Consider the following 137,289-nt stretch of genomic DNA (forward strand, 5'->3'; position numbering starts at 1 on the left):
GTCTGCTGGGAATGAGCAAGTCCTAAAAAAAGCAACATGCCAATTCTTCCCTCAAATACCCTGCTCCCCCCACCCACCCCCTATTCCAAACTATCCAGAGTCCTCCTGCCAATGTCTATACACTCTGTACGCTCAGGACTACCCCTGCAAATGTAAACAAGTTCTGCCAATACAGACCCCTTCCATGATTTAACCTGAACATTCACTTGGCATTTTCTAAGAACAGTGCACAATGCTATATAATCCAATACACGTGGCACAAAGTTCAAATAATTTCCCAAAACTCCTAGAGAATAAAGCGACAGGGTGTGAAAGCGCTTCATCTTCACTGTGACATTTATTTTTCAAATTCTCAGACGTTCAATTTAAAGATAAACTCCTATAAACATACCTAAAAGGTCACATAATAATCCCAATAAACATTATGAAGAGAGGAAAAAAAAAGCTGAAGACACACTTCTATGCAAATCTGTAGGCTGACAAAAGTTTTGTTTTTTTAGTATTATGGTACAAAATGCAATATGATTGAATGGGACAGCGATACAGGTAAGGTTCTCGGATTTCTCCAGCTCGTGTGAGCGAATTTCTGAGCATGGCCGCCACCCCTCCCCTCTCACTTGCAGCTGAGTGCATGAGTGATTGGCTGATTGAGTCCAGGAATGCCGTCCTCCCCCTCTTCCCTTATTGGCTGGCTGGTTGCCGGGGGGGGGGGGGGAGGTTACCTAGCGCATACGCATGTGCAGGCTGTGTTTGGGCCCGTCCACGCGCTCCAGCTTCTCGAAGTGCTTCCTGGCATTGCGGATATTGATGAGCGTGGCCGCAGAGGCTGGAGAGAGAAAGAGGGTGGGTGTGTGAGACTGGACAGCGCCATGTGGTGGTTTAACGGAAAAACCCAGCCGAAAACATTTTAAATCCGTGTTTCCAGGCGGCACAATGGGAAACGAAGTAAAAATTTAAAACTGTGACAGGGGTGCTGATCTGAGGACAGCCTAGCAACGGGACGGGATTGAAGCCACTTTCCTTGAGCTGCAGTTTCACTCTTGTGTCAATACACTGCACCTGATTTTGGAAAACTGATCTTCTCCCTTGTCTAATGAAAAGGGATGAGCTGTTGGAAACAGATACCACTTCAAGAGCTCCTGCACTTAATCTAGGAGGTCCAGCCACATTTCATGGGTGTCCTGTAAAGGTGGGACACTGTCCAAGTACTTCAAGGCTATGCTGTGATGTCTGGAGGGGAAATGGGAATTTTTAGAGTTGCATCAAAGAAATGCTTCTGTTACAGTGCGAAAACCCAAAACAGAGGCGCTCCTAACACACGGGGTACTTACGTATCGAGGGGTCCGACATGATGACCATCACGTAGGTGTTCGAGGTGAAGACGTCAATGAAAGCCGCAAAATTGGAATTGCGGACCTCCATGCTCTGGAAGGAGGCGGCCAGTTTGCTACGAAAAACAGACGACATGGATCAAACGAACGAAAGCACCACCGCGGCGCCGCGTGTCGGCCGAGACTGCCTTGTGCCTTTTTTTTTTCTGTTCCAGCTCTGATCCAGCTCGAGGGGGAGCGAGGAAGAGAAGGAGCAAACGGACGGAAGAGAGAGAGAGAGAGAGAGAGAGAGAGAGAGAGAGAGAGCACGACGCACACCGGCAGGGAGGAGAACTGTACCTGCAGCTCAGCTTGAACTGTTTAATGATGTTGCTGATCTTCTCGAACCTGTGGGCATCCCGCTGCTCCTTGCACTGGTAGTGCGAAATAACCTGAGGGACACGACACACTCAGGTCAGCCGGCTCCAGACCACAGAGCTTCCACAGAGTCTCCCCTCCGACAAGATTTAAAACACTCCGATTCAATTATAACAGGGTTATAAAATGGACCTAAACCAGCAGTAACTGGTTCACCGAAAAAGTCACTCCTCCTACTTTCCTTCTTTAAAGATGCCCTGGAGATATACGGATAAATACATTTTCCATAATTTTGCACAGAGACAGCTTTCACAAAAGCAGTCATGTTTTCGGTAACTTACCCCCTTCTTCCCGCTTGTAAAAAATGCTTTGGCTTTCAGAGGGACAAGTTTGTTACTCTTGGCTTGACGCAGCCACATGTTTATTTATGCTAGGTGCCGACTTCCAGCTGGGAGTGCCAAGCTCTAATCATGGATGTACGCGGAACATTCCCAAATTTATCACCCTCTGTATTAGGGCTAAACAAGTCCAGGTTCAAACTGACACAAGCATTCGGCAGATTTTTAAAGGTATCTGTAAAATGAGCGTTTCACTGCAGGCCTTCAGCCAGAAATTAAGACAGCCACGGCTTCCAGCACTCTCAAGACTTTCGAGAGCCAGTGTCTGAATTGCTCCGCTTTCTAAATGCAACTGAAAAGCTATACAAGGTGCGAATTTAACAGATGAGAATGAAAAACTCTCTATATTTTTCAACCGAGAACGAATTTGGTGACTTGGGTAGAGTTTATCTGGTGTGGATTTAAACTGCATAACAAACCAAAATCTTGGGATTAAATCGCTACATCTCGTACTTGGTTACCCGGTTATTGGTCATTTTCCTCCTTCCTACTTCTCTCTGCCATTCACATGCCCCTGACATCTTGCTGCACAGCCAGCATGGTGTAGCGGACATGCACTCTGTTCACAAGGTTTGAGGCCCCAGCTCTCACCAGGAAAGTGGCTCTTTCAAACAGCAGCACCTCATCAGCCTCTATGATCTGGGCGAAGTTGCGGAGGTTGGTCTCCAGCTGCTGCACGTTGGGGATCAGCTGGTACACAATACTGGACCAAGCCTGGACGGGACAGATCCGAGGACAGCGTTCAAACAGCAGCACCGGCAAGGACAACAACCCCAGTTCCCACACATACCTTGGAAAGAAATAGCTGAACCATTCTCTGGTAACATATGGCAATGATAACAACAGATGCAATTAAAAAAATCCCCTGATGTGCTTTCTAAGGCTTGGTTTACATCCTCTATATACATTCTTGCATTTCTTACAGTCTATTCTAGTGTCAAAAATGTCAAGAAAACGCAGGACTTGTTTGTTGGTTTTTACTAACCAAGATGGCCCATCTGTCAGAAACAAAGCCATCTAGGATGCAATAACTTGGCTGGCTGAGAATATGGTATGCGGAGAGTCTCAGCTTACAGTTTTTCCAGATCACTCATGTTTGGGATGCTGAACCAGGGTTCACACATGGCTCAACCAGTACAGACTCATTCTTGCAAATGTAATAACAGTTCCTTCCAATCCAAGAGCATTTGTCACCTGGAAGGATCACACAGTGTTAGTGTTTTATGTGTTGGAGATAACAAAATCGTGCACCAAGAGCTCCACTACACAGCACACACATCAGGTGTGTAGTAACAACTACAGTTCTCTTCAGTCAGCTGTGGGGCTCATTGGAGGTACAGTACATCTGTTTCTGATTGCAAACTTACGCACGTTTATACAGAAAAGGATATTGCTGTTGGTCGTGGAGGTGAGAATAACTGGATCAATTATTCTTACACCAGATGAATTAATGGGGAAGTGAGGTTTAGGTAGGCCATGTTATGCACTAGAAACTGATCCAGGATACAAAGGCTAAAATCCATAAACTTACAGAGCCATGGGACTTTTAAGGACCAAATAGTTAGGACCTCGATTTAATGCATGACCCAAAACAACATCTCCTACAACAGTGTCCCCTTTTACCATACTGGAGCACAGGATTGGACTTCTGGTCCACAGGGAAGGACTGCCACCTACTGGCCCACCAGTGCACTAACATCCATTACAGAAAAAACCTGGTGTTCCTTTGAGGTCTTCCATCCCAATACTAACGGTGATAATGTGGCTTTCAAGGTAAAGGAATGATATACTGATGCTGATTATCATACAGATGGACAGCCCCTGAACAAAGGTTGTTGTTGTAGTACTTAGGACTTTTTGACAGCATGGAATAACTGATAAACATGTCAACAAGCTGCATGTCAATAATAAGACAGTAACACGTCTGGCAGTGAACACGCATGAAACAAGCATGTTCACTCCTGCCACCTACTGGTAGCTCAAAACCATTTACAGCAGAAACAGTCTCACTTGGGGTTCTCCAAACCTTAGATTGATAGATAAGACTTTATTGATCCCAAAGGAACACTGATGAATTCCAGATGAATATCCAGATTCCAGGATATAAGAAATTACGCTACAAGGTGGTTACACTACTGCTGAATTACTAAGTGACAGAGATTTGTTAAAAGAAAATATGTTTTCTTTCATTTTAACATTGCCTCATGCTTAGAGAGGGGAGGCGGGGGTCAGGGGTTCAGTCTGACCACAGTCATTTACAGACATGAGCATGCTTAACCCATGTGGAAAACTCCATACTCATTTTAATTGTAAGTTTTAATCAAATGGCAACAATTATCTTACAAAGACAGCAACTACAGAAACAGAGAACACATACTTTTTGCACTTTCAGTTTTATACATTTATGAAAGCCAAACAGCCCTGTCTTCACCACCTCGACAAGACAAAAATAATGATTTTGTCCTACAGTCACCCTTGTGTTAAGCTCCAATACATCAGAAGACAAAAGTGCATACAAACCCAACAGGAGCCAGTGGTACAGAGACACAAGCACACATTCAAGCCCTCACCTTGTAGAGAGTTTCATCCCAGATAGAGGTCCTGAAACATGTGCACTCCAGGGGGCGTGACAGCCTCTTCAGGTCCTCTTCACGCTCCTTAAATATCTGAAGCCAGTCAGTGGGGGGGGGGGGGTGGATCATGAAGGAGAAAGTAAGGGGTTAAAAGCTGGACCCTTGTACCAGTGAGAGGCCCAGCTCTCCCACGCACTAAAAAAAAATAACCTTTGACTTCAGTTACACAACAGCTACACCACATTGTCTCCAGCATCTGCTCAGGCACTGAAGAACAATAAATCACCAGAATTAACAGGTTCACTGCATTACTGCACACAGTAGTATTATCTGTACTGCATGACTGAAGGGTTCCCCAGGGGTACGTACTGGCAAAGGGCTGGAAGTGGGGGAATGTGCAGTTTAAGCCATCTCTCATCTCTCATCTGTGCTCATCGCTTTGCTGGGGAACAGAGGAGTGAATGATTTATACCCAGCAGGCAGTAGTAAAGTAGTAATGATCTCAATAAAAACATTTAACCCCTTTGTAGAGGGGAAATGATCCACACCTGTTCATAGCTTTTAACAGCAGCTACAGTGGTGTGAAAAAGTGTTTGCCCCCTTCCTGATTTCTTATTTTTTTGCATGTTTGTCACACTGAAATGTTTCAGATCATCAAACAAATTGAAATATTAGACAAAGATAACACAAGTAAACACAAAATGCAGTTTTTAAATGAAGGTTTTTATTATTAAGGGAAAAAAAAATCCAAACCTACATGGCCCTGTGTGAAAAAGCGATTGCCCCCTAAACCTAATAACTGGTTGAGCCACCCTTAGTAGCAACAACTGCAATCAAGCGTTTGCGATAACTGGCAATGAGTCTTTTACAGTGCTGTGGAGGAATTTTGGCCCACTCATCTTTGCAGAATTGTTGTAATTCAGCCACATTGGAGGGTTTTCGAGCCTTAACCGCTTTTTTAAGGTCATGCCACAACATCTCAGTCGGATTCAGGTCAGGACTTTGACTAGGCCACTCCAAAGTCTTCATTTTGTTTTTCTTAAGCCATTCAGAGATGGACTTGCTGGTGTGTTTTGGATCATTGTCCTGCTGCAGAACCCAAGTGCGCTTCAGCTTGAGGTCACGAACAAATGGCCGGACATTCTCCTTCAGGATTTTTTGGTAGACAGCAGAATTCATGGTTCCATTTACCACAGCAAGTCTTCCAGGTCCTGAGGCAGCAAAACAGCCCCAGACCATCACACTACCACCACCATATTTTACTGTTGGTATGATGTTCCTTTTCTGAAATGCTGTGTTACTTTTACGCCAGATGTAATGGGACACACACCTTCCAAAAAGTTCAACTTTTGTCTCGTCAGTCCACAGAGTATTTTCCCAAAAGTCTTGGGGATCATCAAGATGTTTTCTAGCAAAACTGAGACGAGCCTTTATGTTCTTTTTGCTCAGCAGTGGTTTTCGTCTTGGAACTCTGCCATGCAGGCCATTTTTGCCCAGTCTCTTTCTTATGGTGGAGTCATGAACACTGACCTTAACTGAGGCAAGTGAAGCCTGCAGTTCTTTGGATGTTGTTGTGGGTTTTTTTCTGACCTCTTGGATGAGTCGTCGCTGCGCTCTTGGGGTAATTTTGCTCGGCCGGCCACTCCTGGGAAGGTTCACCACTATTCCATGGTTTCGCCATTTGTGGATAATGGCTCTCACTGTGGTTCGCTGGAGTCCCGAAGCTTTAGAAATGGCTTTATAGCCTTTTCCAGACTGATAAATCTCAATTACCCTGTTTCTCATTTGTTCCTGAATTTCTTTGGATCTCAGCATGATGTCTAGCTTTTGAGGATCTTTTGGTCTACTTCACTTTGTCAGGCAGGTCCTATTTAAGTGATTTCTTGATTGAGAACAGGTGTGGCAGTAATCAGGCCTGGGTGTGGCTAGAGAAATTGAACTCAGCTTTCCAAAGATGTGATAAACCACAGTTGATTTATGTTTTAACAGGGGGGGCAATCACTTTTTCACACAGGGCCATGTAGGTTTGGATTTTTTTTTTCCCTTAATAATAAAAACCTTCATTTAAAAACTGCATTTTGTGTTTACTTGTGTTATCTTTGTCTAAAATTTCAATTTGTTTGATGATCTGAAACATTTCAGTGTGACAAACATGCAAAAAAATAAGAAATCAGGAAGGGGGCAAACACTTTTTCACACCACTGTATCTCTGTTTTTTGTGCTTGACTGTAATTGAGGGACATATTAGTATTTGTAATTGAGCACAATTGTGACTATTTTTTTCCTTCTGATCTATTGGGAAGGTTGCCCAACTCTCAGCTAACATGCTTATTTCCTTGGCTAGGTCTCACTCACGAGAGGCACTCACATCTCAATGTCAAAGAAAGGTGGGAGACAAAATGAGCCCCAAAAGCTCCACTGCACTGAGAGCAAACACAGTGAAGCGAAAGAAGGCAGTAAGAAAGGCCTTCAGTCCCCATCGGTGGCATCAGGACCAGGCTGCCCAGCTCTGCTCACCAGATCTCGCTGGTCCTCCTGCACCAGGTCCATCTTGTGCACCAGGCAGAAGACCTTGGCGTCGGGCGAGTTCTGCAGAATGGCCTCCAGGCAGGACTGGTAGTAATGCATGTCCTTCTCCAGCTCCCGGCTCTCCACGTCAAACACGTAGATCAGCACCTCCACGTTGCGGAAGATGTTGTCACGCTGGCTCGTGAAGTAGTTCTCCATGAAAGTGTCCTGCCTGGGAGAGGAACAGAACAAATGGCATTTAAAACAAACACACTGACAGACATGCCCATTAGTTCCACTGCACTGGCATTCAAACCTGCATGACCAATGGCTTCACATGCTTGCACTCCACAGCAGTAAACACTAGCTTTGAGGACCTCTTTAACATAAAGCTCTTCTCTCAGGTCACCCCCATTCTTATTGCGCACACTCTGCCCTTCAATACATCGGCATGCGTCTGAGACAAGTAGGCTCCTTGTGGCTCACAGGCAATGCTGACTACTCTTGCTGTTATGCAATTCTAGACAGAGCCACATGAATTAAATAGCATTTAGCTTTCTGGGAAGAGTTAAATACATCATTCACTGTTTTGCTTAAGACTCTGTTACGCAACCAAGTGAAATCCAATGTTAACAGTGCAGGAGAGGGTGTGTGTGTGGGGGGGGGGGTGGCAAATACTTTTATTTTGGCATCAAAATGGCCTACATTTTAAATATAACCATTTATAGAGCCACATTTCTTTTAAACGCTCGTCCAGTTTTCCAAATAAATGGTTAGCACAGTACCTGATCAAGCACTGCCATTCGTATTCAAACAGAGTGAAGTGATGATGAGGGGTGTGTAAGTGTCTCAAAGGACAAGGGGTCAGAAATGACTCACGGGCACGATAATGTGGCTAACTCACCCTCCACAGTCCCACAGATTCAGCACAAGGTTACCCAGGAAGCGGACATGAGAGTGCTCCACATCAACTAAAATGCAAGAAAGAAACAGGTTTTAATTACCAAGTGCTCAAAAAGTTAATGACTTTGATAAATCTCTCTGTAGTTTCTTTTTGATCTTCCTTTTGAACTTCATGACCCACCTGAACTCACATTCCCCTGGTAGCCAGGACTAATACGAAACAGGGAGTACAAAGTGCTAACATATGGGTACACTCCCAACAGCACATGACTTCCTCAAAAACATCTGTAATCAAATTTGATTTTAAAAAAAACAGGTTGGGAGACTAATATTATGTAACAGCACAAGCCAGATCTGAGACTGAACTATTTGATGTCTGTACACTAACAATCAGATAAACAGGGGCAATAAAATATATTACAGAACAGCAGATGTAATCCTCACTTCATTATAAGGACTCTAATACCATCCTTTAGTTTGTTTTTATAGGGGTACAGGGACAACGGCCCATTTCTTGTTAGCACAGTGCTTACTGGTTGCTCCCAGCCTCCTGGTGTCCCTGGCGATGTAGTTGGCAAAGATAATCGATCTCATGCTGGTCTTCCCAGACCCGCTCTTTCCCATCAACAGCACCTGTGTGCAAAGGATTGCAGAGACAATGAGGGACAATGATTTCACAGCTCTACTGGACAATCTGAATCCGAAGCTCCAAATCACTGTATGGATCCTGGTACAAATTTTAGGTCTCTCTTTCCAGCTCAGCTTCCCCCCTCAATATTCAGGGTTCAACTTGAAACAAGTTAATTGCATTTCACTAGACAAGCTCTGCACTGCTATCATGTTTGTTAGTAGAATGAATGGCACCTATAGGATAGCTAAAGAAGGACTTAGTACAATAATAACAACAATGAGATTCTATATAGTGCATTTCATCCAGAAGCACTATAGGAGGGTACACTGAAGTGCAGCACCAGTTTTGTGCCAGCAGACCTAATACACAGAAGACTCACCAGCTGAATACAGAGGGACCTTTAGGGGTGTCAAATTGTGCAAGAACATTGTGGGGTTAAGACCCCAGCTCATAGGAACAGTGCCCTGGGATCCTTTAAGATCTCTGCAGCAACTGTTCAATATCAGGCTATTTCTCAATGGAGATAGATGTCCTTACGACGTACTGTGCTTTTAGCAGAACCAGAGACACCTGAACCTTTGGTTTTAATGCCGGTGGTGATGTGGTGTGCAGGACTGGTAATTTTGGAATAACAGTTGCAGACTATAGATGCTTCCCGCTCCCCCTGTGGAGAAAGTGCCGGCGACAGTCTTCCACCCCTGCCTACCTTTTTCTTCATGGCTGTGCTCGACATGGCCTCGTCGGCCAGACTTCCACTGAACCTGCGGCGCCCCGCGTCCCCAAAGCGCACCCTGGTCTCTTGCTACCAGGCGACTGCTTCCCTGAGGTTCGGCTAAGAAAAGAGCAGGGAAAGACGAGAATGAAGAGAAAGATGGAGCTTGCGCACGTGTGATGGGGAATTCAAGGCGACGCAACTGAACTATCAAAGTCCAGAGATGCCCTGCAGAACATAGTTTTCAGCTGGAGCTACACAGTGCACTGGACAGAGGGGAATGCAGGAAACGCAATACTAACCTGCAGCTTATGGAAGGTTAGCACTTACACGCAATCCACAGGCCTGTCTATGACCTCATTCTGGCATAAGATCTGCAAGAGACAGCCCCATGAATTTAGCTTCCCAGAATGCTTTCACAGGGATAGACCGTGCACCGCGTACACAGAGTCAATGAACTGTGGTACCCCATCCACCATTACACTGCACACTTACAAAGAACTGGGGTATCATCTCTGGCAAAAAAAAATACTGACCTCTTCTGGCAGATGCACATGCGCACTGGGTGGGCAGATGTCCTGACTCACAAAACCCCTATGTAAAGTTCAGCGCTCGGGTCTCTCTGACAGATCAATCCGTTTTTATCGTCCGGTGATCACAACCGCGCTCCACAACAAAGCTGACTGATCATGTGCTGATGACTACGACTGTAGTGTAGTGGCTTATTCAAAGCTCCAGGGGGCGTCTGATTACAAAAGTTAAGCCTGTATAGCCTATAAATAGAATTTAATTTTACACTTCTTGCCACTGAGCTACCTTCACTGTAAACATCTAGAATATGACTACACACTGGCGGTAATACTCAAAGAGAGCATCAGTTTTCATCTGCAAGACGAAAAGCTCTATTATGTAACTTTGAACTGACCGACGGAATTACACAAATAACCCACAGATTTACAGGAATAGACCGTACCAGCAGCTGTGTGTTAACTGGTGGGTCCCGTGAGGACGACGTGATCGAAACTTCAACTGGAAAAACAAGCGCTTTGTCACGCAAGACACTGGCAAATTGATACGGGCGTGCTTGAACCACTACGAATTTCAGTGTATGTATAGAGAACCCAGTATAAAACAACTCTGTAAGTGCGTCCTAACTATAAGACCGGTAAGTAATAAGAAATCATTTACGAAAGTCAAAATACAGTGAGTGACCAGCACTGTCTCACGGTAACAGAGCAACAACAAGCCTCTTGTAGCTCTTCCGAAGATATCGTATCAAAGCCGTACTTAGAATTATTTAAAAAAAAAACAGACAACTCCTTCATAAAAAAAAAGGATTGAATCATACAAGACTCGCTTACTCCGTTTATTTAAGTCTTCGAGTGTCCCATTTCTTTAAGCTTTTGTATCCGCAATGCTCCGTCAGGCCCAAAACAGGAATCTCTCCGCTCGCTCACGTGACGCCCCAGAGACCACCCCCATCACGTGAGAAAGACAGGAAGTGGATTTCAACAGACAGCAGGAGACGCATGCGTAAATGCCTTAGTCCGTTCATTACAAAATTACCCCCCAAATTCCCTTTTTGAGCGTTACAACTGATATCTCCTGTAAGTCTTCACCTTTGGACTGTAGCTCACTTCACACCGAAAGATATGTTTCTCTGTGAAGGTCTAACCATCTTATCTTGATGGCAGGGGAATTTTATTCATGTAATATCTATTAAATGATTAATCCCTAACTTACCTGGTAAAAAACATGTCCCTATTGAAACCTATTATGTCTGGGATATAGTGAATGAGTATTTTTTCATGCAGCACTGCTCGATAATATTTACCTCTGTACTCTGTGTTTTGTGAGTAATTGGGACTCCATACAGTTTCACTCCTCACTTGGCAGTTGTACATATAGACACGTTTGTGAGGCATAAATACGTTATGTAGAAGATATCGCTTCTGAAACTGGAGAGACTGCAAACTTTGTTAATTGGAGGCCTTTCCCTTGTTAAAGAGCAAAGAAGGGTGGCATCCCTCTACGAAAAACCAACCTTTTCCTTCAGCTTTCTCTCCCTTGTGCCAGCTGGCTCGATGACAATTTCTCTAGAGCCCCTTCGTCAGCTGCCCTTTCTGACGGCTCCTGCTAAACATAACACAACACATGACCTCCCCCCATTTGGAAACACTGCTGATTATGATGCACCAGACTATGTGGCAAGGATAGAACCGCTGTTTAAAGCTGTTTGTGAGTGACTAGCATCCCATTTTATTTCTGTTATTAAAAGTTGTCATTATTATTGTAATCATCTCACGACACTGAGTGACGTCCTCTGTTCTTTGCTGAGGCTGGAGGCCAGAGGCCAGGTTAGTCTATCAGCAGTATTCTGCCTGTTGCCCAGGACCCAGGACTCTTTCAGCAGAGCACTGGTTTGATCGTGCACGTTTTCGGCTTAACATTCCTTTTATCTGGAGAACGATCTCACCCCAGGAGAAATGAGCCATTTTTCTCATTTAATGACCTTGAAACTGCCCCCCTCCAAACAACATCAACACACTGCTCTCCTATCTCCAGGCTATTAACAGGTGGCTGAAATAATGCAGAGAATTCTGAGAAGGGCAGCCTGGGTCCTCTTTAATCTCTCGTTGCTATGGCACTGTGGCTATGCCTCAGCATTAACAAACTTTTTAGTTTTTTTAGGGCAAGGCAACATTTTTAATTGATGCCTAATGTTTAGCATCGTCAAAGTCTATTTTGATAACAAAGCAGTAAAATTAGGCTATTTTAGGGTACATCCAAAAAGCAGTAAATGTGATATTGGTTTTATTTCCAGTATGGTGCCCAGCAATGCACAGCCCTACAATGTTGCTTTGTTGCGTGGGATTGGGTGTTCAGGGGCAGGATCAGCACTGTGGACGCACGGGCCCTGTGCTCTTTCTTGCTACACAAACTCATGGTGTTGCGGCACAGCGATGGCCGATTCCAGAGGATGGAAAAACAACGTCAGCCCCGAGAGTTATAAATCACCGCCAAGTCCCTCTGACGCATCTCAAACACAGCTAAATCACCCGGACGTGCCCCCTCGCGGCCCGACGAGCACGACCCTGTGGCTTCATTATCTTAACGTTGTGTGATTTCTTCCGCCCCGCGCAGATAGAACCCCGCCCCTGCGATGTCGAGCAGCCCAGCCAAAGACGCTGTGATCAAACAATGCCTCCTGCCACTCGGCTGCAAACTGCCCTGCAATTAAATGGAAGGGAACTGATGACAAAATAAAACACTAACAGCCTGGTCTACTCTTGGCCGGAGGCCAGCCAAATTAAACTGGGTTGATTCAGAGATGATGCTAGGGCAACCACCTATCAAGCACAAAACGGAGCACGCAAAAACACATTTCTATCTGATCTCTTGAAATTAGGCAGTATGCAAGGTCCAACATGGGTGATCTTTAAAGAAGACTGGAAGCATTCTGGAAGTCTGACTCTGTACATTGTGCGTTTTTTTTTTTCCTCGGGGGATTAGGACTCCTCTTGGCGTGGACCCTTTCTAAGAACATGGACTTTGAAAGAAATGGTGAAACAAGGAGACCACTGCTGAAAAAATAGTCAAGCAGGGTATGGCTGCCTTGTAAAAAAAATGTTGGAATTGGAAAGAGCGGTTCAGGATCACCCTGCATTTTATTGCTCATAAAAGTCCAAATCAATCGCCTTGCAAAACATTTATGAACAACAAATTGTAACAAAATGCTACCTTATCCCCCTCCTCAGCTTGTGGAGATGCCCGAAGCCCTGCTGAGGGAGGCTGGCGCTGCCTGAACTCGTACTGACAGCAGGCGTGTTAATTCTCTGCTGCTCTCCAGGAAGAGCGCGCAGACGGGCGCCGTGCTCTGGAGGACAGGCTCTTGGGGAGACAGGACGTGCCCAAGGAGTGTGCTGAGCTCATCAGGGAGAATATTCCTGCTCCTCAGGCCTCCGGCCACGTCACCTGGGTCATTTGAAGGGAAACAGGCTGGTTCTGGCACTGACAATGTTAGAGCGAGACAGCTTGTAGCGAACAGGCTTGTGCCTGTCATATTGGAAGAGGCTATCGGTGACCTTCGTTGATTGATTTCGCGCCATCCTACTGCTCCTTTGTCAGGGAATTTATTCTAACGGATCTTACTGCCCTTAATTGTCTCTTTGAACCTTCTGCCTTGACTTGGAAGACAGCAAGTCACGTTAAAACCAGCACGATGGCCCGTCAGTGTCCTGTGGGGAACACCAGCTGAAGACAGCCAGGCAGGCAACAGGACCGGAGCTTTCTTGTTCTGGCAGGTAGATGTTGGGGGTCTCCACCTCTTATTCCCTCCCGTTGGAGAATATTCCACCTCTGCTCCACTGGAATGGTAAAGCCGGGTGTGTTAAAAAAGGACGGTTCTGTGCTCAGCATCCAACAGGGTGAAAGCCAGGGAACATCCAGATCCGTTGCTTGGAATTGTGTGACACACAGACACAGGGAGAATTTCATCTGCATCCCCTGGGACACGTGAAAGGAAATTTACAACTCCCCCCACCTCATGGCACAGACCTGCATTTGGCTCAGTGCACTCTGAGAGTCCCCTTATTGCAGGTCTTTGCAGAGATAAGGTTTCATAAAGCTGTCTGAGACATTAAGGTGCAGTTCCATCTGTTCTTGCTCATCCTTCTGCATCGGCAAGCAGCAAAGGGAAACTCAGGGAGCACCGTAAACCTTCGGGGGGAATCGGATAAGATATTATGAGAGAGGATATCTTTTCCCATAAAGATAAAATGTGTGGATTGTGGACTATCGGGATTTTGGCTGCTGACATCTTCCGGACAAAGAGTGCAGAGTGAACATGAATCTCCTCTTGTGGAGCCTTTGGATGTGATGGAGCAGTGATTGTTTCTTCAATCGTCTTTATGACTCGAGGCAGTGGGAGTGATCATCACACTGTCCTGTCGGCAGCCCATGGGCTAGCTGTCTGTGTCTGACTCTTATTGTCTTATTGTCTGGCTCCTGTTTTTGATCTTCAGGAGGATTTGGCCAGAGAGGTGGGAGGGGGTGCAAGTGAGCGGAGCATGAACACAAAGGCATTTTTCTCTCGTTAAAAGCTGTGAAACTCTACGCTACAAGAGAGGGTACCACCCTGACAAGGGATGTCCTGCCCACGGGTAAATGTACCACTTCGAAGGATATGCCTTCCCCCAGCAGCCAGTGAAAACATCATGGTGATGCGCATCTGACGGCAGATTCACGGCAAGCACCATAAGCGAACCTGTGCTCACGTTGATATTTAATGAGTGGTCCGCAAGAGCACAGCCGTTCAACCACTCCTGCTGTCACTGGATGTGCGCCAACTGAGCTTCAGCGCAGCTCTGGCTTCTGACCTCTGGCCTCTGCTATAACGACAGAAGCCACGCTAAGACTCGAAAGATTTGCTCCTAGAGAGTGGTGCCTTTGTTCCTTTGCATTGTCTGTAACCCTGGTCCATGGAACAGCCAAGACTGCAGGGACATCCTGTGCTACTCTGAGCTAAGCAGCACCTACCCAGCCTTCCATGGATGTTGTCTGGAACCTCAGCCTTCCTTTCAATGAGACGGACGACTCCGCTGAATCACTGCTCGGCCCCGTGTCCCTGTTCGAGCCGCACACGCTCGTGCCGGTCACGGCAGTCTGCGTAGTGCTCTTCCTGCTGGGGGTGGGCGGTAACGTAGCCACCCTCTTGGTTTTTTGGAGCTTCCGGGAGATGCGCACCACCACCAACCTTTACCTGTCCAGCATGGCCCTCTCCGACATTCTCATCTTTGCTGGGCTCCCCTTTGACCTCTACCGCCTGTGGAGGTACCGCCCCTTCCCGTTCGGGGACTTCCTGTGCCGCTTCCAGTTCTACCTGAGCGAGACCTGCACGTACGCCACCATCCTGCACATCACGGCCCTCAGCGTGGAGCGCTACCTGGCCATCTGCTTCCCCCTGCACGCCAAGACCCTGGTCACCAAGGACCGAGTCCAGCTGGTCATCGGGGCGCTCTGGGCCGTTTCCATGGCCACGGCGGGGCCCGTGTTCTTCCTGTTTCACACGGAGGGCCAGGAGTGCCGGCAGACCGAAGAGGCGGTGACCTCCGGGCTCCTGCACACCCTGACCTGGGTCTCCACACTGTACTTCTTCCTGCCGCTGGCCTGCCTCTCCCTGCTGTACGGCCTGATCGTCAGGAAGCTGTGGAGGTCCCGCGGGCAGGTCCGCGGCCCCCACGCCCGCGGCCGGGAGAGGTCCCACCGGCAGACCATCAGGATTCTGGGTAAGAACTAGCAGGGGCAGAGAGCGGAAGAGGGGGGAGGGGCGCTTGGGTTTCTGGCGCGGAGCAAAGTTACACTTACGGGCTGGGACTGGGAGCCAGCTGTGAAGGTCCTGAATAAGGGAAAACCATTGTTCGATTCCTCAGCCCAGTGAAGCACGGTCTCTAGGCATGCTTCTGATCAAGCTCATAAAGAGTGACCAAATATTACAGTGGCTCTGTGTTTGGTCAAATTTACTAACACGCCTTTAAATCGTGAGCTGGCCACTGTGCAGCCCTTTCTCCTCCTCGAGTTCTTGACTGAACAAACACACATCGTCTATCCTCTTGGTTTTGTCTCGGTGAGCCCTTGTGTTGAGGGCACGTTGCCTTTAATGAAGCACATTGTCCATCTCGCTGCCACTGTATCTTAATCCGATTGAAAACATAAGCTGTATTGCAACAGGCCTGCTTTTATTTAACCTGCACTAGAGCCACGCTGTGATATTGCCTGTTTTTTTTATTGAGTTGGACAAAAGATCACGCAGACCTAATAGAAAAAACATTTTATATACTGCGGTAGCATCAACGAGATGATTGTGTAAGACAACACAGTTATAAACCCAAGGCACTTAACAGGTGCTGTAAAAGCTAGGCACCAGAAAGGACAAATTAAAATCATTTACCACCATTAATCGTACCAGCTTGGAGACTGCTCTTGAATTTGTGGTTCCATTTTTCTGGCTGTAGGTTCATTGATGGTGTGTGTGCTGGAATCATGTGTCTCTCTTTAGTTAGTGTTTCTCAGCTCTCATCTGTATTGGAAAAAGTTATTTTTTTACAATTTTGTAGTTCGAGGTATAATTAATTTAAACTGGCAAGAGTAACTGTAACAGATTAAGCATAAGAGCCACGATTTACAGGTTTGCATGGAAACCCAGCCTGCAGTTAAATACAAATGACTGTTCACTTCTATTGCTCAGTGACGTGTGGTTTCCAGGCTGCTACTCAAATGGGGACAATTCGCTGATAAACCACGTAAATTGTGGCCAGATAGCGGCTCTGTGTCTTGTTTATGTCAAATAAAGCAGAAGTGTTTAAAAGAGGGATCTGGGGTGGGCAGAACTGCTGCAGTGGGGCAACTGGTTCCCTCTCTCTGTAGGTGTGGCAGCTGTCCTGAACGGCTCTCTCTGTCCCCTCCAGTCTTGGCGGTGCTGTCCTTCGCTCTGTGCTGGCTGCCGTTCTACGTGGGCCGGATCTTCTTCTCCAGCGTGGCGTGGGCGACGTGGGCGGGGCAGGAGGTGGAGTCTCTGTACGCCGCCTCCCAGAGCTTCAACCTGGCCGCCATGCTGCTCTTCTACCTCAGCGCCTGCGTCAACCCCGTGCTCTACAACCTGCTGTCGGCGCGCTACCGCGCCGCGCTGCGCCGCCTGCTGCGGCCGGCGGGCCGCGCCCCCGCCGCGCGCGCCCGCGGCTGCAGCCGGAGCAGCCGCGTCACCCCCCCCGGCGACACGGACGCCAGCACGTGTGTGTGATGGGGCAGGGAGTGGGGCTACAGAGCAGCCGGACATTTCGGCACTCCACAGCGAATCCGGCTCGTTCTTGCAGTGCAGTAAAAATGCTTCAGTGGAGATCAAGCGGCAGACATACTCTGCACAAGCTCGGTGCCCCCCCCCCCTACAGCGACCGTTTCAGTTCAAAAGTATGTAACTCGAACAGCAAAAAAGTACAGGCTCCCACGCAGGAAATCCTTCTGGGAGCCAGACTGCAAGCAGAGTAAGAACACAGCAATGTTGCAGGATACAGGTCCAGTCTGCTCAGTGAGCTGGCCAAGTAAGGCAGACAAGGCCAGTCTGAGACGCGCCGGCCACGCCTTTTAAAACACCTGTCTGTGCAGTGTTGGTTTGTTGGGAAGACCTTTATTAAAGAACCTCTGAATAGGGCTGGAGGTGAAAGTGAAAAACCAACACAGCACTTGAGGGACAGATGCTTTGTAAATGACAATCACCCACCACCAATGCAGTGTCTGGATAACCGCGATGAGAGATGCAGTCAACGCAAAAAATTGATTGTACCTTAATTAGCTTCTTTCATTTTCTGTCCTAACCGATTTTGTGAAATAATGCTAGAGAAAGAAGGGAACAATTCAAATGTATAAGGACTGTACTTTATTTGCCATATTAAATATATTATCTATGATAGTTACAATTTAGTGTTACATAATGCATGGTAGTTTAACACAACTTTATGAAATACCTCAAGAAATACTCAAACATACAAACAAGAAACACAGCCTTTATGACAATGCTGATACAGAGCAATGTTTTTGGAATGTATGACACATATTGAGAAATGCCATCCAAGTGCTACTTCAAAAACTATGGACTGCTACAAAGGAGGAGTTTGTAAAGCGCAGAACAGAAAAAGGCCATTTCTGACGGTCCCACGGCTGGGCCAGACAACGCCATGGCAACACTTGGACATCAAAATTGACCCTCACTAACTCCCCTCCTCTCTAGATCAATTAAAATTGGCAATAACTACTTAAGGAGTTTGCTCAAAGCATTCATCTCCATGATCTTAACCTGTTGAGAATGGGCATGGATCCTGTCGCCAGGCAACCGTCGCCAGGCGACTGTCACCAGGATTCCACAAGCAGAGGTACCAATGGGGTGGGATTAGTTGGCCAGGGTGCTCTCGGCTTCCAGCGGCCCCTGCAACTTTGCTAGCCTGCTGCGACATCAGCATCAGCGAATTCTCTTCCACCAGTCGGGGCTGAGACACCTGTGTGTCGCCGCAGAGATTGTAAACGTGCCAGATGGTAAACAGCCCAATGGGTGGTGGTGATGGGGGGGGGAGATGTACACAAGAAAAGAAAAAACAGAAGTCGACCAGCTCTGCAGGGCGACTTTTCAGTGGTCGCCATGGTTTCAGCTCAGGGCACAGCGGGGATAGAAACAAGGCAGATTAAGGCATGACCGGCCCTGTTTGTCAGAGCATTAACTCCGGCTTCTATATTTAACAACTCCGGGGACTGTGGACTAGGCGGAATACTGGCCTTACTCTATGAAGTAAAAGAGCAAGCAGGTCGCAGGTTGCGGTCCGACCCGCTGGAGCTACGCTAGGCTGTATGACCCGCGGCTTTGTCTGGAAGCTCTGGATGATGACAGCTCAACACTACTCGGTACCAGGAACCAGCCATGAGGAGTCTTCACTGTGCTACTAGGAAACCTAGTCACCTAAACCTTTAGGATGCTAACAAAAAAAAAAATCATTAAACAGGCACTGCGTCCATGTTCCTCACGGGTCTGAATTTTACATCTTGTGAAATCTAGAAAAAACACCAGGTAACTGAAATATTAATTAGCAGCTTCGGGTAACCTGGCACCAAACTCTCTGATCTTGCGTGTCGTGAAGTAAAGAATGATCCCAGGCTGTGGGACCCCCCCCCCCCACCACCACTGTGACAGCTACACGTCAAATAAAAGCTATTTCCACAGAAAGTGGGGTATCAGTCATCACTGCAATCCTGCGGAAAAGAGCCACACCATCACCATCAGAAGAAAACCCTCTTCTGAGCAAAGGATGGGAGTCCACAATCCAGTCCTCCCTTGCAGGGCTCTGTTTCCAGCAGTCTGAATGCTGTGAGCTGTGCACTGTCTTTAGCTTCATGCCCAGCTGGGCACCCTACAGGAGACCCTATATATTTTTTTGCCCTGTTGTTGGACCCCTGATTAATTGTGCAAAGAGAGTCCGACCATTCTCCAGTGTGCTTCCAGTGTGATGTATCCAAGCTGTGTATGTGTGTGTGTGCTCATGCTTAAAGATGCTGGTGGTTAAGTAAAAGCAGGTTTCTGGATGTTCGCATGTGAATGAGTGATTCTGTATTGTGTGTGCACATTCAATAGGTATGCCCCTGTAATAGTAAAACAAAAAAGAAAACAGTCTTGACACATAAAATACAACAAGAAGACACTACCGGATAAACATCTTTGGAATGAGTGTTTGCTCCTAACATCCAGCTTGTCTACTGCTAAACTGAGGAGCCAAATTTTATACTAGTTGTCTGATTAAGGCAGATGCACAGAACGGGGACTTGTAAACAGTGTAGAAATGCCATAAAGATCAGGTTGTTGCACAAAACAGGTTTTTACTCTGTGGCTAGCTTACTATGCTTGCATACGCTCTTAATCAGCATGATAATACAGCTAAAGATTACAGCGTTACTGTCAAACCTGCAAACAAACTTAAGATATACTTAAAATATATTTTTTGAAAGTGACAATATAAAAACTTAACTAGGGGAATTCAATGCGATTGCTCTCACCGAGGAGAGTCATTTTTAAATCCCAAAACGGTCAAGTGATTGGCATGTCGCACACTCGGCTCTCTCCCCCTCTCTCTTCATCGAGATTGAAAGTCAATGCTCCAGTTACGACAGTACAGTCCCAGACATACCTTGTCTTAAGTTAGCGCTTTGTCTAAGACTACTTTAGGCTTAGGCAGTTGCCAGACTCTAACTGGTGTGAGGGAAGCGATCCCTTAAAAAGTTGCAAACTACATCTGAAGACGGAGCGTCAGCCCAGAAATAATGTTTACTTGGATGGTAATCTATTATTTCTGCAATTACATCACTCTAAAACCAGGTACAATCAGTGAGAGTTCAATTAAATTAAAAAAAATATCTATGCTAAGTAGTACTCTCTCACTTAAGATCTAAGCCCAAATAACACCCATTGAGTCAGTGGCAGAACAGATTTAGGATGTTGAGCAGACTTTGGCTTAAATGTTTCCAAGTGGTGTTTTTTCCAGTCCTGTCAGGTTTATAAACACTGGGATTACTCAACACTGTGCTCTTAATTGAGAGCAGCCGAGCACTAAAATGTACCCTCGGTTTGTTTCAGAAAGTAGTCTTTTTAAGAACAAAGTGCTGGCAGGCGTTCTCCGAGAGGTGAATTAATGTAAGCATGGAACTATAAATACTGCCGTTTTAGCTTCTTGTGTAAAAAGCTAGACCATTTAGATATTTATGAAAATGCTTTACACAGAAAAGGTTTGTTTTTTTAAAAAATTGAAGAGAACTTTAATTAAACAGTTTGGGTCTTTTTCCTCAAAGTGGCAGTACCCAATTTAAGATTATAATTAGAATTAGAAGCCTGCCAATTGTACTTTTCAATTCAACTCAGTGGAACAAAAAGACTTGTGCAAAACAAAATGTAAAAATGTTTCTGAAATATATCCGATTTTTTTTTTGCTGAGGTCTTCCTTCAAGGATATTTATGTTGCTGATTTTGATCAGTTATTAAGAGAGTACACCCGCTCTGGGTGATGTGGTATGTCTTGAATGTGGTCTTCCCAGCACTGGAATAGGAATAGGAAAAAAAATGATGTAGCATTTGTGGAGTGTGAAGAAAAAGAGTGGAACCTAATACAATGTTTCAGTCTCTATCGTCTTCTTCACAATGGTTCTGAAGCTCCTGATATATTCTACAGCAAAGATCCAAGACCCACAGTCCCATGTTTTCAGGTTTTCTTAAATCCTCGGTCGCCTGGAACTTAAGAGGCAAGAAACTCAAACAGCCTCAACATGCTGTGGGGCATGCGTTCAAGTCTGACCTGGCGCACTGTCTGTGTGGAGACTGCACGTACTCCCATATACACCAGTTTCCTCCCACAGGCCGATGGCTTGCTATGCAGTAACATGCTATGTTACTTCTTGTCGCTAAATGGCCTGGTGTATGTGTGTGTGCAGCAGACTGGCTGGTGCCTGAGCCAGAGACCTGTGGCCCGCGCTGGCTCAGGTTAGGACCTGCCTCACGACACCCCTCCGAGGACTCACCAGATCTGAAAGGTGATGGATGGATCAAGGTCTTTAAATACTATTCAAGCCTTGTTTGCCTTGTTAAAACACAACATTATTCCATCCATTCATTCATTTTCTAATCTCTTCATCCTATTCGGGGGATGGGGAGTAGAAGCCACACACATGCACACTCCCACCAGGGCCAACTTCCAACTTTCCCAGATTCCTCTTAACCTACCAGTATGTCTTTGGACTGCAGTAGGAAACTGGGGCACATTGCTTGGGGAGAACATGCAAACTCCACACAGACAGCTCTCCCACAGCATCCCAGCTCTGGAATTGAACCCAGGGCTACAACGCTGCAAGGCAGCCATGCGGTCTACTGTGCTACCCTTACACTATTCTACGTCAAATGAAAGATTAGATTTAACTAAAACTTGTCCCAGGTATAATGTTTTCTTCCACATGCTTTTCAACTGAGGAATTACAGACAGGACATGGTCATGCTGTGGGCAGCTCTCACTCAGGAGAATGTGTGTGGAGATTACCCTGGTAATTTAAGAAACGCTCGTGATGAAACACATTTATCTGCAACTGGGGCTCTGCCTGGTACATGGTACAGCACAATTTGTAATGTGTTCATGTACACTTCGCCCACCAGAGAACACTGCTCAGGGGAAACGGACACAAGGAACAATCGTAAAATATTAAAATTTCCGTATCAGTCTGTATACATACAAATGTACGGATAAATGAATACTTAAAAAGATAAAAACATCAGAAAACAAACTTTAGGTTGCTCAGTTTGAGCCAAATAGTGAAACATTTTTAACAAATGCATTTTGATATATTCTGCATATGTATATATATAAATATATATATACATGCTGGGTATAGCAAAACAAATGTGAAGAAAAAACCTTGTCTCTTAATGACAGTTAAGATGCTCATTTTCTTTCAGATATGCACGTAGAGAACATTCTGTGCTCAAGAGAGTGTCTCAGCCAAGTAACTCCTGATTTCTGGGAGTCTGTTTGTAGCTTCTGGGTTACTGGGTTGCTGAAAACAAGCACGTACTGTAAAGCGACAGAGAGCACCTACTCCACCCCAGTCCTGGTAGGGGAGATAAGTCTTCTCTGAGAATCTATAAAACTTTGGCACCTTCTCCCTTATTTATATTTGTAATTAATTTATACACATATATAAATAATATATACTGTATATGCACGAATAAAAAAGGTGGGAGATTCACAGACCCTGTGTCAGAGCACACAGAATATAAAGCTTTTCAATGTGGAATGCTTTTCCCTCCACTTTATAAAAGTCAAATACGCACAGGCTCACACCCCACCCACGCGCAGATACCTTCCAGATCGTTTGACAGTACACTTTTAGGCGGTCACCCCAAGGCTGGGGGCTCCCCCTAGAGCCAGAATCTCACACTGACCCCTCCAGCCTCCCCCCCCCCCCACCGTTGTGTGTTTAAGGCAGCTGGCCCCACCTCCCAGAGCACACAGTTTTTAATCGGTCTTGGACAGGAGGGAAAAGAAGATGTGAAAAAGTACCTTTTCCTATAAAAAATACAATAATCTTCAAAATAAAACGACTCAGAATAACAATTAAAACCATTACACAGAGGGTTCGAGAGCAGATCCTCCTTGTGTGTGCATGAGGCTGTGTGCTGGCGTGGGGGGGGTCTCTGCGCGCTCGCTTCCTCAGCCGCCACCTCCCCACCTGGCTCCACGCTGCCCCCCGCAGGCCAGGGCAGGACTTACTTGATGACAAAGTACTGGATGACCACCGCGAACAGGACGGCCACGATGGCGAAGCCCAGCAGCAGGAGCAGGGCGAACTGCTCGTCGCTCAGGGGCGCCCCCCTGGCCGGCGGCCCCCTCCCCGCCGCGGTGGCCGGGCGCCCCGGGGGGACCCCCGCAGGCTCGGGGGAGGAGAAGAGTGTGCCGGGGCTGTACTGGCCCCACAGCTCCAACGGCTCGCCGCTGTCCTGGCACTGCCGGGCCGCGCACACGCGCAGCCGGTACTCCCCGCCGGCCGCCGCCCCCCGCCACAGGAAGGAGCTGTCCGGGCCCTTGTACAGCTGCGGGGAGAGAACACAGGGCGTTAGCCCAAGACACACAGGAAGTGCTCCAGCTTCCGCCCATGGCACCAAACCAGCCTGCAAACGGCTCTGGGGGCGCGCCTGGGAGGAACGTCAACGCTCCATGCCCTCAGGCACAGGAGTCGGGGCCAGGGGCCCTGTACGGTTGCCAATTGCAAAGTACACACCCTTCCTTCCATTCATTTCCAGCAACTCCCACCCTGGTCTTGTCCCGAGAGGGACCCCAGGCCAAGCCCAGTGGGTTTGAGCGCGCCCGCAAGGCCACTCGCGCCGGCAGCAGATCTGCAGACGGCGGAAGGAAACATGCAGACTCCTCACAGAAGACTCTGCAGCCTGGAATCGAACCCAGGGCTAGAGAGCGTGGATAAGCGCGATACGTTATCATTTTCAATTCCATTTTTTTTTTTTTTTTTAAAAAAAGCGAGCCCTGCTGCCCATCAGCCCACACGGACACCTCCGCCCCGCGGCCCGCCCTGACGCACACCGTACCTGCTCAGCCTCGCGGCCCCGGGTCAGCTGCAGGGCGTACACGATGGGGTCCCCTTTCATCGGCGGCAGGACCTCCCACGTGACCTCACACAGGCTGCGGTCCAGGTGCTGCACCTTGGGCGCTGTGGAAGAGGAAACGCCGTCAGCGCCAACGAGCCGCGTCCCCGGGCGGGGCGGCCGATGCGCTCCCCCGCTGTCCGCCATGGAGGCCAAGAGGAGCGGGCGCGCTGAGCTCGCGACTCTGCACGAGGCTGCCGATACGGGCCATCTGCCGAGTGACCAGCAGGGGGCGACGGGAGGGCACTCCTCTCTCCTCCAGTGAGGCAGCAGTGGCAGCGTCTCTCACCTCTGAGCTGTGCAGGGGGCGACTTGGCGGTTCTGAAGCTGTAGACGGGGGACGGGGGGCCGACCCCTGCCTCGCTCTGGGCCTGGATGCGGAAGTGGTAGACCGTGGCCTCGCCGAGTCGCTGTAGCTTGTAGGTGTGACAGGGCCCGCTGTAGATGCACACAAACCTGCCGCAGACACCGGCAGACCGTCAAGGTCAAGCGAACTCAAGTCAAGTGAAGAAGGGCCAGCTTATAACTTATAACTTATTCCCACCTCTGTATAAAGAACACAGTTCAATGCTTTAAATTTGCTAGAATGATTTGCTTATGCAGGCACACAGAGAATGTATGCACGGAGAGATATGGAATATTTAAATCACTGGTCCTGGAGGTTTCATCGATCACCCTTAATTTGTACGTTTTCAAACTTTTGGAACCTCATTTGGGTTCACACATCAGAAATTTATTTCAATTGCTTAGAGATTTGAATTGAACAACACCCATGTGTTCCAATTCTTTACAGCTCAATAACTCCTGCAGCACCAGGGCTGGCTACCCCTGTTTTACTGTATAGCAGCAGCTCTATTTGAAAGAGAATAGGTGTTTTCACAGCCCTCTCTGCTGGTGAGATTGTAGAGGTGCATCTCAGGAAGCTGGAGAACTACTGCAAAGGTGCCCTTTGTATTGGAGGATAATTTTACCAGTTTACCAGTCAGGGTTATTATAACTAGCAAATCGTATTAAATATCATTCAATCTTATCCACCGGTGCAAAAATGCAAAAATGCTGGACTAAGGATGGGAAACAGGTTAATGAAATGGAATGTGATGCGATTATTAGTTAGTGCCTCAAAGGCACTGACTAACCAGCATATTTCTTCAGAATGAGAAGCAGAACACTGACAGAGGACACAAAGGGAAACTACATGGAAGTGCATTTAAAAATCAAGAACAGGAGGCACGACTTTACACAAACAGGGGTGGGAGTGTGGAACAGGCTGCTCCCCCACGTTGGTGAAGCCGATACCCTGGCTTCTTTCAAACCACGGGGGGGGGGGGGGGGGGATGAGATTTTGGGATCAATGAACCATTAGCTACCGAAGTGGTCGAGGTTTGTGAGCTGCTGAACATTCCTGTGCTAATGTGACACATCACCTGCCCAGGCTGTCCTGCATCTGCAGGCAGTACTGCACGGCTCCGCCCAGCGGGGTCCGGCTAGGGCCCTCCCCCCACTTCAGCTTCAGACTCTGGTGGCCAAACGCTGTGCACTCCAGGGCCGGGGGGGAGGGGGGCAAGGGCCGGGTCTTGGCTTTGAGGGGAGCGCTGAAGGGCCCGGCTCCCACGCTGTTTACCGCCTGCACTCGGACCCTGGGACAGAGAGAGAGAGACAGCGGGAGGAGGAAGAGGTGGGAGGTGTTAAAATCCAGCAGATGGAGAGGAGGAGCACAGAGCCAGGAGGGTAGGTTTTCACGTTTTGAGAGGTGCCAACGCCAGCTCGTGGGGTGCCACCTACCCACAGCCCACAGAGCCCTTCGGGGCGCCAGTCTCTGCAGCATGTGTGGTAATGCCGGCTCTCCCCAGCAGGTGGTGCCGCTCTTTAAGCACGCCCAGGTGCATCGCATGCTGACACAGCACGAGCGAGGAGATAAAGTCACGTCATGTGCCAACAACCTCACTTTGCAAAGACTTTCTTTGGTTTAGACTCAAGACAGATACTCCAAATAAAACTTTGCTTTGACCATGTGTGGATTTTTAGAAGTAATAGCCCCCTAATAAGAAGCAATAAAGATTCAGGTGAGCATGTGTGTGCACTGCAGACTCTCTCCGCCCAGTGACTATCACCTGTAAGGGGTTTCTGGCTGCAGGTTCTCAAGCACGCAGTAGTTGGTCCTCCCCACAGACAGGGGCTGCCGTTCCCCAAAATCTATATTGTAGCCGGTGATTTCAGCACCATGGCAACAGGGCTCCTTCCACTGCACCGCCAGGCAGGTGTGGGGGCAGGGCAGGGGGGCGGGCAGAGCTTCCTCCCCCAGCTCCTCCACCAATGGCACGGCAGCTGGCACGGAGGCAGGGGTCGTCACCGTGGCAACCTCTCCAAAGAGCCCGGCTCCAGCCACATTCACTGCCTGCGAAGGGGAGAAAGAAAAAAAAAAATCAATCCATTTATCAACCCTTCAATCAAATCTCAAAATCTTTCATCTGGACTGAACGCGAATACAACCTGCACATACAAGTCAAGAAAGTGAAACAAGCCGGTTTCCAGCCATATTCCTTGGCAACTGAAACCACAGAACTGAGCTGTACTAGGAATATATAAACACAGCAAATTGAGCACGAACAGCACATGGGACCTTTGGAAAGGTGCTCATACAATATTGAACAGATAATTGACTCAGATACTGCAAGAGACACATCTGAAATTACCGAGTTATAACAAGTACTAGTCCTGCATGCTCAAGGTTGCTGTCACAGATCATCTAAGGGGTGTGGAAGCAGGCCCCGAGCCCTACCTGCACCCTGCAGTAGTAAGTGGTAGCTGGAGTCAGCCCTCTCAATTCGTAGCTCAAGGCCGGGCCGCAGTACGCCAGCTGCAGAGAGCCCTGCGCTGCCCCACACTCCAGCCTGAACTCACTGATCTCTGCTCCGTTACAGCCGGGGCGCTGCAGACAGAGAGGGAGGGAGGGAGGGAGGGGAGAGACGGAGGACGGAGGACGGGAGCGAACAGCCACAAAACGAGAGGGAAAGACAAGCAGGGAGAAAGCGGAAGGAGAAGAGAGAAGGTTTAAAGGACAAAAATAAATGAGCACTGCTGTCCACTAACAGAGAGACACTTCAACGGTAGTCCAATGGCTAGACTGGCAACACTACCGGCAATCAATGTGTCAGTTAATGTCTGGGTGCTGTCCACCCACAGATGCTGGATGCATGGTGCACATCTTCAATTCTGGCACCAGGCAAAACAAAGGCAGCAGAGAACATCAGCGTACAGGAAGTCTACCTCTCCCCTCCCGCCTGACACTCACCTCCCAGGCAGCCAGAACACACGTCGCGGTCCTGACGGTGAGCTGGGGAGCGTCGCACTGCTCTGGGGCACCAGGGGCTGTGGGCGTCTCCCACATCTCGGAGAGGGGACCCCACTGTAACACACAACACGGGCACTCGTGACCACACACACACCCACGGGCAGGACCCAACATTCCCTTTGGATTCTCAGCATCCGTAAAGCTGTGAAAAGCACCCTGTAGCAGCTGGATTTCCACAACAATCTCACTGAGCTTTACATTGGGATAAGCACATTAAACCTTTAAAGTCTGAATTTGTCGAGATACAGAATAACAGAAACTTTAATTAAAAATTTATTATTTCTTACCTTTACCTTCCTTCATCTTTATAATCTTAACATAGCATCTTCCTCTATCTTGAATGTAGTTTGGCAAGAGGTGAGTAAAATACTTGTAAAATATGCAGGGAGTAGACAAAAATAAAACTAAATTGTATGATGTGTATTTGCACATTTGTGTGGTAAAAGGATGGTTGGGTAACATGTTTGTACTTCAAATGATTTTATCTGTTCTCGAAAATAAAAAAAAAAAAAAGTGAACTGTGCTGTCATCAAAGAAAAATGTTGGCTTGCTTACTGTAAAAGCACGCTCCCCCCGCCCAGGTGAAAATGTGCAGCCTTGTCACTCGACTGAAAAGGCCACAGACACAAATGCATCTGCCTTTGGCCCCAAGCCACTAGGCCCGACAAAGATGGCCATGCAGAACGCCAACACCTGTGGCAGAAGCTCAGGGCTGCTCTTCTTGAAAAGGCATGGCCCTGAGCAGCTGCAGGGGAAGGCAGCAGACCCGCCCTCTTCCCAGTGCCGGATGAGCCAGTGACGGCTCTCCTCACCCCCGCCTGGTTGGCCGCCTTCACCCAGAAGCAGTAGGTACGGCCGGGCCGCAGGTCGCTTGCCGTGCACTCCGTCTCGGAGCCCTGGTACAGCTGCTGGCGCGGGCCCTGCGCCGAGTCCGCCATCTCCACAGCAAACTGAGACACCGGGGCCCCTCCGTCCTGGAGGGGAGGGCCTGTGGACAAGAGCGCCCCACATCAGAACACCGCAGCCACCCGGCGCCTGACATAACCTGCACATCGGCAGTGTCCACCATTTCTCAGTACAGAAACACATTCACGCGGGCCCAGAGGTCCGCAGATCATCAACACCGCCCACTTCAGATGTTCATTCCACTCCTCTGTTTCCAGCAGGGACGTCATGAGCAAATGTGCAGCCTTGTCGCAGAGACCATAACTCAACCCAAAAGACACAAAAGTATCTGTGCATGGCCCCGTGCACTGCACCAGGCCCGGTCCGACATGAAGATCCGACAAGCAGAATGCTGACAATTGTGCGAGAACTTCACAAAACTCAGGGGTGCTTTTTTTAAAAAGTCATGGCGCTGAGCTGCTGCAATGAAAAAAAAAATCACAACTATCTAAAGAAAAAGAGTTCAGCCAGTTAGGGTAATGCGCTGACTATTCACCCCATCTCAGTGGTATCTCCCGGGGCTTGGTTCTCCCCGCCAGACAGAGCGGTTGGCACGGTCCTGGAGGCACCGCAGCAGTCTGCACAGTAAGCACGTCTGAGGCCTGAGAGAGAGAGACAGATCACTATCGCAGCAGACGACTGAGCTGCCCTGACAGATTACAGCACTTTGGTATCCGTTTCATGTCGAGGGCAGATTACTCTTCAAAGCAGCTCCCATAAAAGACACTCTCAAGCTCTGTGGCTTGGTATTTTCTACCGTCCAAGGTACTGTAGATCAGAGTTAAAAGGCAATGCCCTCCAGATGTCAAGATAGCAAAGCTGACCCTCACAGTCCCCTGTTGACCCTGATTCACTGCAGACTTCCCTTCAGAGCAAAGGTTTAACCTGGCTCTGCTGGAAGGAGAATAAAAAGTAGCTTTTCAAAAGCAAACTAAGACCAGCCTCTCCTCTGTCTTATTTTTTGGGAAGTTTGAAGGTGTGCTTCAGCACCAAGGTATTATATTTTGAAACAAGGCTGTGAGATACAAGTAAGATACTGTACAAGTAACTTCTTTTCCGATAGGAGCTCGTGCTCCCAGCTCCGTAGATGGAGGCTGGAGCCTGTGCTCGCTGCCTGTTGTGGGCCGGTGCCATGCTGCGTACCTGGCTCTGGCCCCCTGCGCCAAGGCAGTACACCCTCAGCCTGTACCAGGACCCGGGACTGAGCCGATCACAAACGTGCTCCCTGGCCAGACCGCTGTACACCATCTCCCACGGGTTACCTGGAGGGACACACACGATCGCACACAGCACTGTCACGGTTAGCCCACAGCAGACAACACGCAGCCTTCTGTCCCACTGTTCCACACTGCCTCCCAGCATGCCAGGCACTTCCCGGATCTCAGCCTCAGCTGGGAATGAAGTTGAAACCTTTTCCACGGCTCCGTTTGACTTGGCTATAATCAGGTTAATCTTGAACCCCTAACTAAACAAGCTTAAAACACCCAAGCTTATAAGTTAGGTACGTCAGCAATACATATTAAGTAATAACACTCATGTCTTTTGCACAAAATTGCAGTAAATTGCCAATGCATGATTGACAGGCTAAATAAATCCAGTGCTGAAACAGACTGTCTATCTCTACACCTCTCCTCACAACTCCCCCCAGACATGCAGGTCAGGAGCGCGGTTGCTGGCTGCAGTTGACTCCAGTTAGGATTTCAGTCTGGAGGCTGTTTCCTTTCTGATCAATGGCTCCGATCAATTCATGGACTTTTCTGTTCTTATCTCCGGCCATCAGCGTCTCTTACCGTTCAGATTCTCCGAGATTTCCAGCACGTACTTGGTGACTTCCGAGCCTCCGCTGTCCCTGGGAGCATCTGGAAAAGGGAGACAGTCACAAGATGGGCTTGTTGGAGGATGCAGGCAGGTGCCAGACTGGGCGCTGTGGAGCGTGTCCAGAAAGTTCAGAAACGAAGGACACAATGTACTGCACAGACGTGCACAGACTCCGTCAAATGATCTCATACCACGAATGAAAGTGAGGTGAACCGAGCATGCACAGAGCAGAGGTGGAGCTGGACTGTGTGTGTGCTTGAACCCAGGTGCGTACCCCAGACAGTGTGCACACGGTGTGCGTGAACTCTCCCCTTCACCGTGGGCCGGCCGGGAGGGCCGGGTTTGTCCGGGCTGGTGCTGAACTCCACGGGGGCACTGGGCTGGCTGCGGCCCTCCACATTGGCAGCAAACAGCTGTGAGGGGTGAAGGGTCAGACAGACAACCTTAGAGGCTGCTCACTGGTGCTCAATGCTGCATCCCCACATTCTACACGGCAGCTCAGGAATTATACTGATCCAGGATGCGGTCACGAGTCTCTACTGCAACTGAGCTGCTACCTATTCTTGCAACTGTTACTGAGAAATGCTAAAGCCAACCACTGTGCTGTTGCATCACTAAAACTGGGTTTGGCTGGGGGCAGGGAGGCAGAGGATGCAATGGGACGTCCTGAAACTCACCCGAAACCTGTAGGAGGTGCTCCTTCGGAGATTCTTTAAAGTGCATGAGAGCTCCTCCCCGTTGTGTTTTGGTTTAAAGCCATAGCCCTGTAGGACACAACAGTGTTGAAAATAACTTCAAATCATGAAGTAGCCCTGCACAATTACTGAATTATGAGCTGCCTGTTTCCTCCAGTTACTTACATATTCTCACAGCACTGCTTTGTGAACATGTCGGTTCACACAGTGAACACCTACTGCAGTAGCTGACTGTGACCTGAATTCCATGTATTAATTTTGGGAGAGACATTTTACCCTTCAAGTCCTGTAGCACACAGGACCCAGCTCTCAACACATGCCCTGAACCTGACAGACAGTCCTGCAGAGGTCCACTCTGATAACAGAGTCAGACTTGAATATGCACCAGGTTAAGCATTTACCAGCTAGGGGGTGCAGGTACCCTATACAGTATCTACCTGAGCTATATAACACTTCAGATCGGGGGTCATGATTTTTGGCTGCCTGAAGTGCAGGCAATTGGTTTGATTCCACAGATTAAATGTTGAAGATTGTTGAAGTGTCTGGTCATTGGCTGGGGACTCACCGAGCCCTCCTCCTCCATCTCCAGTGTGTAGGTCAGAGATTCTTCCCCCGATAGCCCGCTGGGGGCGCTCCACTCCAGGGCCAGCCAGGACACACCTGCCCCAGCAAGGTGGGGGGGTGCGGGGGGTGAGGGGACACAGCCGGAGGTGCAGCATGTCAGGACCTCGCTGAACGCACTGCAGGAAGGGACACACACATGCATTATTGGGGCAGCAGAGGGAGCGACAGAACACAGGCCTAGTGGGTTCTGCCCCGCAATGGGACACGGGCCAGACAGACGCCAAGTGGGGTCTGCCCCGCAATGGGACACAGGCCAGACAGAGGCCGAGTGGGGTCTCCCCGCAATGGGACACAGGCCAGATAGAGGCCGAGTGGGGTCTGTCCTACCTTCAAAGCCAACCCTTATACAAGACTTTACAACACATGACCAAGATCAGGGCCAGGTTCATCATTAATTTGGAAAATTCTTTAGCAGGGAGAAAGACAACACCATAATTGAAAGCTCTCCTCTGATGGACCCCGGTACCCACCTCAGTCCTATATCATTTTTAGCAGCTAGTCTGAAGGCGTATTTCGTGGAGGGAGTAAGCCTGATGACTTTGAACTGTTTCATGTGCCCGAAGTAAACCTCCTTAAAGGCACTTTGTTTTCCCTGGTGACACAAGACAAAACAGACAGACAGGCAAACAAACCACCAATTAATACAGGGAGAACAAGCAGAGTAACAAACAGGACCCAGAGTACACTGTGCGATGGCCATAGAGAGGTGACAGACTGGACACAAGGGATGAAACCCTGGAGGCTCACCGGTGTACATCTACAACCCAGGAAACAAAAGTTTAAAAGTTGTCCGATCTGTGATAAACATGAACGGATATATATATATATTATTGAACAATGCGTTGCTTGCCATCACCCAGACTGATCTACAAAACCGAACTGTGCAAAATGAATAAAACAAACATAAGCATAATTACTAGGTTTAATAACATCACCATTGGAAATAAGACTAGCGGTAACAATGCAGCCTCTGTGAGGAAAGGAAGGGATCCAGACCCCAGAGATGTGGGTGTAATCGTGACCTACCTCGTCATACTCCAGAAGGTAGCCAGCTATCTTGGAGCCGTTGTCGCTGGGAGCCTGAAACAGAAGGGGGAGATATGCACTGTACTCAGACAGACTCCATTCTTTCTCTTTCTGGGAAGAGAAGGAAAGGCTGAGCTCCCGAAGTTCGGATCACGGCACGAGAACACGAGAGGCAGCAGTCAGGTGGAGAAGGGCTGCCGCTGGGCCAAACAATAACCAGCGTCCCTTGTCAGACCTGGGGACGGGTCGGGACGGGCCGGGCTGGGCCAGGCAGGGCGGGCCTACCTTCCACTGCAGCAGGAGGGAGCTCTTGGTGCGGGCCAGCAGGCGGGGGGGCGCGGGCGCCTCGGGGGCGCAGCACTCCGTGGTGAAGCTGGCCGCCTCCGAGGGGCGCCCCTTCACGGAGCTGCACGACGCACACACCCTGCAACACAAAACCACAGAGGCGTGTCCCAACCGACAGGCCCACAATAATCCCAAAATGAGAGGACACTGGAGGGGGCCCTGCGGGCGGGGTGCCGAGACGGGCTCCCCGCGGCCTCACCTGACGTGGTAATCGGTAGCTGGTCGCAGGTCAGACGCTGTGAAGGTCGTGTCTTCGCCCCTGGAGAGGACAGAGAGAAGACGATGGGTCTCGGTTCCCAGCCCCTCGTGTCTGTTCCCGAACGCTCCCAAGACGCGATTTTATGCCAAACGTACCAGTGAAACGCGAACCAGGGGGGCAACAGTGGACACTGCGTGCAAGTGCGTTTAAAACCGAGAGCAGCTCAACACAAAGGGTGGAACAAGCTGCCCAGCCAAGTGGTTGAAGCTGATAGCCTGATTTCTTTTAAGATGCAGCTGGACGAGAACCGCAATTTCCCTCACGGGATCAATAAAGTATCTATCTATCTATCTATCATCTATTAGGCACTAACTACCTAACAAGCTACACGACCCAAATGGTTTGCTCTTATTTCTGACCCTCCTAGGGCTCTAGCACCTGGCTGCTAGGAGAGACCCCTTCTAAGCTGGCTAGATTCTCATTTCATTTAGAGCCCATGCAGAGCCGGAACAGGCACACAGAGCACTCCAGTCCAAGGACAGGGGTTCCCAGAAGTTGCAGGGTCCCTAAATAGTGATTCAACCTCTCAAAACACGTGATAGATGCTTCTCCAGTCTCGGCCTTTTAAATCAAGGCTGGAGTCTGACGAATATGAACGCAGCACTATTGCTGTCTCTACTGCCTTAAGGCCCTAACGGAGCTTGGCAAGCTCTCAGAGGAAATTGAGGGGCTGATCTGTCCTGGTGACCAGCCAGGCTGAGACGCAGCAGGGGACTCACACGTAGATGGGACTGTAGTCGGCGCTGCGGCCGGCGTGGGACAGCGCGAGCTCGTAGGACAGCGAGTGGGCGCTGGGGGCCTCACTGTCGCTGTCACGCGGGCCGAGGGGAGAGCTCCAGGACAGCACAGCGCTGCGCGGGGACACGCTGCACACCTGGAGAGAGAGGTGGGGGGGGGGGGGAGGGGTGAGGCGGCCAGTCAGATGCTCAGCTGCCCTGTCTGGGGGCAGCAGTGGGTCAGGCGGGGCAGCGCAGGCGGACAGAGGGTCACTCACCACGGGCTTGGCCACACTGGACAGCTGCTCCACGAGCCGCTTCACCTCTGCCTCTGCAAGAGCACCAGCGGCAGACAATCTCAACACACACCGGGCACAATTTTGTTTTTCCACACATGTGTGCCAGCATTCTGCAGTTTTCATACAATTCTGCAGGTGTATTTCATTCTTTACAATTCAGGGTTCTAGGCCTGTCCAACACGTCTGATCAAAGCAAGTTCAATTCAGTTGTCAGACAGAAGGGGGCGCTCCCGCACTACAGAAGAAATGACAATGTGACTGAAATTCAAGCTCAGGTACTGGCAACACACTGCAACACTTACATGCACCACCTTATGCAACCTGGTGAGTAAATTGCAAAGCTGCCGTTTATCAGATTTATGATTTTATTCTGAACACTCCACTGAAAGAGCTTTACAGGTAACGTAAAGCCAATCTGCAGCCCCACCTGGACGATGCCAGTACGCTCCCCACACACCAGCCCTCAGTGGGGAGGAAAACGGAGTGATGAAGCCAGTTCAGAGATGGGGATTATTAGGAGGCCATGACTGGTAAAGGCCAGGGGGGACACCAGGGAAACACCCCAATTCTTTTCGAGAAACGCCCTGGGACTTTAAATGTCCACAGAGAGTCAGGACCTCGGTTTTACGTCTCATCATTTAATGTGTGAATTTAACAAAGCATTCAGGATTAATCGGGTCTTGCAGTGCCAGGTACTTCCGCCTTGGCGCTCCTCACCTGTGCTGTCGCCCTCTGCTGGCGGGGTCACCTGGGGCCTGGCGGCGCTCTTGGGGTTGCAGGGAGCTGGGGCCGCAGCGTGGCCCTTCCCGCAGCCGTTCTGCGGCAGAGGCGGTGGGCTGCCGCCGGCCTTGGCGCACAGCGGGCGGTCCTTCAGCCGTTTCCTGAGCGGCTCCTGCGTCTTGGCAGCACGGTCGTCCCGGGACAGGCCCGCCCCCCCCCGGCCGTGGGCCGCGGCCTCTGTGCGCAGACAGACAGAGAGGCGCGGGGGCCCAGTTCAGAGCCCAGCGCGGACAGATGGGCAGACAGACGCCAACTGCCAACAGCACAACGTCCCACCCCGCAAGAGCTGGCCCCCTCCCACCCGCACTTCCATACAGACTCCCGAAAAACCAACACCCCAAATCTTGAGCAAGGTCCCAAGGACACAACAACAACACTGAAGCACTACAGGCAGGACTCTTGTGCCATTCTAGGCTTAGGGGTCAACAGAAGAGACTGGCTCGGACAGGACACACATGGTCACTGGGAAAGGACTCACCCTGATCGCTGTAGATCTGTGGAGGTGGGTGCTGGGGCAGGAAGTGGGGTGGCAGCTCTCCAGTTGCAGGCACAGGGGGGTAAACGTGGTGATGGTGCAGTAGGGCCGGGTGTGGGGGCAGGTAAGGGGGCACGTGGGGGTGCGGGTGAGCCATGGAGGGGTGGAACTCTGCAGAGTGGGGCAGCACCACCACTTTCCGCATGCCGTTCTCCTCCACAACCTGTAGGGGGCGGGAAAGAGCAGAGTCAACGACGGGTAGGGCTCAGAGCAGCTGGGCACCTCGGCACACCTGTCCCCATCTCCAGCCATCAGGTGGCGCACCAGACATAGACAGACCCCTGACCTGTGCTGTACAAGGCCTTCTTTGTATCTACAGTGTGTGCCTTATGAATGACAAGAATAGCAAAAGCTCCTGACCACCCAACCAATTCCGCTGCAAAATACAGACCAGCTCAATTACAGCCTTCCAGCCTTGCAGAACGCAACACACACCCACCACCCTCAGCCCTCACAGTAAGCACCATACAATCAGTATAACTTTGGAGTGATCTCAGATTTATGGACCTCTTCCATAAACCTCAACTAAACCACTAAACCACTAACCAGTGGAACACTGGCTATGTCAAGGGTTGGAAAACCAGTACTGATCACAGAGTAGTTTCTCAGCAAATATTTTTCATTTGCTTTTGAAAAATAGATCGGGACTCCATTTCCTTTTCCCTGCAGGTGATACTACTGAACTGCATAGAAAATGCAGCAACTTCAGTAAACCTTGTAATAACATTTCAGCGGACCCTTTTCTCGGGGTCAGAGTACCCACCTGAGACATGTACCCCGGGGGCAGGAAGATGGGAGGCATGGAGCCATTGGGGGACACCATCGGCACATGTGCAGGACCTGCGGCAGACAGAGACATAGAGATACAAAGGGCCGGGCACACATGACAGCGGGTCTTCCGCTTTTCACCATCTCATCCACACTGCTGCTTCTGACCTCAATGCACCTGCAAAGGTTGCCTTCTTATAATGCCTGGGGCTTTGAAACACCTGCAACACCGGAGCATCCGCCGCCCTTGCTCGGCCTCTCGGAACGTTTCCTCACCTGGAATGCACTGGATGTGCCCGTCCTCTGTCCGGATAGTGAAGGTCTCCCCAGGGTTCACCTGCACCAGGATCACCTGGGAGGACGAGCAGAACAAAGAGGGGGCATCTTTAATTACACCAGAGCCCAGCTCTAGCTCAGGGGACCCCTGCAGCTCTCCATCCTCTGCTGCACCAGTTATTTAAACTCCCCTATGGAGTGAGGGTGGAACAGCAAGACACCCCACGGCACTGTGACAGTGACGTACCCCCCAACCCCAGGACACCCCACAGCTCTGTGACAGTGACGTACCCCTCAACCCCAGGACACCCCACAGCACTGAACTCCCACACAACGGAAGGCTGGCCCTTTAGCGCAGAGGAATTCATCACTGCTGCGCAGCTCGAGACTGAAAGCACAGTCCCTGTAACGGTCTTGAGAAAGCAGAAACCTGGGAACCCCCAACGCAGGATCAGGAAACACTTCGCATGTACATGTGCAGGCTTAATAACAGAGCAGCCCCCACGACCCAAGACGGCATTTCTCCACAGTCTGCAGTGGTTTTGTCTGTCCTGTCTGGCAAACAAGCCAGGTCTCCAGATCAGCACCGGGAATCTGTTTGCTGTGCTGCACCGTTTTCACACCCCTCCCCCTGTCTGTAAAGCTCACTCACAGGAGATGTTTGCCCAGCACAGCAGTGCTCCCTGGGCCTGGGAAGGGTACACTAGGCCAGACAGCCCCCTGAGGTCACGACCTGCTTCACACAACCCGCGGAGGCAAAGGAAGGAAGTTGAACCAAATCCCATTAAACCACGGCGATGCAACCTGGACTTGTGTCACACACAAGCACTCACACATACATAGACATTACATATAGTGTAAAAAAGCACACTGCTAATGCAATCCGACACAGGCAGCACTTTGATCCATTTAACGTTTTACGAGCTGCAGGCTCCTATATAAACTGTTCTCATGAAGCAGAAAAGCAAATCAAAGTGCCAACGTGTATTTATTTAACCCCATGTTACTCACAATAAGAGCTGCTGACATGCAGTACAAGAAACAGCAGCTGGTAATACCCATTTATAACAGAATAAATAACTCGGCCCTGGGAGTCTGGTTTCTACTGTTGCACACTCAAGTGAGAATACGCACATGCACACAGTTCGAATATCAGATGCAGCGTTTACATTGCAGTAAGGTATTAAAATCCAGGCAGCAATCACCTGCTATTCTCTTAACTAGAGCACAGAGTTCACTTCACAAAGATAATAATCAATACTTCCTTGCATTTACATAGTGACTTTAATCACAAAGCACTTAAGATAAAGGTTGCCAAAAATTCTGGAGGGCACTGTACATACACATCAAATTCACTTTATCTACCACTGACGTGCAGCCTCTCTGGGTGACACACAGCAGCCATTTTGCACCAGCTGGCCAGCTAAAGAAATGAGCAAGAGCTTCACTAGCTGAATTAAGGGAGGCCAGATATTGTACAAATCCCAGGGGATAATTTAGCGAAGTCACTGGGTTAACACCCATACACTAAAGAACAGTGCCCTGGGACCCTTAAAGACAAAGCAGTGATGTACCCCCCTTGATTTAACACTTCATCCAAAAGACAGGAAGGTTTAAAATGATGTATCCTGCTGAAGTATCCTTAAGTCCTGTATATCATGAAGGTGTGTGTGTGTCAGGGGTAGAGGCAGTCGCACATGTGACAAAGGTATGTCTCTCCGATTTGCACTCCCTAAACCAGGCCCTCATGGGGGGCCCTGGCAGGGGGGGGAGGCAGAGGCGTGCAAGGAATGCTGGGAAACAAGCAGCTATGTCAGGAATGTGCCCTCATTCCCCCAGATCCTCTGCAAGTAACTACCTGGGGGCTGGAGCCAGAGGCGGGATAGGGAAGCAGTAAAGGAGGGCAGGTCTGGACAGAAGCTGACCTGCAGCCTCCTCCACGAAAGGGCTATCTCAACCGGCTACCAGCAACCCTACAAGCTAGAAGGGCCAAATGGCTCCTCTCGTTCGGAACTGGTCTTAAAGGGCTGATGTTTCCTACAGGACGGGGGTCGCTGATACACCGGTGGGTCTTCCTCTCACTATGGCTTCCACACACTCCTGAACAGCCAAACCCAATACATGCTGCAGCACCTGGTTGTGCCAAGGTACCTGGGCATGGTAAACGATCCAGCCCTTTTTTTTAAAAAGCCCTCCACTGGAGCCATCTAATAAAGGTCTAGCTGACCGCGGCCAGGACCATGCCTGGTTGTACAACACCAGAAGCACATGGCAGTCAAAACAGAGCCACATCAGCTAGGGCCCTCTGGGGTTCGGTGGAAACGAAAACTCCTGCCAGATGCGAGGCTCTCACAGGCCTGTGGTAATGTCATCGAGAGACCCACTGCTCCTCCAATCAGGACGAACTTGCCCGTCAGGAGCTGTGGAGCTCGCCCAGTGTCCAATGGCGTGTAGCTGTCTCCATCTGCACAGGAGTACATGGCTCACCGCTGCACAGCCAAGTCTTAAACAAGTAGCAGGGAACAAAAAAAAGCTCTGAGAGGCTTTCCGAACACCAAAGTAGAGCCGTGCCCCAAACTAGGAAAGGTATCAAGCGTTGAGCCCAAGACACCACTGTAATATCTGATTGTGGGCGGTCAGTGCCAGGGTGACATAGAAATCATCCTCAGGAGAGTCTCATCCCGAGACATCAGAGCATGTCAATCTCTAAGCAAGCCTTTAAAAAAAAGAGATCATCAAGAACAAAACAGTCGCCGTTTGTTTAGGCTGGAAAAGAAGGTCTAAATATTTGTTCTCGCAAAGCAGCACAGAGTAGGGACCAAAGAGCACTCTGCAGTACATACCAACCCCCCCCCGGCTAATCTGAACCCGCATCCTTACAAAACAAGGAGCCCTGAGGTAAAACCCCCCCCCCACCCCCCCAAAAATTTATCTCCCTGTCCACGTCCTTCTGGAAACACAGCAGCCTGAGCACAAACAGATTTCCTTCCCGTTAGCCCTGCTTGAAGTTCCCAGACCTGGCTGCTCAGTGCCAAAGTCAGAGAAGGGTTATTAAAGAACTGTCTGCCCCCCCCCTCTCCTGCCCCCTCCACTTCCCATGCTGAGCCCGTAGCACGGCTCCTCCCCCCTCCCCATTCCGCTCCACAGGAGCTGGTCTCCGTGTCTGTTATCGCCTTGGCAACCTTACAAACAGGGAGAAATGTGAGCGCCCGGAGCCAGTGTGGGTACAGACTCCCTCTGCACTCTATCAGTGACATTTACTGCTGCTGTAAGGCCTGCAGGCTCAGAGCGCTTCACATCCTCAGCTACTGAGGGCCTGGAAACCCTCTTCCTTCAGACCAATTAATCCAGTGACTGGGCCCACTAGCACTGAATTTCTGTGTAGACTAGGCGCCTGCATTTTGGCTTCTATTCATTCGCTCTTTTTACTATAGTAGTGCTTGCTCTCAGGTGGGGAAGGAGGGGTCTCCTGTAATCCTAGGAGGGTTCTGGGATAGGGGGTGTAGGGGCAGGTGGGGTGAGTCTGTATTTCTCCCTGGAATTCAGTCAGCTTCTTTACACAAAGGGTGGCGGGAGTGTGGAACAAACCACCCAGCAGTACTGTTGAACCCGGGCTTCCCTCGGGAAAGAGCAGGAGGAGATCCCTGGATCAATTAGCTAATAACCACTAAACAAACTAGAAGGGCCAAGTGCGACAGAGTGGGTACACCATCAGGGCCCGGGGTGTTAGCATCAGGGCGACAGACGGACAGAGGAAGAGGAGAAAACTCTCTCCTCATCCTCCATCTCCAAGCCATTACGACAGGAGAACGAGCAGCTCATTTTAATTTCTGCTCTTAACGACGACAAGGTCTCCTGCCAGACGTGAACCTTGTTCTCTACTATCGGCGTTCTAGAAAATCAAGTGCAGGTCTGGCTCTGGGGGCTGTGAAAACGAAGCCTGGCAGCGAAGCCCAGAGGAACTATCACACAGCGCCCAGCCTCAACAAGTCAGCATGGGCTATCACCCCCCCTCCACACACACACACACTTCTCCATGCTCTTCCGGATGTGCACGCTTCCAACAGCCTCCCCTTTCCGCCCCCCTCCCGCATTTACTGGAAGTGCTGCTGGCAGGCTGGTGCACAGAGTGAACTCTGGAGCGGAGGCCGGAGGGGGAGAGAGAAGGAGTGTGTGTGTGTGTGTGTGTTGTGTGTTGGGGGGGGGGGGCGAGACTTTAGCAAACCTCCCCTCTGTCTCCCATGGCCTGTACCCTCCCTCCCCTCCTCCCCTAAGACTCCCCACCCCCCCCCATCTTCCCAGAGGGAGCCCCTCTCCCGAGCTCGGCAGCAGTCGGAGGCCATCTGCTTGTGCGCGAGCCCCTGCCTGACCGTGCTCTAGAGAGCTTGCAGTCCCTCTGACCCCGGCGCTCCCAGGGCTGTGTGCGAGTCTGCAGGCTCCTTCCAGGCAAAACGGAAAACTACAGAGGCACAAAGAGGAGCCTCGTGTGTAACAAGAGCCCTTGCTGCCGGGAACAGTTCGGAAAACTGGAATAAATTGCGGAGGCGCAGACAAGCTAGAACCTTCGCATCTTTGTCCTATTTTTAGCTTTGCTGGCTCTAGGCCTTTGCAGTTGTGAAGGAGCAGTGGCTGTGCCCCACGGACTGCACATGCGGTCCACTTCCCGTCCTTGGAAGTTCCCTGCAAACTGAGTCCTGCAAGGCCTGTCCGATTACTGGAAAAGTGCTGCCAACACAGAGACCAGGGAGCCCTCCCGTCATATAAGCCTGCTGAGAGAAAACCCATGGGGGCATGGGAAGAACATGCAAACTCCACACAGAAGGCCTGAACCCCTGTGCCTTAAGTGCCATGCCACTGTGCCGCCTTTTAAAGTGAACATCATGGAAGCTGATTTCTCATGGTGCCTGTTGGTGGCTTAAAATATGTCAACCCAGCGTATTTCTTCAGGTTGAAGAGTGAAACATGAACTGCCGGACACAGGTGGGAGCTCCTTGGAAGTGCGTTTAAAAGAGTGGGAGTGTGAAACCAGTTACTCAGCCGTGCTAGTGAAGCCGATATACTGGCTTCTTTCAAGAACCAGCTGGATGGGATCCGTGGATCGATTAACGACTACCGACCAAGAGGGCTGGACAGACAGAATGACCTCCTCCCATTTGTAACCTGCTCACGTTCTTCAACTTCCTCCTTCCTCCCAGACCCCCCGCCCCTCCCTCACCTGCTGCACGCCGTCTCCGCTGAGCATGTGCGGGACGAGGGACACTTCACCCAGCATGGGCATCTCCAGAGACGGGGGCTGGTCCGTCATCATGGCTGAGAGGATCATTCACGGGCAGCAGCGCCTGGGCAGGGAGAGACCAGAGGGAGTGAGCGAGCGGAAAAGAGACAGACAGCAGGGGAAAATCTGTGAGAGAGTGAAGCAGCACAAAAGAAGGGGAGAGGGCTCTTACAAGAGAGATGGAGAGGGAGGACAGAAAGGCCCCAACAGGTGATGTGAGAGATTAAGGTCCAAAAATACTCCCAAAGTTTTTCCCCACCATTTTTTGGGGAGATTTTCACACCCCCAGGAGCCATAATGTGTCCACTAGGCTGCGAACGGCTGGGTTAAGACACCAGAGAAGAAGCTGGAGAGACAGAGGCTGTTAGAGATTTAGGGGAGGGGTCTCCAATCCTGGACAGCCACAGAGTCTGGAGGCTTTCCTCCCATCTCGGCTCTTAACGACCTAAATCGACCAACTGTCATTGGCTTAAATGGATCAATTTAGGCATTTCTGCCAGCTCGTCAGGTGCTGCTGCTTTAAAGAGAAATCCTGCAGACACACCAGTCCACCAGGACCAAGAGAAGAGAGTGCAAAATTTAGTTTGACACCTGAAGCACAGAAACAAGTGCCCATCACAATAATACTGTGATCCAGGGGTCATGGGTTCAAACCTGGTCCCGTCAGCAGCAGGATGTGACTGTACCACAGCTGGCAGACTGCAACTGAATTTTTCAGCAGGTCAGATAACAAATGGCTTTTCATGTTGGAGTGACATGACGATTCCTACTCAAGATCAAGATCAGCAACAGTAGCAGCAGCAGCAAAAGCTTAGATTTTACATTATGAGCATAGGGAAGGCAGGTGGCGCCAGTGAGCTCGGCACAGTCACGCGGAAGACTAAGCTGGACAGTTATTCCATCAGGAAGGGGGGGGGGGGGTGTTTGTTTTCACACAGCCAGGCTCTGTGTCAAACACTTTCGTCACAATCACAACAGTCCGCTGGCAGCGCTCTCCGCACCACATCTGGATGCAATAAGGTTGCTGCCACCCCCTCCCTTGCGCGCCCACGGCCGCGGGTGACTGTGCACGCAGGAAACGCACAATCACCGCCCCGTCCAGACCCGCGGGGCTCCCCCGGCCCCCTCGCCAGAGCGCGTCCCCAGTCCCGCCACCTTCCCGGCTCAAAATCCCTGCTCCAGCAGGCTCACCCGACTCCCCTCCTGGTGGGCCGCCGGCCCACAGCGCTCACGTTTCCGGAACCAGAACCAGAGTTTTTTCAAAATTTATAGGAACGCTTACGTCTGCGGCCAGATGCAGAGGGTGTTCGGGGCCTCTCTGTTGATCATCTGCCTTTCCAGCTCTGTGGGTCCCGAGGGGCCCAGCTAGGTCCTGTTCGCAGCACCACCGCTGCGCTCCGAGGAACACACTGACAGCGCCAGGCACCCTGCTGCCCCGGCACAATGCCCCTTTCACCTCGGCTCCAGCCTCCCTGCCCATAAACATCCTCATGCACCAGATGTGTGAGTGCGTGTGTGTGTGTACACGCACATCTGCCACGGAGCCCCCTGGTGAGACCCAGGAGACACAGCTGGGGCCGTCTCAGCGCACATGAACACAGGTGACGGCCGGGACAGCCCTCTGGCTCTCAGGCTGCACTGCCACAGCCCCCCCCCCCCCCCCTTTCCTCCACATGCGGGCTTCTTCTGTAACTGAGAGACAACCGTACCTCTCCGAAGCGTGCTCCTCCAGACTGCTCACTCACAGTGTCCCACACCTCTGCAGTCCTTTCAGATCACAGGGGCTGAGGATCACTGACCCTGGCCGTGGAGTCTGCTTCTAAGCCTGCTTCCCAGCTTCTCCCTGAAGCCCTGGGAGAGTTTTGGGTGGCACGAGGGCGGGGGGCCACCGGTGCCCTTCCTCATCCTGCCCTGCGGGCCGCCTGAACTGGACTGTGCCCCAGTGTGGACAGAGCCTCCCACGCCTCCGCGCAGGAAGCTCCGGAGCAGTGGAAGGAAGACTGGAGCGGAACGCAGAAAAAAATACACCTAAAAATAAACAAATACGGAAAAAAAAGGGCCCAGCTGAAGCCATGAATCATTTCCCATCCCGTCCCCTCCCCCCGGTCCTGGGCGTCACAGCCTCTGGTTTTCTGACTCAGCTTTCTGGGTTGGCTTCTCTGGCGTCAAAACCCAGCGGGGGAGACGGCCTGCCCCCTGGCCCCTGGCCCCTGGCCCCTGGCCCCTGCCCCATTGACTGCAACCTGCCCTTCTGCCTCCCGCCTGCCCCAGCGACAGCAATCTGCCCCTCTGCCCCAGCGACTCCACTCCAGCTCCACCGGCTCATCGTGTGCGTTGCTCAGAACAAGCTGACCTTCCGGCCCGCGGGGAGCATCCCCTCACCTCACAGCGTCTTCAGAGCCTCTGCCGAGGGGCTCATTGATTACCGTTATCATCATTCGTGACCAGAGCACACAGCACACGCCAGAACGCACCGTATCTAATCCTGCACAAGCACTGCGGCACGGCAGGGCAGGACACCTGGGGGCGGAATCTGCTCAGACAGGACCGATTCCTAACCCCCCCATGACTGGTAGTGGCCAACGCACAGCTCTGTCACGACCAGAACAGCTGGTACACACATACACGGGGGGGAAAGGGTTACAGTCCAGTTCTCCTACACCAGAGGAAAAGGTAAGAACACAAAACAAACAAAGAGGATGGAGAAACGCATTCCATCGGCAGGGAAGGAACGTCAGAGAGGATGTGAGTAAGCAGATTCTTCCTCGTGGGCTGGGGAAGTCAGCCCGGGTTTCAGGAGGGTGACGTCATGGTCTGACCAGGCGGCGGTGGCGAATGTGTCACTTGATCCTACATTATTAAAGGGATCGGGGGGCAGCCAGGAAGCTCTCCTCCACGGAGAGCACAGAGGAACAGAGGGAGCGCAGAGTGCCCGTTCCAGCGGGGAGCGCCGCTGGGCGGGCATCGCGCCCGGGCGGCTCCCACACACCAGCTCACTCCCGCCAAGGAGTTCTGCTCCTCCTAGAACAACAAAAGGGTCCAAAAACCTCTTCACACTCTCATACACCAAATGCACGGATCCTGGAGACAGGAAACCCAAACAGGGAAAAGGCGGACCTGCCCGGGGGTCACGAACACCGCAGTGGATAAAAGCCGACGCCTGTTTGCTTCACTCCTGCTCCCAGCACAGGCAGCAGCTCCCTCTGCAACAGGAGCGGCTTATTTCCCCCAGAGTCCAGGAAGCCTGGGCAGGAGGGAAAAACCCTGCCATTGGTCCGGGTCGGACGCCACATCCGTTTCTGAAAGCGAGCTGCTCGCCAGCCTCGCTACAAGACAGTGCCCCTGTGTCCTAAACGCAGCTGTTATCTTGCTTTCCCACTCGGGGGACGCCAAAATAGCCAGCGCTCGGCCGTTTAATGCAATTCAGCTTTAACGACTTGCAGGCTCCTGGCCTGCCACCGATGAAGGTGATTGATAAAGACATGTGTAGAGCGTTTGGTGACTTATTCAAACCCCAGAGGAACAAACGGAGGTTCGTGCCAGCCCCCCAAACAAAACAAAACAAAAAAGACAAAAAAGCACAAGTATGGGCGGTGGGTTTAAACCAAGGTGTTTTGACAACGGTCTTGGATGTATTCAAATGCCATGGCTGCACAGTGCAAACAACGACAGCACACACCAGGGGGGATCCCTTCACCATCTGTGGCCAAGACGGCCTGCGAGCTTTGAAGGAACTGCAAGCAGCAGCAATAAGCCATTTGGCGACTGTTGGCACAGTCTAGGGGAAGGTGCCCCTCATGGCTCCTTCTGTAAATGCATCTAGATCAGTACTCTGCACTGCAGCTTTCAAAGCAGAAATGGTTGGAGAGACCAACACATGTCACAGAACCCCTGCGTTGAACCCTGTTGTGGGGGGCGTTTTTCATGTTATACTTAAAATAAGGTAAGATAGATAGATAACACTTTATTAATCCCATAGGGAAATTAATGTAACAGCCATTTAATTAAAAGCCTTGGCTTTGGGTTCATCCCAAGAGCTTGAAAGCCACCAAGACCTGAAATGGCTCACAGACAATGGAAATAGAAGTCCTAATTCCAATCACCACATTGCAGACAGACCCCAGAAACCACAGGCAGCTTCCAAACCAAATACAGCCCATCTGCATCCCAAACATCCACCTGAAGACTAGAGAGAAAGACCAGGAGTCTGTCTCTGTGCATTAGGCCTTCTCTGCCATTCTAAAGGGAGGCCTGCAGTTTCCTTACTCGCTCAGTTCTTTCTATAAGCAACCAGAAAGCACAGGGTCCTCTGCCGAGCTCATTTACACAACCTAGGAAGGACGTGGTCAGGTCAGCGCCCTGAAACGACATCCTGCAAAATCCTGCCCAAAAGTCCCAGCCAAAATTTCTGCTCAAGTCAAAATAATGGTCTGTATTTTGAACACCAGCAAGTTGTTCTCCCGAAATTATCTGGACATCGAGGAATTCTGAAAGCTGAGGCAGTTAATCCAAGATCAGTGGAATCACACCCAACAACCATCAGAGAACAGATGAGGCATTCAAGATGTCATTGCAACTGTGCAGTTTTAAACCAGCTCAGTTAAACACACTTCTGCAAAATAGGAAGGAAGATGCAGACACACTGGTTTTTAACAGCCGAGACATTACTAAGAGTTACTGGGGCTAGCGCAGCAATCCTGCAGCACAGTCAGCACAAAAGACACAGAAGAGCATCTTGTGAGCACAATACAGTTGCTGGGATTAGAATTAGCCACAGGGATCTAGACTGAGGAGCAAAAATAAATTTAAAAATCCTTTAGTCAGATGATAAGATTATCACGTCCTTCTGCTTTCTAATAATAGTCTGTTAACTTGCCTTCAGGAATGTGCTGGAACAGCCAGGTCTCGGCTACCCTGCTAATTTCAGATGATAAACCAGGGCTCCAGAACAGTGAATTACTTGTTCGGTACTTCTTGATTCTTAGAGCATTCAGGGCTCTGGACCCAGAACTGGAAGGTTGAGAGTTTAAATCCTAGGTGAGATACTGCTGGTGCACCCTGGATCAAGGAACTTCACTCAGGCTGCTCCAGTAAAATTCTCCTCTACATATAAGGCTACAAACATAAGTTGCTTTGGATAAAAGTGTCAGCAAGGTAAGAGGAGCGACAACAAGGCTGGAGGTGCCCAAAAGAAATACAGAAAATCCTCCACATTCAGGCTGATATTCCAGTATTCAGGCTGCTGGAAGTCAGTCCCACTGTCCGGCTGGACACAGGGTTTTGCACACATCGTCTCCTCCAGAGAAGAGTGTGAAACCATGCTCTGCTTGGGCATGCTTTCTTAACATGGCAAGATTGTGCTGCAAGGCACTGACTGATGCACAGTTCTGGAATGTCTTCTTATCGTGTATGCTGGTCAAAATGTTAGAAATATTAGGAAACTTCACCAAGCAACGCATGTGAGCTTCTGAAAGCAGCCTCAGCAGGATGTGGTTTAGGATCTTGTTGTGATCAAATATTTGCAGCCCATCCCCTCCTACAGGGAGTACGAACTCTTGCAGCCGAGGTGGTGATGTGAGTAACAGGGGTGTGGGAGTGAACAGGTTCCACCAGTTGTCAATAGATGTGAGACCTGGGGACTGTTCTGGTCAGGGAAGGTAATAACACTCAGCCCTGTGACCCTCAAACCAACCACACACTGCTTGCTGCTGAAAGTGGCTATTTGACTGGGCGTTCCTATTATTTTGGCCAGAGGGTGCTTTTATATTGTAGCTGCTGTGGTTATCATCCCCTTCACAAGGGGGCAGCACCACATAACATGTACAGCATGGGCCCACCCTGTGTCAACTGGGAAATGTTTGCGTCAACAGCACTGGTCTACTTGTACCATTTGTTTTGAGGCTGCACTAATATCTGTGACCGGAGGACAGCAGAGCAGGCGTCAGGCTTGAGCGACAGGAAGATCGGGTCATAGCCCTGGCATGCAAAACGCCAAGTTCCTGTCTGGTGTAAGCAGCCCAGCCCACAGCTGAAATGACTGGCTTCACATCTTCAAAAAGCCCTGTGCCAGCTTCAGTGTCGTTGGCACTGCACTGTGAGAGAGAGTCCGCTCTCCTGCCCCGAAGCAGTCCGAACGACATCGTCAGCAGCCAATCAGCCTGCAGAGCTTGGCCACATTCCCCGCCCAGCGTCAGCGGCTGCTTGCTGGCCATCACTGTGGCCACACACAAGTGCTTCTCCTTTTTCAGGTTAATCGCTTTTCAGAACCAGTTCATCACAGCTTTTACACAACCTGGGATGACCCATTCAAACTGGAGAGCTCTTCAAACACAAAGCACATAACCGTCTGATATACCGAGCGAGAAAGAAACTTCCAATTTACGATGCCACCAAATTCACAAAGTTACTATCGGGAAAATGACCTTTGTTTTTGTAGCAGGTGCAGTGACACCTTATTGTACAGATACAACCCAAGTAGATGCGTTATATTGATTAACAATTGTCATCAACAAGGAGTCAGCTGGGAAAGTCACAGGCTGGTACAGGAGTCGCCTCTGCTGGAGATAGTTCAGGCTGTACCCCTGGGGCTCCCAGTGTACCCTTCAGATTCACCCCAGTCCTCCTGCAGAACTGGGACAAGCATGAGCCCGTTCTCTGGGCTCTGAGCCCTGGCTGCCACATGTCCCAGCTCCTCCCACGCGTGTTCAGTGCAGCTGCAGTCTGGGGGCTGGGACAGCCGCAGCACAGCTGCCCAGATCTGTTCCCGAGCAGCAGGAGGACATGCGCCGCCCTGCTGGAATGGGCTCCCATCAGGAGGAGCTCCCAGGAGGAGCTCAGGTCAGCTCCCGGGACTTGATCATTGTAGCGCCTTGCAGTCAGGATGCCCTCGGTCACTGCTAGGGGAGTCCTGTAGAGATGGGACACTTCTGCCCAGACTGTGACGCTTGGACTCCCCACAGACTGGTCTGCTGTACAGTTAGTGCATCACTCTGATCTGTACAAAACCACAAGACATCGCTGAGGACGAGCTGGAAGGTCACCTGTGTCCAGTGAACTGATACAGAGACAGTCCGTCAGTCAGACTTCAACAACCAACCAGAACTAAAACATTTAATCACATCTAAAACCCACTAAATGTATGAAACTAGAACATTTTTATTTAGCGAGGACGATTTTCATTTAGACAAGGGTAACGTTTCGCCGGAATCATATTGTAACTGCTGTATCATAACTCCAACTAAACTGAAGAGACTGGCCAGTATCCGAGCTACATGTATAATAAATGTCAAATCCTACATCTCAGTGCAAAGAGACGAACACGTGAATATTTGGTTCTTCATTGACCGACAAAGTAGATAAGGATTCCTATATCAGGGTTTCTCTCAAGCAAACTAATTTTAATATCTTGTACTCGGAAACAAAAGGTGAAACAAAGAGTTGAAAACTACAGCTGACCGGCTCACTGGGGGACGGTTTTATAATGGATTCCTAAGGTAACACCAGATCAAAGCAAAGCCCCCCCCCCCCCCCCCCATATTGTAACAGTACACACACAGCATGACGTCACCGTGACGCAACAAAACTGTACTGGTTTGGGTTATGGACAGTGGAACCCCTTGTTATACAATTACGTCTTTATATTTCAATTTTATATTAAAACTGCTGTTAATGGCTGTCGTTTCATTAACACGTATCTTCTGCGTTCAGGTTTGTTTGCGGGAATTAAAGTTTTGAAGAAAACATCGGAGCAATTTCTAGCTTCAGCGGCAGTTCAGCAGTATACGTGGCATAGAGCAGACAAGTCAAATATTCTACCAGACCCATGTGCAATTAGATATAACGAGCAGATTTCGATGGTAAAAACCCCTCAGCTCAGGGACAAAGCTTTGCGATTTTGTTTTGAGACGGTTTTCATGACTCAGGAGTTACTCCAGTTTCACACTTTCCTGAGATTATAAACTGGAGTTCTCAGTAACTTGTTTTTTTATTTAAAAAATAAATCGCAATCAAAAGGGCTTGTGAGGGTTATGAAACAGCCTATCCTCTCTAGACTTCTCTGAGGAAACTCCTTCTGTAAGGAACACGTCAGAATTTGAACACAAACGAGAAAAGTTTTCATTGAAAAAGGACCAGCGCTCGTAACGCTTGCCCCCGCTATACCACCCACAATATATCATAACGAGATTTTGTTTTGTCTGTTCAGAAAGACATATACTCATCCCAGGGAAAAAAAAACACACCTTTGGCCGACAGGAGAACAGACAGTGCCAAAAAAATTGCGGCTTTTTTTTGCGTTTGCAGGAAACGGTTAGATCCTTGAAGCCGATAGAAGCGCACAGGTCTGATAAGAGAGTCAGCCTTTCAGCTGCGGGAAAGCGAGACTCCTACCGCAAGTTTCTCCCCGGCGGTCCGCGCAGCCAGGCTGGGAGAGGGCGCAGGCTGAATCAGAACCACGCAAAGTGCACCTCCGGAGTAGCGCGTCTGGGCTGCGGCGGTGTCGCATGCGATTCTCTGGGCTGCGCGTACCGAGAGCGGTCCCGCCGTGCGTCCCTATCCCACTCGAGTGCGGCTTCCTCCTCCCGGATCCTCGCCTGGAGTGGAGACTCAGAGGAGCCTGACGATGCCCGTTCTCAGCGCCATCACGGCCTGTCGCGGCGCATGCGCACGATTCACCCCCCTCCCTCCTCTCTCCGCTACCACCACCTCTCCTCCTGCTGGTCTGGGAGCTCCGCGCGAGGAAAGGGGGAATCCACGGGCTCGCCGCTCCACGCCACGGTGAATGCCCGGCCCGCGGGAGTGGGCACACGGGCCTGCAGTGCGCCGTTGATGCGCGCTGTAACTGCGAAGAGTGATCGGCTACAACGATCATCGGAATATATCGACCTTTTTTTTAATAATAATTATTGTTGCCACTATATTATTAGTCTAACTGGCATCAACTTTGCTGTCATTAAATAAATTACTATTTTTATCAGTTGTAGTCAGGTTAATGCTATAGTTGCGCTTGTATTGCTGTTGCAATAAATGCAAAAACGGTATTATTTTGAGGTCATTAAGGTTGCCTTCGAATTGCACTGTAGGAGCGGTAAGTCTGCTGGCAGCACCAACACAGTGACACAGCAGATGTCTCCCCATGAGGCAATTATTATTAAAGTCGTGATTAGTGGTTAAGTATAGGGGCTCACACACACGATGAAACATCAAGTAGAGTGTCTGGACGCTGTGCGTCAGTGAAAGGTTCCTCAGCAGTCGGGGCCAAATCCAGAGTCCCAAACCCAAAACTGTCCCTAACTCGCCCAAGTAGCCCCTTAGTGTAGTGTGACAGCAGGGCTGTTGCTTTAAGGAAAGCAAGCAGAAGTGTGGAGCCGCGGTTAGCGCTCGGGTTCATAACTACAAGGCTGTGGGTTCAAAATCCGGGTGGAGCCCTACTGTTGCTTCATTGAGCCCGCCGTCGCAGTCGTAAAGTAAACAGTTGTGCAAAGGCGCATCGCTTTGGGTGGGCAAAAGCGTCAGACCAACAAGTTCGTAACGCGTATGACGGGAATGGGGGGTTTTGCATACATATGGAACGAGAAGGCTGCAAGCAAATTCACAGACACCGGCAGAAGCGATGCTTAAAGAGAGTCTTCATGCGCGCAGTATTACTGCCCTCTAGTGGCGGCGGGAGGTATTTCCGTGTTGGGTGGGTGACGTCTGCACAGCTGTACTGTACTGAAAAGTAATAATAATAATTTCTTACACTTATATAGCGCTTTTCTGGACACTCCACTCAAAGCGCTTTACAGGTAATGGGGACTCTCCTCCACCACCAGCAATGTGCAGCCCCACCTGGTAAAAAAAGAACTGCACATCTCTGGTGAACCCAAGTTCTGTGTGCAAAGAAGCATCTCCTGTTCTCAGTCTTACCTGCGTCCCGGCGCGGGGAGGAAACGGTTAACTTTGTGCTTTATTAAAAACTCGACTGACGTCACAGGAAGCGATCATACGCTTGGCACGAGACTTTACGAGCCCATCTCGGTACTCAGTGACGTGTTTTCCTTGGGTAAACGCCAGTCATTGGCAATAATTAAAAACACTAATCCTACGTACTAGGTTGAGTGGAGACTAGGCCACTCTTACATCGCACTTGTTGGGACTCACTGACATATTTTTAAAGGAAAGTGGTGAGGCTACATTGTGCTCACGCTAAAGGTGTGACACCTCGACGTCATCTCTCATTTTCCCTTTTTATCGTTTTTCTTCAGGCGTTGTTCGCGTTTCGGGACTGTGGTATAGCATTGTTTGTTTCAAACCTAATACAAACGCTTTTTATTTCCTTCGGTAACATCCACAGTGCCGGTTTTAGGATTTGCGACTGAAATACCGGAGATTCTTATGACGCAGTCTGACGTGAACGTGGAAGGCACGTGTCACGTTGACGTAACTACTACGTCCTCGGTTTTAACAGATTGTCGCAATGTAATAACATCGCAAATCACTGCGCAGGATTTCCCACAAATCCTCCGACCAAATTTTCCGCCCTGAATCGTTTGTCTAACAGGCTGAGTCAATTATTTCAGGCCACGTCAAATCCAACTTGCCCGACGACGCGTTGTTTGTTGTTTTAAGAGCACATTCATTAAAAGTTTCAAAAGGAGAAGAAGCTATCTCCCATCTTCAGGCTCACCCAGCGCGTCAGGTAGTTAACAGTTAATTAGTCCACGGATCTCATCCATTCTTGAAAGACGCCGAAGTATCGGATTCAACAACACGGCTGGGTAGCTTGTTCCATACACCCACAACCCTTTGTGTAAAATAACGCCTCCGATCCTGAATGAAGCTCTTTCTTAAAAAAAAAGCCAGGTTATCTGCTTCAGCAACGCTGTTGGGTGGTCTGTTCCGTGCTCCCTCACACCTTCGGTGAAGAAGTGTTTCCTGTTCTTGGTTTTAAATGCACTTTCAGTTAGTTTTCACTTGCGTCCTCTGCCTCGTTGTCCACTCTTCCTTCTGGAGCAGTACGCTGGCTGGACTTCCGCAGTATTGTGAATACTTGTGTCTGTTCTCTTCGTAGTCTTCTCTGTGGAAGTGTAAACAAGCGGAGTTCCTTCAGCCTGACTTTCCCTGAAGCCCCAGAATGAACCCGGTGACTCTTCCCTGGTCTTACTCGAGAGCAACAATATCTCCTCTTTAACACGGTGGCTATAATTGTACACGATATTCTAATGAGGCCTTACCACTGGAAGTGGTGTTAGTGGGGCCAGTAGGGAGCACTATACTGTAAAATAGGCGCTGTCCTTCAGATGAGACGCAAAAACCGAGGTCCTGACTCTCTGTGGTCATTACAAATCCCAGGGTGTTTCTCAAAAAGAGTAGGGGTCTTATCCTAGTGTCCTGGCCACATCTCCTCCTGGCCTTTACCAATCATGGCCTCTTAATAATCCCCATTATTAACTGGCTTCATCACTCTGCTCTCCTCCCCACTGAGAGCTGGTGTACTCTATGGTGCATCTGGTGCACTCTGGCTGCTGTCGCATCATCCAGGTGGGGGCTGCACACCGTTATGTGCTAAATAAGTGTAAGGAATTATTATTATTATTATTATTATTATTATTATTATTATTATCCTCTTCTAGCTCAGCGTTTCCCATTTTTGTATTTTGTGTTTCACTACTTCTGTGCAAAAGCCCTGCACACACGTCCACGTTGAACATCCTCCGCTAAGTCTTCTTCCACTTTCTCTTGAATTTCTCTAAGATCCTTCAAATGGGTCTCACTTAAATTCAGAATTACTCGTCCACTGTTAAATATGCTGTCGAGCCTTTTATCTGCGAGATCTTTCAAGATGAAACCCGCGTTGCGGCTTAAACTCCACAGTAGATGCGGCGGCACCGATGTTCCTGCCCTGGCCAAGTCGGGGATGCAGTACTGCAGGGCGCCACTAGATGGCACCAAACGACAATTAAACTAAAAGAGTTGCGCATGGACGAGATGAACGTTAAAAATGCTTTAGATGAGAAGGTACGAAGATAGGCGCAATGACAGCAGGGCTCTGGTGCAACAGAATCACCGAAGAGTGACTACCACAAGGCACGTTTAAAACCCAGACCCATAAAAAATCTGCATCATAAAGGTCAAGCAAAACAGTACACTGAAGTTAAAAAATGTACTCAGGGATGATACATCACTCGGTTGAAGTGCATCAATTAACTCAAGATATTATTTTATTTACTAAGAAATTATTTACTTTCGACAATGGGTTTATAAACCATGCGCTGCAATCTAGGCTAATTGTTTATAGCTTAACACCAGATGTTAAACTGCTTTTTAAATATTTGTGTTAACTACTTACAAATGTTAACATCCTGTAGACTGATACTGTGGTGATACTTCCCCTGTGAGAAATAGGGCAAAATTGAGAGAAAACTACTCGATGAGAGGGGGAAACGATGAGTATAAGTGTCTTTAGATATCAGAGATATAGCCATTTAAGGAAATCTGAGATTTGCCTTCTCTAAACTCCTTCGAATCTAGACACAAAAACATCATCTTTTTTTGAAGAGCCTTAACTTAACTGGTTCTGTTCTTTACCCCTCAACTCCTGCTGTATTCAGTACCTCCATCTACTGCCTCCTCTAACCCTGTATTCTCATCGTACATATCTTGTGTATTTTTTTATTGTTGTTGTCGTCATTCTGTAAAGTGCTTTGGGAAGCCACCTTTAAAGGTGCTATATAAAATAGCTTATTATTGAAAAAGTTTATGATTATTATCGTGTGCAGTACTGCTGTGCGACCGGTGTGTAGTCCACTCTGCTCAGATCCTGGCCCTCAGTCGTGGGAGGGAGAGCTCTAAGGATAGAAGCAGCTGCTGTTGTAAGTGGTGTAGGTGGACTAGTAGGTGTCACTCTTCTGTGTGGACCCTCCCTCCACCAACCAGAGGAGGAAAACAGTTTTGGAACTCACATCTGTTCCTCTCCTTTTCACACTGTAGCGACATCCTTGGCTGCTTGTGTTGGGCTGCACTCTTTCGATGCTTTGCTGACATTCCTGCGTTGCTAAATATGTGGGTTTGAGTTCACAGTAGGTGGAACAAGACTTAAACCTCAGTCCTGCCATAGGAGAAACAGCTCGTTGCTTCCCCCGAGCAACGTGTCTGCTGTATTACTCTTGAGTAATGTGGATATGGTTTTGTAGCCATATAAGGGATTGTATGATGTGATGATTCAGTGTAAATATTAAACTAGTAAACATTTTCAGACTTTGCAGATCATTAGCCTGGAAAGAGGGAGCTATGGCAATGGCTGTTTTCTTGTGAGGGCCTTAAGAGCTATCAGTGGTTTCAGTCACTCAGAAGTGGTCACCCTGCAAGGCCCAGAGCTCAGCCGGCATGTGGTGTGAAACTGCAGTTGCCTGCCCCAGTGTCACCTCCGAGGGGACTCATCCATACACTCAGTGACACACTCGTGCTTGTCGCCCTCACTGAAGGCACGAGCGCCCTGCCTGTTACCCGTACGCTCACTTGTACCGATTGTCACCAGGCCTCCAGCGCACACTGGTTTTCTCTCCAGCTCGGGTCTCTGCTGATTACCCGAATGGAACCTCTAACCAAACAGCTAAATTGATTAATTGGAACCTCCGATCCCCGTTCTCTTGAGCCTTTTTTGAAAATAATAAGGGTAAATGAATTGTACTACCAGCTGGAAAAAAAGAGATGGCTTTGGAACTGGCACTTGTGACACAGACCAGCAGGTGTGGGGGTGCCCCAGGTCGTGTAGTAAGGAACCTCTGGTTTAGGCTGAGGATGGTGTGGGAATGTGTGTGTGGAAGGGGGGGGGAGGGGACTGGTGGAAAGACAGGGGCTCTCGTCCTACTCAGGCCGTCCTGAATACACGTGCACCCCAGGCCCCTCAGCAGATGGATAATAATCCTGTCTAGCAGTGTTTTATAAACGTGCAGCCCCAAGAGCAGCTAGGAATGACCTGGGCAGTTGGAAAAAGGAGGACTGATCTTCAGGAAAGGGTAGATCTGTGGCTGTTTAATACACTACCAGATGTAACAACAGGCCAATGTTCTGCGATTGGCCTCAGTGGTTTTGAGAAATAATACATACAAGCATATTTTTTTAATTCCTTGTAATTCTGGAACTGTTCATCGGGCAAAGCAATGTTTCGTCTCATGACCGAGAAGCTAATTTCTTGTCTGTATCCCTGCAGAATTTAACCAGACCTTTCTAGTACAAGTGCTTTAGACTCATAGAAAAAAACTGTCCAGTTAGCTAAATAATTAATCAGTCTGCGATATAAAAAATGATGAACATCCAGGTCCTGAAGAATATAGCACACTCTTCCCTGTTTATTTGCTCATGCTTCTGTAACAGTTAATAATCAATATATTTATACTAAATTCACAAGAGCATATGCTTGTTTTGAGTAGATTATATACTGTATATAAACATATGTGCACAACTGCAATTACAAGTTCTTTCAATTAAAAATTTTGGCTGCAATCAAGCACAGAAATATACATTTTTTTACATATTTTGCGATAGTACGTCACATTCCACCCTAATGCACAACTGAAACACAACTATACGCAGCTTTTAGTGGTTGAGACATTGGCTAATATAAGTTGCTCAAGTGTTAGCAGTGGTCTAGATTAGCTGCAGTGATATGTGCAGCTGAGGAAATACCAGAGGAACCCCCCCCCCATCTTCCCTGACAATGCCAGGGACATGAAGGGAGAGGGACAGTGGGCTCACAGCCCTCTCTCCTTCTCTGAAAAAGCAGGGGAGGGACAGCTCAGCACAAGAGGCTTGTTTCCACACACAGCGCAAACCAGATGTAAACACAGAAAGGACAGATAGATGCTCCAAAAGGGAACACATCTGCCAACACATACAGTACAGAGTTCTCCCTGAAACTCCATAAACCTCAAGTCAAACAAAACACAACACCTTACTGCTTCCAAAACAATAACATCATTGTGATGCTGTGAATTGGCCACCACAATCTTGCTGGCTCCTCAGACCGCTGACAGTCACCAGCTGTTCCTCCTCCCACCAGTTCAGACAAGAGCAAACAGGGCAGAAAACATCTGAGAAATCTCTTAATGCTCATTACATCTGGCAGAACCACAGAGAGACAAACACAGGGTATACAGGATGTGTTTAAAATATTTCTCCAGGAACTATATACATTCAGTTTTTTTATTTTACCACTGTATGCAATAAAAACACAATAGCACAATAGCAGGTGTCTTATGATTATTCCCAGTGTCTGCATACTACATTGTCCATGCATTTCTGTTAAGGACGGTACAGAAGGAACGTGTGGAGAGTGTAGCACTTAATCAGTGTGCACACACTTAGTATACTTGAGGTCAGAAAAGACCTGTATTAATAGTTCAGTCTTTGTAGATCAAGTCCAAATATATAAAAAATTGTGTAACATTTTAAATGAATACAACACTTATGTACAATTTTCTTCAACAGTATACAAGCACAGTGAAAAGATCCAGATATATTTTATCCTTTTATACAAATTTCATGCTACTTCTTAAAAATTACATTCTTTAAAACACATTACAAATGCGTTTTCAAAAGACAAGAGTTTGAATGACAGCCTGACTGGTCAAAGAAATGAGCTCTTACAGAATATTTTTTTTCTGAATTGGGGCAGTTATGTTCACGGTTTTGTTATGTGTTAAAACATGCAACACGTGGGGCTTGTGAACCAACTGGGATCCTTCACGACACTTTAAATTCGAAGTGTGTTTTCACAGTTTCCTCCCCTTGTTTTGTCTAAGAGTGTCGAAGATTTTGTCTACGAGCAGCTTTTCTTGGTTTTCAGCCTGGTTTCGTCATAATTGCTCTGCCTCGAACAGGAGTTTCCACTCAGTTTTTAGGGTGTCTGCTGTAATCCAGGGCCGGATTTTGGTGTTCTTAGGCCCTAGGCACTTCCACCCCGAAACGTGCAAAAAGAGGGGTGAACCCCAACTGAATTACATCGATTGACACCATGCACTTTATACTATTCTAATGCTAAACCACGTGATGGATGGAGCGAGTCGAGCCACCTTCACTTCGATCCTTCTAGTTTTTGGAACAGCTGCTTCATAGTGTATGATTATTGATTTGGAGCACCTAGAGTCGATCGCAAGCGTGTTGTTTCAGCTAGTTTTTTTTAGTCACTAGTGTTTCCCTCCTTCGTGGGCCCTAAATATTTTGTAGGCCCTGCCTAATGGGAAATCCAGCACTGCAGTAATCAAGGGAGGTCAGCAGGTGACTGAAATGAGACCCTGCTCTCTAGCTGGGGCTGGGAGATGAGGCTCCCAGGATTCATAAGTCCTACCTGTGAACAGGTATAAACTCTGTAGAACTTCACTGGTTCTCTTTCCCCATATTATTTTCTACTTTATGTGTGTGAGGGGGCGGTTATCTCTTTGTATCATAATCCCATTGGTCAGATAGTACCACTACTAAAGTAAACAACAATAACACACTTTACGTCTTTAAGTACCATTTCCAAAAATATTACAAAACACTGTACAATATCAACTAGAACACATGAAGATTTACATATAACACATTGAAATACAACAGACAATCAAAAAAACTTTACACACAATTACAAATTCTGTGGGAATGTCAGTTTAAACAAGTACGCCTCGATGGGAGACCTGACGCCAGACACAGACAGTTTTGGATTTCGGAGGGAAGAGAATTCCAGAGCTGGAGGAGGCTCTGAGGAGTTTGCCAATCTATCTCGGTTTTTTATTTGATATGGTCATGATGTTCTTTTTCTACAGACTCCAAGATGAAAAGATGGTTGTTTTTTTTTCTGTGAAATTAAAAACAACTTTGTGAACCAAACCATCAAGGAAAATTTCCATAGTATCAGAACACACAGGTTCAGAGTGTGGTTTGGGCTGTTTTTAGGGTTTACTTACATAAATACTGTTCACATGTGCAACATTTGAAGAGCGGATACGCATACTGCGTAGGTCAGAATCAGTGACTATCTGCATGTTCTCATAGGGAAAAGGAAAAAAAACAGCAAACGACTGAATTATCTGAGCATGCAGGTCAAGGGAAAACACTCCATCAATTTTCATTCAACCTCAATATTTTCTGAATTGTCTTGCATCGAGTACATCAAGAAGTGCTTCGTATTTACACAAGCCAAGGAAGTACAGCAATGAGCATATTTCGATAAACCCAGTTTAGAGAAGAAGAAAAAAAAAGCTTTAAAAACCACAACTTATTTAATTGCAAGTTCTCTGTCATTAGAATATATATATTAAAAGAAACTTTAGAGGAAATAAACTACAAGCAAGCCAGCCTACAGTACATCTGGCAGTAAATTATGTCCTTTCAGACCTTTAAAATATGAACCAAATTTACAGGAAAACATACACATTCAAGTGTAAAGGAATATTTTAAAGGACATTGTTGAATAACCTGGCATCTTTGGTTAAAGCAAAACTTCATTAACAGACCATGGCACGGCCAGGTGTTTTGTAACACAAGGCCTGAAAAGACTGCACTAGTTGGCATTATTCAAGCGTGGCTGGACTGTTCATTCACCCCAACGTCCTAACTGTAAGTGTAGCCTTAAGCCCTGCAAAAGAAAAATACTTCATTACCACTGGATATTCAATTACCTTCTTTGCAGACAATTCTATTATTCCCAAAACGCATCTCACATGCTTCCCAACTCTTCCCTGCACGCCTGTTATATTTCTCATTCCCTGGTCTCAACTTACACTTAACCCTGAGCTAGCCTTTGCACTACAAGCCTCTCTGACACCTAAATCTCTGTACGCAGCATTGTTCCTCTCTAAACCTACCGCATATTTAATATACCCCCTTCCAGTCCACGAGGAGCTGCAGGTTACACCAAACTTCAGGCCACGTGCCCTTCTGCACTGGCAAACAGAAGATCTCTATGAACCAGACCCAGCCCTCTCCTCTTAAACAGCCACCCGAGAGAAAGCAACCTCCGCATATCTCCACTTCCCAATTTCCTCTCGGAGGATCCCGGACAGAGAGGGGCCCCCCTCTGCACGCCAGGGGGGTCCTAGTTGTCGCTGGGGCCCTGCAGCGCCTCGTCCTCGTCCTGCTGGCTCTTGCTGACGTCGGCGTCCAGCTTCTGCCGGCGCACGTTGGGCCCCACGCTCATGGACGCCTTGCGGAAGGTGGAGAGGCGCCGGCGGAAGTTCTCTCCGGAGAAGAAGTAGAGCATGGGGTCGAAGCAGGAGTTGGCGGCGGCCAGGCACAGCGTGATGACCACGGACTTCTGCATGTAGACCACGTCGTCGCAGGAGCGGTCCGGCTTGCTCATGAAGTCGAGGTGCACGGTGCGCTGGATGTGGTAGGGCATGAAGCTGATCAGGAAGGCCAGCATGACGATGATGATCATGCGGATGGCCTTGGTGCGGGTGCTCTTCTGCTTCTTCATGCTGCTGGAGCCCGTCAGCAGCGTCCGGATGATGCCGATGTAGCAGATCAGGATGACCAGGAAGGGCACCGCGAACCCTACCACCAGGGAAAAGTAGTTGAGGATGATGAGCTTCGAAATGCTCTTCCGCTTCTCGGGTGGCTCGAAGCACTTGGTCTTGTTGGTGAGGGGGTCGATGTGGATCCCCGTGATCAGGAAGGGCGAGCTGGTGGCGCAGATGAAGACCCAGATGCACACGCACATGATCTTCGCCTTGCGCTCGTTGACCAGCTTGAGGTTCTGCACGGGGAAGACGATGGCGATGAAGCGCGTGCAGCTCATGGCCATCATGAAGAAGATGCTGCAGTAGAGGTTGACGTACAGGGCGTAGGAGCTGATGCGGCACAGGAAGTCCCCGTAGTTCCACTGGCCCTTGTTGACGTAGTAGATGACGCGCAGGGGCAAGGTGCTGACGCACAGCAGGTCTGACACCGCCAGGTTCAGCATGTAGATGTGGAAGGCCGACCTCTGGCGGAAGGTCCTGATGAGCACGAAGAGGGCAAAGCCATTCCCCACGAAGCCGAAGACGGTGATGATGGAATAGACCGTGGAGTAGACCTGATTTCGGAAGTCGTCAATGGATGGGCACTGAGTGTTATTGCTCAGGCTGTCGTTAACCAGCATGTTGCACCTGGACAGAGAAACCCTGGGGCAAGAAAGGGAGAAAAGAAGAGTGAGTGCAGATGCCAGGGGGTTACTTCACAAATCCTACAATCTGTTTTACCACTGCAGTAAAAGATGATATAGTGTGGTTGTGCTCGTTTCCCCAATTCATAAATAGGGCTTACTGGCAACGCATTTGTGTTATCTGCACTATCACTATCCACCATGATCATGATAAATAGCAGTACTCCCACTTCTCTTTTATTTGTGTCCATCTTTTAACAACTTCTTGTAATTCCCATAACTTTTAATAACCTGTAATCCCCATGGAGAAGCTGGAGCCCATCCCGGCAAGCAACAGGTGCAAGGCAGCTTGGGACATATCACAGTCTAAACTGCTGGAAGTTCTCCTTCCACCTTCTCAAGATTGATGTACTGATGTGTGGCAGTTTTCTTTCCCAGTGTTAATTTAGTATATATTGCTGTGCTTTGGGGGTGAGGCAAATGTTTGAAGTTCTCAGAAATGGACCTTAAGTGTTTACACAGCTTTGCTTGGTCCTTGAGGCAGTAACCATGGCCCAGTAGTGGTATTATTTGTTACCTCTGTTAAATCATTAAGTCAAACATCTTAGGACATCAATATTTAACAGTGACGGGATCATTCTGAGTAAGCCAGCCCTCAGAAGGACGGGAAATGGGAGCAGGCATCAGGTCAGGATAAACAGAATACATCACAAGAAGAAAATGGAAAATGGATCTCCGATTAAAGAGATCGTCTCAGAGGAAAGATGAAAGGCGACTAGTGGAGAAATGACTGGCCCGGGAGATAGACATCTCCTTCATACAAATTAGGAAACCACAATCTATTCAAGTAAGTGCTGTGAGGCACAGTAGTCTCAAAAAAGGACTTGAGGTCTCCTATAGAAGGAAGTCTTATCCTGGAACCCACAAGCAATCAGACATCTCCAATGGGTTAGTTTTGCTCTTCACAGCAATGAGTTCCCATTCATGTTTAAGATTTAAGTCCTGAGCAGGATCTATGTTTTTAATTGGATGTAGGTTTTCTCCTTACCCTTTAAAGATGTTTTGTATCTCAATTTCAGGTAGAAATCTTTATTTTCTATGTCTGTTGTAAGGCAGGGCTCTGGTACTCAGATTTTTAATAATCTGTATATACTAGGGTAAATATTAGTTTTGTAAATTAGTGTAACTTACTGTAATAGATATTAGTCTGTCTTATTTAAATTACTGCCTGGTTATTACTTCATTAACAAGCTATGGTGGAAAAGCCAATTAGACCCCTGTCCTGTATGGCTCGGTATTAGTATTGACTACAGGGCTTGTCATTATTGTTAATATTCAGAATTTGCTTGCATAGCAAGCAGGTGTCGGGACACAATTTTAACATTGATCTTCTTATTTTGTAATTATGGCCCCCTACCCATTATATCATAGTGCAAATTTTCATTTCTGACCATCAGGCACTTACAAATCAGCCTTGAAGGAGATGGCCAAGGTCGTTGTCTGGAGAAAAGGATGTCAGCCAGCAATGTTAAACTACAAGCGCAGGAAACACAAGGTCCTTCAGCCTTCAGTGCGACAGATGAAACATCTTGAATAGAGGAACTAATACAGAACCTTGCTGTTCCCATGCTTGCAGAATTGGCCCCCATTTCCCAGCTGCTGGAGCATCTCCGAGACCAGTGGGATTACATTCTGGGGCAGACCTATTGTCAGAGCGGACAGATTTTGTCACCACAGTTTATCCAATATTAGCCTGGCTCTGTCTTGCTCCATATTACCATAGCTTTTAATTTTGTCTATAATTCTAACTTGGAGATTAATTTGAATAACGGCCTGTTTAACTTTGTTTCACCTTCCCTAGCAAGTCCCAAGTGATTACATTTTTTCAAAACCACACGTCTTATTTACAGGCATCTATTTCCTGTTTATTACTGAGTTTTCACTGTAGTTTCTATCTCAGTAGGACTGGGGCTCACTGGTGGTTTGTGAAAGAAGAGCGTCCTGCTACAGATTGCCATTTTTCAGGCTAAATAGTGCCAAAAGTTAATTGTATTGCATTTAAAGGGGCTCTAGAGACCTGTGGGATCTCACACTAGGATGGCTTTTGCATTCACAGGTATAGTAAACCACTTTGCTCCAGCTCACAGCATTGGGAATATTTAGGCCTGCACAGCTGTTAGTAGAGCTCAAGAAGTACAAACTGAGACCCATTTACTCATGGAAGCATTGTTTTGTGTTTCTCTGTCAAGTGCATATAAAGGTCCTACTGCAGCATCTGTTTTTTGACTGAGCTTATTTATTAACCTCTCTCATGACAGAAAAGGAATTCTGTTCCATAAGTTTACGTACTGCATGACCTTGAACTGAAGCAAAAATCACATCTGCAGAAATTTCGCACATACAACAACTGAGATGGCAGATTAACCATACATTTGACTCTTTACCTATGTATTGGTTTAATCCTCTAGAAAATAAAGCCCTGGACAAAACTCGTGCACTGCATAGTCTGCTACTGTCAGATAACTCTGACCTGTAGATGCCTCCCACCTTCTCTCTTTCACAGACTCTATCTCCAAGTGAAGACTGTTCAGATCACACTTCAGTGGAACCCTTAAAGCAGAAGGAAACTGAATGATCTATCTGCTGCACAGGCACACTTCCTATCTTGAGGTTAACCTTCAAAAGCCTCTTCGTTCAGGCTGCCATCTGAGCGCACTAGCCTGTGCACTGAACCGGCAATGGACTCTGTCTGCTCCTGGTGTCAGCACCTGCCCAAGAAACCTGTGGTTTGTGGTATGACTGCTACCACAGATTCATTCTTCATCATATATCTGTGTGCATTTGGTACTGTTATATAGAATAACGCTAACTCTAATCCTGTCTGCCAAGATGCACTCAGATTCACCTAGGCGTGCACTGTAACTGTACTACACGCCACTTAGCAGTTTATTTGATCTGCATGCCACAAAATTAAAAATATACACAACTCTTTTCAGGCAGTGTTTGAACTGCTGCTGAAGTCAGGATTTCAAGCATTTGTGTACATACTACCACGGGGTGGGGGGGATTCAACAAATAGACTTTAATATAATTACACATTTTAATCTGGTTTATTATGGACCACTCTTGAAATTTTACGAAGGATTACAACGAGGTCAAAAGCTTCCTTCAGCATTAACCAGCTTCTCATTGTTTTCTTTACAGCTACAAAAAATACATTTAAAGGGACGGAATTACATAGATAAAGTATAATTGAACATACCTTTCATTCCGTGAAAAGGTCAGAAACTAAATTAAATAAAAAGTCCAAGCACCATTAATAGTGAAGCCATGCATCAGTCCTCTAATCATTACTGACAGTCAAAATTTAGGTTTTAAAGAAGGGGAATTTTGAGATTGGCCTTTCCCCACAACCTACGTGTCTGACTCACAGACTCTTCTTCTTAGTTCAGATCAAGGATATGTTTTGCTCTCACACAGCTACCACAAATAGATGGATAGATAAATACGTGCTAACCTGCTAACCTTGAGATCATGTAGAACTCAATTAAGACACAGTTCCTTTATGTAAAGAATGCAGACAGATCAGACAGATAAAGCAGGTAGCACACTTGTTGTTTGACTCAGACAGCACCAAGTTCTTGTTTAGCTGACTAGAAAGAGGGCGTGACATTCCCAGACAGCTGGCCCTCAGAATGAGAGTTCTGTGCTGGTGTTTAAGAACGCTGCTATTCCGTGTGTGCCCTTTCACATTCTGTGTTTAAACACGCGTGGTGTCCTTGTGCTGAAAGTGACATCTCAGGTAACAGAAGGGGTTGGCCGGGGCTGTGCTCGGATTGTAAAAGGCCCCTGGCAGAGCAGAGTAGGCACTGCGCCTGCTGTGTCCTTCAGATGGCCGCCTGTGAATAAACTTCCTGCTGAGCTGCACTGAACTGTGCCATGTTGCATGAACAACCAAACGTACTTCTTCAGTTTACTGTGTGCAGATACAAGATCAGTTGAATTACTTTCACCCTTTACTGGTACTTTTCTACTAGTGATCCTGGCTCTACATGAATTAAAATATATTTTATACATAAAGGGGTACATTTTAACCCCTTCTGTTAGCATTGATTATTGGATGCGTTAGCTCTTTTTTGTGATCAATACATTAAAGGATAGTATTGTATCCTTTGTGCATAATTTGGTGCACAAACAAGTAAAGGATTTAAGCATCACCCCAGACTGGCATGCTATTGAGATGGAGGTACCCAATCGTGAGTCTTCAACTGTTTCAGACCTGTTTCTCTGGAAGCAACCCCCGTAAGTGCTCAGGAGAGAAGGAGACGCGCAGACACGGCCACAGGTCACACAACACGCTGCAGTTCCCGCAGTGCCCAGCAGGAACGCTGTTTCAGACTGGAGGATCAACGCCTCTCTCACCAGTCACAGGAGTCACGGTCTGGGCTAGGCCTACCCTGGAGGCCCCCTGCCAGCCCTGGTGTCGGTCTAGCAGCTCAGGGGAATAGCGGCCAGCATGGGCTCCATCACCACACAGCTTTGATGGGTGATTCTTCCGAAAGCACACTGTAAGTGCATGACGAGGACAATAATCTGGGGCTGAGCAGGCGATCTCCTCTCCGTCCAGGCCTCACGATATCACAGGTCTGCTGCCCAAAGCTAAAACAGGCCAGACCAGAGTGTTTCACTTTATTAACCATTTGGCTGAGAACAGGCATATCCAGGGACAGGAAACAGGGACACAGCTGTTTGACTTGTGTGAAGTGGGGTGTAACCCTATTAAGAGGAAGTGCTCTTTCATTTCCTTCATTTTGCACTACAAATAATTATAGATAATTAAAAAAAGCAAAGCCGTTCAATTCATCAGTCACTGCAACGTCTCCTTGAAACTTGTACATTCTTTGAAACAGGAATTAAATATCTAATCATTTCTAGATTTATTGCTCTCTTTTTGTAATGATGATAAACACGTGGAGAAATATACCATTATTATTTTAGCAAAAGATTATCCTATGAGTCTCCCGCAGTTTGTTCTTTAGGGTCAGAGTGGTCATTGTGGTAAAAAATACAAATCTCTTGCAGAGAAATTTTCAGATAATTTAGCTCCTTTAGCTAGAAACCCTGAAGGTCTCGTGGGGAATCTGACTCGCGTTTTTGAAATCATGAAGCAAAACGGCAGAGTAAACCCACCACATTGCACCATGGGAATGAGGACCAGTCCGCCTTCCTGGCTCAGTGACACTGATCGAACTGGACGTAAGGCTGGAAAATGCAAGGTGCAACTTCTTCTAGACTGTGTTTTGTATCTTCCTTGCGGTAGACTATGCTACGCTAACAAAAACCGGACTGTAAGACGTGAGACAAAATGGACGAGAAGGGAGATGTTTCAGAAGTCTCAAAAAACCTCCAAAAATTAGTCACAGAGAATCGAACTGTTCTATGAAGGAGTTTAGCTGACACTCTTGGCAAACCAGATGAACCCCTGTTCACGGTGTGGGTTCAGCGCTAGAACCCTTGTCGCAAACGTTGCCACACATTGGTCCGTCATCATTTCTCATGAACTGTTATTTGTGCGGTAGGACACACACCAATAAAATTCCCTGTCAAATATCTGAATAGGATTTCCCAGCACCGGCTTGGATAGTCCTTTAATTTCATACAGTGAAAATGGCTATTTTGCTGAAAGAAAACAGACATGCTCAAAACATAATGCCAGCTAGCCCTTTTGCTTGTGCTAAAGAACAGAAAGACTTCAGATCTGTGAGGGAGGTGCTCCTCCACTTCCCTTTCCTGGTGTATTTTTATCCAGAACACTAAAGTCACGGTCATCAACACGCCGCATCCACGTTCCCCTTTTAAAGGGCTAAATGTGAAGGAGGTCTGCTCTCGTCGGCATGCTCTCCCGCAGCTGAGCCTATTTTATCACCTTGATGACGGCCCTTCGGTCCGAGAAACGTCCAGGGCTCTGCCGCCAGTACAGTATACGCCGCGTCAGAGATTGGCTCCAGGATCTGGGTTTGTTTTGATCGGCATGCCGTCTGAATTATTGAAACAAGGGCTTATTTTGACAGCCCTTTGAAAACCCTCCGAGAACAAGCAAGGATGCCGGAGGGCACAGGAACATCCCGTCGTGCAAATGGAGGCTCCCTCGGGGATCAGGGAAAGACAACAGGCGGGGGATAAAGGCAGCATGGAGATCCATCCTGTTTCCTTCTCTCCACAAGGGGATGGAAATACACAGATGACACCTACCAAGGCTAGACGATGGAGGTCAATAACTCCATCACCTCCTTAAAAGAAATAACCCACAGGGTACATCTGTTGACAGAAATACAAATACTCTTCCATAACTGATCCTTGATTAAAGAGTATTTGCATTTCTCAAGCACACCCATAACCACTGTTTCACTAATTTATCCAGCCTTTTCTCCAAACACAGGATATCCTACTGATGTACCTTTCAGTAATACAATCCCACACTAACAACTTATGGCTGCCAATACAAAGTGACGAAGAGTCAGGACACCCCTGACGCTCTCTAGGTGCCAAGACACTCCCCCTCATGTCTTAATTACAAATTCATCACTCCAGACTGGGGGTGCCTGAGCACTTTGCCTGTCCACGCTAACTTGTTATTTTGGCTTCTGACTCATTTCTGAAAAGGAAATGTTCCGAGTCAGTGTGCGTGCCCCTTAAATTAGTTTAAGTACGCAAATAAGAAACCTGTTATATGGGATAGGCTCCAGTAAAAGTATGAGTGAAAACAAGGCAAACGTATTTTGGCACATAACAGGAGCAAGGTGGCATTTTGCTGCCTGATTTGGTTCTGCCAAATATTGGCACAGATTTAATCAGATGGAGCAGTGGTTACCATTCTGGACTTGGAAGTGGAAGACTGTGAGTTTCAATCCCAGGTGAGATACTGCTTCACTCAGACTGCTGCAGTAAAATACCCCACTGTGGTAATGGGTGCATATCATTTTTGATAACAGCTTCAGTCAAACGTGTTGACAGTCGTAGTACTTCTTGTATCCCTGGTTGTGATTTTTTTTAATTAGCAGCCCTAATTCCAGGTGCGGTTACCAACTGAGCTTAAATGTAAATTGATGCACAAGCAAGGATATTTCCACAGTCGCAAACTTGTTCTCTTTAAATGTGTTTCGTTAAGCTAATGACTCATTCTTTTAAATATCCAGGATCTCAGATGATATTAAAACCTGAAGATGCTACAGCCCTCAAGGACCAGCACCCTGCCCCGATATTTATATTCTAACACAGGCTTATTTGTTACCACAGGATTCTACAATTGCAATTTCCCTCACGAGATCAATAAAGTATCTGTCTCTAGAAGTGTGTCATTCCCCCTTGTACAATATTACATTTCTCACTAGCAAAACACTGCTGACAGAAAAGTCACACAGCCCCCTTTACTTGTCTTAACTAGATTCAGAGATTTTTTGGGGGGGATCATTATGTTGGGGTTTGATATCCATCTCAAGCAATGACACCACACCACAGTGAAGGGCTCATTTTCGGCCTATGTCCCACAAGGAGTACATTGCTTCCAATACACAAAGATTTTTTTTTGTATCCAGATAAATTGAGGCTTTATCAGTCAAGTTCATCGAAAACTCCCCCTCGGTAAACTTTACCTACTGTATGTAGAGCTAAGCAAACAAGTGCCTGGGTTTCAAATGGATACATGCTCTGACTCAGCCTTGTTGAGTGATCGGGGACTGTTTTTATAGAGGGACTGATGCTATGAGAACACTATATAGTGCCTTGTTCAATGTTGTAAGTTATATGCTCAATGTTGTGAGTTAATATCACCTGCTAAGCTTTTTATTATCCACGCTGTGCTGAATTAGTGCTTCATGCCCTTCCCCAAGAAACAGCATGTTTCCCCTAGCTAATGAGATCACAATCTTCAAAGGCATGACTCCAGAAGGATGCACACCCTTCCCTTTTCGTCAGCTAGCCCAACAAAGATTTCTATTGAATAGGACCAGGCTTCTTCATTTTTTAAGGACCCTCTCTGGAAGACCAACGAGAAGTCATCCAACATTGCACCAGGAGATGAGGTTGCATGTAAATTCCTGAAAGAGCCTGACAATGTCAACCTAGAGAACTACTTGGGTTCTGTACTGTACCTCGGGACTCGAGTGGAAACTGCGAAGGAGTGCCTTTGGGCCTGAAAGCAGGAAGTGGTTCTTTATATAAAGGATGGTGGGGGCCTGGAACAAACCCCAGACTATGCTGCTACAACGGATTCCCTCAGATCCTTCACGAACCAGCTGGATGAACTGCGAAATGAATACAATGAGCCCCAGTGGCACCCTCTCATTGCCTTTCACAATGACAGTGCAAAAACACTGAAAACATTTCCCACATGCATTTTATTAAAACTCTGTTTCGTAATATCAATAGCAGATACCAAACTTGAAACTTCTTCAAAAACGGTTTTGTCAGAAACAGAATGAAGAGGTGAAACTTTGGTGTCTCATCCCAGTTTAAAAAAAGAACAGCCACAAGAGCTTGAGACTTTTGCTAAAGAGGACAAGCCCCATTTGAGGCTCTTCAGATCGATGGCATTCTTCATAATTAGGCAAATGATTTATCAGTCAGGTTTTCGATGAACTTGACTGATAACGCCTCAATTTTTCTGGAGAATTAAATGTGAATCATAGTGATTAAATGTAAATGCAAAGTAGCACTCCCTTTTGTATAAAAAAAACAGGAGAGCAGGATTATCATTCACTAGTTCGGTGTAATTCTAATAACGATGAAAGAAGCCAACAGAGATAAAGGGATAGCATAGCCCACGCTTAACTTCATAGCTGAGGAAATGACAGTGCTGGACAAAAGTCAGCGCTGTGACAGGCCCCCTCGCTTACAAGGAATGAGACAGGGAGCTGCTGCAAGGGTGAAGACGGAGGGAGGTGCACAGAGTTGTGTGCAGCCAGGGAGTATTTATATGTTGCTGTTGTTGAATAACAGCATTTCGTACTCCTACCACAACTGAACCAATAACATGTGTTTCCACGTCTGCTGATGCACTGATGCCACACCTGCTACTGGTGCTTGCATAACCAGCCTCCATACAACAGAATTCCCACCTCACTAACGTGCCAAATGGTGTCCAAAGACAGATGTGCAAAACTCTGTGGCGGGGTAATAGCAGAACATAATGATCGGTGCAGCTGAATTTAAAGTACCATGCGAATACAGCGTCAAGTTTTAATTAGAACCCCCCTATGTGACTGCAGCAAAAAAAGAATTCATCAGAAATATAACAGAACTATGAAACTACTATTTCTAACAGCAGATGTGAGAGCAGCTTAAGAAAAGAGAGTGAGGCAGCATACTGATCTATAAATACATCATATGGTTTGATCATTATTAATAGTCCACCTTGTGCATCATTTTTTTTTTATTCTGGGCAAAGGTTTCATATTAGGAAAGTGCTGTTGGAGCAAAGAGCTTACCTGTTATTACTCTCTTTAGAGCTAGTTGCACAGAAATGAATGTGCTGGGCTTTGGAGAACACAGTATAGGCTTCTGATGGCATAAAACCAAACAAAACACAGAAATCAAAACGTGTAAAAGTCGCATGACCAGTACAGACAGCAGTCTGTTGGAGAACTAACTAAGCAATAATTATTTTAAGTCATATGTAATGATAATGATGCAAGAAATAAAATAACTTTTAATTCAGCTACAGTACATCCAGTGGCGGGCAAAAAAGTCTTTAAGACACTGATCTCTGAGTTACAGAATCACGTCAATTGCTTGTTGTCCCTCAGAGTTTTCTACCCTGACAATGTGATGCAGATAAATATTCACAATATTGCTGCTGCTAATTAACAAGGGTAGGCGGCAGCCAGCGTTTTTCAATTTACAAATAGTTTACGGTAAATTACAGCTTTTCATAAACAGATCATGGTGCACGTCTTGCAACTTTGTTCAGTTTACTTTGTGAAGGACAATATGCATATCATTTATTCTGTATGTCACATAATGTGAAATATACACGTGGGCACAGACACGCATATCGTCAGTACGTATGTTTTAATATTTCTGACATGGACTGGTCTTTATAAAATCACAAACTTTCATTACAGGGACTGATTCCGAGATACTACAATTCCATAGCAGCAGTTCTCATTTCAGGATAGATTTTTTTTTATAACAAATGACACCACCTTTATTTCTATAAGTAACTCACACTTTTGAACACGATTGCGAGAAACTGACAGCGGAGTTTTAAACTAAGCGTTCTCGCTTAGAATCGAACTGCGCTTAGGAAAATAATAAACCTATAGATTAACAGGCATACAGCTCACTACCGATGGGTGACGTCAAATTCAGATATTTAGATATTATGCTGTGTCGGAAAATGTACAGACACACTCGTTGTAGACATACAAAGCTAACACACCGAGATGCCCCTGTTCATTTAGTGCCCGCGACAGCACTGTTCTGTTTATCATCCCCGCTAAAAGAAACCGACCATTCTTGATTTACACTTTCCATACTTCTATACCGTACGTTTGTGGTGCAACTGGAATAGAAGAGGTACCTAGAGTGCCAAAGAGACTGCATCGTGTGCTATTTCTTCACGGTTGTGCCTTCTCATTTAGAAATGCTAGCGCTACCTCCGGCGTGTTTGTCGTGTTGAGCTGTATGCGACGATAAAATGCGCTTCAGTACCTCAAAGACATACAGTACGTACACCTTCTTAACTACTAAAAAGGTATATACTATACACCCGTAATGCAACTTTAATATCGTGGTTTCACAGTCATTCGAGCACAATGACATGTTAAGGCACTCGAACTGAACAGCTCTGACGCCTCCTGTATCTGCCGGAGTCAAAATGCACGTCCCGCCGGCAGCCAGAGCGCAGTATACAGTACGAAGTATACTGTACCCCCAGGCTGAGTTTAATCGGGGTTCAAGCTTACATTAGCGCCTCTGGAGCACTTACAGTACGTATCTAGTCTACCATACAATGAACAACCACGAAGGTACACTCCGGGAAAATAAAGCTGCAAACTTTTATTTAAACCACCACAACTGCACAAGCTTACCTCACGTTAGCGTCCAATTAGTATCCACGCGCCGGGAAGTGTGTGTTGCTAAGGGGATGAGGATAAGCTTTTAAGGAAACGCGATTCCCTCTACTGTCCGTACGACCAGATAGACGCAATTAAATTCAAGACCCCGGCGTAATAGCTACACACGGACACCGACGACGACACCCACCTCCTGAATATTAACAAGGCGCGCGCGCGTGTGTGTGTGTGGATCTGTGAGGCGCTCGCGGGTGGCTGGTCAGAACCCCTGCCTCGCTCCCACCCAGTGCCTCCTGCCACTGCTCAGGGCGTAGCACCGACTCGCTAATACCGTCTCAGACACCGCAGCGACAGGGGTCCCACAAGATTCGTCAAGATGTATTTCATTACACGGGAAGGGTCTGTGGCGAAACACACCATTCGTATCTATTAAGCATTTATCTGATTTCTAGTTTTTGTTTTTAAATTTCATTAAGCATCTCTGGTATGGGTACGCCTATACAGCAGAATTACCGTCTGTTTAGTGACAGGATGGGGACTCTAAGACGCCCGTGAACCCCAGTCTGTGAACAAAGATTTAGAAACAGATAACAATAAAATCTGGGTTAACGACACTCTTTCAACGTTTCTTGCACCCAGCAGCTAAAGTTTTGCAGATCTTGCAGATTGAAAACAACACATTCTGACACAGGATGATAAAAGGAACAGCTCTTCAAGATAGTAGCATTTTAACAGTCCTTCAGGGATGTTTGAAATAAACTCAGTCCACCTTTAAAAGGCTTTTCGCTTTCACTAACTTAAATAGACAAACACAACAGGGTGGTTCCTCTTCCCCTTAAACTAAGCTATTTGAAAACTTTGCAAACTTTGACAGAACTGCCGTCTGCAGTGTGCAATCTGATTGTGACAGCACACTGCTGGCCCTAAAGATCATCAACACTGATACACAGGGTCTGTTGTGTCTTAGAAGAGAACTTTGACTAAAGAGAAAGGAAACAACTTGCCTCCGACAGGTCCTATTCAAATTAAACTAACTTTTCAAGATTAGATGGCCAACTCCATCTGATTAAGGAGAAAAAAACAATTTAATATTGAAAACTTTTGCATTCTGCGCGCCCAAGCTGGTTGTAAAAATAAACTACGCCGCGTATTAAAACACATTCTGGAAATGTTGATGAGTTTCCCCTCTTCATTTCTATTTACTGGCCCCCCAAAAAAGAAACTGTGCATGAAAAAAAAAAATTCTAAACATATCGCTTCGTTTTTGTGGTCAACACATTGTAGGCACTGCAACCAAACTTGTTTCACACAGAATGAGAAGAGTTCACACATGATGTGTCACAGCATTTCAGTAAATGCAATATTTAACAAAACTCACCAAGCAGCCACAAATTCCTAAGAAGGAAGTCTCCAACCCACATATGGAGACATTTCACAGCTACCCAACGATGAGCACACCCAGGCTCAGGGTACGCCTGGAGCTGGGGTCTCCCCAGGATGCAGCAAACTGCTTCACAGTAACAGGCCAACGCCTTCACAGTACAGTAGGATCAGGGTCATGCTGCAATACCACAATAAGATGCTCCTTGGCAGACTCTCATAACAGTTTATAGCCTTTAAGTGACTGTCTTGGATGATGGGGTGGAATTATTAGCTTTACTGCCTCACCGCTAGTGGGTCCTGGGTTGCAGACTAGGGTACCTTCTGTGTGGAGTTTGTATGTTCACCTCACATCTACATGAGTTTTCCCTCACCTCTTATATGCTTAGTAGGTTTTCCAGTATCTGTAAATAATCCCTGTGTGCTTGTCTGTGTGTGTCCTGCTGTGTGCCCTTTGCTTTCAGGATAGGCTCTGAATTGCCATGACCCGTAACAGGAATAAGCAGCTTTCTGATGATGGATGAATGACATTGATCTTACTTTCAGTAGACAAAACACTGTGGCCTGTACTTGATTGCCGAAGCGTGGCTGGAATGAGGAAGCACAGAGACAGGGACAGACCCTGTAACTGGAGCGATTACATTGTGGCTTGGCACTGTTTAGGAATCATTTGCATGTGCTGCTGTTAAAAGCACATGCAAAGTGCCAGGAATTAAAACCGCAGCAGGCTGCTTTCCCTCCTGCGCAGAGCTCGGCAAGCTGATTCCAAAGGCTTTCCTGCAGAGTCCTGTCTGGATAAGCAGCCGGCCCCGGAGCGCACAAGCCCTACTGAGGGACATACGAAACGCTGGCTCAGCAAGGTGTCCATGTAACACATTAAACTCACATTAACAGCCTGTAGAACTGTGTCCTCTGCAGTGTACCCATTGCTTTTACAATAGCCCATAAGCAGCAGTGTTCACTGAATGGGCGAGGTGGGGATTTCCAGTGTCACCTCAAGCCATCAGTCTTGGTGCAGGTTTGAACACCCCTCCAGAGCCACCATCTGTATCTCTGGCTTGACGTGATGGGATGATGGGGGAAGCTGGCAGCACACTGCCCACCTGCAAGCTCTCAGGCAAAGGAAGCATTCTCTGTTCCTTGGAGGACAGGAGCAGCTCAAGGGGCTAAGCCAAAGGCCAACGATGCACCATTGCATCCATCTAATAATTAACTTTGCAGAACGAGTTATTCTGACTGACGCACAGCTTTGTTTTCAGCACTGTGTCACAGCCCACTTCTCAGGGCGGCCATATGGCTGTGACAATTCAAAAATATTTTACTAACAGTCTTTTTTTAAAAAGAAAACCCTCAGGGCAAGTCAGAAACATGTTTCAATTAGCTGCCTCACATTCAGTCACATAAATCAGCCCCCAAACTTTCCAAACAGGTTTTTTAAGTCAACTAGATCCTCCTGTGTCAGGTTTCTGTGTAACAAGGCATTTTTCTCCCTGGCCTCCTCCACAGTGCTTGCTTGTCCGCCCTAGACTGTCCATGTCTTGTGTTAACAGTATAATAAAATCCCTGATGCATCCTGCGACACCAGCAGTATGGACTCTCAAACAAACTAGAGGTCATCCAGCAGAACCAAACACCCTACACCAACATTCAGTGCACCCTGTGCTGAGAAGATTTATTCTTTACACGGCACCATAGCTAGGGGCCCCGAACGTCAGTACCCACACAGGTAAAATTTCCATAGCAAAACTTTGAGATTTTGTTTGTTCAGAGAATGTTATTTCACGTGGCAGTGAACCCCTCGCACATGGCAACAGAAAAATGATGCTGCTGAGAGCAGAAGCAGTGGTCAGGGCTCTGTGCCTGTCGCTGGAAGATTACGGGTTCAAATCCCAGGTGAGACTCCACTATTGTACCCCTGAGAAAGGTGTGTCATCTGTATTGCTCCTGTAGAATACCCAGGTATGTAAATGGGTCCAAATCCAAGTAGCTTTGGATAAAAGTATATCCAAATAAGTTCTCAGCAATTAGTGTCACTGGAATTCCCCAAGAAGGGGGGATGTTTTTTTGGAGAAACAGACACTTCTTGGTGCTGACGGTGCTGACTGTCAGAGAGATGCTCTGCTCCTGGTTGGAGTTGAGTTTAGGAACACAGGGCATGGAAATGGAGGGGTGGACAGTGAACTTAATGCAAATTAACGCCGATCTCTGTTTCAGCCACAGCCAGCAACACAGAAGTCAACTAGAATGGAACAGGAAGTTAAAAGTCAGTTACTGACATCCAGTGTTAAATAATTGTACTTGAAATGTATCCATTTGGATATTTTCTGAAGGAAAACAATTATCTTCCTCTTCTTTAGAGACACAGAGAGTGTTTGAAGTTACTTAAACAGAATTGCCAATCCCTTAATAAAAGCTTTACACTGGAGTGCTTTGATCTTTAAGAAAACACTCATGACCTCCATTAGGCCATTGTAATCCTCAACATTTTCCAGCTTTTACAGCAATGCCAAAACATCCCGATCATATTTCCTTAAGACTTCCGTTTTTCCCTGAACCCCCTACATCACTAGATACAGAAGATAATATGAATTCATGTACTTTTTCCCACAACACTCCTGGAATTCCAAACAAAAAAGGTTTTTGTCTTGATCAGTCCTTCCATTTTTCTCTGTCAAAGGTCCTTGACCAAGACACACCATCTTGATTAAGCACAGGAGCCATCTCTAATCACATATATTCTCTAGGGGCTCTTTCATGCTCTCTTCTTCCATTAGTTATATCTTAATTCAGCAATATTTTTATTTTTATTTTGAACTGTTACTCTGTTCCATAAGCATATTATACTGTATGTGGCTCATAATTTGGGGTTAATTTCTAAAAGTCCTATTGGTTGACAAATGCTTTGTAGTCTTGAGAAAAGTACTCCCAGGGCTACAATTTCAGAAAGTCTATTTGTTGCAGATGCCAACATCTTAAAAACATTTGAAAAAAAAAGTGGCTTAAAAGTGAACGTCAATCTGCCCTACACTCCCCATTCCAAACTGATCCACGCAGTAAGATTTGTAATGTAAAACATTTTATTACAGCAATTTAAAACAAAGTCTTAAACTTTATGAGGTGGAAGGTTTATATTTGTACCACTCATAGCAGGTCTCACAGGATAACATGATACTCATTACAGGATGTCTATATAACGATACCCCAGTCACCTTTGAGAGTGTTCAAACTCCCCAGTAGAGGTGACCAGACCTTTGGTATAGCAGGTTTAGTGCTTGTCTGGGGTCTGTAAATGGGATGGTTAGGGCCCTGGCTCTAAAAGCAATTATAAGACATAATTAAACTATTTAATTGGTGGGAGGGGGGATGCTTCTTTATTATATAAGTATTTAATTTAATACAACTGCCAATACATTAGTTAGTTCTTTATTTCACAAAGGTACATCAAAGGCAATCCTTCCATGGAGCTGCATAATAAAAAAAGCATGTCAAATCAGAAATCACAATGCATTATAGTTAAAACATGAATGAACCAGATTCTTTCAACAAAACACAATAACAAATGACTGAAATCAGACAAATCACGCAATGGATTAATGGTTTTCACAGCCTTAGCACAAGCATTCTGCTCTTTTAGCACAAGGAATATGAAACATAAGAAACCAGGTTGACAGGTGACAGTTATCTGTAGGGTTAGAAGAGGTCAGGTGATTATGACACACGAGTAGCAGACTACAGATGGAACTATAAAGTGACACAGGGCAAACTCACAAAAACCAACACAAACATCGAGTCATCTAAGAGTCTAGTCCAACTAGTCTGAAGTATGATCTCACCTGATCTCAGAATGTAAGACAAATCAGGCGTGGTCATGTGTGAATGCACAGAAGATCTCTAAAGAAAATGAAGCTGCTGGCAGATTTGGCGACTGTATACCAGTAGGTGGCACTCTTTTCTCAGAACCACAATTTTGAAACCAGCACCCCAGTATTGGTGACCAGGTAATCTGTGCTGTAGGAGCTCCTGACTATCTGTCACTTTTAAAGATCTGGCACCATCTGTTAAAGTTGTGGTATAAACCCATGTGTCTTGGATGAATTCCAATTCAAGTTTGCTCATTGCAGCCTACCTGGAATTCATCCACGTTGAACAGGTGAAATTGTCCCCTTGCCCACCTTCTCCACTGCGTATTGATATGTTGATGTAGGAGGAATCTGCACCTTAATTGTAGAGGAGTGAGTCCCTTCCTGCTTGTAACGGTGTTATTTAACAAAAGTTCGAGAAGAGGTCAAACTGTAATCTCAAACTTCTGCTCTCCTATGTATAAATACTCGCTGTCTGCCCAGAACTCTGCAAACATCTTTTCTAGCACCACTCCCTCCAGCCCAGCTTCACCCTGGCTGCTGCCTCCCTGGCTCATTCCTCACAAGTGAGGGGGTTGTAACAGCGCTGATCGTATTTCAGCAGGGTGAAATAACACCTCAGTGTGAAAATACTTTATATGAGTACTCATATAAGTGTGTTTGAGTTTATATAAATGTAAAGTACCTTGATATTTGTCGTCTTGTTTCACCATTATTAGAATTCGACAGAACTACTAAAAAGTACTTTGGGGACGGAAAGTGCTTTAGGAACTGCAAAGAATTACTTGTATTACTATGTCACATGCTGCTAAGACTTTGGAGAGAACTAGAGTCATGATACATCAAAGAAATCTGCATGAAAAGTCTATGATTAATCATTTGGAGCAGAAGAAAGGACAGAAGAAATTGTTGGCTTCCCAGCAGTGCAATGGGTTTGGATCAGGATCAGGAAAAATTGGCACTAAAGCTAGAGGTAGAATGAACAGCACATAAACAGAATTGGAGATCTGTCACTCTCTGTATAAACTCTGTATAAACAGTCTATACACAAAACATGCACTTCTAGATAGACAGAAAGATATGGAGGTAACCAAAAAAGAAAAGGGTTTACCTTGTATATGAGGTTTAAATGTTTACAAAAATAATCTGCTGCAGGTTTTGCTTGGGCAAAACTCTTGAAAAAATAGTTTTCAATAAGCATTATCATAAACATGCTTTCATTTTTAATTTAGTGTATTCTAGATGGATAGCTAGTTTATTATTACCAATATACCATTATTACCACATATACCATGACATCTTTAAACAGTGTATCAGGAACAACTTTATATGTACAAGACCCTTTGGAGTCATAGTATTAGCAGTGTATTCATGTCAGGTAACCACTACTGATAATGCAGAGTATCACTTCTTGTTTTGAGAAAGTACCTAAGCAACAGCGCTCAGGATCCAAGCAATTAAATATGTCATAACCCATGAAATGAATAATACTTCATTATGCATTGAGAACAGGCCAAACTTGTTACTTTATCAGAGCATGGCATACACACAGGAACAATGCATCTTTCAATTCTATTTATGCACAGGGATCTATCAGCTGCTGTGAAGCTCCTGTTCTTGTATCACCTGGAAACTAACCATCTATCCGGTTATCTCTGCAACACATCTACATACAGCTACTGTTCTGTATGAAAAAATACCTCAGGTCATTATCAAAGGAAGGTACAGAAAAGAGTGGGCAATGTAATAGCATTAGTGTTGATGCTTTTCCAAATAAAGCAAAGTAGTGAAAAAAATGCAGATCAATAATATAATAAATCAATTAGTCTGTCCATCAGCCGATCTCAATTTAATATCTGGTAACGATACCAGTAAAAACAACAATAAAATCATACAATACTACATTTCCCGGTATGGGATGGTGTGGGAGGTGGGGTCTGCTGATTTATTGGTAGGACAAGGATAGGCTAATTACCAAAGACAGGCTTGGACATGTGGAAAATTACAGACATATTTTTCCATCCTTTGCAGAAGGCCTTGTTCGGAGTGATGTGCATTGCATGGGTGGTGCATTTTGTGGTGGAGGAAACATCAGTATTGCATTAGGTGGGTAAGTCTCAGCGGTACAGCTCACAGAATCCTGTGCATCTAGCGTCAGGTGGTGAACTGTGCTTTTTTCGTGCTTCTCACCATCATGCACATTCACACCTCAGGGGTACAGAAGTGCTCGATGTTCTCAAGCAGAACTCAGCAGCGCAGATGGCATTGTGCGTTACCAACAAAACAAAAGTGCTGATTGTGAAAAAGTGTTATCAGAGTGGGAGTGCTGCTATGACTGTGCAAAATAATCATTAATAATAATTTCTTACACTTCTATAGCGCTTTTTTGGACACTCCACTCAAAGCGCTTTACAGGTTATGGGGACTCTCCTCCACCACCACCAGTGTGCAGCTCCACCTGGATGATGCGACACCAGTACACTCCCCACACACCAGCTCTCAGTGGGGAGGAGAGCAGAGTGATGAAGTCAGTTCAGAGATGGGGATTATTAGGAGGCCATGATTGGTAAAGGCCAGGGGGGAATTTGGCCAGGACACCGGGGTTACACCCCTACTCTTTTTAAGAAACGTCCTGGGACTTTTCATGACCACAGAGAGTCAGGACCTTGGTTTTACATCTCATCCAAAGGACGTCATCTTTTTACAGTATAGTGTCTATGTCACTATGCTGGGGCATTTGGACCCACATAGACCGCTGGGTGAGTGCCCCCCTACTGGTCCCTCTAATGCCTCTTCGAAGCACCGTCACAGAGCAATGTATATGCAACCGTGCACAAAGCCTTTGACTCCAGGGCTCTTCCAAACAGGCTCCATAGTGGAACACTCTGGACTACCCATGTCAACTGATGCACCTCCCTGTGATCTTTACCTGTGGAGACACCTGGCTGAATTCCAGGCTGACACGACTCCTGAAGAGTTTGTCTAGTTTCGCTTAATGTGGTTCAGAGTGTGTCACAGACTACGACTAAGCATAGATGAGAACATAACGATAGTGATGACCTATGTTTTCACTATCTTTTCACCAGGTTCTAAGTTTTTAGTTCTACTGGATAGTTCTTAGTTCTACAGGGTCAGTTTTCAGCGCCTTTTCTTCTTTCTCCTTCCATTGCTTGTCTTACATCTGCACTCTTTGCAAGTGATTTCTTTGTAAGAACTTCTAAACAACACTATCAATAATTATTATTATTGAATGCACTTTCACATAGGGTAACATTTCAGATGTTAAAAGGAAATTTGCATGTGAATAATTACATTAAATATTCTAACAGCCTTAGTATTATCTTCTTGACAAACTATAAAAAAGTTTGTAAACTTGAAGTTTGAAAAAAGTCTGAAAACAGTTTTTTTTCCTATGCTTTACTTATTTTTACATTTGTATTTGTTTTGGTGTTCAGTATAGATTTTATTCTTGCTAATTAAATGGAAATATATTTTAAGAAGTTTGAGATGAATGGGGGATTTTGGTGATGTGATCTAAGACACAGGCCCCAGACTGTAAGGGGAAGTGTACAGCAGTTGTTTACATGCTACACAACAGAAGAAGCTATGAAATCATGGGAAAGTCAGTAATGCAGTGACAGCATTTTCTTCTTATCTGATCTAAGATTGTGAGCCTTGCATAACTGCATCATACGTGTAAGCACTAAAGCTCTTGTGTGAATAGAGTCAGTCAAATGGAGGCAAAGCTGGTTTAATTGGGCCAGATGGACTTATCTATCAGAGACAAAGACAAAAAAGTAATAGAAAATAGTGGACAGTACTGGTGTACCATCTAAGAGGGGAATCACACAGTGTCTAGTGTCCAGTCATCTTAACACAGCAGACAACAGGTAGCAGGGCTATGTTTTTGTTACTGGCTTAAATTACAAATATTTGGATGTAACTGAAGCTGTGCAGGAGCTTATTATTATTATTATTATTATTATTATTAGCTGTGGTCCTTGTGTTCACTTCCAGTTTTGTGCTCCTGGACACAAAGGACTCCACCAGTGATGATGTTTGTCTTTATTACCCAGCAGCACAATCATCAAGACTGCTGCCTCTTTTACAAGGGCACGTTGGGAAGATGCAATAAAACATAGCTGTGATCAAATAGCGATAAAAAGACATTTTATGAGATTGACATAATATCCATCCATGCATTTTCTGTGGGAGGAAACCCAACCCATGGAAACACAGGAGGAACTCCATACAGATACTGTAGCATCCCAGGTTCTGAACCGAACTCAGGGCCCCAGAGATGCAAGGCGGCAGGACTAACCTGTTCAATACCATGCCCATAAATATGTGTGTGCACTGCTTCACATTGCTGCCCCTGAAACAATATCACATCTAATTTAGATTTTAGCTGATAGTAGTTCAGACTACTCCATGCCACAGATACCGACCCTTATCCAGGGTACCTGATAAAGAAGAGTGTCACCAAAACCACATCCTAAAGCATACTTAGACATATTCATTTGAAGTGCTAAACCTAAATAATCTGGTAACAAATCTGACCGTGACAAAGCTGATGATGTAAAAGAAGACAGCTGTGCCCAGAAAAAGACAAAAATATTTTATCTCCACAGCTCCAGTTTCTCAAAGGCTACAGAGCCTTTGTTCCACTTCTGCTCGTACTGAACTAAGTGAGGTAATTGTTAACTTAACAGGTTAATTGGTTAGCTAACCAATTATTTTTTCAAGAGCCTAAAGCAGTTGGCGATTTAAGAGACCTAGTCAAACTCCTGTATTTCAGCCCTGTTAGACGGGAGTTTTGCACCTGCGTTCTAAGCTCATTTATCAGGCAAAAGAAACTCTCCGCCATCTCGATTATACAGCTTTCGAAGTACAAAAAAGGGCACCTTGAGCTGCCAGCAGATTTCAACATTAACACCCGATTAAGACCTGTAATACATTTCAGAAGAGGAGGCTGTCATCTCTTCAGCAGTGTGAAGGCGGTGAATCTCAGGACTACAGCGCACGCCTTGATTTTATGGACAGCCAAGAGCCGACACACACTGGTTGAAAATAAGTTCCATGGAGCGCCTCCTAAGACACTCATTCCTGTGTCCTTCACTCATCCAGTAAAATATCAAGGGGACCTAGTGCCTTATTTAATTAGCCACTTGTGGGGACAGAGTGGGATGTGTTGGCTAGGAGCTCTGGGCTTATAATGAAAAGGTCCTGGGTTCCAGTCCCAGGTAAGTTTCTTTACACAAAGGGCGGTAGGGGACTGGATGATTGCAATTGCAAGGTTTCTCCCAAGAAACAGCAGGACACGGTTTCTTATTTAGTGCAGTAGGTTGTGATGGGGTTTTAGTGTGGAGAGAGGGGGTACCTACTGTGATATTGTGAGATATCATGAGACTTTCTCCCTTGCTTTGTGTTGTTTTAATTAAATAAAATTCTGAACCTGATAATATCACTTACTTCAACCCAGCTCTCCTGACACTGGCCAAAAGGTCTGAAAAACACTGTGCATTAAGGAGTAAATAAATAAATATACATCATATACTGTGTGCAATATACTCCATATAAATCAAAATTGTTATAACAATCTAGACAAACAATAAAGCTCCATTAGGATACTGTATACTGTAACTCAATTTCAGACATTGAGACTAGGAAAGTCAATAATGTCTCATTATAAGGGGGTTGAATGCTTAGCCTGACTGGCTCCTAGCAATTACATAGCACTTTGGACACTAACCTAAATGAGACTTTTTCTTGCGGAGCCTTTCAATACCATATCCATAACCATGTGTGGGCAAACGCATTAAGGAGCCTTCTTAAACAATATTTATTTAAAATTAATAGCAGATCAGTACATCAATCTTGCAAGTCATTCTAATGGTTAGAATATTCTTAAAGTTCAGTTTCCGTTTATGTGTGCTGTGTATTCTCCCAGAACTATTGAATAATCAAAAATTAAATAATACAGGACTATGAATTATGAGTAGATGTACAGTATCTACACAGATGTCTGCTGTAACTTCATTGTCTCAGTGGTTCATTACTTCTTTAACTTTGTCTTTTTTGCCTTTAAATGATCATAAGTTTTTCTTGGCCCAGGGTGCCTGTGCAAGTACATTCAAAGTGATACTGGTGTTTCTGGTATTTGCATTATAGGTCTGATAAAACAGATCACATCACCATGCTCAGCACAAAACTCACACGAGCCTCATTCTGCACAGGACTGATCACTGACAAAACCCAGAGTTAACAAGGACAGTTTCATTGTCTGGAAGAGCATCCAATAACACTGGTTTTTGTGACAAAACTCCTAGTCCTTTGTTCTTTTGATTTTTTAGCTTCAGACAAAGAACAGCTTCTTTCTTTGAAAATGAATGGAAAAACTCATGGTGCAGTGCATCTTTTCAGATCCCAAATTTTCTTCAAACTCCCTTTAACAAGAAGGCAGATGTGTCTCTGATGTTTAATTCTCCCTGGAAGGCAATCTGCACTCAAAACAAGATTCTCTGAAAGCCAGGATCCGAAACATTTTACCAAAAATAGCAATGATATGCAATGGATTGCCATGGCTCAGTGCAAATCTTGACCCTTTTAAGATTTTGAAATATTGTGGGAATTAAGTAAAAACATACAAAGATCTAGAACATCAGCCCAATCAAACCTGGCAGACAGCCCTTTCCAGAATCTATTTCAATCCACTTTATCAGTTCCTCAATGCCAGCAATCATGCCAAAAATCATATTTACTTAGCTGGTAATAATTAAAACATCCCTATAAGAACATCAGAGTTGGAGTCACTTTATGAGGTCCACAACTCTTTGATGATATCAGAAAGGAAACATTTTCCGAAACAGGTTACCTTCTGTTCCTTGAAGGCACAATGCTTCTCCCAGACAGTTTCACCAGAGCATCGGAGCATCCCAGCAGACCACACTCGATGCACGACTGCTTTCCTGTGTGCTTCTCATTCTCTGGGGGCTGCACCAGAAGAGAAGAAAGATTAGAATTAACACTTTATCTTTGAACTGCACTGCAAAATAGATTTTGCTTTAAGCTGAATTTCGTTCGCGTTTGTTTTCCTGATTTTGTTTGGTGGTACATATTTTCGGAGGTCTCTTCTGGAGGCAGTAGAACTGTAGAGGCTAGAGAAGCCATTCACTTCAAAGTTGCTTATTTTAGCATGACAAGGGGCTCTGTCGGTGCTTTGAGATGCACTCAACCAGATTAAGGCAGGATACAGAAATGGGAATGAGTTCCCAGCGGAAACAGCGATCCTGTCACTTCAAGATCAATCTGCTTTGGATGCTTTCTTAGGCAGGTAACCTTTGCCAGTTATTTACTTGGGATTTTAGAATTTAATAAAAAAAAACAGCCCAGCACACCATTAAAAACAAGTAACAATATAATGGACAATGGGAACTGACCAAGACAAGAAAAAGGAGGGGAGGAGGTTCGAGTGACAGTGTTTACATATCTGAGGAGAGGGATAGGCTGCTAAATCAGAGACGGACGACACACCAGACAAAACAGAATTTCTGAACTGGTGCACAGAAAGTGAGCGTCACCTTTTTCACGTCTTAGGAATGCTCTAACCTGCGTGCTCAATGAGGAGAAATGAGGAGATGGGCTGACAGACAGGGAAAGACAGTCCATTCAGCTGGGACTGTCCTGCAATTGTTCCATCAGGGGGGCTATAACACACAGGCCATGCGCCCCAGAGGGTCTGGATCAGCCAGCCTGCAGCATGGAGCAGAAATCCAGTTTTGGACCAGAACGGACAAAGTGCGAAATCGAATAACACTTTTTTTTTACAACAGTCCCCAGCCATGCAGACACCCTGAACTGCAGTGGTGAGATAAAACTGCTCTGTGGAAACCGCTTAGTAATTTCAGCATCCGCCTCGCGACAAACCTGTACAGCGTTAATAGTCTGCATGCCGAACAATGGTGGTGTGAGTTTTTTTCCGAGGGCTGTTGAAAATGGTGCCAATTAGGTCTGACCCATCAATGGTTCTCCGAATTCAAAAGAAAAGTGAAACATGAAGAAACCAAGAATAAGATCCAACCACACAGGCAAAAAAAAAAACAGCGAGAAAGGGCAGCGCTCTCTGACTCGCGAGTTGAGGTGCTTTTTTATAGATGTGGAGGGGAGCTGCGATCTGTTTCTGTGATAGGTGCGGTGTACTGGCGTTTGACATCAAAAAGATAGCAGGAGATTTCACCTTGAGCAGAAACTGATTACATAAATGGAGAACAAAACGGCAAATGTCCCTGAAATTGAAAGATATAGGTTATGATAACTGTTCTCGCATGGTTGATCTCTCTTTATCTAGAGTACGTGAAATGTTATTTCTGTTACTGTTCTGACTGTAGCAATGATGCTCCGGCAGATAACCTACATGTTTAAGTGTCTTCAGACAGTACACATGGCCTAGTTAAAAGACAGAAAGCCAATGCTAAATGAAGCTTCATCACTGTTAAAAACAGAAGAAATGACCACTCTTCAAGAGAAGGCTTTTGATGTTAGCAGAGTCAACCTTCAAGCTCACCTACAAGATTGCAATAAAGATGCTTAAATGAAAACAAAATAAAACTTAAAGTAAAACTCTGTTATGTGTCTCTTACCAGGCTGTGTTAAGGCTGTTATAAGCATGACAGTAACTATGTAGTTAATCACACCTGAGACTAGGAAAAAGTACATAAAGAAATATAGTAAGAACGTACAAATCTATCTCAACTATTCATTCGGGTTAAATTTAAGATTTAAGTTTTAAAAAACAAATCCTTTCACAGTCATATTTAACATTCAAACTTCAAAGAGATCTGACACAAATGTTAAACCCTACAAAAGACAACAACCAGATTTAGAAAAAAAACACATGCTGTATATATAATGTAGATTTGACAGCACAGATGAAAAAAGTCCAAACATTCCTTTCATATTTGTTGCAGGGTTAAACATATGTTGAAAATGTAAACTTGGCAGAAGTAAAAAGTTTAATCTACACAATTAGACACACAGACACCCAGAATCAAGCCCTGATGTGCACTCTCACACACACACACACAGGGAGGTCTTCATTCCTTAAACAGAATGGCTATAAGTGAGCATATACAGGAAATAAATACCAGTTTTTCACTCTGAAGTGATGTTATCAGCATTTACATGCACATTAAAGACCAAAATCTTGACTGCAAAGCATTAGATAAACCTCAACCTAGACATACTGTATTTTAGAAATGACTTTGTACTGTAGGAGTAACTAAAAACTACTGATATAATATAAAACTAATATAAAATGAACAAAGAATCTTTTTTTCAGAAATGCAAGCAACTTAGAAAGGGTGGTGGGGTGAGATGATCCATTGAAAGCAACCTGCAAGCAGCACCATGGTCTGCTTAAACAGCAGAGTACTGGGACTGTTAAAAACCAAGAGGAAAAGCTGCCAAATTGAATTTCTAACTTACCCCTTACAAAGTGTGCTAAACCCTTTCAAGTCTTAGGAATGACAAAATCTCTTTGAACACAGTGTGAGCAAGATACTGAGGCTGCAGATGTGCACTGAAGCAGAATTAGGCAACGGGCAGATACAGTACAGTAGGCTCACTGCAAAAGGGCATTGTAAACAAAGAGCAGAAGGCACTTCTTCACACAAACTATTGTGAGTGTCTGGAATAAGCTACCAAGCCACGTTTCTGAAGCTAGTACCCTTGTTTCTCTCAAAAAATTACTGGATGTCACACATTTAAATTATCTGCTAGCAACCAATTGAGCTAAATAGGTCAAATGGCCTCCTTTCATCTGTATCCCTACTGAGAGCCAGTTTAATTTGGGTGTTACAGGGCATTCAGACGTTAAATACGCTGGAAGTAAATGGAGATAAAGTGTAAACAGCAAACCGGTAAAATTTCCAAAAAACGAAGAAATTAGGACTATATTAAATCACCCCTCAGTCCTTTGACCTCACTCTGGTGAAAAACAAACAAACACAGGAGAGAACCTTCAGACATCTTATTTTTGCATCCACATTTCCTGTAGCTGCATAGTTAGAAAGGTCTTGGCTAATTGCACACCATTACCGATGAAATTAACAAGAAACAGATCGGCTTGTTTACTGGAAATACAACTGCCTCCAAGCCCACGGCAGAGATGGGGCGTTTACTTTCCTGCAGCCTAGTGTAAAGCATGCAGCGCAGATGTTCAGCTTGCATTTCTTCCAGCTGTGGACGCTACTAGCCTGTAACGTTCACAGTAGACTCCTTGTTGGTCAATACCTGTGACAAATGTAAATAATGGCATAATTTAACATATGTCAGGTCTATTCTATAAAATGTCAGTGCATCTGCTTCAAAAGAGAATCTGCCATATTTCCATATAATAGGTTAGTAAATGTAAATTGGTTCCAGAATGGAGTGATAAGAATCTTTCAATGCTCTTTGTATAATGCTATTGGGAAAACCAGTGTGGACTGTGGTTACTCTGGATTTTGAGGCTAGACACTACATTGCCTTAAGACTCAGACTGCCTTCCAAAGCAGAAACTGGCTGCTACGTACAGTACATGCTTGGAACTGTACCAGAGGCCGTGTACATTGTTATATACAGGATATGTGTTTTAAAGCAAATTTGTACAAAGTATTACAAAATAAAACTTCTGAAGTGCTTAAACATTTCTTAAAAAATCAAAACCACCATGAACTAAAACCATGACTGTTTAACCTACAGTGTGTACTCTATGTCAGTCAAATGAACCCGCCTTAACGATCCTAGCTGGCCAACATCTGATCCTTTATTGAGTGGGAGTCCTTTGAACTTATCAACAGAAGAAGACTGAATCTGGGGCTTGTTGAAGGAGAAGCTGCACAAGCGTTAGCACTCCCTGTGCTGTGCATGTGTCTGGGAGTGGCTCTGCTGTGCACATTTGCCTGACATGTAATTATTTATTAATGGATGCAGATGGCAGAATGGAGAAAAAAAAACGGTTTGCTTTCTCTACCCCTGACACTGCCTATTATCTAGAGCCTCGAGTGTGAAAGCTATTAGGCAGCTCTGCCCAAGAGACAGCACGCACGAGGAGGAATGCTTTATGTGCTTTTCGGAACAGGTTCATAAACTGATCGTCCGCAAAGCTTCTGCAATGGAACATCATGTCACTTGCACACGAATCGCAAGCGCACTGGGGAGTTTAGTGACGATTGCTAGGAGGCCTGAGGCTGAAGGCCCCCTCTGAACCTGGGGTTAGTTACAGCAGTGTTACCACCTTGCAGCCTGATCTTTTCCCAAGTGAGTGAAGGCCTGCAGGGCAAACCAGGTTGCTCGTTGTGTTGAGATACCAGTAGGTGGCGCTCTTCCCTCTGGATCAGAATCCCCAAACCAGTGCCCCAGTGTTTTTGACACGGTGCACTGCCCTGCAGGAGGTGCGATATTAAACTGAGGTTCTGAGGATTGACCCGTGAAGATCTCATGACACTGTTCATAAAAGTAGGGGTGCAACCCTGCTGTCACTGCAGTATTTCGCTCTGGGCTTGTAAATCTTACTGGCCTCCCTTAATTCAAGGGGGGAGTCATTTCTGACTTCTCCACCTGGTTTTACTGTAGGGAAGAGCTGCCAGTTCAAAACGGCTCCTGCCTGTCGCTCGGGTGGGGCTGCCCTTCGGTGGGAAGAGTTTCCCTTATGAAATGGTAAAGAGCTCTGGAATATTTTGAGATGGAAAGCTTTATAATGCTATTACTGCCGCTGAATTCAAGGTCAAGGAAAGGGCTCAGGTATTTAGATTGCACCGTTAAGCACGCAAACAAGCATACTCGTTCACTTCAAAATATAATCTATCACCACTCTTCTTAATATCAGGGATTTTTAGCGGAGATAAGAAAGCACTTCACAACTGGATCTAGACAACAAATCAGAGAATTACTTTGTTTGCATATTCATCTGTGTCCTGACCTCAAACCTTAAAGGAAACTGCTTTTGAGGGTTTAGAAAAAAACATTAAAATCATATTAAAAAGGCCTGATGTGATTATCATTTTGAACTAAGCATCTGTACATTTCCATCAGTAGCCTTACCTCCAGCATATACTCAAGCGATGTTGATGACATACTTGTTTCTTCTTGTTAATGGAATAACCTCACTGATTTAATTGACAGTAGCTATGACCAGAGGAAGCAGCTGTGGTCTGACAGAGTGCCATGAGGAAAGGCTTTTATCTTCTGTGATCATCTTGATAAGACACCCTAAAATGGCCTATTTACTGAGACCTCCTACTTTGCCCATGAGCTTTCTTTTAGACATCATTTGTTTGGTTTGTCATTTTCTACCCTATTATGGAGAAAATCAATGAACTGGTTGCAAGACCCAGAGTTCATTAAAACTCGGTATGTCCCTGAGAGCAGAGTTCGCGAGAGGCCCTGAGAAATACCGACACCCACAGCTGGCCTGTCAGATCGGGCTCTCTTGGTGTGTTTACTGTGATGGGGGGAGGTAGTCTCTTTTTTCACTTTGTGTCTCCGCATGCAATTAGAGTTACATGGGCTGTTGCTAATTTATGCACCAGATATGGAGGGCAATGCGTGTGCAAGCGTCGTGGGTGCCCCTCCAACTGTGTACCAGTATTTCAGTGTGTCAGACAAAGCCCTGCTTATCTTTCTCGTGTGTGAAGTGTGAAGGAGAGTGTCAACGGCTCGTGCATCGGAGCATCTGGAAGGCTGATGCGGCTGATTGATTCAGCAGGAGTCCTCCAAAGAAAGAAAATGTGACTGTTGCTGTAGCCTGAGCCCTGAATCTTTTTTTTTATTGCAGAAACCATCAAGTACGTTTAGCCCATTTAATACATTGCTTTTTTTTTCCAGATCTCTACTCCATTAAAACCCCTTTATTATTAAATTGACAATCGGTGGAATTGATCTCACAGCTAAGATGCTAGCTGCATTAAAGCACTGCAGTGAAGAATAATGGAACCACAGTATTGTAAACTGCCCCTTGCTGTACAGTTTAAAACAGGCCTTTCATCATCAAAGTCCAGAAAATACATTCCACTCTGCGAGTTTTAGAAGCTTTCCTGCTTCTGCTCTGGGCATTAGTGTGTGCTGAGGTCTGCGTCCCTGCTTTTGTGTTACATCTCTGGGTATTTGAGGGAAATCTTCATTCTCGGACTGCAAACAGAAAAGCTGAAAGCTGGGAGGAGAGGAGACCATGTGCTGCAGGGGTAAAGGCAACCCTACCACTTCCTTCCAAATCCATTATAAGTCCCCCTTCTGAATAATGCAGGAGTTCCCAGCTGTGTTGGCTGGCTGTAAGCCCTTTACTCAATTGAATCCTTATTTATGTTAACAAGTTGCTTGACTGTAATCCTTGCAAACTGTTTCTCTACTCAAAAGCTGGAGATCTGCTCCACTGATAAAAAAGGCAACCTCCAGCAGGTTTAGAATCCGAAAAACACAAAAGAGCTCAAATTGGGTCCATTATTAGGTCAGTGAAGGGTTCAACTCTGTAACTGAGAGCTCAGCTGAAACACAAACCAGCAGGCGTGGGAGGGTTGCAGGACATTGGGTTGGGAACCCCTGGGCTAATGCCTACTTCCTTAAGCGATCTTTAGCAGGAAGGCCAATTAAGTAAATGAGGCTTCGTTAAGCTATTATGGAACTTGATGCTAACTCATAAATCCTTCAGTAGCTGCACACGTTTGCGAGCATATGATTTATGACCAGCTTCCCATGCTGTCACTGATGCTAAGTGCTGAGCCGTGCTGATCTCATGAGGATCCTGAGGACATGGCTGCTCGGTGCTCCACAACATGGACACTTGTGGGCCTGCTGCAGAGCACAGAACTGGTCCCAGCTCTGTAATGTTTACACTCAGAGCACACTCTGAGAAAGAACAAAATATCGCAGACATACAGCCCACATGAAAGAGCCTAGGACGGTGTTCTTGTCCCAAAAAATGTAAAACTCTGCTCACTTCACATGAGATGCTTGTTTAAGCTATTATTTTCCTGATGTTAGAGTTCAATTTTAAGACCCTGAGAAACTCCAAACCACAAAAATTAAAATCCTGTGGCTAGTACTGCTCTACCAGCTTCAAGAACTCCTTTTGGACATTTATTTTCCTCAAGGACTGAATTAACAACCAGCATTTATGCCCACGTGGTGATTTTATTTCATTCCTCAAAAATTGAAACAAGTTCTTTGCCAATGGGTTTTGTCAGAGCCCAGCTTCTTATAAAATGCAAAGCAAAAACCTGGATGATGTTTCGACTGGCATGGAAATATGGAAAAATGAAATACATGGGGCTTGTTTCCTGGTAAGAGGTACTGGTCAATTGGGAAAGATCCATGATGAATAGGATGACATTCCAATACTAGTGACTCAGGTTGAAGGCTGATGCTGTCCAGAACTAGCTCAGGCCTGCTCCATGAATGGGGAATTCCTTCATGTGCTTAGGAAAACAATGACACACACTACTTACTGTAAAGAAAAATCCAGGGTGCAATACTTACAGGGAATATTTTCCAGCACTACACAGAACAGAGCCATGAGAAAGAGAGGGGAGTGGAATACAGTCTGAATGTACTGACTGCGCCAAACAGGAAGAGTCAGAGTGTATGAGAGGCCATACTTCTCCACGGCAAAATTAGGCTGCTCTCTGTGCAGTTCCTCCTCTCTTTTCATTCGGCACGTCTGGTGAAAACCCACCCCTGGAAACGTCATGGAGAACAACTCACCCCAGCGTTAGTTTCCCCACGGCTGCTTCACACTCAGTTGTAAAAAAGGCAGCGATGAGATGAGCGTCTACTGTATAGCAGACCTTCCATGATGTACAAGGGTAAGACGGTAAAGTTTTGTACCTGCCCTGTTTCACACTTGTCACGCGTGTTTCTTAAGCAGTTCTCTCTCGCAGAGCCCTTTTTATAAAGAGCTCAGGCTCAGTAAGGACCATCCCTAGGATCCAATTTAAATACACAAATATCATAAACAAAACCACTGTTAGTTGTTACATATATAAAAAAATACAGATCTGGGTGACAGCGGACCCGCTGCGTGTGGGAGTGGTTTCTGCACGCTGCTGGGTTTGAGGGTGAAAAGGCCCTTTGTTTTGGGGTTCCCCTGGACATTCGCTGACGATCCCTGGCTAAGTACGTCTCTAGGTATAATGCTCGTAGGTATAATACTTCTGTCAAGTCCCAGTTTCTTATGGCAGGACTATATCTATCCTACACATGCTAACTTTTGCATTGACTTAAAAACATAAGAACAGTTACAAACGAAAGAATGGTCAATCTATCCTATTTGGTAGTTAGTACTTAATAGATCCATGCATCTATTTTAGTCATTTCTTGAAAAAGGCCAGGGTATCAGCTTCAACAACATGACTGGGTAGCTGGCGCTGCACTCCCACAAACCTTCTTAAAAAGACATGCCTCCTGTTGTAAAAGTGCACTTCCATATAATTTTCACAAGTGTCCTCTGCTTAACGTGTCCAGGTTTATTCTGAAAAAAATCCACAGCATTGACTTTGACAGTGCCTGTTAGGACTGTCTCTATTCAAGACTACTAAAAAGGCTGTGTTCCTTTAGCCTCTTGTGTCAGAGCAGGACACTTAAGTCTCAGAATGCATTTAACAGCTCCTCTCTGGGGTGATTCCAGAGCCGCAATACTATTTTGTATGAGGCAACCAAACTTGTACACAATCTTTTAAACCCTAACCTCAAATCGACCTCTATCCCTCGCAAAACCCTAAATGTAACTCCTATCACCTTTACCGTGTTCTCTCAACCTTTCCTTTCAGTGCCAAACTCTCACTGTCTCTGTGTGTCAAGTTACAATATGCTTTACTGGCACAGCTTACATGAAAGGTATTGCAGGAACGTGAAGGCACTGAAGCAAAAATTAGAAATGCACTTTCCTTCTCTCTGCATCAGAGTGGAAAATAATAACAATGACGAAAGCAAAAACACATCGGGGACATGTGGTTGGTGTAACAATACTGTGACAGCACCACCGCCCACCTTCTCAGGAGGCTGACTGGAGGGAGAGAGGAGGGGGGTTTTGGGGTGTACGCATCTCTCCAACAGGTAGTCCAGGGGCGGCATCAACGAAACCTGGTTTACATTCTGACCTCCTGATGTCCCTTCAATGCTGCCGTATGAGCAAACGAAGTTATAATGCTTTGCCTTTGCAGCGCTTGTGAGGTGGGCTGGCCCCCCCGATGGCTCTCAATGTCTGCCTCAGCCAGTGTAGGCTCTCATTGGGCTTGCAGGCTGGAAGTCTGTGACAGGGATCTCCCACTGGGTGGTGCACAACTGGCAGAACACCAGTGGGCCTGGACTGACGTACTCCAGGCCTCGCCACGGTGCTGGCAGCGAACGTGCTGCACCACTCCCCAGGCCCATTGCGACGCTGCACGGCGAGGCCCGCTGCGTGAGGCGCGTGAAATGCTCGTGGCAGAAGAAGGATGTGAAAGCGCCACTCTCTCGCGGTGGACAGGCTGATATGAGCGCGCGGCTCTGCCTCTTCTCGAGACCTGGCTCACGGACTCCAGGGATCCTCCCAGCTCCGAGCCACACACAGCAGCCGGTTCTGCCGGAGCGGAAAGCCTGGCTCCCTGCTGAGGAAGAATCCAACACCATCCAGTTTCCTAAGGGATAGCAGCACCTTCGGACAGGCTCAACGGGCCCTGTCACACATGCAGTTTCATTTCTGTTATTTTAATTCTTAATTCCGATTATAATAACCACAGACTTCAACTCTGATGTTGTTTACACTGTGGTTCTGATTCGGGAGGGACTGTTTGAAGAAGGATCCTGTCTTAGACAGATGCAGGGCAAAACTCCCTGGCCCAGGCTTTTATTCAAAGAAACTTATATTTGTACCCATTTACACAAATGGGCATCACACTCCAGGGGACAACGCCAGCATCCCGCCTTGAATTCGAACCCACTTCCTCTTACGAGCCCAAAGCCCTTAACCGCAACACTACAGTGATTAACTGGCGAAAGACTTCTCTCCAGGTGGATCTTATGACTCATCAGCGAAAGGAATTTAAAACGTGTGAGAAACCTGCTCCCAATTATTGCTAGGCAATTAAAAAAAATGAAACTGGTCTGAATTAACACTGAAATAACCCAGCCAGCTTACAGTACGTGTGGCAGGACATGTAACGTGCGGCCTTATGAGAGCAACAGCTGCTACTACTACAAACAAAAAAAATACAGGAGGAATAGTGTGATGCAATGCCAAGTGGGGAGAAAAAACAAAGAGAAAAATGAAAATAAAACCATCACAGACGAGACCTCGGGCTGAGTGTTAGTCAGTCGGCCCACTCCAACAGGATCCCCTCCCTGTCTGCGAGCCAGGGAGGAAATTAGGGAATACAGTGAAGAGCTGTGGGACTTTCTGGAGATGTACTGTACTTGGGCTGCCGTCGAGCTGAGCACTCACTCACTGGACACACTGCACAGCACACAGCAACACAGAGGGAAAACTGCCAAACCCATGGAACTGATGAGAGACTTTTCTGCCAAACTCTCCTCTCACCACCAGGCGTAAGTACAAGTCTGTTTTTTCAAGGGATCGTTTATTTAATGTTTCTAAATCCAGGAATATAGAAAACAGCCTGCCAGTGTGTTTTCTTTTTGTAATCTATCTTGATTTAAAGGCAGGACCTAGCTTTATAATAATGTTTTTTTCTTTTGGCAAGCAGTATCAGGTTAAAACAACACTGGTTCAGACTAAATTATTATTATTACTTTTATTTATTATTTTTACGGGGAAGCCTTCACACTTTTATGAAGCCTAACGTTAGTTTAACAAACTGAAACGAAATATTAAGAAACTCCCACTTTTCATTAAGAAAGCATCTCTTTTGGGATTCCTCATCCAGACCAATTAATGAGGCAAACTGCTTGAATGGAACCTGTTTGCTGAAATGGGATTTAATCTGTCGTCTAAGACACTTACATTTTCAACAGCAGAGCAACTCAACAGGCACTCAGACGTCCTGGAGTTCAGAATAACACAAACATCCATTCATCCGTTTTCTAACTGTTTCTTCCAGTGTAGGGTCGTGGAGGAGCCAGAGCTTATCCCAACAAACAGGCTACACCCTAGACGAGATGCCAACCTATCGCAGGGCTGACACAAAGACTTAAACACAAAGACACACTTACATCTAGGGCCAGTTGTCCCAGAAACCAGTTAACCTACCAGTATGTTTTTTGAGTGTTGAAGAAAGCAAGAGCACCCAGAGGGGACATATGCAAACATGGTGAGAACATGCAAACTCCACACAGACAACACCCCTAGCCTGGAACTGAACCCAGGACCCCAGCGCTGAGCAGCATGAACACTAACCACTGCGCTACCGCGCCACCCACAACATGGCAACTGCAGATGGTTCCAAATGAATTTAAAATAAGAGGAAAACAAATCTATAACAACCCTACTCTCTTGTTTTGTCCTGCAGGAAGGTAAGGGGCTCTGCCGGGGGTTCACAGTGGGACCCCCGGTATGCCCTGAAGAGGTACCTCCTCCTCAAGTACCTGCAGGTGCTGGTTCTGCCCTCTGGGAACAGCCTGGTGTCCACCCTGGGCCTGCTGGGCAGCCTGTATGCCGGCCTGCTGCTGCGCTCCCCCTGTGTCTCCCGCAAGGCCTCCACCGTGCTGCTGTCCCAGCTGGCCTGGGCGGATGGGCTGGTGCTGCTGCACCGGGGGCTGGGGGTGCTGCAGGGGCAGGCCGGCGGCCCCCTGGAGGGGCTCCGCCGGGGGCTCCTGACGGCCAACGAGCATGCCAGCGTCCTGCTGCTCAGCTGCCTCAGCCTGGAGGCCTTCCTGGTGATCCTGCGGCCGGTGGAGTCCCGGGCCCTCCGGACGGCGCACGGCGCCCAGCTGGCCTGCACGGCGATCTGGGCGGCCGTGCTGGGAGAGCTGGCCGTGCTGCAGGCCGCGGGCTACCACCAGGCCGCGGGCTCCGGTTTCCACGGAGATGAGGGCAGTCTACTGTCCCTGGTGCTCCAGATCTGCCTGCAGGTGGCGCCCCTCCTCCGCGTCCTGTCCCGCGGTCTGGGGGGGTTCCTGTGGCTCAGCAATGCCTACATCTATTACGCACTGTACAATCACAGCCACCTGCGCAGGAAGGGCAACTTCCACTAGCGCAGACAGTGCTCCAGGAAAAGACACTTTTTGCTTCGGTGCTCTTTTATTGCAATGCCTCATTATCTTCCCGTGTGTGTGTGTGTGTCTTTTTTTCCCCCCAAAGTGCAGTAAACCTTTGGTTTTACAGACTTCGGATCTAAAAGACAGAATCTGCCCAAGGGGAACCGGTGGCTTGCAAAATCAGAAATACCGGAGTTCCCCTCCCCCTCCGCCGTAACGATGAGAGTCGTGAAGTAAAAATAAAAAACTTAGGTCTGAAATTCAGGTGCCCTGTAGCGCTAGGACAAATGCTTGCGATGGGTTTTGTAAGGTTCAGCAGAATTCTATTACTGATATTTATTACACAGGGAATAAACAGCTTGTATATTAATGATAAAGGGCAGAAGGACATTTTTGACTGTATTGATTGCAACTGTTTAGAAAATAAGTCAAAACATCCACTAAGAGTATATGAATTATCATGTTATTATGATAATTGCGCGTATTAAAAAAGCCGTTTGTGATTTAACAGACATTCGGCAATAACGCAATCCCTTCCCCTCTGTAAGTCCATTAAACCCAGGGTTTACTGTATTTACGTTGCTTTTCGATGTATTTGTGTTATTCTATCGGACTGCATGTAAAACTTTAGTTCAGGGCTCAGCTGGGAACCATTACTCAGCAGTCTGAGGATGCGTAACACGGGTGTTATTGTGGAAATGTATTCAGGCTGCTTCCACATCCCCGTGAGCAATCAAGACTGCTCACCTTTGAGTTGTCGAACGCAACGGCTAAGTACTACTACTCTTTCAGGAAAAGCTTATTTCTCCCACTTTTCACTGAAACATCTGCGTGGGCGGGACAGGAGGAGGAGTGTCCGGGGCTGTCGAACCAGACCTGTCCAGGAAAAACAGCCCGTCAGCACTCTGTAGGCAGCAGCCCTGGACCGCTTGCTCCGCCTCGGATCACCGCACAGACCGCTGCTCGCCAGCGGACGGGCCAGATCTCCAGGATCGCTTCTCAGGCACTGGCGATTTGTGGAGAGAAACAAAAAAAAAAACCGGGGAGGAAATACGAGTTCTCTCATTCTGCCCCGTGCTGGTTCACGTTGAGCTGTAGCTGAGTAATGCCAGACGCCTTGCCCAACAGGACAGACGAAAGGAAAAGCTTTCGTGACGAAACGCAGCACTTTCCCGCGGACCCCGTGATTCACTCCCATCGCGACCGTGTTAAGGGGTGCCTTGGCACACGCTCTCTGTGACGTCACAAGCCCTAGCGTTAGCGCCAGAAGGAGAATTTGCTCAGACTCGAAGGCACAGGCGCGGTACCTTCGCGAATTGTGAAGCGCACTGGGATCATATGGGTTGACTCAATGCAGAAATGTGCAGTCACACACAGGGCTCTGGATTGTGCACTGAAAAGGTTATGGATCCAGATACAATTGTACCTCAACTCAGACAGCTCGAGTAAAAACCCCGGTCTTGTAAATGGATGTTCTCCATTATGTGAATTGGTTCCATTATTAATTATTATTATTATTATTATTATTATTATTATTATTATGTGACTGTGATATTACTAATATTATTTATTTTGGTATTATTATTTAAAACGTGTACATGACATTTGTTTGAATGAAATAAAGTATTTAAAAACGGAAAAACGGCAGTGATTTGTGTTGTTTAGATGTTAGCTTCACCTACCCTACCTCATACAGATCTTCAAATACGGGCGCATACGGTAACTAATATAAGAACACTGAACTTGCGTTAGCTAATTTTTCATAATTGGCGTCAGGATAATTCAGTTTTTAAACAAAAGCAAAGGCAATGATCATTTCAGAAATAAAGGTTCTATTCCTATGAGCCCTGTAACTGTGAATTATTAATAGTAAATGAACTTGGACCGAAAAAAAAGTCAAGATGCAACAAAGGTGTTTTTTGAGGAAGTTAGGGAGTTTTAAAGTAGAAAGCACAATGATGAACCAACAAAAACAAGCTGAACAAGGTGATCAGGACAATGCGTCCTTGGACTGAATAACATGTCTAATGGAGTGACATATTATTAGTCTTGACATTAAATCTTAGATGTCCCCTCTCATCCACTCCTTCTAGAACATACTCTCCTACCTTCCAAATGGAGGTACCAGATCCCTTCTATAAAGAGCAAGAAAGCATTTACTTCCTTTATACCTACGTAAAAGTATTCAATTGTAGAACAATGAAATGATTGTTTGAAGGTAGGGATCTTATTATTGTTGTAGTTTCAGACACCTTACTAATTGTCTGTTTTAATCTTATGATGGTGGACAAAGTCCTGACTGAGCAATGTTGGTAAATGTTGTTTTGGATTATGGTACTGTAATATTGTCATATATGTTATGAGCTCTTGATGTGAGATACAAATTCCCTTAGGGTTAATAAAGGTTAAATCAGATTAATCTAATTCAGTACTACCATTAACATGTGACGTACACAGATTGTCACATGGACTTATAAACGATAAAAAAAACTTTGCAGTGCAGATAAGAGAGTGTGTCAAGTCTCAGTTGTTGGCCAAAGAGAAACCCTTCAGTGTGGTCCAAGATAAACACTAGGACCCTTCAGAGCCCCATAGCTTGAGGCTGTGGGATGAAAGAATGTGATCTGATTTCTAGAAGCAAATTGAGTAAAATAAACGATCAAGTACCAATCAGATGAGATTGACCTAGTGGGGAAATCCAATGCAAGGATTAAATGCCACTTACCGGTCAACATAAGCTTTAAGTTCAGTGGGAGGAAATGGTATTACAGAATTACAAAAGGAAGACAAGAGGTTTATCAAATTAGCCTTTATGACAAATAAAGTCTGTGACAATATAATTGTATCTATAAACAATTTACAGCTGACATTGGGAATTACTTACATTAGTAGAGGTTAACGGCTCATTTATGGTCATTTACGGTCCTTCTTCTAGGGTGATACTTGTAATTTATTATGCAATAGGAGTTCCAAAAGTGTAGGTTTTTTTTTATACAAAAACGACACATGCGAGGATGTCACTGGACCCATGCTATTCGCTTGGTTAATATAATCATCTCAGAACCCCGACCAAATATTTTCCACGACCCAAGCCAGGAAATGAGTTTCCATCACGTACAGCCATTTTGGTCCATAGGGAAAAGATTAAAACCCAGATGGTATGAAATCCTTTATTCTTTTGTTAAACGTAATTACCGAATATTTTTAACTGCTCCCTGAGGCTTGACAACACACCTCCCAGAGTTTGAGTAACACACGGTACGTCACCTGTAGCCTGGGAGCTCCTGCCATTACTCATTCTGAATGAAGAGCTTCTCCCCTTCTCGTCTGGTGCGTCTGCATACTTATTTTCACCTAACCCGTAGTTTATCAAATCTTTTCCAAATTATCGCAGCTGCCCTCACCCCGAGTTCTCATGTCTCACTGTCAGGTAGACTGCGAGGGTCCGAACAGATGACCCCTGTCTATTCTGAATGTCTTTTTTATGGGGTCACATTGTTCGCAGGTGCAGCCAATTTCTGGCTTTGCTCATGAGAATGTCAGATTCTACAGTTTTGGGAGTGTCCATCATTGCCTTCTGGCAGCTCTAACCCCCTTTTACACTCCCAATTCAGCTTCCCTGTTACACCCAGTTATTCAAAGACTTTGAACTTAAGCAGTTACCAAGAATTTGAAGCTGATTGTAAACTTATGCAGTGGCTTTCATCAGAAACGGATCTCAAAGGGCTTTATGAAGCCAGCAGACGCCAGCTCAAATAAACAGGTGTCGCTCTAAGGTTCATCAAGCACTGGGTCTTGAGAACACAGCAAACAAGGCATAGTGTTAAGAGCAACAGCACATATGAACGAACACAACATCTAGGGAAACAAAAGTGCTTCAACAGAGACTGCAGACCAATCGAAATTTATCCATACAAGAGTTATGTTTTCTATGGAGTTCTTGTCCTACAGAAGAATTACACAGTCCTGAAAAAAAACTCTCACTTCTGATGACTGATTTGCTTTTAACATTAGGAAGGCTAAATTACATTCACGAATAAGATTCAGCTCTGGTTACTGCCGTTCCTGTTACTGTTACAGTAAGGCTGGAGAGAGGGACACTGCGAAGAGGAAATAACAAGTCCAATCAAGTGCTCATCACACTGAAGTGCGCTGACCTCAACCAGCACTCTGCCCGATTTCTCGAAACGCAGGCTTCCTCCTTCTCAAATCTTTCACTTGTGTCGGATTCTCATCTTCCTGGTGCGGGGGAGGATGCCGCTGTCCGGTGAAGGCGAAGGAACAGGGTCAGCGCGAGAACAGTGGAGCCTATCGGCCAGAGCACTGATCACTCCCCTGAGACGCTGCCGCTGTGCTAGTTAAACATGAACTGTGTTTCAGTGAACCGTTCTTGGCTTCAGCACATGAGCATTTAATTAAAATGTCAGTAAGCGCAGTAATTCTTACAATCATGTATACCACAAGGGAGTCAGGCTCCTGCTTGAAACCGTGTTGATGGACCAGTAGGTGCCGGCCACCTCTCTGAATAACAAAGTCTTCCATGTGTGTTTTTTCAAACTGTAACAAAATACTGGACACCAATTTCTGACAGGCAGTGCCAAGCTAAAGAAAGTGCCGTCTTTGGGATGAGAAGCTAAGCTAGATCCCATCCAAGTCGCAGAAAGTAAAGACATCAGTGTATTTTTGACAAAAGCAGTGGGATCAGTGAAATCTAGAGTCCATGTCGGGCCTCAGTCCAAAACAGGTGGGCAAAGCCATGAGGTCAGCTTCATGTCGAAACAACTTCATTAACTCAAGGAAGGCCCGGGTTGTGCAAGCCAAGAGTGGCATGGTCCGAGCTGGTGGAGGGACCATGACTCGCCCCATCAACTTTATCACTGACTGCAAAGGAGCAAGATTCAATGCACAGAGGCTGGTAAAGCAGAGGACAAAAACAAACACTGGTAAAGACAAAAGTCAAAATCTAACAGGCCCATAACATGTCTGTGGATCGAGAGAAGTGGACATGTGTGGACGGTTCTTTATTGTACTGTACTGCAGTTCAGATTGCACTTCTGCAGTCCTTTGACAGGAAACACCCTCAGAGGGGTACACCACTAACGAGGAGAGGAAGTGCCGGAGGGTTTGTTATGTTTTGAAACATTAAACAGAATGAAAAACGTGTTCAAAGATTTTTTTTTAAAGTCTGCAGAGAGAGAAGGAATATACCAGGTTTAGAATCTTTGTAAAAGCGGCACTGCTAGAAAATGATTCTGTAGGTTTGATATTAACACCATCTGCCCCGGAGTTCGCTGTAACAGCTCTGGGCCGGTCCATGTGGTTAGACAGGTTCCTGACAGATAAGCCTCACTCGCTGTGGAGGTGAAGTGTTAACACAACACGCCTCTTTCTTTATTGGCTTTTCTACCATTTATGGCAGTTGTGAGGCACAAGTCAGCCTGTTTATTTCTGATATAAAAGATTTACCACCCTTGTTTACCACGCTAATAAACAAAAAATTTAACAGGCCCTTTAAAGGTCGCTCTTAACTCTGTTTCATGACTCTCACTTAGAACAAACCTCTCGAGGGGGGGAGGAGGGGGTATATGGAAGGAACACAGCCCTAGATCTTATCAAGCCGTGTGCAGCTACCGACCCATTTCAAATACTCATTGCTCCTCCTGTCAGATACTGTGTTTTTTTTTGGGTTGTGGCTTTGAACTAACTTTTGCACATTTTCCATTGAAAATCCTCAGGATCCCAGGCTTGTAGGGCTGCATATTACGAATGCATGAATAAGATAAGATCATGTTATTGGCCATATACAATTTCTTGCATTAGGAATTGTCTTTTTTGCAGACCCCAACTTGCTCTCCATGAGACACACAGTCAGGGAGAGAAGCTGGGGGTCAGAGCGCAGGGTCGGCCATTTATACAGCGCCCCTGGAGCAGCTGGGGTTAAGGGCCTTGCTCAGGGGCCCAACGGAGTAGGATTCCTCTGCCGGCCGCGGGATATGAACCTTCCAGCCACAGGCGCAGATCCTTAGCCACAGAGCCACCACTAAGCCCCTTTTTTTTTAAGATCTGTATCTGAATACAGATAATACTGGCACCCATCCCATTCCTAAATACTTCTTCTAACTCAGGGTCGTGGGGGGAGCTGGAGCCTATCCCCGTAGGAAATAGGTGCAAGGCAGGACACACCCTGGGCAGGATGCCAGCCTACCGCGGTGCACGCACAGACACAGACACTCACACCGGGGCCAACTTTCCCAGAAGCCAGTCAACCTGCCAGTCTCGGGACTGCGGGAGGAAACCGGCGCGAACACAGGGAGAACATACAAACTCCACGCAGACAGCACCCCAGCTCAGGAGCTGAACCCAGGGTCCCCAGCGCCGTGAGGCAGCAATGCTCATCACTGCGCCACCTTGCTGCCAGCTGCTGGAATCACAACACACGAAATGTTTTAGGAGTATTCAGTGACCTAGATTGATCAAACGCCCTCAGATTGCCAGCATACATTCTTACACAGTATCCTTATTTACCACGGAAGCAGGCTTTGCCCACAGGGAGCGGCAGGGACAAGCAGACCCTCCTCCCGGGGGGAGGCCCACTTTAAAGCCCAAGTTTCGTACAAGCACGACACAGTCAACTTTTGGAAATAACAGCTTTCATGCAAAATACGAATCATACTGTTAACTGAAACAGGGCAAACCAGGTAATGGAATCTTCAATGAATGAGACAAAACAGGGTGCTGGATTAATGTGCCTACCTCAGGATGGTGTGTTTTCATGGGGACACCCTGTAACCCGCTCAGATAGCAAAGAAACAGAAAGGCCCTGCACTCTGGTCATAATGTTGATAACTATTGGGATCTTTGCATAACTGAGTATTAAAGGCATCGCCTTCTGCCAATCTGAAGCAAATTAGAGTAACTGTTACTTTACTTCTCATTATATGGCTCTATTCTTAAATATCGGCACCGCCGATCTCTAACTACAAAGCACTTCTTTGTAGTTTAGTTAAATTAGTTACCTCTAATTACCAAAATCCAGCCATTAAGAGTACAAAACAATAAATATAACCATATATGCGCAATATCCTGGTTTCCAGAGCTGCCCCCGTGTTCAAATTTCATATGAAATGACGGCAGGAGGGGACAATCGCCTCAGGTAATTACAGTGAACTGTGGCCCACTTTCATTCTGAGCCAGTTATCTGATGTGAGATAAGAACAAGAGACAAGTTGGTACAGGGGTGTCCCTCGCCGTGACTACCCGCAAGCGAGTCTGCGCTCCGGGTCTGATTAGGGCGCTACGTGAGCGTGTTTCTGTGTTATCGGCTCGAACATCGGCGAGGAGACACACGGATGAGTTGCGTGGATTGGATCCTGTGCATGTCTGTGACAGAGTGAAAGTATTTGGTCAGGGGTCATCGGTTTCTACTGTTTTTGCATAACAGCAATTAAACATGAAAACATTGCTGTGGCGTACGGGGAGACGGGCTTGAGACTTCTAAGTACTTCTCCTAAACTAAGTTTACCGAGTACAGGGATCAATTTCCAGCCGCGGGTGTTGAACTACATTGTTAAATATTAAAATACTCTACAGATGCCATACACGCCAATAACATAAAGTAATGTTATTATCTAGTAAAATGACCGAATAATAACATAACAAAATACATTATTTACCTTTTTCTCTTATTTATTGTCCTATCGGTAAACTCTAGTAGTTCAGGTGGGTGGCTGCGTCAGCATGCGTAGGCTGCAAAGGAACAAGTAATAGGTTTATTCCACGCTGAAAAAAAGAAGAAAGAGAACACAGCGTTTCGGCCGTGGAGCCTTCTTCAGGTGTGAGAGAGACAGGGCAGTAGGCAAAGGTAAAGTAGCAGGAGAGCAAAGGCTGGGAGAGAGGAGGAGCGAGAGGCGGGAGCAGGGGACAGAAAGAGAGGCCAATCAGGAGGTGTGAAGTCAGGATAGGTGAAGAGAGGTGTGAAATGAAACCTAAGTAAATATCCTTCCCGTTTTTACTTCATTTCTCCGTCCCCGGGAAAATAACACGTAACAATGATACCAAGTCCACATTTACTTCTGGAGACGTAGCACTGTAGCGCACAGTAACCCCTCGGTTTCGCGGACTAATGGGGAGAAGAGGTGTCCGTTAGTCCAGAAAGTGAGTTAAATCACGAATAGTGTTTTTTTCAGCCGGGAAACATTGTTATATGAGAAAATAGATATACTACATACTGTATAAGCTTTCTGGAGTTTTTGACTTATTTTAACTATCATAATCAACACCATCAATGAAAATTGGTTCTGTATCTTTTTATCCTAGATATACAAGCGCTTTATTTCACGTGTCATGTGTAAATATACTGTATAGAATTCGCTTAAGCGTTTGAAACACAAATATCCATCCTAAGCAATTGACCTACCACTAGAGGACACTGTTGAAATTCCTGAACTATGTAGTATTTATTATTCTACAAACAAAAGTTTAGCAGATTTAGCAGAGACGTCCGATAAACCGAGGGTCTACTGAAAAACACACGAGCACACAGGATCGTGTGTACCGCTCATCATTGGCCAGTAGGTGATGCTGTTTCATTAAAAAAGATTAGCGAGGTCTTGGAAAAGGAGCGACCAAAATCTTTCAGCGTCCTTCACGTCAATCAACACGGTGATTTCGAATGACCTCCTAATTCGTTTTCACTAACCTTGCAAGCTGGATCTGTTCGTTTGTAAAAACTACATCCATAGAAGTGTTATACTGACGTCCTTCGATGTGTGACTCAAACACGGACAGGTTAATTCAACAAGTCAGCATGTCGAGGCGTCCATTTTCGAACCGCTTCCTGCGTCCAATTCAGGGTCACCGGGGAGCAAGAGGTCACCCTGGGCGAGGCAGTCAATACGACTCCTCAAGAGAAAATCGATCGGACTTCAGTCAAGGAAAGCACACGCGCGCCCCCTAGTGTTCAACCCTAGTGATGCTTCGCCAGGAGGAGTGTTTTTTTTCCTGCCTTTTTGTTCTTTTCCCTCATTCGTTGTTGTTGTTGTTGTTGTTGTTGTTGTTGTTTTTTCCACCTCGCCCTGCAGGATGCACAGAGCCCTCTCTTGACACAGTGTGCCTTTACTGAAGTCCCGTGGAGTTTCTCGAGAAACTCCAGAAAGCAGCTCCGGACAGGAAAAAAAAAAAACGAGTTGTGGTGGTCGTGGGGTACAGGCAAAGGGAAAGTGGGATCCCTGAGGGCTCCTGGAAGAAAGTGTAGAGGCCGACAAAAACTCAGAGAGAGACGAAAGCTCGGGAATGAACACTGAACGTTTTCCATCGCAGCTCAACTCTATGAATTATTGGGCGAACTGGGGAGACAGCACAGCTCGCAACAGCTCTCTGAAGGGGAACCTGATTCCTATATAAAACTCGCTGGGCTGATGCCCTCCAGGACCAGGTCTGTACTCGGACTCCCCCAGTTGCAATGAAATTTCCCCTTTTTTATCAGCTTGAAAGCTGGGCTTTCACTGGCACCCCGTGTCTGAGAAGCCCTGTGTCCACAGTCAGTCCACACGTGAGCCTCTGAGTGCTCTGTGTGTGTTTCTGTGAGCTCTCTTCTGCCTCGTCATGTGCCCCCTGCACACACAGAGAAGGGAGCAGTAGATTTGGAAGGACCTCCTGGTTTTGGATAATGGACGGTGCCCTGGTTTCCCTATTTGGACTGTTCTGGACTTGTTGGCCTGCGCCACGCCCTCTGAGCACCGGATCACTGTCGCCACTCCCGCCTGTCTCTCATCCCGTCCTGATCCTGCCATTTTTCCCCCTGGTGTCCCACTCCAGTCACTTCCGGATCATACCGTCTGCACTTCACAGGAGTCAGTACCGGCTCCTGTTACAGACAGGGCCAGGCAAGAAAGTAATGATCCCACGTCCTGTGAGTGTGCTTGCGTGTGTGTGCACACAGCCTCTACAGAGGTGCCCTCTGTGTTCACAGTTCACAGTACGCCAAGCACGTGTGAAGAACGGTTTTAAAGTGATCACATGTGGGCCAACCCGCACAAACTCTGGTGGATTTCATAGACTCCACTTCTTACTGTGTCCTATTGTAACCTGGTGATGGAAAAACACAAACACGAGTACAAGAGGTGAAATTCATCCATCCATCCATTTTCTAACTGCTTTATCCTATAGTGCATGGTGGGAGGAGCTGGAGCCTATACTGGCAAGGAGCAGGTGCAAGGCAGGACACACTCTGGATTGGATGCCAGTCCATTGCAGGGCAGACACACAGACACAGGACACGTTTTTCCAGAAGCCAGTTAACCTACCTGCATGTCCCTGGAGTAACATGAACTTAAAAACTCCACACAGATAGCACCCCAGTTCCAGATTTGAACCCAGGGCCCTTGCACCGAGAAGCAGTGCCATCATGCCGCCACAGGGGTGAAACTGAAAAGTAAAACTGAATTGCAATTGCATCAGTCCGTTGATGCTCTGTTCCTTGGTATCTGGGATCAGCTCTGCACTTCTAGCCTCGTGGCTCCAGCAAGCCTGCTGTGGAGGGGCTTGACCTTGAATGTTGAGACTGGAGCCTCTGAGCGACCATCATTTCAATTAGCCTGCTGAGGACTGGTTGCTAGGATATCAGAGCAATTAGCTTTACTAACTAAAGAGGTAGGATTTTGGAGGAGCGCTGCTAGCAAGTTAATTAGAGGGAGTGTTGCTGGGAATAGGCGGGTTGGGAGCTCAGGAAGTGGTGTATGATACTTGAAAAGCTACCAGCTTGCTTTCTCCTAATGCTCTCAACAAGGCAACAGCAGTTAAGTGACCAATTAGTGCTCCCAAGTGCCACACTGACTGAGTTAGTCAGGACAGCTAGACCACACACACAAGAGAAGGACTGAGCAGTGTTAACGAGCTGACAGAAAAGCTGTGTTTTTCTGTGCTAAGAGAACTGTAATGTGGTGAATGATGTCATCCTAAGACAAACGCTTAGGGTTTCTACAGGTATAGTCACACAGTACTACTATTTTATTTTTAGATTTGGCTGTGACACTTAGTGTTAACAGACACAGAGATTAACACCCTCTGCTCTTAACAACTGTGTGCTGAATCATCTCCATGGAGTGACTCTATCAGGTCAGTTTTGCAGGACAGATAGCACTTCCTGCTGCCCAGAGCACGCCGTTACCTTCTTCTTCAAACTGAAGAAACTGAACTGAAGAACCAAGAATCAGCTGGTTTGATTGAACAGAGCAGATGCAAAACCCCTCTGTCCAGAGCAATACAATTACTGTACACACTCACAAACAGGCTTCTGATCAGAAATTACCATGAGTGTTTTCAGAAAACCAATCCTCTAGAAACTGAGGTCTGTCTTGAGTCTGCCTTGAGGGTTCCCAGCCCTTGTCCTGGAGGACACATGTTTGCTCATTTTAGGCATCTTTAACCCTGCGTGGAGAGGGGAGACTCAGTCCAGCATGTTTGGTAGGAAATTAAATCTCCAGTTTTTTAAATCTTAAAAAAATGAACTTGTTGTCAATTTCAGGTGATCTGTTAATTAAGTAATTTTATCAGAATATCTTTAGCAACCAAGGACAATAGTACACTTAATTGAAAAGACTACTTGCTGCACTGATCAATGACTTACAAATATTCCCAGTCATTAGAAATGAGTGATTAAGGCTGATAAAACCTACTGGATCGGGGCTCTCCAGGACCGAGCTGGGAGACTAAACAATAGATTGAACTAATTATCAGCTCTTCTAAAACTCTTCAATTGGTGTTAGCTCTTAAAGCGATGTAGATAATTCAGGTACAGGAAGTGTTCAGTTCAGCACTTGACAACTCATTTGAAATGATCAATGAACGCTGCAGGACCAGGGGTCTTTTTAAACCAGGGCTGAGAACTGGTGCCTACTGTATACAAACCTTTAAACATGTCAGCTGCAAGGTCAAGCAGAAGGTTAGAGAAACTGAAGTGGCCTGGGCTGTCACTATGTGTGTTTATAGACTTGCAAGCATTCCATGCGAGCTTCCTTTCCAGAGTCCTTGAGAATTATACGCCTCAGTGACAACCATTATCAAATGCACGGGACTGCTAAACAAATACTGGAATTTTCACAAACTTCAAGAGACAAGGACAAAACAAGAGTGTGCTGGACTTTTACAGCCTCTGGACGGAAAACATCTGTCTTGGTTTCCAGGCCTCTTGAGGCCTGTCAGGGAGGGGGGGGGAGCGGAGGTGGTATTTTTGCAGGGCCAGACATCTGGACTGACCCTTTTAAATCATCCCGGCCTGTGAGAGACAACTCCACAGGCATCTGTGTTCAGGAGGTACAGAAAACTGCTGGGTCTGTATTGATCAAACAGGTCTCCAAGAATCAGCTGTGTGAAGATCAGACAGCAGATATGTGAGAATCCCACAACAGCCACACGGTACCCAGCACAAAATGGAGCAGACACAAAACATAGAGATATCCGACAACGTGGCCTTATGTATCATAGAAATAACAATGCAAGCGGTATTTCTATTTGAAACAAGGCATCACTGGGAAAACTGAATGAAACCAACTTGTTTGATTTAAATGTGGAATAAAATCCATGGTTTGTGTTTTAAGAAAATCCCATTTGTTCTCATACTTCTATGAAAAAGAGGATATTTTAGTTACGTAAAGGTATTTGCAAGTGGCATTTGCTAAGTAAAAGCTGAGCACCAGTCTGGGCGATTATGCATTGAAACAGTGACCTGGCAGCTGCCTGTGTTTTTTATCTGAATTCTGAAATTTACTCAGACTTGAAGCTCTTGAAATCTGAACCAAAAGTGTTTCTGAATCACCGGAAAGGAGGGTGCCTGCCCTGAAATTGTCTCACAAAGGGCTCTGGGCGTGCCAGACAACACTGTATAAAAATTCAAGCTGCAGTCTTTCAGTGTTCAGACGGGTGTCGATCAGCCCTGATTGCCGTCTGGGCTGTACTGGGGAGGGCTGCCTCTCATCAGGACTGCAGTGTTGCTTTTCTCCCTCGCTCATCGCATGCTATTTTCAGCTCTGCTCAACATGACTGCTCATGCTGGAAACGGAACAGAATATCAGCAATGACAAAGCCCTGATTAGCAAGCCGCTGTGTAAACGTAAACCCTCTGTAGGGGCTGCAGATGCCCTAGGCTGGAATCCAGAGCAGAGTCTGGCCAGCAGCACGTGGGGAATGGGGACTGACACTGAGCACTGAGCTGACCACTCCAGCAAACTTCACAACCACAAACAAATGCACATCCCCCAGCGGTCGAATAGACCAGTCTTCCTGTGGCACAGTTTACACGCTGTGATCGTGATCGCATCAGCACCAGGCTGTGCGGAAGGGAGAAACGCAGTCCATCAGGTCCCGATCTGTTTGGGCCCCCTCTGTTGTGTGCTTGGGAAAAAAAAAACTAAACAAGAAAAAAGTGGACAGAAACTGATTACATGACATTGCATGAAGGAACCTCAGCTCTAGAGACTGGCTAGACATGGATAGATGGGATATTGGCATCAGTTACAGTAGATACCAGCAACCAAGGAAGACTTTGAGCCCCGAAAGTTTTACAAAGTTCCCAAACAAGCTCCTAAACAAGCTCCTCTCATCTGTAACCTTTCTTGCAGTTTAAAAATCAAAATATCATACTTTCACACTGTCATTCTGTACCACACATCTGTGGTTTATGTGATTTCTCTGTATTTAACTGCACTTTGCTCTGTTTCTACCGGGGTAGAGCACAGTAAAAGGTTCATAAGGGCGGACCAGGACAAGTGGTGGGGGACAGGGCAGTGGCAGTGGCAGGGAGGGGCACTGCAGGCACCCAATCCCGGCTGGGAAGGGCAGCCCGTGGTGACCGGAGGTTGGCCTTGGCTGGCCTGCCTCTCAGAGAGTGCGGAGCGCCAGCCTGCGTCAGTCCAGCTGTGCACTGCGCGCTGCGCAGGGCCACGCACACACCCTCTGGGACACTGCCAGGGGGTCTGCCCCCGCCAACAAAGCAGGCATTGATCACGAGGAGGGAGAGCGAGAGAGAGAGAGAGCGGCAGGGAGCGCGCAGACCGCGGTGTGGATGTACACGTCGGACGCTCTCTGCTGTGGCCATGCGAGGCGGCGCCGTGGCCGGCCAGACTGCGAGGCCCAGAGCCGGGTGAGTCCGATTCCGGCCCTCTCGCTGCCGAGACGGCCCCCTCCTCCTCGCAGGCCCAGCTCCGAGGGTGGAGGAGGTGGTCGCCCGGCCGCTGGCTGCTGGTCGTCTGAAAGAAACCGTGGAAACCCGACGAGGCCAAAGGCGGGCTGCCGTGAGCGTGTCAGGGCAGAAACGGGCAGAAACGGACAGGTCCGGAGGCGCACTGCCCAGAATGCATCTGCACGGGGACAAATAACTGAATCCGGTAGGGGTGACTTTCTGGGGAAAGCAATCAAGCGGAGAGGGGAGGAACGAAAAAAGGAACTGGGCTGTTCCTTCAGAGACACTCCCCAGATGTGAGATGCCATGCCAGGACTAAAGCTATTATTTCAGCCCTCTGAGAGCGCCCTTCCTTTTGAGTTCTCTGACACCGAACACATGCACTACTCTAACATCCTGTGCCGGTTGCAGTTGTTGCTTATGTGGTCACTTTCTTCCTGTCCCCCTGCTCATTCATCTTCTTCAGAAATACTGACGTTTATCACACTTCGTTTATTTTTGACTCTGTAGCACTCGCACATAATGTTACAAAAGGCGCCACACAAAGGGAAGTTCTTTTTTATTGTCCAGGAATATGGCAGTGTTTCTTCAGCCTCACTGTTTCAGCGGTTTTCATTTGGAGCAGAAGATGGCAGGCTTCAACCAGCATCCTGACAGCGCTCTAAAGATAAAAATCAGATTGCTGAAAGCTCACTGTTAAAGAAAAGTGGAAGGTTCATGATTTTGTACATTATGTTCTCAGTACTCCACAGATCTAATACTGCATTTAAGACATTGTAGCAGCCAATTCTGAAGCAGCTCATTCACACTGATGTATCAGGGCTCAGACAATCCCTTACCTGCCCTTCCAGGGTCTGATGTTCAACACGTCAGTGCTTTCTGTGGAGCTCCTTTTGTCTAAGGCAGATTTCTGGAGACTTGGAATCAGGTGGCTCTAAATTCATGTGAACTCTTGTGTTTTTTTTTCAGTTTCGGCAATACTAAAACGCATTAAAACGAAACACATCAGGTGGTGGCCAAACTTATATAAAGGAGGTTTGTTGATTTTGTATCTCCTGCCATGTTGTCAGAGGGAGCCCCTCCATAAACAATTCGCTCATCTTTTCCTTCAGAGGCTGGTAGATCTTAATAATAAAGTGTCTTTTCAACTGAAGTGAACTCTGACGTTTGACACCTGTCCAGTATTACCTAAAAGAGGCGTCCAAACATAGGGAGCCTATCTGCAACTGTTCTGAGCTCTGACATGGCGCAGGGGACACCGTAAGCGAGGTCACGGATATAGGACCTGGAACTACTAGCTCTGCTCATTGCTCCTAGTCAGCATGCATCCCATTTTCAGCTGGTATATGCATGACGCTCACACATTCCCAAGTGCCCTCGCTGCACTTTTCACAGGGACAGGGCTGGATCGCAGCATGCCCGAGAACTGTGCACAGCTGTTTACACAAAACCCCGACAGTCTGTGCACTCAGCGGCTGCAGAATCAGGCCTCTACAGAGTGCGTGCTTGTACTCCCAGCAGCTCTTCTGTGGGGTCAAGGAAATGCTCTTTGTCTGGCACCACATCATGTTAAAGGTTATTCTCCACCCCGACACACACACACACAGCCAGAGACTGGCTTTTATTCCTTTTATTCTTTTATTCGGCACCGTGAGCTTGGTTTTGAGTGTCATTTCCGATACAGCACTCGAAGCCATAAACTTTTCTTTTAATTACTTCTCTGTACAGCCTCCCCACCACCACCACCACCCCTCCCCTCCTTCACTGCAACACACACATGCCAGCACAACACTTGAAAAGCATTAAGCAGCAGCTGGAAGATGTCTGTGCTGTTTACAGTATATGTCAAGCTATGGCAGTCAATCCTTCGCAGAAACATGTTCAAATGGAACATGTCAGTGACAGACATGGCCTGGATCTGTCTTTGGATGTGGCAGCGGATTGTTATTTCTTTCCTTCTGGTGTTTAGCACGCTCACCTCACTGCACACACACACTCCTCAGTACAGGAGTGCAAGGAAGATCAAATTATTGAAGTGTTGCTTACCTGACACGTTGGTAATGGCTGCAAACATGCTGATCACCAGCTCTGACAAGCCTGAATGACCTCTCTCATCTGGAAATACTGATAATGTAATCTTCAGGGCTTTTCATCTGCTACATCGCACAGGTGAATGTGTCTTTTCCACATTCCCTGAAAAAAATGACTAAAGTGTGCTTCACTGAAAAAAAAAATTAATTGCATCTCAGTCTTACGATGACAGTACTGCCTCATGGCTCTTTGGCCCTGAGGTCAACTGCAGCTTGGGGGTCCCTCTGTGTGGAGTTTGCGTGTTGTTCTCCCTGTGTTTGTATGGGATTCATCCAGATGCTCTGGTTTCCTCCCACCTTCCAGGACGGGACAGTTTTGATTGGCTGGCATGAGTTGCTCTTTTCTCCAAGTAGAAAGGAGCCCTGTGAGAGTCTCTCTCCAGGGCAAGAGCTGTCCCAAGTTCCTGATACCACTAACCGTCCCTGTACACATCAGCGTAGAATCCACATTGCCCCCCCTCCCTAATCCTAACCATCACTGAAACCTGGGGCCTCACCAGCACAAACACCTTTCTGACGATGGACGGGAGGGAAAAATTGCCTCTTGATGATTTTGCACAATTACAGGTTTTCCATTGCTTCCAGGGCAAAAAGCTTCAGAATCTGTCAATTACTGTTTAAGCGGAGGGCATCTGGGTGCAGAACTGGTTGTTATGCTATAATTGTGTTATGTCACAATGGTGCAGTGCCCCTGTTCCTCCCTTTTGTGACACTGGGAGCTGTTGTTTTATCCAAAAAAAGAAACAATACTTCTATACGCACATCAGCAAGTGTGGAGCGAAGGCAGATGTTCAGGAAGCTGATTTGTCCCCAAGGCTTCTCTTCCACAAGGTTAAGCTGAGCTGTGAGTTTAAAAGGGTAGAGTCCTGCCGTTCGATTCTCAGGACCCCCACAGCGCCAGGCTGCTGCCCGAAGATGACCAGGTAGAGGACAGTGTAGAGGGTGTAGATGCCTTCATCCCAGCTGCTGTTCTCTGGGCAGGTGCTGTTGCAGGTGACGTTGCTTCCTCGGCACACGGCGGCTGCTGTCGGGGGAGTCATTCTGACTTCGCCGCTTCATTTACTGAGGATGTCTCCTCCAGAAATAAGACTCGAGGCCAGCGGGGGTCTGAAACTGAATAGCGAGGAAGTCAAGCTTAAACAAAGCCTTAACTGAAGCAAGTTGTCTGATTGGAAAATTTGCAAGTTACTTATTCAACGCAGTGTTTGAAAGGCAAGCTCCAACTGGTCCAGGAACAGAACAAAGCTAGAGAGTTCTATAAAGTGTATAATATTGTATTATCATGTTGATTGAGTGTTCAGTGATTTAATTTCTTGCTCGAGTGGAGCAAACAGCAGCAGGTGTGGCTTCCCCGCAGCAGGGCTGGGAGGTCCTGGTCCAGTGAGGATGTGTTTGGACTGGAGAGAGGGAGGGCACATCGAGAGACCGTAAAACAGGAGCTCAGCAAGATGATGGAGAGGCTGCCTTACAGCACAAGACAGGAGAATGAAAAGTCAGCAAGGCTGCTGCGGTCTCCATAATGGGGATCTTTGTTTACCACAGCGTGACTAATGGACTGGGCAGCCGTGGCCTGGAGGGGCTGGGGGCATCGGCTGACCCACAGCGTCCCCTCTAGCGAGCGAGAGACTCAACAGCCTTCCTGACTGCAGCCCCACACTCCAGCCCGGACACACAGAGGGGCGTGTGTGACCTACTGTACACTCAAAACACATCTCTGGAGTGATCTCGCCTAGCTGTAGCTCTTACATGAAATCGATTATTGCATTTCAAACATACCCCTAAGCCATTAATTAGCTTTGATCAGAATTGTTTACAAGGGCTTTTACACTTTTTGGCATTTGTCTGCAATAGCTGGAGCATCAGATCATTTGTAAATTTATATAAAGTATATATGTATTACTTACACAGACGGGGAACAGATACACAGGTGTCTATGGGTGATCTTTGCATGCCCCTAAAGCATTCCCTTTCTCTTTCAACCTCAGAGCTTGCGGATAGAATGGGACAATGGCACACCAGTGTGATTCACCTCCTGTTTATTTCAACACTGTTGTTTGTTATTGTCTGAAAAGCCCACAACCCACCTATTACCAGTGCAGACATTGGCCCAGCAGCAGAGGACTGCCTTGTCTAGTTAGGGCCCAGTAATGACACGGTTTGTGTTGTGTGCGTGTGTCCCAGCAGTTAATGAGGTTGTGCTGTGACTTGTGATTTATGGTGTTTTAGCAGGGTGGCCCTGTTGCTGGCTGGTGTCCGTGTGAGTGTAACTTTCTCTGCCCCCCCTCCTCGGGAAGATAAGGACTCCCTACCATTGGTTTGCAGTGGGGGGGGGGAGGGGTCTTTACAATCTGTTCCAAGGGTGTTTGCATCTGGATTCAGATGAGTAATGTGGGAATATTTATGGAGTGTTCAAAGCTTCTGCTGAGCTCTTCCGAAAACATACAGAAGCACCAGACATAACAGACACATCTGTGAAATCTGCATTTACACAGAACACTTTAATCACTTTCAATAGATGCACTGATGGCCACAGAGAAGCAAGGCACACATGCATGTAAGCTGCATTGTCCACAGAAGCGTGCCATTCTGAGTTTATGACAGGTAGAGATCAAAGACAGTGGCAAGTCTGCTACATTATGGCATGAGTTGTTAAAGTGATAATAGATGCCTACTGTACATAGTGTAGGTCATCTCAGGCATTTATTAACTTCAATGCTAAGAGAATTAGTATTGACAAGGTGGATCTGGAAGGGGCAGAGAAGTGTACTTCAAAATAGATTGTCTGCTTTATATAATGTACAGCTAGGGGACTTTCAAAACAATACATCCATTAAAGCCAACCAAAAGACTGGCTAAGCAACTGATTGTACTAACATATTTTATAAGCTTTTTAACTAACTGGATAATGGAATTTAGAGCAAATTCTTATTGCCAATCACACCCAGCAGTGTACCCATTTATACTGCTAGGCATTTAACTGGCACAATCTGAGTGCAATGTTGTCCCACGCTCAAGGGATTAAAACTCACGGCCTTCTAGTTAAAAGTCCAGAGCACTGACCACTCCTTTACAAAACAGAAAAGCCCACAACCCACCTGTTAGTAGTGCAGAGAGATTAGCCCAGCTGCGGCGGACTGCCTTGTCTTGTTAGGGCCCAGTAGTGATTCGGTCTCTGTTTTTGTGTGTGTGTCCAAGCAGTTTTGTAAAAGCAACAGGAGAATTTGCTCCACTGGTACAAGGAGCAATGGGTTTGGGCCCCAAAAAAAAAGATATTCCCAGAGCATCTGTTAATCTTCACCTTTTTTCCATTTGAACATGGGAACAAGGAATTAGCTGCTTGTGCTTGACATTGCAGGAGACACCCTGTCTGTTTCCGGTATGACCATCGAGAGGCAGGGACAGAGGGCTCCTGCACGCTACTGCCTGCGACAGAGGCTCTGGAGCAGCTGGAAGAGAGCAGGGATCGCAGCAGAATGCCCTTGTCTGTGCTCGGGCAAGGAGTTAACAGCTGCAAACGGTGCCGGGCTTCATTAAATGCGGGGCTGGGATTAAATGAAGTTGTAGTCAATTAGAGAGATAAGAGGAAAGAGGAAACGCCTCTGCGGGACTTATCTTCCCACTTGGTTTAGCCGTCTAGACCCAGCCCTCTCTCAGCTCACAGCCTGGACACAACCACACTCAGCTGCATCACCCAGCTGCTCCAGATCAATCTCTCTATCGTATCTGCCATCCCTTTTCTTACCTGCCCTGCTCTCTCAGATTGTCTATCCTGGTTAGATCGCCATCTCAAGCAAACGCACACACACAGAGAAAAATCCGAGCACGGGGAGCGTGGAGGTGAGGGGAGGAGATCACTGCTTGTGAAACAAATCTGCTCTTGAACGGGTCAGGCCAGCCTTCAAGCCGGCCTGGGGTTTTATTTTTATTTTTTTTTTCATTTTCAAAACGCGCAACGGGCAGGAGACGTGAGGCCAAAGGGAGTCTGCAGCGAGGTGAGGGGACGTGAGAGAAAACACCAGTTTTGTGTCGGTTTGGAGAACCCAGCCAGCCCTGGGAGAGGGAGGCCAGGAGCTGCAGGAGATGACAATTATAGGCAGCCAGAGGGACTGTGGGGCACAGAGGGGCGCCCAAAGTCAGCTTCTCCCATCAGAGGTCAGCGCCGGAAGGGCTCCTCTGCGGCCCGTGCTTGAGGTGTTGGGAATGCAGGATTTCCTGCGTGCTCCGGAGCTACTGTAGGGGAGATGAAACGCTCAGCGCAGCCCAAGGACATCCCCTCTGTCAGAGCAGCTCTCCCGCGCACTTCACCGAGCCTCACCGAGGGCTGGCCGGCCTCTCCACAGACACGCCGGGGGGAGGCTATATTTAGGACACCGCCGAGACGCAGGAGCTGTAACAGTGCCGCGACGGTCAGGAAGAAAAGGAAGAAGTAGAAGGGTTACCCCACCATGACAGAACATGACAAAGTGCTTCAATCTGCTCAGCAGCAGAAGGGTGAACCTTCTTCTGTCTGACCCAGGACAACAGGAAGCCCAGCAGCCCCAGCAGAAAGAGAGAGAGGGGGGGAGGGAGGGAAGACAGAGAGAGAAAGGGAAGGAGAGACAGCAAGAAGAAACAAGGGAAATATTCGGCAAATCCTGCTGAGAAGGATCGGTACAGAGGTACTGTATCTTAGAATAAAGAAGTGGCTGAGCAGAATTTTGTTTGGGGCTTTTAATTATGACTGACTTCCTTTCCTTTACTTCCTCATCCCACTTCCTTTTTAGTGGGATGGAATATTGTATACAGTCAGGTCTACAGCAAGAACTCTTACAGCTCCTGTTAGCGTCCATACTGGGGACAGGGGCTACAGGGTCTGCCCCCCGAAAAATCAACACCTTCAAGTTTTCAACATTTGAAACCTTAAAACTGAGCTTCCAAATCAGGTACTTCATCGGTGGAAGTGAAATTCGTCTTTCAGACGCCCCTCTGTATTTTTATATAACGCTCTATTTAAAAGAAATATTAATTTTCAGATATGGCATGCGCAATATGTTTGGGTTTATAAGCAAGACATTTTAAAACATAAATGATGACGGGTTAATCTAACAATATGCTGTGTGTGTTTGTGTGCATACTGTACGATTTTTTTTTTAATGGTTTGGAATAAAAAAAAAACCGTATCCTCTCCTTACAAGTCCTGCGTCGGGTAGCAGGTGCTGTCATCTGGCTGTTCGCCTAAATCGACAAGGCTGGAGCGTTTATAAAGAAATGAACAAAAGCCACGATAAAACAATGGCATTTCGTCTGAGGCAGCACCTCTGACATTTCTGGATAAATAACAGAAATTCCGGAGTCACGGGGTGGGTCTAGCCAGGGTGAATAAATACCATTCTGTTGGTTTTAAACGGATTAGGGATTTTTGGTCCATCGTCGTGAACACTCGACACGGTGTTTCGGGGGAGACACTCGGTGTGGCTTGGAGAACGCTATTCGAAAGCGCCCCGATTTCCTCACCATTACCCCCCTAGAGTTAACCAATGACAGGCATATCCTACAGACTGACACCCCCGCCCCCCCCTCCCTGTTCGGCGCTGGACGTGTTATTGTCCAGTTTCCTGTGCTCAGTCTCCAGCCCCTACAGCGAGCAGCGCGACAGCACGCCGTCACACACGGAGACTCACGGTGTCCGTGCCGTGTAGCTCAGCTTTTCCCTCCCCCCTCCACCCCCCCCAACTTCCATCTCCGCTCCGTGCCAAAGAAACAAGAGACTCGGACCAGCAGTGCAGCAGGCGATTCGGGGTATTAACATTCGCGTATCCTTGTCAACTGGAATCTCACGTCTGTTTTTCCCCTCTATTTCTCTCCGTGGACGCTCCGTCTTGAGCTAACGTGAAAATCAGAATGAACTGAAGCTGATCCTTGTAGCTGTTTTTTTTTTAGAATGGTTTTATTTCCAAATGGGGAAGCTTTCCGCGCTTGCATCGTCCGAATGTGCCGGTTTCTCGCAGCTGACGGCTTAACCCAGAGTGATGGAACCCGGGGGTAACTGAGCGGAACGGCGGGGGTGAGTTCAATACAGCTTCGGTCTCTGCTGATCAACGGGAAGGCGCTGTAGAAAGAGTACGATCGTTGTTAACGGAATCGAGGATTGTAGCACGCAGATATGTAACATGTTACAATCAAGTAACAGCGGTAATCTCTGCAAGAATAATAATTTAGAATACTTCCCCGATTATTATTATTATTATTATTATTATTATTATTATTATAAATGATTGACTACAATCTGTTTTGATTGCATGTATGTGGCATTACTAATGAATACCAAAGAGACACCCACTGTACTTTATAATGTCCCGGCTGTTGTGATCTGAAACTCATTCATTATTTGGACTTTACAACCTGAGATATTCGTGCAGAAACGGGCACAGCAGAGCAGGGAGAGGGTTTTCGACCGATCGCATGGGAACAATGAACCGGCGGCGCACAGATAGTGACTGCAGCTCCTTACAGGCGGGTATCGGGGTCTCGGGCTGGGCGGTCTCCCCGTGACTGACTCGGGGGCGCGGAGCCTTGTGGAATGAAAGAGCAGGACAGCTGGAGTCTGTTTTTCGGAGCAGGTTTCGCAGAGCCCGGAGCTGCGGTTATAAAACATGTACCTCATGTACAGTAAATCCGTATGTTGGTCCTCCTTGCTACACTCCTTGTAACACTGTCTGAAACACGTGCAAGTGTTACTTAGGACAGGAGAGAAGCCTTTGATCCGTGACACATCCCCCACAGCCATGTTAACTGCTGTGTGCACATGTGTCTGTAATACACTTCACAAGCGGCCTTCTGCCCCCACGGCCTCCCTCCTTCGCTCCTTCCTCTCTCTGGCCAGCCCTGCCAGTCCACAGTACACCGTGGGTACCAGCCGGCTGTACACAAATCAGTGCCCCCTCTGCCGGCAACTGTTTGGGGTCCGACCGGCCCAGAGGGCCTCCCACATGTTAGCACATCCGGACGCTGGGCAGGAGAGACGTGGGCTGGGGACGGTGTTTTTCTGGGACCCTACAGTATGCAGTAATGAACCCACAGAGCCGTGCTGCTGGTCTCCCTGGGCCAAAGAAAAGAGCCACATGTGCTGTACTAAACTACAACTGAGGGCCCCCCTGGTCAGTACGCTGCCGAAGAACAAGACTTTTGAACCAGCTGACGGTGCAGGCAGATCAGGGGGCTTGATAAAGCGTCTACCAATCAATTAATCATTATTTTGCACAGGACCCTGTTTGAAAGCTAACTAGGACAGTTTTAAGATCACGCAGAACTTATCCCGGTGGCCTTTTATCTATGAATTGCAGAGCAAAGGTTTCCTCTGGGCTTACATTTTCTTCAGCGCAGGTTACTGCTGCAACTTAAATAAATGCAAAAGGAAAGGCAGAGATCTGCAGGTCTATAGGCTCGTATCGGGAAGACCACAATGGTGTAGTAGCAGTTGGAAACCCAGTCATTGAAAGTCTGTGAAGCTTGGACTCCCAACACAGATCACTGCTGTTGCTGGCTGGGACCCCTAGCATGTGGCTCCTGTTGGTGACAGGGAGCAGCCACTCATAGGAGGAAGTGGGACTGTGGCTTCAGATTTGTTCTTATTACCACTGGCGAGCCTGATTGTACCCCCCCCCCCCCCACACACACACACACACACACACCCTCAGTCCAATCCTGACCCACCTGATGGGTCAGCCTTGTCGGATTTACTGTTAATATTTACCAGGCCTGAACTGTTTTCCTCGCTGGTGCAGGCTGAATCAAGAGTTGCCGCTTAATTAAAGCTTCAACTTTTATTCTGTAAGAAAAGACGAGGAGCCAGTAACAGAACCAATTAAGCTAGGAAACAAAACCCAGAGGGCCATGTGCCTGTCCAGAGACATGGCAGACATGGCGGAGAAGGAAAAACACTTCCTATTCCCATGGTCTGCTTTGGCTTATTCGCAGATTTTTTTGTGTGTGTGCAGGACTGACGGGAAACTGCAGCACTCAGGTCCACAGCCGTCACCCCATTAACAAAGTGGGTCAGCACTAATCCGCATGTCCCGTAGAAGAAACAAAAGCAGGGGTTCAGATCCCTCCAGTCCCTCACTCTCTCGCCATGCGATGCTTGATGATGCTTGACTGCAGCAGTCGCCCCCTCGTCTGCTCGTTAGCTGCGGGTCTTTCCAGCACCCCTGCGCGCTGGAGCAGTTTTCCACAGCTCTGGAGTGTGACTGAGAGAGACAGACCCCAGGCCCCTCTGGGGGCTTTGAAGTCGCTGCGGGAGGGGGGCCTGTTGCTGCTGTCGGACCCACTCTCGTGCGACTGGAGGTGGGAGGTGAGACAGTTACAGTTTGACACTGGCCTTTGATAAGACCTTGAGAGGAAAGACAAGCCAGCTCACAGGCCAGCCAGGGAGCAAGTGGAAAGCTGCCCAACAGAGTCAGCATGTTGGAAGTAGCCTTTCGTAAGAGAGCATTACAGTAAGCACATTGTGTGAAGCCTGTGGCGCTCAGTAATGGACCAGGAACATTATTCACAGCTGCCTGAATGTGAGTAAGCTGTGCCACCCCCTTCCCCCCAAAAAAGCTACCAGGGCAGCTGAGTGTACATTCTGGCATGGCACTGGTGAGTGAGGCTATAATGGATGTTGAGAACGGATTCTCCTACAGTCAAAATAAAGTGTGGTCTTTTAATCGTCTGGAAAGAAAGGCTCTTAGAAATACTGGTAGAAGTATTGAGTACCTGAGGATTCGTGGCACATTAAACAAGGTTTCAGGTTGCCAATCTTGTAAATTTTACTAAAAGAAATATTTATTTTTGCTGAAAGAAGAGAGTGGCTTTCCAGTTCCTTTCTTGGTTATTTGTGATCTGGAACAGTGTTTTTCAGCCTCTTGTGTTGCGTGTTTTTGAGCATCAGATACATACTGTAGATGTTTTTTTTTAATCAAGCCCCGGGGATTGAGCAACAATGGCAGGAGTGCTACTCCATTTACAGCTCTGTGAGCGCCTGTAGGTTGTTAGGTGATTAGCTAACTCCAGATGCTTCGGAACAAGGCTAAGATCAGTGGGGAGTAACTTTTAACACAGAAATAACATAACTCCAGCGGTTTACAGAACAGGTTTAGAGGGCTGTACAGTTTAAAAAAAATCACTTCTTCACATGCTCGCACACTCACTCTTTGACTTGCATAAATGAAAATAAAAACACACTCACAAGTGAAAACATGTGCACAGACACATTCGATCCCCACATGCACGCACACTCCCAGAGAACGCCATGCACTGTGCCGTGTGGCCCGTGTGAAAGCATTTCAACCAGAGCCAGAGCAGAGGCAGCACAGCTGTTATGTTTAAAGACTAATGTCTGGGGAACACGGCCGGGCTTTTTTTTTTGTTCGGCACGAAGGGGGAACGGATTAGTTCAAGTCATCTGATCTGGGTGAGGCACCGCAACTTCAAATAATCCCCTTGCCCTTCAGGACAGAGAGGCTGGTGGGAAGGAGGGGGGGGTCAAGACTAGGAGACTGTCTGCTTCCCCTCCACTGAGAGACCTCTACTTCCTGCCCAAACCAGGCCATTCCTTTTGTTATTCCTGTTGTTTGCAGAGTCTTCCCAGCTCTCTTGATTGGATGTAATTATTTAATTACTTGGTCATGGTTCACTGCTGTTCTTATCAATATCTATTCTCAGCAGCACGTTTAATATAGTCGGAAATAAAAGAGGAGATTGGAGACAGTCCTGTAGCATCTGTCTTAGTGCATCATCTTTGTGGAAAGTGTTTTTTTCAGTCCTAGTGTATATGTATTCTTCTTTTTCTGAGTTTTGTTTGAAGTGCAGCATAAAAGATGGCCACAGCGCAATTCATGCTTTCTGTATAAATACACAGAACAATTCAGGCTCTAATGTGGAGGTGGCCCTGACAGTCTGATGGGTTACAGGGTTGTCTCCACTGCAGACTGTGGTCTCAGTCAGCCCCTGGGCAGAGGGCCAGGTTACCAGCTCCGCGTACACACACTGGCGGTTGCTATAAAGCGGAAATAGAGCGGATTCTGAGAACTCGGCCCAACAAGCACAAGGACCTGCTGCCGAAGGTCGCACTTGCGACAGGCACACGTGGCTTCGCAGGGGTATATCCACACCCAGCCAGGGCAGAGGCAGGGGCACATGCAGGAGCTCATCGGCAAGTGCTGGGGAAAAAGGCTTCTTGTAGCTTATTTCACTAGGTATAACAACACCCAAGAAGTAAGTGCACAGAAAGGATTATGGAGTGTTGAGTCATGATTTGGCTGAAGCCGCGTGGCTGAGGGCTGACCTCCTGGCCAGAGGACTAGGAGGCTGGGACCCCCCTGCAGAGAGAGCAGTGACCAAGGGGCCGCTGCAGAGGTGGAGATGGGGTGGAGTTGGGATGCAAAGGAGAGAAGGGGATCACGTACAGTATTTGTGGTGTTTTAGGAGAGGAAATGATGTGAGGAGTGATTGATAATTACTGACTGCCAAGTCTGATTGAAGTTGGTTGTTGTCTAAGAGCCCGCAATGCACGCCGTATTTTGATTTTATTTTGCAAGCTCTCTGAAACCAGCTGCTTCCGGCATGAAATGAGAAAATCGATGGGAGAAACATTATTGCAAAAACTGAAAGGCTGATCTATGTAACATCCGGCAGGCGGGTGGAGTGTTGCAAACGCACAGGAGCCGTGGGCCCTCTCGGTGGTTTCTGAGAGCAGCAGCCCGTCAGCACAGGCAAATGACCCGGCCTGTGCTGACGTGCTGACCTCAGCCCTGCTTCTTCCCTGTGCTCCGCAGGATACAGGCGTGACTCGGGCCCCGCGGGACTTCACAGGAGAGAAGCGGGCTGCCTGCGCGCTCCTGGTCCAGAAGGGGGTCCTCGCTGCTCGGGCTGCACACACGATGGGCTGGAGGAGGAGGGTCCCTGTGCTGCCTTACTGACCGCCAGGGCTCCCCCAAAGCTCAGCCCAGCCCGCAGCCCCCTGCGATGGCCAGCCTTGCCCTGAACGAGAGCGGAGGCGACCGGCCGGAAGACTGCGCCATCGACGACTCCTTCAAGTACAGCCTGTACGGCGCCGTGTACAGCGTGGTGTTCATCCTGGGGCTGATCACCAACTGCGCCTCGCTCTTCGTCTTCTGCTTCCGGATGAAGCTGCGCAACGAGACGACGCTCTTCATGACCAACCTGGCCGTGTCCGACCTCCTCTTCGTCTTCACTCTGCCCTTCAAGATCTTCTACAACCTCAACCGCCACTGGCCCTTCGGGGACGGGCTGTGCAAAGTCTCCGGCACGGCGTTCCTCACCAACATTTACGGCAGCATGCTGTTCCTCACCTGCATCAGCGTGGACCGCTTCCTGGCCATCGTCTACCCGTTCCGCTCACGGGCCGTCAGGACCCGGCGCAACGCGGGGATCATGTGCGCGGGGGTGTGGCTGCTGGTCCTGGGGGGCGGGATCTCTGTCTCCTTCTTCTCCACCACCAACGTGTCGAACTCCAGCACCACCTGCTTCGAAGGCTTCTCCAAGAAAACCTGGAGGACCTACCTGTCCAAGATCACCATCTTCATCGAGCTGGTGGGCTTCCTCATCCCCCTACTGCTCAACCTGGGCTGCTCCTCCATGGTCCTGCGGACGCTGCGCAAGCCGGCCACTCTCTGCCAGATCGGCACCAACAAGGAGCGAGTGCTGAGGATGATCGTGGTGCACGTGGCCATTTTCGTGGTCTGCTTCGTGCCCTACAACTCGGTCCTCTTCCTTTACGCCATGGTGCGGTCCCAGGCGCTGGCCAGCTGCTGGCTGGAGCGGTTCGCCCGCACCTTGTACCCCATCACCCTCTGCATCGCCACGCTGAACTGCTGCTTCGACCCCTTCGTCTACTACTTCACCTCCGAGTCCTTCCAGAAGTCCCTGAGCACGGGGAAGACGCCGGCGAAAAATGATGGCACGCTTAAGAGCGAGCAGCCCCTGTCCATCAAGGGCAGCCCCCCCAGCACCACGAAGGGAGGGAGCGGGGACGAGCACAGGACAGCCTGCAATGGCAGGGAGCTCCTGTCCGAATCCCAGTTCTGACTGAGGTCGCCTGGAGGAGGTGGCTGGGGAGGGCAAGGGGTACAGCTGTGTTGCTGGGAATCTGATTAAGGTTTCACATCAGCAAATTTTTTTTTCCCTGCTGGAATGCACCACACAAAAAATTGCCTTTTGATACTGCCTTTGGGAATCCGTAGCCGAGTGGTCTGTAGCACAAGCAGAGTCCAGGTCGTGTCCACAGGGCTTGGTTCCTGTCAGGAAGCTGAAGGTGTTGGTGGAATGATTGCTCTAGTGGAACTATCAGAGGTCCTGGTTGTTTTTGCACTGGTGTATTTTTATGTTTATCCAAACGACATGTTATTTCCACAAATGACATCTTTCTAAAAGCCTCGGAAGAAGTCAAAACTTCTGTGGGATCTTTCGGAGATTTTGTTTGACAATATGTGAAACTCGGCTTGATTAACTTCCAGGGAGTCTGCATTGGAGAAAGGGAAGGTATTCCATCAAGCAAACGGAATCTCTCAGGAGCCTTTTGAGACCAAAATATTCAATACATTTTTGAATAACACATCTTCCAGATGCCATACATTTCTTTGTAGGTGTTTGCCAAACGGTGAGAACACTTTTCTCAGCCACTGGATGAATAAATTATGGAATAGAGTGAACTGCATATCTGTGCTCATGCTCTATATCTGCTGTTGCACTGTTCTCCAAACACACTGCCCTGCTGTGTACTGTAAATAAGCCTTTAGATAGACGTTCTTATCAAAAATGCACAAATCAACAGTCTCATCAAGTTCACATGCATCACCCCAGCAGCTCCACTGAAAAACACAGGATGTCTGAAGATTCCTGCTGGGCAGATATTGTCTCCACATCTGAAAATCTTTCCACACTTTGATTGACAATAGACAATGTAAAACCGATGCGTTTATGAGGTTTGTGTGAACTGGGAAAGAAACGACAGCCCCTGTGAGCAAATGAGGCAGCAAGAAAAGACTTCAGAGTGCGAACATTCGCAAACACAACAGTATTGTATTGTATGCATAGAGCACTCACCCGGCAAGGAGCATACAGCATAATAAAGGCCAATGCAGTATTATTTTAAAAATATTCATAGTGTACTATACTTTATTGTTTGATTGCATAATTTTCCTTTAAGTGCGACAGGATTGTGACTTTGAAACCTGTTAAACTTCATGTCTGCACATTCCTTCTTTTGCAGTTGTCCATACAGGAAGGTGAATATTTTAACTAACGAAATATTTAAACTAAAACACGCCCTTGCGTGCAGCCTGGAATTACAAGGTGTTATCACTGGTCATCCACTGTACTGGTGGTGGAGACTCATTTTCCGAACATCTGGAGTGGCGCTGCAGCTACTGAGAGAAAAGTGGAAATGGATTTAAGAAATAAAGTAAACAGAAATATGGGGAGATCTGAAACTGCACTGGATAAACTCAATAAAACGGTGGTCATACTTGAAGTCCAGTTCAAGGTTTTTTTAGTCACTGGTTCTACGAGGAGCTGAATTCAGTCAACACTGTGTAAATTACTCTGAGAACAAACAAACTGTACAGTACAAACTGGCAAAGAGCGTCCAGTTATATTTACTGAGAAATAGCGGATTATTTCAAGGACTTTACACATTTATACATGTCTGGGCATTTAATTGTGACAGGTGTTCATTGATAAGTTTTATATAATATTCTTCTTGTACAGAGAGGATAAAACGTTTCTGATATTGGTTTACTAGAAGACCTTGGATGTCTTTAAAAGCTCTAGTCTGTCCTCCAAACATTTTCACCAAGTACTGGATAATAATAGTAGTGCTTCTTCCATGATATGGCAAAGTGAAACTTCGCTGACTAAATCTTTAACAAGGTTAGCAGCAAAGGCTTGTGTTTCTGCGGAAAAAGAGATTGTGGTGGTGCGGGGGAGACGAGATAGATGTCTAGCCTTCTGTTTGAACCCTATGATGCCATCTTAGCAGGGCCTGGCCAAGGGCCTGTACCCCCAAACCCTCCAACACACTATACTGACAGGGACATTAATCCTCCCTGCACACACCCCTGTTAAAAATACTTTCTGAGACACCATCTGGTCTCTGAAAACAATAAGACATTGTGGTTGCCCCCAGATTAATATGCTATAAAAATAATCTGCATTTTTTCCAGTGATCCTTTGGTCATTAAACCACAAGCTGTGGCATGTAAGATTCTGAAACAAAAGACACAGGCTTTCTGGAGGATGTTGCTTTGCCTGTGTGTTGATAACCACCCCTGGCAGACTCGCTCACTCTCACCTGTTTAAAGACAATTCAGATTCTGGCACACAATCTCAGCTCGGAAACATACACGCCAAAAAGTTGTCACACACTTCCTCAAACCATGATAAAAAAAAACAAAACCGTCTTACAACGGATATAATCATTGGCAGATAGCAGAGGGGAACTTCACCTATCCCAGCACTTTGTTGTACAGCAGCCTGGTCCCTGAAATCACACAGAAGCCCGACAACAACACATTTTCTGTTTGAGGAGATTCAGTGTTGTACTGGCTGTAAAATGCTGAAAGGTTTGAGTCACCGTGTGTGCAGTTTTAACTGTGGAGGGACGCGCAGGCCTCCTCAAAAAAAAAAACACAAGCACTTTTTTGTGGAGCTCTAGGTCACAGCAAAGGGCTGTTTTGCTGACTCACACTAACCACATGTTTGGAAGGAGAGGTAATTAAAAAATAACATGTCCTAGAAAAACAAGTGTGTTTATTCGGCGCTATTAAGCAGAGCTTGTGTGTGTGTGTGTAGTCTGTACAGTGCTGTTTCCCCAGTCGGCGTTGGGCTCTGCAGACTCATGGCCTTACACTAACCTGAAGTGGGGGACGTGGGCCTGAAGGAATGGTAAAAAGCCCGTTGGAAAGTAACCTGCTGAATTAACGCTAAGTGGGAAGAACACCCACGTGCGCCATGTACTGGGGTTAGGGCTACATTGTTACTACAAATTTTGAATTAACAATATAATGTTTTTATACATTCTATTGTGGTGGGCTTTTGGGACTGAAGTACTTCCTCATGTCACCAGGAAGTAAACAAATGTAAATGTGCCCCCTTGTCCTAATTTCACTGAATGTCTGCTCTCAGGACTGAGTACTTCCTGTTGTCACCAGGAAGTAAATCGATGTAAGCGCGTCCCCTAGTCCTGATTTGCCTAACAGTGCACTCATCAATAAGGCCTGGGGAGCAATGATCCCAATTCACCCACAGCAACTGTTTTTCACCCGATCATGATTACTGAACTCAGACGGGCGTGAATTTCACAGCCACTTTCTTCAGAGACCAGACACAGGAAGTGACAGAGCTTAGAGCCCCCATTTACTGTACATCACTGACATTTGTCACAGTGACCGCTCCCTGTGGCAATGAAATGAAAGCGTACAAGAGATGTTTATCAAAACTCTTTTTTTTTTGTTAACTCAAAGGGTGGAACACCCATCAAAAGTGCTAAAGCACCACTAACAGTAATGAACAACTTAGGTGGGCTTCAAGGTCCTTATATTCATTTTTCTGCCCCAAATTAGGGAGTGCATGCTTATGTAAGGCACAGGAAGAATCCTTCCTTGTTAAGAGAAGAAGCCCATGCAGTCCTCCTCCAAGGTCTCATTATGATTGACGCAATGGGCCATTGTCGTGCCCTGAATAAGCCGTATTTAACTTGCTAATCACGTCCAGGAGGGGCAGACTGCTTTATTTCTTGAAGATACGTTGTTATGGGGTTTTTCTGGCACGTAACACTCATTAGATTAGCTGGTGGATTTTGGACTAGCGTCTCTAAGTTGCTAAGTTGCCAAAACGGGGAGTTAAGTGTTTTCTGTTGGCAGGCGAACAGCTCGGCCCAGACGGTTCTCTGTACAGGCTGGACAAGGGGCTGTTTCAGCAGGGTTTGCAGTTTAACTCAGAGTGTCGCCTTCGCTCTCTCTCTGTCCCTCTCCAAAATTAGTTCCTTACCTCCCATCTCTTTTGATTCTCGCAAGTAGCATTTCTTGGGGTAACTATTCTCTCTGTGCCAGAATGCAACCGCAGTTTCAGAGAACTTTCTGGAAGGTGATCGATAGCGATTTCTACTAGCGAAATGTTCCAGAACTGAGAATAAACAAGCACAGTTTTTCATCCCCATGTTGACGCTACATAAATCAGTACAACAGAAATACTTCAAAGGAATTCTATTTGTTGAACAAACGATAACTTATTCACAACAGTATGACTCTGTTGTTGCCACGTAGGGTAAAATGAAAGCAGAATGAGTAAGGAAATGGACAATCCTAACTAACTACACATTTGAATTAAAGAGGCTCAGCTTAATTACAGTAGGTGAGTCACATGTGGTCAAGACTTTGGATTCTAGACTAAGGAGTTTGCAGTGGAGACTTCAAACACCGGGGCCTGTCTCTGTTTGGAGCCAGGCTGAAACATGTGTGCAGACTTCAGGCAGGTATTAGCAAGGCTGGGATGTCTGTGCCTTGATTTCACTCCTCCTGCGTTCCTCCTGACCTCTCGGGCTGCATGCCCTGCCCCCGGCACTGCAGAGCACTTCAGACCCATCGGTGCGGAGGGCAGTGCAGCTCCTGCCCTCGCCACCAGCCCGCTGTCCTGCAGATGCGATCACTGACAGGTCCCCCTGTATTCTGTAATCCAATAGCTTGTGTGTGTGTCTTAACATGCACCCTATTGCTCACGGGTTTGAGTGACAGAGGCATCTGGCCAGATCGCTCCTGGAGCTGGTGCTGTGTGGCTCTGAGAGACTGGAGCAGCACTGGCGCTGTTACCGAATCCCTCCTCCTCCATCCCTGCCCAGCTGGGATAATCCAGCAGAGTGCGAGCTCAGGAAGGTGAGTGGGGGGGGAGGTGGAGAGGCCTCATTGAGCTATGAGGGGTGGAAACATGAGGTTAACACAGCAGCTGCCATCACTAAAGAGTAAGAGGCGGTTCATAAGCACGCCCGCAGCACCAGCACTGCAGAACCTTCTGCCGTAAAATTCCTCAGCCTGCTATTTCCTGTGAGCACATACACTTGTGCTCATGATTGGTGTTTATCCCCGTTAGGGACAAGTGCAACTTGATTGGAAGCTTTTGTATTGGACGAGAACGTAGGAGTACAACATGTTTATCTCAGACTTGGCCTGGCAGGAAAGGCAAGTGAGGGAAAGAGGTTGGGGAGAAGGGAGAAAGGCGTTTCTGGACTTGGTGATAATCCAGATCCTCAGGGTCTTCGTGGCTGAAGCGTTCCTAACGGGGCCTGTCGGCCTCAGCACGATTCTCAGAACTCTTTCCAACAAGACACGTCTCTCGCAAGGGAGGAAAAACGCACAGGAAGCTGCTCATGGGGCGAATAGTGGTAAAAGCACGAGCATCGCTTGCTACAGCAGTGTCCCATGTGCAAAACATGAAGTCTGAAGGATGCTGATCTGAATCTGACAGAGGAATAGATATCCAGGTGTTTTCAAATGAAGAGAGGGGGTGTCAGCACTGTGGTCATGAAAGTCACGGACCCTCGATTGAGGGGCTGAAGACACAATTACAGTTACATTTGTTAATAATTCATAGACCCAGAACAGTCCAGCTTGCTGTTAGCCGGCTGTGGATTTTGCAGTCCATGAAAGGGGTGCTTGTTCTGGCTTGCGTGCAGCTACCCTCCCTGCCATGACGTGAGATGAGCAGGGGAAGATAACCCATTACTCACAGGCCAGACCTCCGTCACGACCTTGGGCTTTCATGTTGATCACAAGAATCAGGGGGTTGCGGCTGGGCGTCAGCAGTGTCGACAGTGTGATCACAAGAGAGGAGCCCACAAGCGTGTGTCCGCCTCACGGTTCCCTGAGAAAGAACACTCCGCGCCGATCCCGGGGATTCTGGACCCCGTCAGCTGACTTCAGCCCTGCCCAGGACCCGGAGGAGCCTTGTGTCCAAGTCTTCCCGGAATCCCGATCCGCCCAGCAACACGTCATTCCTTCCAGTGCCTTCGCTGCTTTCCCGTGCTTTTAAAGCTCTCACTTGTCCGAGGACCTAAACCGGGCTCTTGAGGATGCTCGTGGTGCACTAGCAGTTGAGGAGAAAAAAAAATTCTAGATGATAGGATTCGGAGACACACGGAGAGAAGGGAGAGTTATCACATCACCTTCAGTTCATTTGCCGATGAATGTCCAAACGATCCCTGCTTGCAAGAAACAAACGTATTGCACAATCAAATGGATTTCCGCTGTCGGCTGTCCTGTGGAATTCTCTGCTGTCTGCTGATTCCTCGGACGGACCAAAGGGAGTATATTACCACAGTGTAATTCAATTAAAGATCTCAAAGGCTCAAGACAGCAGCTGTTGTTTCCCTACATGTGACCCCTGGGTGAGATCAAGACTATTTGACCAAGGTCCCAGGGGCTCTTGGGTACTGGGTAAACAGTGGGTCAGATGAAGATGCATGGCCTGCCGTCTCTGAGAGCGAAGCTCACATTTCTACCACAACATGAGCCTTGATCTAGAATCACGCAATGCCCTGTTTTTCTCTTCTGGCCCATCTCAATATGTTTTTGTTTTTCTTTTCATGAGCTGGTCCTTATTTAACAACCACTCGAGCAACACAAAGGAGAAAACATGTGCACCGTTATGTAAACGCAAACAAAACTTTAACAAGCAAATAAATGAATCACAACAAATTGTGCAATCTCTCACTGAAGAAACTCTGTTTTATATCAAGTTCCTGCTGATGTATTCCACACATTCATAACATTCCTTTACTTCCTAGAATTCCTGAATTTTCTGCTTCTTCTGTTTATTGCAGCTTAGATAGCATTGCCTGGGAACAGCGATTAATGATCAGTTCTGGAGGATCAGCGCTGTTTTGCAGGAGTTAGCTTTCAGACTGCTGGAAGGACAGGACATACGCGCCCTCTAGTGCTCGAAATGTGAACAGCTATTAGAAAAGAGAAATGGCCAGCAGGGGGCTTTTTCTCCTTTTCCTTTCGAAACTTCCACAGGAGTACAGAAGGCCGTTTATTCCCGGTAATGGCCACAACTACCCCGAGTCTATCAAGACTCTTAGTGTGTAAGGGAAAACTACACTCTGGGTTCACTTCCAGGCTTTGGGTGCTGTCTGTGTGGAGTTTGTATGTTCTCCCTGTATTTGCATGAGTTTCTCCCAGATGCTCCAGAGACATACTAGTTGGTTAATTGGCTTTTGGGGAAACTGGCCCTGGAGCAAACGTGTGCGTTCTGTGATAGACTGGCATCTCATCCAGGGTGTGCCTTGCTTGGCACCCGTTGCTTTTTGGGATAGGCTCCATGACCCCTGTGACCCTGTATTGGAAGAAGTGGTTAGAAAATGGGTGGATGGAACTACACCCAGCAAACTGGAATGGTCTGAAAACCAGTCTATTACAGGCAAAACACACAAAAACAATTCAAATCAAATTGCTACACTGGGATGGATAAAGTGAATTGAATTGAACTGAACTGAATTAGAGACACTGATTAACCTAGCCAGTGTGTCTCTGGAAGGAGGGAGAAACAAACACCAACAGAAAACCAACATGGAGGTGCAGAGAACATGCAGACTCCACACAGAAGTCCAGATTGGAACCAAGACCTAAGAACTGTGAAGTAGCAGCTGGGCTGCACTCCTGCTGCAACATTCAGATTAGAATCATCATCAAGTCATGGAAATTTATATTATACTCACTTTGCTACAGAGAGGTGTTTTACAAATCACCATGTACAGTATTTTAGTTAACCTAAAGACTGCTCTTTCATATGCACCATAAAACTGTAAAAAAAGCTCCAAACAAGAGGAGGGCATTCAGCCCATATAGCTCAACTGCTTGTTAGTAACTAATTAACCAAGGATCTCGTACAGTATGTAAATGAATATGTAAATATGTAAATGAATTATGGGGGTCATTCACTCAAATACATTGATATGCACATATGCAGAGAGCGCAGGAGAATGGATGTTGCAGTTCGGCTGAAGGGCATGGGCCATGATGTTAAAATTGAGGTGCTGTGTGTGTGTGTGTCACAGATCAAGATCAGCCTCCTCCTCCCCTTCCCACACAGATCACTGCGTGCTGGTAACTCACACCTGCGGGTGGTGAGACCAGACCAGCCTGCTTCTGGCCTGCTCTCTCTCGGCACTGAAACTGGGGCGAGACTCCACTCTGCTCTCTCACCCACTAGAACTGCCTCTGCACCGAGATGCCTGTGAGAACCCGCTGTGCTTGCTTTATTTGCTTGCTGGATTTAGGTTTTGGGGAGAAAAAACACCCACAAACTGTGCAGTCTTCAAGATCGAACTGTGCAGCCTTGTGAAAATCTGTCAGAAGGTCTTCGGTGCTGATCTTCCAGCCCTCTCCTCCATCTATCATACACATGTTTTACATAAAGCAAACCCCATCTGTGATGATCCTTCACACCCCTTGTTTAATAATTTCCAGTTACTCCCATCAGAACGCAGATACCGACTCCCCAGCTCCGAACCCAACAGATTGAAGTTCTCGTCCTGTAAGCCACCTGTAGCTATATCGTTACTGAGCACTTGACTTTCTATGCAAATATGTATATTTTTGTTCCCGTCGTGTTATTTTTTCTCCCGTCCATCTGTACAGTAACACTGCGGCTGCCCCCCCTCTCTCTCACTCCCACAGACAAACAAAGGGAACGCAATACTGCAGAAACCTGCTGTGCTCTTACTGTGAACCGCAGGGCTGTCTGAGCACCGGTCGCTCGTTCATTGGAACGAAACCTACAGCCCCCTGCCGCCTGCCGCTGCTGTGCCCTGTGGCAGCAGGTGTGATGCTGCTGCGCCCAGGCAGTGCCGCCGCACGCCCGCTCCGCCCTCTGGCACCTGCAGTGTGAGTACAGTATCGGCTGGGGCACGGCACGGCAGGGCCAGCACCCTTACCACCAGAGCTTTGATACGTCTTCCCCACACAGATAAAGCCCACTGAAGACACACCTACTGTACATCCTACTGTGATTACCACACTCTTCACCGCTGACGCAGACTGAAGAGATTAGACAGGGGAGGAATTCTGAAGTAGGATAAAATGGACATATGTGCAGACATAGTCACAATAATCCCTTACACTTCTATAGCGCTTTTCTGGACACTCCACTCAAAGCGCTTTACAGGCAATGGGGACTCTCCACCACCACCAAAGTGTGCCAGTCCTCTCCTCACACACCAGCTCTCAGTTGGGAGGAGAGCAGAGTGTTGAGGCCAGTTCAGAGATGGGCATTATTAGGAGGCCATGATTGGTAAAGGCCAGGGGGGGATTTGGAAAAGACACTGGGGTAACACCCCTACTCTTTTCGAGAAATGCCCTAGGATTTTTAATGACCACAGAGAGTCAAAACCTCAGTTTTCTGTCTCATCTGAAGGACAGCGCCTTTTTACAGTATAGTGTCCCCGTCACTATACTGGGGCATTAGGACCCACACAGACCGCAGGATGAGAGCCCCCTACTGGCCCCACTCACACCTCTTACACGTGTCCATAACAGCATAGAACTGTGCCAACTTAATAAGAGCACGCCCATGCTTGTGGTGAGATTATCAAGCCTCTGCATGAACGTTGAGCCAGGCAACCCAATTTCACAAGGCCAAGCTACCAGAGATTACAGGACTGGTTTCTGTTCCATTTCTCGCTCGGTGTTGCATCACATTCATATTCAAAATATTTCTGAACTAATCGCCACAGGACGGTGGGGCTCTGAGCCCTCTGGCGGGACTTGACCAGGGAATATATTCTACTTTCAGAGCACAAAGGCTGAAGACCTCAAGGCCGGAGAGGTAGATTTGCTCATCGGACAGACAGGATTTTTTCAGCCCTCTGTAGAAAGAGGTTTTGAGTTGACATTGAAGAAGAAATCCCCCCCCCCCCCCCCCAGGCCAGAGCAGGCATCTGTCTGTCTGCAGCAGTGCTCACTCTGCAAATGAGCTTATCTGTCGCCTGAACCAGCAGCCTGTCATGCAGACGGTCAACCACGAGAGCCCTCGCACGCCCATGCTGCGCTCACCAAATTGACCCTCGATGCTGATGGACGGGGATTTTGAAAAGTGCGTTCTTTTATCCACTGGAGTGACAGCACAGCTAATTTACATCTGAATGAGAAGTTTATCCACTGCAGAAGAACAGGATGATGCGGAGCAGACATTCTGAGCTAGCAGCCAAACTACACAGCAGATCAGGTGGAGAAGTGAGAAAACCAGAACTCAGAATAGGATTTAACCTGTGAAGTTAACAAACCTAGTCTTCCCAGCTGTGCCATGTGACCTCTAGTGACTGATGAGGACTGATGTGACATGTAAGAAGGTTAATGTCTAATAAAGAGGATGGCACCTCCTACACCACAGTGTCCTCTATCACAGTGTCTTCTGTATTTTTTGAAATTTTAAATATAGAATTACATGCCTTTTCCTTATCAAAATCCGTAATTTGCAATTGTAAAAAAACCTGAGGAACCTCATTAGAGCACAGAAGAAGGGGTAAGGAGTTCCTCTGAAGCAGCTCCTACGGAGACACCTACTTTGCTCTCTGGGTGTGCCCTACAGCCCCACCTGTGCACCAGGTGAGCTGGCCCTGCCCTCTCTCTAAGTGGCAGGTGCAGCCCAGTGACCATTACACCACCCTGGCATCACCACAAGCATAAAGACAGGGCTCAGAGGGTTACGATAGGGTCCTAGCACCATCGCAGTTCCACGCCCCAATCATCACTTCCCTCTGATCTGCTGTTAGACATTTACATGATTTGACAATGCATTGTGGTAGACAAGAAAGAACATTAATCTGACTCTGACAAACATTTCTTTTTAAGGAAAACAACTCATAACTACCACCTCTTCAGTTCTCCCTGGCATGTGTCTTCACTTACATATACAGTAGATTACACATGAATTAAATGTACTATTTATTCACATATTGCCCATGTATTGCCTTAAATACCAGGACAAAGCCTTGATTTGACTGAATTGCAAATCTGTGGGCAATTAACTGACAATAATGAAGCCCAAAGTGTAGCCAGCATGGCTAATGGCACAGATATACAAGTCGAAGGAACCAGCTTTATATTTTGATACAGTGGGAAGGAAGCAGGGGGAAGACTGGATCTTGTCTTTGTCTTTGTCGCCCTTTCCCCTGAAACAAGTCTGTGGATGAAATGTAACAAAGGAGATCAGCTGTGGAACAATGTGAAGGGCGGCTGTGGTTTATGTAAAGCCGAATTTGCTGAAGACAGACAGAGCCTGGGGCACAAAGTCATGGGAGGACGGTAGACAAATGTGTTCTTCTTCAGACTACACATTTCCATGTATTATATTTCATATTTGTGCAGATCATACATGGTTATTAATTTAACACAAAGTTACGCAATACAAGATTTACAGGTTTTTTTGCATTTTAAGTGCCAATGTGTCCCTTTGTTGATTGTGTAATTTCCCGTTTCCTGGCCGCCAGCTCAATCTTGGCCCCACACGACTAATTTCAGTTACAGATGGTTTTTTTATGAAAAACCGTCACAAAACAACCCGTACAACACTTGTGTGTGTGTATGCGAGACTGTGTGTGACTGTGTGTATTTGTGCTTGAGTATGCACAAATACGCTCATGTACGTGTGAGTGTACATGTGTGCGATATTGTACGTGTCTGTGAGAGTGCATGTGTGTGCACAAGTGATTATTAGCATATGTGTGTGTGAGATTGCAAGTGTGTGCAGAACCTTGTCTGTTTGTGTAGAAACCATTTCCAAGCATGCGCATATTAGTATACGTGTATGTGAGATTGCATATGTGTGGGACCATGTCTGTTAGTGTGTGTTTGCGTATGAAAATGGCCCTTCAGCACCTGCTACATTCAGAGAAACAGGTAATAAAATCTGACCTTGATACCTGTGGCCTCACAAGCATCTGGGTGCTGGGAATAGGCGTAGCTCTGTCTGATTGTTTGCATAACTCCTGTATTTTTATCCACAGACACTTGAACAGGAATAACACCTCCAGCCATTGTGTGTCTGATTGAGGGAAGTGACACGCCATCAGAATGGGAAGTTGTTGACTGTACTATCTAATCCACAGTTGGCTACAGACAACTAACTCATAGTGCTGGTGCATTCAGAACTGTTGCTCACCACAAGAGATAAGGATCACATTCATTTCCAGCCACCACAACATACTGTAGCTGGTCCTCTCTTGCAAGGCTCTGGCACAGAAGACAAGAAAGGTAGGCAATGTGTCTGCAGAGCGCTGTGAATGCTAACCTATAGTGCTGTGTGCAGTCTGGTGAAGTGATCATGTGATATTCACCACATAGCTGTTGTCTGTCTGCCACCACTAGGAAACACTGCGTGGGTTCAGTTAGAATTGTTATTTGTTTACTAAACAAGAAAGAGAGTTTAGTCTGAGCTGAGTCTGAGACATCTGCCTTTTTGTTCTTATGCTTCTGAACGCTTGGAATAATAAGATCACCAAATACAAAAACAGAGGTGCTGTGGGTCCTGCTATCTTTTTTAAATCAGGCAATACTG

General features: G+C 47.0%; 6 protein-coding genes across 11 annotated transcripts; 3 read left to right on the plus strand and 3 right to left on the minus strand.

Annotated features, from left to right (window-relative positions):
- Positions 1–318: 318 nt before the first annotated feature.
- On the minus strand, positions 319–10,954 carry rraga (Ras-related GTP binding A). 3 transcript variants are annotated; one of them, XM_088924583.1, is made up of 11 exons: positions 10,775–10,954; positions 9,716–9,787; positions 9,408–9,533; positions 8,604–8,703; positions 8,072–8,138; positions 7,177–7,399; positions 4,657–4,752; positions 2,678–2,800; positions 1,671–1,762; positions 1,332–1,447; positions 319–826 (listed from the first exon to the last, which is right to left on the minus strand). In XM_088924583.1, the coding sequence occupies exons 3-11, from the start codon at positions 9,432–9,434 to the stop codon at positions 723–725; spliced, it is 948 nt and encodes a 315-aa protein (XP_088780709.1). In that variant the 5' UTR covers positions 9,435–9,533; positions 9,716–9,787; positions 10,775–10,954; the 3' UTR covers positions 319–722. The 3 variants fall into 3 exon arrangements, with proteins under 3 accessions (XP_088780709.1, XP_088780711.1, XP_088780710.1); XM_088924585.1 differs by lacking the exon at positions 10,775–10,954 and adding an exon at positions 9,950–10,023; XM_088924584.1 differs by lacking the exon at positions 9,716–9,787 and having other exon boundaries at positions 10,775–10,895.
- Positions 10,955–14,961: 4,007 nt separating this feature from the next.
- On the plus strand, positions 14,962–17,211 carry LOC148828747 (growth hormone secretagogue receptor type 1-like). Its single transcript, XM_088926052.1, has 2 exons — positions 14,962–15,700; positions 16,880–17,211. The coding sequence occupies exons 1-2, from the start codon at positions 14,962–14,964 to the stop codon at positions 17,209–17,211; spliced, it is 1,071 nt and encodes a 356-aa protein (XP_088782178.1).
- A 6,031-nt stretch (positions 17,212–23,242) lies between these two features.
- Positions 23,243–50,481, minus strand: LOC148828748 (fibronectin type-III domain-containing protein 3A-like). The gene is made up of 26 exons (XM_088925968.1): positions 50,243–50,481; positions 41,795–41,918; positions 36,580–36,655; positions 36,299–36,375; positions 35,479–35,698; positions 34,938–35,177; positions 34,200–34,252; positions 33,925–34,079; positions 33,146–33,205; positions 32,887–33,025; positions 32,602–32,655; positions 32,046–32,167; positions 31,517–31,691; positions 30,934–31,020; positions 30,531–30,669; positions 30,229–30,297; positions 29,582–29,700; positions 28,935–29,040; positions 28,306–28,481; positions 27,434–27,547; positions 26,921–27,070; positions 26,253–26,536; positions 25,566–25,778; positions 24,431–24,597; positions 24,085–24,206; positions 23,243–23,574 (listed from the first exon to the last, which is right to left on the minus strand). The coding sequence occupies exons 2-26, from the start codon at positions 41,900–41,902 to the stop codon at positions 23,251–23,253; spliced, it is 3,549 nt and encodes a 1,182-aa protein (XP_088782094.1). The 5' UTR covers positions 41,903–41,918; positions 50,243–50,481; the 3' UTR covers positions 23,243–23,250.
- Positions 50,482–57,023: 6,542 nt separating this feature from the next.
- On the minus strand, positions 57,024–104,300 carry cysltr1 (cysteinyl leukotriene receptor 1). 3 transcript variants are annotated; one of them, XR_016091525.1, is made up of 3 exons: positions 104,109–104,300; positions 84,146–84,264; positions 82,765–82,787 (listed from the first exon to the last, which is right to left on the minus strand). XR_016091525.1 is itself a non-coding variant. In XM_088924676.1 (2 exons), exon 2 carries the CDS (start codon positions 60,951–60,953, stop codon positions 59,910–59,912), a length of 1,044 nt encoding a protein of 347 aa, XP_088780802.1. In that variant the 5' UTR covers positions 60,954–60,975; positions 82,744–82,756; the 3' UTR covers positions 57,024–59,909. The 3 variants fall into 3 exon arrangements, 2 of the variants coding, with proteins under 2 accessions (XP_088780802.1, XP_088780801.1); XM_088924676.1 differs by lacking the exons at positions 82,765–82,787; positions 84,146–84,264; positions 104,109–104,300 and adding exons at positions 57,024–60,975; positions 82,744–82,756; XM_088924675.1 differs by lacking the exons at positions 82,765–82,787; positions 84,146–84,264; positions 104,109–104,300 and adding exons at positions 57,024–60,975; positions 72,047–72,146.
- LOC148828750 (type-1 angiotensin II receptor-like) lies at positions 94,778–98,077 on the plus strand. The gene is made up of 2 exons (XM_088926053.1): positions 94,778–94,827; positions 95,748–98,077. The coding sequence occupies exons 1-2, from the start codon at positions 94,778–94,780 to the stop codon at positions 96,430–96,432; spliced, it is 735 nt and encodes a 244-aa protein (XP_088782179.1). The 3' UTR covers positions 96,433–98,077.
- A 6,171-nt stretch (positions 104,301–110,471) lies between the features above and the next one.
- Positions 110,472–127,482, plus strand: LOC148828751 (lysophosphatidic acid receptor 4-like). Of its 2 annotated transcripts, none has more exons than XM_088924674.1 (2): positions 110,472–110,572; positions 123,498–127,482. In XM_088924674.1, exon 2 carries the CDS (start codon positions 123,688–123,690, stop codon positions 124,768–124,770), a length of 1,083 nt encoding a protein of 360 aa, XP_088780800.1. In that variant the 5' UTR covers positions 110,472–110,572; positions 123,498–123,687; the 3' UTR covers positions 124,771–127,482. The 2 variants fall into 2 exon arrangements, with proteins under 2 accessions (XP_088780800.1, XP_088780799.1); XM_088924673.1 differs by lacking the exon at positions 110,472–110,572 and adding an exon at positions 118,330–118,744.
- The last annotated feature ends 9,807 nt before the right edge of the window (positions 127,483–137,289 follow it).

Source organism: Atractosteus spatula, chromosome 9, assembly GCF_055471065.1.
Source record: "Atractosteus spatula isolate fAtrSpa1 chromosome 9, fAtrSpa1.hap1, whole genome shotgun sequence".
NCBI lineage: Eukaryota > Metazoa > Chordata > Actinopteri > Semionotiformes > Lepisosteidae > Atractosteus > Atractosteus spatula.

Bases quoted from the DNA above. Each gene is read 5' to 3' on its own strand.
- LOC148828750 (XM_088926053.1), top strand. From the start codon at position 94,778: ATGGAACTGATGAGAGACTTTTCTGCCAAACTCTCCTCTCACCACCAG. The intron at 94,828-95,747 runs GTAAGTACAAGT...TTTGTCCTGCAG, and splicing joins CTCTCCTCTCACCACCAGGC to GAAGGTAAGGGGCTCTGCCG.
- LOC148828748 (XM_088925968.1), bottom strand. From the start codon at position 41,902: ATGATCCTCTCAGCCATGATGACGGACCAGCCCCCGTCTCTGGAGATG. The intron at 28,482-28,934 runs GTGAATAGTCAG...TCTTGTCCACAG, and splicing joins GGAGATACCACTGAGATGGG to GCCCTCCCCTCCAGGACGGA. The intron at 27,071-27,433 runs GTGAGTGTCAGG...CTCTGTCTGCAG, and splicing joins GTGTTCTGGCTGCCTGGGAG to CGCCCCGGCTGTAACGGAGC.
- cysltr1 (XM_088924676.1), bottom strand. From the start codon at position 60,953: ATGCTGGTTAACGACAGCCTGAGCAATAACACTCAGTGCCCATCCATT.
- LOC148828747 (XM_088926052.1), top strand. From the start codon at position 14,962: ATGGATGTTGTCTGGAACCTCAGCCTTCCTTTCAATGAGACGGACGAC. The intron at 15,701-16,879 runs GTAAGAACTAGC...TGTCCCCTCCAG, and splicing joins GCAGACCATCAGGATTCTGG to TCTTGGCGGTGCTGTCCTTC.
- LOC148828751 (XM_088924674.1), top strand. From the start codon at position 123,688: ATGGCCAGCCTTGCCCTGAACGAGAGCGGAGGCGACCGGCCGGAAGAC.
- rraga (XM_088924583.1), bottom strand. From the start codon at position 9,434: ATGTCGAGCACAGCCATGAAGAAAAAG. The intron at 7,400-8,071 runs GTGAGTTAGCCA...TTCCTCTCCCAG, and splicing joins AATCTGTGGGACTGTGGAGG to GCAGGACACTTTCATGGAGA. The intron at 827-1,331 runs GTAAGTACCCCG...TTCTCTCTCCAG, and splicing joins CATGTCGGACCCCTCGATAC to CCTCTGCGGCCACGCTCATC.